This window comes from Anguilla rostrata, chromosome 13 (assembly GCF_018555375.3).
Source record: "Anguilla rostrata isolate EN2019 chromosome 13, ASM1855537v3, whole genome shotgun sequence".
NCBI classification, from domain to species: domain Eukaryota; kingdom Metazoa; phylum Chordata; class Actinopteri; order Anguilliformes; family Anguillidae; genus Anguilla; species Anguilla rostrata.
The window spans coordinates 18983338-19126407 of record NC_057945.1 but is presented as its reverse complement, the minus strand read 5'-3'; the positions used below and the strand labels follow the sequence as shown (position 1 = coordinate 19126407).

General features: G+C 43.5%; 8 protein-coding genes across 13 annotated transcripts; 2 read left to right on the top strand and 6 right to left on the bottom strand.

Moving 5' to 3' along the window:
* Positions 1–6955: 6955 nt before the first annotated feature.
* On the bottom strand, positions 6956–31120 carry LOC135237471 (deoxynucleoside triphosphate triphosphohydrolase SAMHD1-like). The gene is made up of 16 exons (XM_064304628.1): positions 30353–31120; positions 28733–28799; positions 28042–28114; positions 27787–27947; positions 26602–26717; positions 26313–26383; positions 25943–26110; positions 25654–25754; positions 25048–25156; positions 24785–24876; positions 24240–24355; positions 13365–13504; positions 11858–11950; positions 11544–11648; positions 10896–11033; positions 6956–7856 (listed from the first exon to the last, which is right to left on the bottom strand). The coding sequence occupies exons 1-16, from the start codon at positions 30567–30569 to the stop codon at positions 7707–7709; spliced, it is 1917 nt and encodes a 638-aa protein (XP_064160698.1). The 5' UTR covers positions 30570–31120; the 3' UTR covers positions 6956–7706.
* Positions 31121–39208: 8088 nt separating this feature from the next.
* Positions 39209–62790, top strand: LOC135237414 (myosin-7-like). 2 transcript variants are annotated; one of them, XM_064304548.1, is made up of 43 exons: positions 39209–39344; positions 39865–40019; positions 40296–40399; positions 40887–41030; positions 41588–41744; positions 42569–42596; positions 43280–43376; positions 44085–44105; positions 44902–44994; positions 45236–45299; positions 45457–45555; positions 46040–46143; positions 46470–46608; positions 47018–47136; positions 47240–47389; positions 47525–47695; positions 47981–48160; positions 48859–48991; positions 49287–49363; positions 49888–49975; positions 50425–50542; positions 50683–50806; positions 50958–51094; positions 51837–52092; positions 52921–53163; positions 53723–53899; positions 54490–54635; positions 54957–55047; positions 55236–55625; positions 55806–55932; positions 56203–56321; positions 56781–56977; positions 57421–57770; positions 58348–58472; positions 58609–58724; positions 59011–59203; positions 59687–59890; positions 60100–60225; positions 60630–60800; positions 61272–61376; positions 61615–61710; positions 62160–62294; positions 62663–62790. In XM_064304548.1, exons 2-43 carry the CDS (start codon positions 39920–39922, stop codon positions 62672–62674), a joined length of 5826 nt encoding a protein of 1941 aa, XP_064160618.1. In that variant the 5' UTR covers positions 39209–39344; positions 39865–39919; the 3' UTR covers positions 62675–62790. The 2 variants fall into 2 exon arrangements, with proteins under 2 accessions (XP_064160618.1, XP_064160619.1); XM_064304549.1 differs by lacking the exons at positions 39209–39344; positions 39865–40019; positions 40296–40399; positions 40887–41030; positions 43280–43376 and having other exon boundaries at positions 41713–41744.
* A 523-nt stretch (positions 62791–63313) lies between these two features.
* LOC135237415 (src-like-adapter 2) lies at positions 63314–75621 on the bottom strand. Its single transcript, XM_064304550.1, has 8 exons — positions 75230–75621; positions 72079–72203; positions 70663–70762; positions 70222–70308; positions 69461–69564; positions 68331–68480; positions 66666–66798; positions 63314–66297 (listed from the first exon to the last, which is right to left on the bottom strand). The coding sequence occupies exons 2-8, from the start codon at positions 72155–72157 to the stop codon at positions 66162–66164; spliced, it is 789 nt and encodes a 262-aa protein (XP_064160620.1). The 5' UTR covers positions 72158–72203; positions 75230–75621; the 3' UTR covers positions 63314–66161.
* A 5615-nt stretch (positions 75622–81236) lies between these two features.
* Positions 81237–87943, bottom strand: LOC135238510 (rho-related GTP-binding protein RhoA-C). Of its 2 annotated transcripts, none has more exons than XM_064306468.1 (5): positions 87788–87943; positions 85125–85280; positions 84395–84515; positions 83642–83772; positions 81237–83434 (listed from the first exon to the last, which is right to left on the bottom strand). In XM_064306468.1, the coding sequence occupies exons 2-5, from the start codon at positions 85278–85280 to the stop codon at positions 83261–83263; spliced, it is 582 nt and encodes a 193-aa protein (XP_064162538.1). In that variant the 5' UTR covers positions 87788–87943; the 3' UTR covers positions 81237–83260. The 2 variants fall into 2 exon arrangements, with proteins under 2 accessions (XP_064162538.1, XP_064162539.1); XM_064306469.1 differs by lacking the exon at positions 87788–87943 and adding an exon at positions 86315–86460.
* Positions 87944–89481: 1538 nt separating this feature from the next.
* usp21 (ubiquitin specific peptidase 21) lies at positions 89482–98369 on the bottom strand. 4 transcript variants are annotated; one of them, XM_064306465.1, is made up of 13 exons: positions 97638–98369; positions 96521–96685; positions 95492–95551; positions 95135–95252; positions 94211–94325; positions 93766–93888; positions 92764–92828; positions 92352–92455; positions 92108–92191; positions 91926–92004; positions 91366–91487; positions 91076–91190; positions 89482–90466 (listed from the first exon to the last, which is right to left on the bottom strand). In XM_064306465.1, exons 1-13 carry the CDS (start codon positions 97680–97682, stop codon positions 90378–90380), a joined length of 1284 nt encoding a protein of 427 aa, XP_064162535.1. In that variant the 5' UTR covers positions 97683–98369; the 3' UTR covers positions 89482–90377. The 4 variants fall into 4 exon arrangements, with proteins under 4 accessions (XP_064162535.1, XP_064162534.1, XP_064162537.1 ...); XM_064306464.1 differs by having other exon boundaries at positions 92108–92194; positions 97638–98366; XM_064306467.1 differs by having other exon boundaries at positions 92108–92194; positions 96521–96828; positions 97638–98364.
* Positions 98370–98620: 251 nt separating this feature from the next.
* Positions 98621–107787, top strand: LOC135238508 (properdin-like). The gene is made up of 9 exons (XM_064306462.1): positions 98621–99088; positions 102415–102559; positions 103234–103400; positions 104546–104716; positions 105229–105423; positions 105976–106149; positions 106392–106583; positions 107081–107192; positions 107368–107787. The coding sequence occupies exons 1-9, from the start codon at positions 99040–99042 to the stop codon at positions 107495–107497; spliced, it is 1335 nt and encodes a 444-aa protein (XP_064162532.1). The 5' UTR covers positions 98621–99039; the 3' UTR covers positions 107498–107787.
* Positions 107788–108706: 919 nt separating this feature from the next.
* arhgef3l (Rho guanine nucleotide exchange factor (GEF) 3, like) lies at positions 108707–124587 on the bottom strand. The gene is made up of 13 exons (XM_064306567.1): positions 124365–124587; positions 122753–122810; positions 122309–122371; positions 119416–119466; positions 118998–119090; positions 116541–116705; positions 115424–115486; positions 114845–114941; positions 113138–113214; positions 112134–112391; positions 109977–110147; positions 109548–109743; positions 108707–109336 (listed from the first exon to the last, which is right to left on the bottom strand). The coding sequence occupies exons 1-13, from the start codon at positions 124403–124405 to the stop codon at positions 109092–109094; spliced, it is 1578 nt and encodes a 525-aa protein (XP_064162637.1). The 5' UTR covers positions 124406–124587; the 3' UTR covers positions 108707–109091.
* Positions 124588–125975: 1388 nt separating this feature from the next.
* On the bottom strand, positions 125976–141311 carry LOC135238551 (ubiquitin-like modifier-activating enzyme 1). Its single transcript, XM_064306566.1, has 24 exons — positions 141253–141311; positions 139997–140165; positions 139473–139607; positions 137836–137942; positions 137033–137123; positions 136734–136866; positions 136052–136149; positions 135767–135913; positions 135472–135648; positions 134736–134843; positions 134486–134566; positions 133914–134066; positions 132923–133088; positions 132485–132681; positions 132307–132371; positions 130947–131142; positions 130480–130554; positions 130135–130324; positions 129042–129130; positions 128847–128939; positions 128569–128760; positions 128378–128479; positions 127390–127490; positions 125976–127154 (listed from the first exon to the last, which is right to left on the bottom strand). Exons 1-24 carry the CDS (start codon positions 141306–141308, stop codon positions 127019–127021), a joined length of 3057 nt encoding a protein of 1018 aa, XP_064162636.1. The 5' UTR covers positions 141309–141311; the 3' UTR covers positions 125976–127018.
* Positions 141312–143070: the final 1759 nt, after the last annotated feature.

Sequence of the window (143070 nt, the reverse complement as noted above, 5' to 3'; positions counted from 1 at the left end):
ATCAAGCCTGGTTTCGGGTTTCTGCCTCTACTATGCGACCTGGCAGGCTATTCCACACACTGACTACTCTCTGCATGAAAAAATTAGTTTTAATGTCTGTAAGGAATTTGCCTTTTGCTAATTTACATTTATGTCCTACTGTTCTACTAACTGAACTCAACTTGAAGGTAGGCCATACCAGAATACAGCGGACGTCATAGTGTCACTATTGACTTTGTAACTTGGTTTATTTGTTATCTAGTGTCTCCACATCATAGCTCACCAACATTCCCATAACAGACAAATCTATCCTTCCCAACCCCCCGCCCCCTTAGATCCTCCCTGATCATTAAGTGTGCACAGGTCAGGAGAAGAAGAGGTGTCTACCCCCCACCCCCTCCTCTGTTTCACTAGATAAAATATGCAGCTTTCTTTTAGTTAGGATTCAGTTTTAGGCAACTTGGCAAGAAGTCCATTTTTAATAGTAGTGGTGGTGATCTACATTTTAATCCCTGGTCTTTTGGAATAGCTACAGAGCTGGGTGAGTATTTTGATGTGGCTTTGTCAAAGAGAAACCAGAATCGATAAAGGACTGGTTAAAGAGCTCAGCCATACCCTTCTTATCAATGACAACAGAGCCATCAGAGTTCATTGAAGTGGCTGGGTTGGATGCTTAATAAATGTCACGAAGTAGCTTATTAAAAACACTCTAGCTTCAGCCATACTATATTCTGTCATTTGCAGCATACAGTACAACTTAGTTGCATACTCTGCTACTACTAGTTCATTCTGTCATTTGTGGCATGAAATACTGTGTTAGGTTTAACCTGTCAAGGGTTTGTCTGCACTTTTGACTGGCTAGCAATCCCAGCAAGCATGCTGCATCAAAATTATGCAATCTGTTAGTCACTAAAAGACTGTGATCACATACATTTGTATTTTTTTGGCATACACACACAATAAAGCACCTGAAAAATACTTCTGATAAAAAATGTACTTGCATATAGTTAAAACAGACACTATTTGGCAGAATCACCCAAATGTTTATCTCCTGATGTTCGTTAAAGGTGAAGAGAGGGTCATTCTGAGTGTTTAACCTGAAATAACTTGCTCAAGCTCTGACGTAACCACCTAAAAAACCTGTGTTACAGTTGGACCTGCTCTTAACAAGCAAGCAGTGTTGAAGCAAAGCATGTACAATTGATCTATGCACTCAGTTAACGATCAAAGCAATGGCAATAAAGTGACACCATGACATACTTTTATTGACAGCCCCCACATTATCATAAGGACAAGGAATTATATAAATAAATGCAGAAATGAAAATATACAGTAAAAGATTAATCAAGAAATAAACAAATACCGAAATAAATGCATACAGAAATAAATGATAAAGGAAATAAATAAATACAAAAATGAGTTGAGAAAAGAAATACCCATTTATGTCAGATTTGACTTATTAATCTGTTTATTTATGTTTCTATTATCTATTAAATTATTTCTTTCTTTCTCTGTACAGTCATTTATTTTTACACTTCTTGTACTTATTTATTCATTTTTTATTTTTAATTAAGGTCCTTCATAAATCTCAACAAAAGATTTGGAATATAAGGAAATAAAGTGCTCATTCATGTCCTCATTCGACACCAGCTGATTGTCATAGTTGGGCACGTCTGAACTCGAATACTTTCAGTTTTGGAAAGATACAGCTGAATTCACTCAATCAGGTGAAACCGGTTGTGTTGAATTACAGTTGGACCAAGAGCAGTTGGACCTGCTCTTCCCAAGCAATCAGTGTTGAAGCAAAGCATGTACAATCGATCTATGCACTCAGTTAACGATCAAAGCAATGGCAATAAAGTGACACCATGACATACTTTTATTGACAGCCGCCACATTATCCTAAGGACAAGGAAATATATAAATAAATTCAGAAATGAAAATATACAGTAATAAATTAATCAAGAAATAAATAAATAAATTCGTACAGAAATGAATGATAAAGGAAATAAATAAATACAAAAATGACAGGAGTAGAAGAAAAATATACTGGGTGCTTTATGGTTTTCTCTTGTGACTTTATTATTGTTTGCATATTTGTATATGCTACATATACATATATTTCTCACATTAATTTTGCTTTCCTATGTTTAGCTTACTCCATCATGTGACCTATACCTTGTTTAAACATTATCTACATAGGTAAGACCTCACTTGCCACATAAGCCTACTCAACATGTGATCTCTACCTTGTTTTTCCACTAGATACATTGTCTACATAGGTAAGGCCTTACCTGTTTGCGACGTATGCCCTGATGAAGATCGGATCTTGATCTAAACATGTTTGCTTTTTAGTTTATTTAGCCATTATAATAAAAGATTTTTAACTTTACCATTTTCTTGCTCTCATCATTGGATTACTATATGAGTGCCTAGAATGCTTTTTATTTCTTTTTGTTTAAAATACAAAAATGAGTTGAGAAAATAAATTGGCAGAAATACCCATTTATGTCAGATTTGACCTATTAATGTATTTATTTATCTTTGTATTATTTATTAAATTATTTATTTATTTCTCTGTACAGTCATTTATTTTTACATTTTATTGTACTTATTTGTTCATTTATTATTCTTAATTAATGTCCTTCATGAATCTCAATAAAGATTAGGAAAATAAGGAAATAAAGTGCTCATTCATGTCTTCATTGGACACCAGCTGATAGTTGGGCACGTCTTTTATTTTATTATTTATTGGAAATTTCACAGTGAAAAGAGTTGACCCATTAAAGACTATAGGAGAACCCTCCCCCATAAACATACACAGCAAACACATCCCTCCACTCTCCCTACACAGAAGCCAGTCCATTGAGGCACAACATCTTTTTCATAGAAAGCTTAGGTGCAAGCACTCATCCTTGGTGTGATGATACATTCGAAGGCAGTGGTCTCAAACTCAGTGCCATGGAGGGCCGTGTGTATGCTGCTTTTATTCCAGCCTCAGATCTTGATTATATAATTAGTTCAATTATTTGCAGAATAAGGGATGCAGGTTTGTACATAATGGTGACCCGACGTCTATGGTGACCCGCAATTACTAAATACAAATTTGCTTATATTCTGTGCTTCAATGCAGTTAAATGCATGTGGCTGAATGAGTAATTGGACTCAATTAAGGCAGAATTAATTGGTTGGAATGAAAACCTGCATACAGACGGCCTGCCATGGCAATTAGTTTGAGACCACAGTTCTAAGGAGTGTGATGTATCCCACCCTGCAGGATACTAAAATAAATGCATACAGAAATGAATGATAAAGGAAATAAATAAATACAACAATGAGTTGAGAAAATAAATAGGCAGAAATACCCATTTATGTCAGATTTTACATATTAATGTATTTATTTATTTTGTATTATCGATTAAATTATTTATTTAGTTCTCTGTACAGTCATTTGTTTTTACATTTTTATTGTACTTATTTATTTATTCGTTTATTATTCTTAATTAAGGTCCTTCATGAATCTCAACAAAAGATTTGGAAAATAAGGAAATAAAGTGCTCATTCATGTCCTCATTCGACACCAGCTGATTGTCATAGTTGGGCACGTCTGAACTCGAATACTTTCAGTTTTGGAAAGATACAGCTGAATTCACTCAATCAGGTGAAACCGGTTGTGTTGAATTACAGTTGGACCAAGAGCAGTTGGACCTGCTCTTCCCAAGCAATCAGTGTTGAAGCAAAGCATGTACAATCGATCTATGCACTCAGTTAACGATCAAAGCAATGGCAATAAAGTGACACCATGACATACTTTTATTGACAGCCGCCACATTATCCTAAGGACAAGGAAATATATAAATAAATTCAGAAATGAAAATATACAGTAATAAATTAATCAAGAAATAAATAAATAAATTCGTACAGAAATGAATGATAAAGGAAATAAATAAATACAAAAATGACAGGAGTAGAAGAAAAATATACTGGGTGCTTTATGGTTTTCTCTTGTGACTTTATTATTGTTTGCATATTTGTATATGCTACATATACATATATTTCTCACATTAATTTTGCTTTCCTATGTTTAGCTTACTCCATCATGTGACCTATACCTTGTTTAAACATTATCTACATAGGTAAGACCTCACTTGCCACATAAGCCTACTCAACATGTGATCTCTACCTTGTTTTTCCACTAGATACATTGTCTACATAGGTAAGGCCTTACCTGTTTGCGACGTATGCCCTGATGAAGATTGGATCTTGATCTAAACATGTTTGCTTTTTAGTTTATTTAGCCATTATAATAAAAGATTTTTAACTTTACCATTTTCTTGCTCTCATCATTGGATTACTATATGAGTGCCTAGAATGCTTTTTATTTCTTTTTGTTTAAAATACAAAAATGAGTTGAGAAAATAAATTGGCAGAAATACCCATTTATGTCAGATTTGACCTATTAATGTATTTATTTATCTTTGTATTATTTATTAAATTATTTATTTATTTCTCTGTACAGTCATTTATTTTTACATTTTATTGTACTTATTTGTTCATTTATTATTCTTAATTAATGTCCTTCATGAATCTCAATAAAAGATTAGGAAAATAAGGAAATAAAGTGCTCATTCATGTCTTCATTGGACACCAGCTGATAGTTGGGCACGTCTTTTATTTTATTATTTATTGGAAATTTCACAGTGAAAAGAGTTGACCCATTAAAGACTATAGGAGAACCCTCCCCCATAAACATACACAGTAAACACATTCCTCCACTCTCCCTACACAGAAACCAGTCCATTGAGGCACAACATCTTTTTCATAGAAAGCTTAGGTGCAAGCACTCATCCTTGGTGTGATGATACATTCTAAGGCAGTGGTCTCAAACTCACTGCCATGGAGGGTCATGTGTATGCTGCTTTTATTCCAGCCTCAGATCTTGATTATATAATTAGTTCAATTATTTGCAGAATAAGGGATGCAGGTTTGTACATAATGGTGACCCGACGTCTATGGTGACCCGCAATGACTAAATACAAATTTGCTTATATTCTGTGCTTCAATGCAGTTAAATGCATGTGGCTGAATGAGTAATTGGACTCAATTAAGGCAGAATTAATTGGTTGGAATGAAAACCTGCATACAGACGGCCTGCCATGGCAATTAGTTTGAGACCACAGTTCTAAGGAGTGTGATGTATCCCACCCTGCAGGATAACCCCACATATCCCACCCTGCAGGATAACCCCACATATCCCACCCTGCAGGATAACCCCACATATCCCACCCTGCAGGATAACCCCACATATCCCTGCCTGCAGGATACTGAAATAAATGCGTACAGAAATGATTGATAAAGGAAATGAATAAACACAAAAATGAGTTGAGAAAGGCAAAAATACCCATTTATGTCAAGATGTTACCTATTAATGAATTAATCTATTTATTATGTAATCTATTAAATGATTTACTGCTTTCTGTGTACATTCATTTTTTTTACACTTTTCTTGTACATATTTATTTATTAATTTATTATTCTTAATTGAGGCCCTTAATAAATCTTAACAAAAGGTTTGGAAAATAAGGAAATAAAGTACTCATTAATGTCCTCATTAGACACCAACTGATTATAGTTGGGCACGTCTGGACTCGAATACTTTCAGTTTTGGAGAGGTGCAGCCATTCAATCAGGTGAAACTGGTTGTGTTGAACAATTGTGCTCCTAATTTTGATCTCACTTAATTAAATGGTTGCCTTGCTTTGATGGGCTCTCAAAGCAAACAGTGAAAGACACCAACAACATGATGGAATCCAATCCAAGGGGGAGGCACTTGACATTTAAAAACAAAAAAAACAAACAGGTATAAGAAGACAGGCACACCTTTACTGGGCGATGGCACCTGTTCAGGCAACACAATAAGACAATGGCATTCTCACAGGTAACAAAACTGAATAATAATTCAGGTGGTTCCTGCAATGTTCTTTTTCAATCTCAGTGATGTTAAGGGGACATACAGGAAACTGCATTACATTACAAACACACAACACTCTTTTCTAGAGCGATGTATAGAGATGGAGAACTTTAGTGTAACTCTCTATTCTGTCAGCCAGTTTCAGATAATTTGTTTAATGGCCACAACTCTAATAATCCTAAACAAAGACTAATCCTTATTACAGATTCACATGGTTTGATTTGCAAACAAACATACAGTTTGGTTTTTACTTGTACCTTGTCTTCAATGTTTTTTCTCAGTGTTCTTTAATTGATGTGTATGACCAAATATGTGAGTTTAATTCATCACTTTTCCTCCCATTCCTTCAACATCTTCCAGTTACAGATTATTGATATTTTTTTTTTTTTTGTGATTTGCTAAAATAAAAATGAACAGCAATTTTCTATGCAAATGTTTTAACAATATACTAAGTTAGTAGTTATATGTATATTTTGGCTAACATCTGAACATTCCTGATTTGTAGTATTTATTTGTAATTCATCTTCACAATTGGGCCTTGAGTGTGTTTATGAATTCCAAGTGCCTTTTTTTAATGTTTTAATTATTTTGGCAAGGGTCTAGGTATTTTCTCTTGCAATAATAATTCTTCAATTAGATACTGACTTCAAAATGTCCCTGAGAGCTTTCACTTAACTACCCAGTTATCTTTCTACTATAGAAGATCCACTCTTAGCTGAGTGTGACTGTAGTTTCAGACTCAGGTGTGTGTGATCCAGGTTCAGGGCCAGCTGTGCACATCTGAAGCCAAGACCACTGCCTTTGCCCTGAAGGAGACAGGAGGTGGCTTGGATAGTGACCAAAGGATCAACACCCCCTCCCCCCTAGCCAGCCTTGCAAGTTATAATGTCTGCTGACTGTACATCCAAGACCTATGCATATCACATTAGTTAGGTGCTGTTCTGTGTGTAGATTATATGGAGGAACATAAATGTAAATAATTAGGCAAGACAGCTTGTGCTTAAATGGTTTTGTAATGAATCAGGAATTTTATTATTTATTGGCAGTACAAGTTTGAAAGGAAATTTCACAGTGACAAGAGTTGACCCATTAAAGACTATAGGAGAACCCTACTCCTACAAACATACACAGCAAACACATCCCTCCACTCTCCCTACACAGAAACCAGTCCATTGAGGCACAACATCTTTTTCATAGAAGGCTTAGGTGCAAGCATTCATCCTTGGTGTGATGATACTCTGATGACTGTGATGACCTACAGAAGGAGAGTCTTACCCTCTGTTTTGTGAGGAAATGAATGCCCTGTGTTTCTCTGCGGAGACATTAGTGTCCTGTATTCTCTGGGGACATTAGCGCCCTGCTTTCTGACATGGGCTTTTATAAGGACCTGAGTGTCCTTCTGTGGTCTGGGGGACACTGGTACCCATTGTTTCATGGGGACTTGACGCTGCTTGAAAATGAATCCCTCTTTTAATCCCTTAAAGTTCATGGCCATGAAATCAGGCACTGGCATCTAAGAACACCTCTTAAATGATTGATCTTATTGGTCACTGATTCAAGGTACACTAGTATAATGCCCCCCCGCCCCCCAGCTCTGGTTGAGAGGAGAAAATATGACTTTCCGGTACACCAGTCAGGCCTCTTTCTAAAATCATTTAGCACAACATTAACAGCAATCACTTATTTGGATTTGTCACATTCTACCCCCTCGAAAGACATAAACATTCTCCTGCCATCCTCCTGAGGCCCAGCCATCTTAGAAGAGCTTGTGTTTCACCTTTTCCACCTTCTCACTGGGATGCACCTTCCATCTCCTCTCTTCCTCATCCTCATTGTCTTCTTCATCTTTGTCAACAACCCAGCTCTGTTTCAGAGGGGTAAGCTCGGGGGCCGTCACATCACCATCCTGAACACAAAAAATACAAGATAATCCTGAGTATAACCCCACATATCCCAGCCTGCAGGATAACCCCACATATCCCAGCCTGCAGTATAACCCCACATGTCCCAGTCTGAGTATAACCCCATATATCCCAGTCTGCAGGATAACTCCACATATCCCAGTCTGAGTATAACCCCACATATCCCAGTCTGAGTATAACCCCACATATCCCAGTCTGAGTATAACCCCACATATCCCAGTCTGCAGTATAACCCCACATATCCCAGTCTGAGTATAACCCCATATATCCCAGTCTGCAGTATAACCCCACATATCCCAGTCTGCAGGATGACCCCACATATCGCAGTCTGAGTATAACCCCATATATCCCAGCCTGAGTATAACCCCACATATTCCTGCCTAAGGAAAAAGCACTATGATTCCAAAAAGGTGATAGCCCTCTTAAATGCAGGCATACTATGCCTATTTTACCATTAAGATTCATGGAAAGTAGACAAATATGAAGCAATGTTCCCAGAATTGCCTATTGTATGCTTTGAAATACTTTGTAAACCATTATAAAAACCGTAAAAACCCGTTCCAAATAGGGTGGCCTCTAAAATATTCACCTGTGAGAACTATGTTAATGATTAGAAATGCAGTTAGTGATGCTTAAAAACTTTTATCACACCCAAGTGATAGTCCATCGATCACTTATTTTTAACCTCTTCCCATGAATAAATATCCAGTCGATTAATGGGGACATAAAGACATTTCTAAGATTAAAAATTGGCCAAATTTTTAAGTTGCAGATAGAAGCACCCAATTTATACTCTTTGAGATGTATATTTGATTTTGATATTTTTAGATTTTATTTAGCACAATTAAAATACAAAACAAAAACAGAAGAGATCCAAAAACAGTGAAATAGTGCAGGAAGAGGCAAGAAACCTGAAGGGCTTATACATGACCTGACCCTAAATAAAACGACAACTCAACAAAAACATACAAAAATAGATAGAGCATAAATAAATATAATCATCTCATAAAAAAACACGTTTTCATCATACAAAAATGGCAAGTTACCTGCACCTACAAAGCACTGTCTATAACTCATTCATTTAAACTGGCAAAATCCAGGCCTACCATTAAAAGTATTGATGTCAAAATGACAAAGTTACTGTACTGTCAAGTAGCTGTCTAAAAGCATGAATTTTCTTGGTCAAATGTATCCATGGTTTTAAAGTAGAAGATAGGTCAGTAAGTGGTTGTATCCACATGGCCTGGCGATATTATAGGCGGTTAATGAACGTGTAGATAATGCAATCTATACGTTCAGTGAACGCTGGGTAGACGTGGCGCAAAAGCAATAGTTGAAAAATAATGGACAATTATTAGTGACCAAATAAGCATATATAAGAAATTTGCATCAGGTGGGATTTGATCCTGTGACTCAACGATCCGTAGACCGTGACATTACCACTGAGCCACAAACTGACTAACTGTAAAGACTGGCAATTTTCTTGGGTAAAAAGATACGTCCATTTTGCGTCTGTATGTGACATTTTGATTGGCTGGTGTACGTAAAATAACCAATGGGGAGACATATTCTTTGTCGGCTAGGAGCATTTCTGGCAGGAAAAAGAAGAAAAAGAAGGAGAACACGCAAAATCCCCTTAGTTTGGGGCTTTATTGTGTGGACATGTGAAGTTGTTTATGAATTTTGCCTTTGAAATGGGGTCAGAATGTACAGAAATGAATGTTTTTAAGGGCTGAGAGTCTGTGGCTGTTGCGGTTATTTCTGTGGGAAACCCTGAAAGGTGCCAAACACTCCGGTGCTGTACAGGTATGGGGCATGCCCCGCCAAGGCGTAACTTGACTGGATGGCATACTTGCCATAACAATCTAAAGGGGGCTGCCAAAAATTCAGACCCATGTATAGCTTTTTGAAAAGGGCAATGGCAAAATGGGTTTTTAAAAGAAGAAAATTCAAAATGGCTGCCAGAAAGCACCAAGCTTCCTACAACTACTAGCGTGATTAGGTGACCAGCAAGTGAAATGTAAATATTCATGCCCCTAACACACAATTTTCTTTGCTATGATATCTATATGTAAGAAAGCATTGATAAAGAAAAAGAAGGCCTTATCTAATGTATAGATAGAATTAGCATCATGTTTGGAACAAAGACTTATTTTTATTGATTTGGCTCTGTACTCCTCAGTTTTATATTTGGCTTGCCTTGGCTTGCATGATCTGTATGACTTTGTGTCAAATTCAGTGTAAAATATGGTTTTAAAAGTTTTAGACGTAAGATGATAAGCTAGCAGCAGAGTTTCGTTAGACTGCTGAGACCGTAACCAACTGCCGTTTGTCACCACTCACACACAGCGACCACTTTTGTCTTGGTTTTCATGATCAGTATGTATCAATGTCAAATTCAGTGTAAAATATAATTTCAAAGCTTTTAATTGTAAGACAATAAAGTAGTACCAAATTTTTGCAGAGGTCTAACTTCAGCAGTAGCTATCTCAGCAGTAACATTACCACTATTCAGCTCTTATCTGTGTAGCCATGCCCCTCTGTCTGTTATGGCAGTGCTGTGTGAACGCAGAACAGATTTGGCATACAGGCTGGCAGTGCAGAGAGTTCTGCTGATTGGTTGATAAGATTCACACGCAGTGAAACTTCCTCTGATGTCTCCATAACATTATTCATGCAGCAAGAGTTTTATTCTTTTGAGTGTGCATGCAGTCAGCTAAAAACTGTTGGAGACAAGTCTAAAGAAGCATTTCCAGACCCTTGTGTCATTACTAGTTAATTGTCGGTATGGCTAAAAGTTTTAGTGTCTTGCATATAAGAAAGATGCACATGCGCAAAGTTTTTTCGCTTTTATACTGAAAATAAATGGTTTGCATTGCATCAAAAAGTAAAACTGTGTGGCAGAGGGAGAGAGGCAAGAAGGGAGGCAAGAGGTCCCTCCAGGGGGAGGGGCTATGTGTCCTGGCAAAACACAGGGCAGAAAAGAGGAGGAGGCAGGAGGCCTCTCCAGCAGAACTGGGTACCTGGGGCTTGGTGAAGTCTTCATTGATGCACCACTGCACAAAGTACTTCCTGGCCATCTCCAGACTCCTGTTGTCAGTCTTTCTGCAGTAGACCCGGATCAGCTGCTCTGCAAATTTCTCAGGCAGTAGTTGGGAGACCTTTGAGAAAGGCAAACAGATCACTGTTACTGTCTGAATCAATGACTTACTGTCAACACTGAAGTACAATATTTATCACGTGCAGACACCTTGTCCATAACAGTTCCATCTTATTACGTCAATAAATACACAAATGCAAATGGACAAATACTACTGCAAACAGTAAATGTACGTCCCACAGCAATTTTGCTAGTTAAGGGTTTTTCTGTCAGAAATATCAGCTGATTTACCTCAAACACCGGTGTACCTTTCTTTAAGTTCATTTTGTTAGTTTCTGCTAGGTGCAAGCCCTAGCACTCCTAGTGGCAATCTTAGTAATACCCGCAAATTCAATAGCACCTGTTACAGTTCCTGCTCAAATCTTTGTGCTACCTGCTGTGGTTTGTAATTAACAAAGATACATAACCAAGATGCTGTCATGACTATGGAGTTGTTAAATGTCTTAATTGAGGTACTTATAGGTCATTAAATTGGGAAATAAATGTACTCAGTGAAGAGGACCAGCTGTACCTGGTTTTTACCGATCTTAAACGCTCTGGTGGGGTCATTCTTACAGTAGAAATGCATATTATTAATGGGATTCCGCTGATTCATCCCATAGTCCATGTTCACCACCTGAGGGAGAACAAAAAAAAGTCACAGCCCCTTAAAACCATGATAGAAATTGTAAATGTTTGATATCTTTATCCACCCCACAACTCAGACAGTGACGGACAAGGTGTAAAAGCTGATGGACCCATGAGGCAAAATGGTAATGGATGAGGTGGAGATGGTGATGGATGGAGGGAACTCAAGATGATGACAGTCGGCAGTTGCAGACTCACAGTGACAACAAAGTCTTCTGCACACAGGAACACATCTGGCTCACTCTGTGGGCGGGCCTCAGCAACACTGCTAGCCAATGACAGTAGGTCAGCCTGGGACAAACACCCAAACACAAACACACTTACTAGAGAAACAGTAATACTGGACAAATCTCATGAATCCCTAAGTCTCCTCACCACAGACTCCTCTCTTCTCTATCAATCTATCTAGTAAGATGGACATACCCTGTGAACTGTAGCACATTTGATGCTTAAATGTATTTGTTTTTTATATTGTTTATGTAACCAGGAAACGCGGGTGCCTCTGTGAGGGAGGGGTGCCGCATCATTTCCGTCGAGGTTTTTTAACTTTTCTTATTCTCACCGTGGAGCAACTACCATTATCTTTGCCAATAACAGTAGTCAGTAGCATTTATTTATTATATGGGGCAGCATGCAATATCTTGGAGTGACCTTGGGTGTTTATCTTGATGTGGACTTTGACACCATTTGATGGTACTTTGGTATTTAAAACTTAACTGTCGCTTATTTCATTATCTCTGAAGTGTATAATTATTTAGGCAAATTTAGTCTCCTCCCTGGGTGTGGTGCAATCCGGTGTGTGCTGTGGGAGGTGTGATCTCAGTGTAGACCACGGGTGCACAGCAAGGGCCGATCTGTTTCATGATATCATGACAACTTCCGCTCTTAATAATTTAATTAGCTCAATCATATCTTGATCTGACATTTGTATAAGCACCAGCTACAGCCACAGACTGGAAATGTATCCTTAATATTTTACTGTGCTGAAGTACAGGAGTGAAATAGCGTAGTTTATAGAGCTGTCAGAAAACTAAAGCTGATGCAGTTGGCTGGAACAAAAACCAGCACGATCACCGGCCCTCCAGGATCGGAGTTGTGCACTCCAGGTGTAGACTATTGGTGTGACCCCTGTAGATCTAGGGTGGGACTTCAAGGGCAAAATTTGGTAAAGGGAAGCTCGATCCATTGGTCATTTCTATTTTTTTTTTGGTGGTCTACTCCTTGCACATTGTCTACTGATTTCATACGCCCACTTTGTTTTTGCACCCCTTTTTTATTCATTCTTATCATTATTTTTTACATTAAATAAAGTGTTCACCATTTTTCTATACATCAGCTTCAGTCACCGTGGTCACTAAAAAGCTAAATAAGCAAATTTATGCTGGTGCTCATGTAGGTGTGTAAGTTTTCATTCCAACCCTAATTTAAAACATCTGACTCTACTAATTAGCTTCTCAATGAGATCTCTAGCTGTTGAGTGAGGTGTGCATTGTTAGGGTTGGAAGGAAAACCTACAGGATGGTAGCTCTCCAGGAACAGGGTTGGTTACCACTGCTCTACAGTGTCTCTGCTCATTTTTTCTCAGGTCATCATCTGCCTCTCTCCTTTCTGTGAAACCTTTCTCCCTACAATCTTGCCTCCATTTCTCTAAAACTGTTTTTCCAAAACCCACACCCTGGCTTGTCTCTTCTGTCCAGACCCTCACCTGTGTGATCTCCATGTGCCTTTTGGGGTGTGTTTGGCCAATACACTTGTAAAGTTTGCGGCGGAGTATGTTGCGCAGGATTTGGCGTGCATCGGCCAACTCAGGCTGGGAGGAGTGCAGGATCTGCTCAAAGACCGAATCTGAAACAGTCCAAGACGAAGACGCACAGTCAATCATAAGCAGAGGTGGAATCCAATTTCAGAAATGAGAAGCACTATGTTGCTCTGATCACCTGGATTTACTAATTGGCACAATTCTTCTACCATTGGTAAAAATAACACATTGCAGAACTTTTACTTTCTGACCCTGGACTCTCCACCTCTGATCATAAATGATGGCAATCAGACTCAAGGGGTCGACTCTAGCGACCCTTTACAAAGAGATAAATATGCTACACTTTAAAGGGAACCCCGCCTGTTAAGACACTTAGGACTTAAAATTGTCTAAATGCCTTCAATTATACAAACATGTCATAAAAACCGTATAAAAGATTATAGTTATTTAAAATAAAATAAAATAAAAATCGACTTGTAGGTCGCCATTGTTATTGTTATGACATGTTTATATAAGGCATTTAGACCATTTTAAGGCCTAAGGGTCTTAACAGGCGGGGTTCCCTTTAAAAGGATAAATATGCTTGCTAAACTTCTAAATAAACAGTTGCAAAAATGATTCCTAAATGATTCCTAAATGTGTTGACATCACTTCATGATTTGAGTGCTAATTCAATAACTAAAGTAAATGTTTGTCCATTGGTCCACCCATTTTCTAAACAGCTTACTCCTCTTCAGGGTCACATGGGGCTGGAGCCTGTCCCAGCATTGACTGCACTAATTATAAATAGTAAGACTGCTATAACCTGTTCTACTTCACCCGTTTCACACAAAATTCTGTTTGAGGGCATATGCATATTCCCCAATTGTATTACCTATAACTATGGAGAGACCAGTTTGGTCATACCGGTTGTTAAAGATTGCAGATCAGCACCATGCAGCAATAGCAAAAGCAGCTTCATGCTGTAAAGATTTTTAGAAGTTTTTTAGTGCTGCGCTAGAATGATTATTTGCTTTACCATATCGGCTATATGTTGGCCTATATACAGTATATTGGTTATATATTGCTAACTACATCAGCTGATATCAGGATATCGGTCTTCCTCTTCTATAAGATATAAGATATCGGAATCGGTATTGGCCTTGAAAAATGTATTTTGGTAGATCTCTACTACAGACTTGATAGTATCTAACATATTAAGCCTGGTCTTCAAAATCCGGAGAGTTTCTGCGTGACCTGGCAGGCTATTTTACACATAGACCACACTCTGCGTGAAAAAACTATTCCTAAAGTCTACAGAATTTATCTTTTGCTAATTTCCATTTATGTGCCCTCATTCTACTAACAGAACCGGACATCAAGACCAACTGAGTACCAAGTCAGGCACTAATGGATCCACATCCATTTGACAAATGCAAAAACAAACAAAAACCCCCAAAAGGCCAAACCTAATTTCACTGTTCTGATCACGCCCAGGCTGTTATGGACATCAGAGAAGACTGTCATAGTAATCCGCAAATCTGGAGGGTATTCAGTGAAGACCACACCCCAGCAATCACAATTTAGGCAATCACACACAATACGCTTTTGTCATACTCATCCATTAAAAGTGTCCATGAGCTACACGTACAGTGACCTTCTTGCATGGACACTACTGAAAACAGCTTTACAATGCCTTTAAAAGTCTGCAAATATACTTTTTCATTGTGAAAGGCCATCTGGTTATACACAAGCAGAATATAAAGCTGTGCATGTATGTTAGTATTGTAATATAACACTTTTGCAGTCCTTTATGAATTTATAAATTCTATTTGAGGGTGTGTTTTCAGGGTGTGTGATTTTAGAGTGTGGTTGCTAAAAAGGAAATGGTACAAGGATAAAAAGAACTGCAATTAGTAAACAGATATACCTTATACAATCAGTTATATTCCCATGCTGACAATAACATGCATTTAATGTTTTTACTTACATCGGTATTGACGCACACCGCATATACTAAAATCTGAAGAAAAACATGTTTTCAACATACAACAATGCACAAACATACACAAACAAACACACACACGACCAAACCCATAATCCCCTCCAGGCTCTCGCCTGGCGGAAATAATGACAAGATCAGGTCATTCAGCCCAACAATGCTCGCCATTTAACTGACTAAAGCCGCGTTTCCACCGCAGGAACTATACCCCGGAACTAGGAACCTTTTGAGGAACTCAGTGCGTTTCCACCGCAGGAACTAGGGTCTAAATTTAGTTCTGGGGGCTTTGTTTTACCCCGCAAAACGTTCCTGCTCGGGGGGTAGTACTTTCCGAAAGTACAGGAACCTTTTGGGTGGAGCTTGTAGCGCTGAACATTTCTGATTGGTCGAGTACTCGCAGCATTTGTGTTGTATTTATTTTCCGCCATTACCCGCCATGTTTGAAAATATGCAGCGGCAAACCAATTTATTTTCATAATAACTTCAAATCAAACTTGTATGTTATGCAGCGCAGTAGCCTACTTTTGGTTATAGCCTGTCAACGTCTTGGAATTATAACGTGTGCTCTTCTGTTGTTTTCTTGCTTTAGTATTCGTTTTATAAAATGCTAAGCATTCGTGCTGGGACAGCATATTACGTAGGCTACCAAAACATTCAAACGGATTAATTCGGTTGCTGAATATTTCTTCCGGATTTTCTTTGTTAGTCCGTTGTAATTGACTCAAAACGTTTGATACAGTTATGTGAGGTATGCGGTAGTTCTGCATAATTAACATTGGTGATACAGTACAAGCAAACTGGAAATCACCATCCGCACTTTCTATCAGGGTAAAATAACAGGTTAATTCTAGTAATCTTCCCTTTAGCTTTTTCAGACTGCCGTAATTTTACTGCCATTTTTCAATTCCACGAAAAGACCAGGAAGACTATGGACTAATTTATGGTGCATGGTTCACATCTGGAGGGCACACTTCGCTGCTCGGCTAGCAGTAACTTCGAAGGAAAGCAAACGGTGGCTGTACCACTACTAAATTTACATTTTCACGCAAGTCCGAGTTTTCGTTCTATTCTTGTCATTTTGCCATTAGCCTATATGGAATTGACGACGAGAAAGTAATCAAACAGCAAATTGTTTACAACGTATGCATGTTTTCTGCTGTTGTTGCCAGTTATACATATAAATGTGAATGCATTCTGTCGCTTCGGATGTCAAGACATGAAAGCGAATGTTCGCATAAAAACATAATGAATGTGTTCGAGAGGATATATGAAAATCAATAAATACAAAAGTAACCATATATAGTCATTGTTGGTAACCCGTTGTATAAGTGGAATAAACCCCTCCGGGCTGTCCCGGTTATTAGAAAATAATGTAGGCTACTTCGGTGGTAGTATGGGGTTACGGAAGAAATCATATGACAGACGGACCGACGACAACGTTGCTTTTTCATACGTCAGTGGGCTAATTTGCCTAATCTTCGCGGTACTTTAGACCCGGTGGAAACGCAGACAACCATTGGCTGAAGGAACCTTTTAGTTCCTGGTAAAGTAGTTCCTGGGACTGAAAGTTCCGGGTAATTTTGGTGGAAACGCGGCTTAAATTGCACCTAGTGCTCTAATTACCTACAGACTAGATAGTATCTAACACCGTATCAAGCCTGGTCTCGGGTTTCTGCCTCTACTATGCGACCTGGCAGGCTATTCCACACACTGACTACTCTCTGCATGAAAAAATTAGTTTTAATGTCTGTAAGGAATTTATCTTTTGCTAATTTCCATTTATGTCCTACTGTTCTACTAATTGAACTCAACTTGAAGGTAGGCCATACCAGAATACAGCGGACGTCATAGTGTCACTATTGACTTTGTAACTTGGTTTATTTGTTATCTAGTGTCTCCACATCATAGCTCACCAACATTCCCATAATAGACAAATCTATCCTTCCCAAAAATACCCCCCCCCTTAGATCCTCCCTGATCATTAAGTGTGCACAGGTCAGGAGAAGAAGAAGTGTCTACCCCCCACCCCCTCCTCTGTTTCACTAGATAAAATATGCAGCTTTCTGTTAGTTAGGATTCAGTTTTAGGCAACTTGGCAAGAAGTCCATTTTTAACAGTAGTGGTGGTGATTTACATTTTAATCCCTGGTCTTTTGGAATATTCTACTGTCTTTTGGTTTTTGAAATTTGGTCTTGGCACATCCTAGGTTTACTAGGACAAGCATGCTGTGGTTTGGTATTCTCTTTCATTCATTCCTTGTGTCACTGCAAACCTGTCCAGGGCGGTAACACTTGTTGGCAACATTTGTTAATTGTTTTTAAGGTAGTTAAACCTCATCTATAGACGTGAATATATTTTGTATAATTTAATACATTTCTTAACTTTAATTTGGTTTTCGAGTTTTTTTTCGAGTACATTTTGGTAAAGGCTGATCCAGCATTTTGATCTGCCTATCAATGAATTCAGCAACTTAATTGAAAATATATCTTTGATAATAATTACCAAATTAAATCAAAGAAATATATTTTACATGTTGGATAAGCAAGGTTTTTTAACTACTGATGTACTTGTGTTTGGTATTCAGAGTGCCGAACATCAAACAAGGGTCTTAACGGTTAAAATTTCTGGGTTCAGAAAATCAAACATATTTCACTTAATCCTCACTTCTCCAACAGTAGATTCCAAACTTTTAGCTGGGCCTCATCTGAAAATATGAATAATGTACTTTCTATGTCCCTGTCACAGTTTTTGATATAAATGAAGAAGAGCAGTGGTCCTAGCACTAATCCTTGTGGGACTCCACTTCCCACAGTTCCCTGCTCAGATAATATTCCTCCTACTACTGCTCTTTTACCCCTTTTCCACCAACGTGAACCTAGTTCTGGTTCTGGGCTGGTGCTAGTGCCGGTTCGCAATTGGTTCAACCTTCTAAGAACCGGTTTGCTTTTCCACGGGCTAGAGAGCCACGTCATTACCTCACTGTATACATCTGTATACGTCTCCGCTTTCCCAGAAACATTGTTACCTATTAAAATGTATGTCCTGTAAAAATACAGATAATAAACTGTCTAAATGTAAAAAACCAACTTCATACATATACATTTTGTCATATTATTACAGCCTTATTTAATATATATACTTCAAGACAAGCAACACGCTCATCGCGACCCATTAAATCCAATGGCCAAACTGCTTTCCTAACGGCTATTTTGTGTCCTGTGACTTGGGTTACAACAGTGAATATGTACAGATTCCTAGACGTGCTGATAGCGACCACCCTTTCTCATATTAACCTCAAATACGCAAAACAGGATACTTAAACAGTATGCTAGCAAATTTATGTCAAGTTCCATTCATTTATATGGGGTGGTCGATACACGTCCCCTTAGAAACCAAAAGCTAGCGCTGGACCACCTCTGTCTTATTTGCCAGCACAGAAAAAAATTGCGAAAGTACTGAAAAAATAACCACTGGAGGATAACAAGGACATTTTTTCCTACATAACTAGGTACAGGTTGTTACCGATACTTTGCCTATTTCATATATAGTTGCAAATCAGTATACGTTTTCCTGTCTGTCGAACGAAGGTGGTCGATAATAGGTGCTCTCACTCTACCTGGCAGTCACAAAGTTTTAGTTGGTCTTGGTTGGTCATGATAATCCCACCCCCAGCCCCTGACATAAGCGGTTCTTGGTTCTAGACCAGCCAAGTGTTGGTGCCACTTTGGAACCAGTTATCCTGGCCGAGAGCTAGTTCTTTTGCTGTCGAAACGCAAAGAACTGGTTTGCGATTAGGCACCGGCTCCGAACCGGCCCTCGAAATGCCTTGGTGGAAAAGGGGCATCTGTGTACCTGTAGCCAGTTCCAAATCCACTCTGAAATGCCTCCTGTAATTCCTACAGTCTTCATTTTGCTAATAAGTCTCTCATGTGGTGCGTTATCAAAAGCTTTTTGGAAATCTAAGTATATACTATCATAAGCCTTGTTATAATCAAAACACTTAGCTTCTTCAAAGAATACCAGGTTTGTCAGGCATGACCTTCCCTTGTGAAAACCATGCTGGCTACCCTCTAGGGTGTTGTTATTTTCAAGAAACACTTCTAACTTGTCTCTAATGATAGATTCCAGTATTTAACATGTGATGCAAGTTAAATTGACAGGCCTGTAGTTTCCTGGATGATGATGCACAATGTAACCAGGAAAATGGACATTTGGGCAGCCTCTTAAACTTTATTTTTATTGACTTTTTTAAAGCTCAGTGTATTTCACTTGTTTTGCAAATATGACTGAAAATACACTTTCAGGATTCGATAAGCATATTCTAACCTCACGTTTCTAAATGAATTCCCAGTTCTTGGAATTTGCAACTGGTTCCAATTCAGAAACCGGTTCTCGGTACCCAACCCTGCTGATCTGTGAGTTAGGTTGTTGAGTTGGGTGACAGACCTATCAGTTTGGTGTCTGATTGGTGAGTTTATTTTCTCACCAGTGAGTTTGGTGTAGGCTTCCATGTCATTGATTGCTGAGGAGATGGTGAACAGCTTGCCTCCAGAGCCTTTGATCTCGATGTGTTTGTCGGCCTTCACTGTGCGTTTCCACCGCAGGAACTAGGGTCTAAATTTAGTTCTGGGGGCTTTGTTTTACCCCGCAAAACGTTCCTGCTCGGGGGGTAGTACTTTCCGAAAGTACAGGAACCTTTTGGGTGGAGCTTGTAGCGCTGAACATTTCTGATTGGTCGAGTACTCGCAGCATTTGTGTTGTATTTATTTTCCGCCATTACCCGCCATGTTTGAAAATATGCAGCGGCAAACCAATTTATTTTCATAATAACTTCAAATCAAACTTGTATGTTATGCAGCGCAGTAGCCTACTTTTGGTTATAGCCTGTCAACGTCTTGGAATTATAACGTGTGCTCTTCTGTTGTTTTCTTGCTTTAGTATTCGTTTTATAAAATGCTAAGCATTCGTGCTGGGACAGCATATTACGTAGGCTACCAAAACATTCAAACGGATTAATTCGGTTGCTGAATATTTCTTCCGGATTTTCTTTGTTAGTCCGTTGTAATTGACTCAAAACGTTTGATACAGTTATGTGAGGTATGCAGTAGTTCTGCATAATTAACATTGGTGATACAGTACAAGCAAACTGGAAATCACCATCCGCACTTTTTATCAGGGTAAAATAACAGGTTAATTCTAGTAATCTTCCCTTTAGCTTTTTCAGACTGCCGTAATTTTACTGCCATTTTTCAATTCCACGAAAAGACCAGGAAGACTATGGACTAATTTATGGTGCATGGTTCGCATCTGGAGGGCACACTTCGCTGCTCGGCTAGCAGTAACTTCGAAGGAAAGCAAACGGTGGCTGTACCACTACTAAATTTACATTTTCACGCAAGTCCGAGTTTTCGTTCTATTCTTGTCATTTTGCCATTAGCCTATATGGAATTGACGACGAGAAAGTAATCAAACAGCAAATTGTTTACAACGTATGCATGTTTTCTGCTGTTGTTGCCAGTTATACATATAAATGTGAATGCATTCTGTCGCTTCGGATGTCAAGACATGAAAGCGAATGTTCGCATAAAAACATAATGAATGTGTTCGAGAGGATATATGAAAATCAATAAATACAAAAGTAACCATATATAGTCATTGTTGGTAACCCGTTGTATAAGTGGAATAAACCCCTCCGGGCTGTCCCGGTTATTAGAAAATAATGTAGGCTACTTCGGTGGTAGTATGGGGTTACGGAAGAAATCATATGACAGACGGACCGACGACAACGTTGCTTTTTCATACGTCAGTGGGCTAATTTGCCTAATCTTCGCGGTACTTTAGACCCCGGTGGAAACGCAGACAACCATTGGCTGAAGGAACCTTTTAGTTCCTGGTAAAGTAGTTCCTGGGACTGAAAGTTCCGGGTAATTTTGGTGGAAACGCGGCTTAAATTGCACCTAGTGCTCTAATTACCTACAGACTAGATAGTATCTAACACCGTATCAAGCCTGGTCTCGGGTTTCTGCCTCTACTATGCGACCTGGCAGGCTATTCCACACACTGACTACTCTCTGCATGAAAAAATTAGTTTTAATGTCTGTAAGGAATTTATCTTTTGCTAATTTCCATTTATGTCCTACTGTTCTACTAATTGAACTCAACTTGAAGGTAGGCCATACCAGAATACAGCGGACGTCATAGTGTCACTATTGACTTTGTAACTTGGTTTATTTGTTATCTAGTGTCTCCACATCATAGCTCACCAACATTCCCATAATAGACAAATCTATCCTTCCCAAAAACACCCCCCCCCCTTAGATCCTCCCTGATCATTAAGTGTGCACAGGTCAGGAGAAGAAGAGGTGTCTACCCCCCACCCCCTCCTCTGTTTCACTAGATAAAATATGCAGCTTTCTGTTAGTTAGGATTCAGTTTTAGGCAACTTGGCAAGAAGTCCATTTTTAACAGTAGTGGTGGTGATTTACATTTTAATCCCTGGTCTTTTGGAATATTCTACTGTCTTTTGGTTTTTGAAATTTGGTCTTGGCACATCCTAGGTTTACTAGGACAAGCATGCTGTGGTTTGGTATTCTCTTTCATTCATTCCTTGTGTCACTGCAAACCTGTCCAGGGCGGTAACACTTGTTGGCAACATTTGTTAATTGTTTTTAAGGTAGTTAAACCTCATCTATAGACGTGAATATATTTTGTATAATTTATACATTTCTTAACTTTAATTTGGTTTTCGAGTTTTTCATTTCGAGTTGTACATTTTGGTAAAGGCTGATCCAGCATTTTGATCTGCCTATCAATGAATTCAGCAACTTAATTGAAAATATATCTTTGATAATAATTACCAAATTAAATCAAAGAAATATATTTTACATGTTGGATAAGCAAGGTTTTTTAACTACTGATGTACTTGTGTTTGGTATTCAGAGTGCCGAACATCAAACAAGGGTCTTAACGGTTAAAATTTCTGGGTTCAGAAAATCAAACATATTCACTTAATCCTCACTTCTCCAACAGTAGATTCCAAACTTTTAGCTGGGCCTCATCTGAAAATATGAATAATGTACTTTCTATGTCCCTGTCACAGTTTTTGATATAAATGAAGAAGAGCAGTGGTCCTAGCACTAATCCTTGTGGGACTCCACTTCCCACAGTTCCCTGCTCAGATAATATTCCTCCTACTACTGCTCTTTTACCCCTTTTCCACCAACGTGAACCTAGTTCTGGTTCTGGGCTGGTGCTAGTGCCGGTTCGCAATTGGTTCAACCTTCTAAGAACCGGTTTGCTTTTCCACGGGCTAGAGAGCCACGTCATTACCTCACTGTATACATCTGTATACGTCTCCGCTTTCCCAGAAACATTGTTACCTATTAAAATGTATGTCCTGTAAAAATACAGATAATAAACTGTCTAAATGTAAAAAACCAACTTCATACATATACATTTTGTCATATTATTACAGCCTTATTTAATATATATACTTCAAGACAAGCAACACGCTCATCGCGACCCATTAAATCCAATGGCCAAACTGCTTTCCTAACGGCTATTTTGTGTCCTGTGACTTGGGTTACAACAGTGAATATGTACAGATTCCTAGACGTGCTGATAGCGACCACCCTTTCTCATATTAACCTCAAATACGCAAAACAGGATACTTAAACAGTATGCTAGCAAATTTATGTCAAGTTCCATTCATTTATATGGGGTGGTCGATACACGTCCCCTTAGAAACCAAAAGCTAGCGCTGGACCACCTCTGTCTTATTTGCCAGCACAGAAAAAAATTGCGAAAGTACTGAAAAAATAACCACTGGAGGATAACAAGGACATTTTTTCCTACATAACTAGGTACAGGTTGTTACCGATACTTTGCCTATTTCATATATAGTTGCAAATCAGTATACGTTTTCCTGTCTGTCGAACGAAGGTGGTCGATAATAGGTGCTCTCACTCTACCTGGCAGTCACAAAGTTTTAGTTGGTCTTGGTTGGTCATGATAATCCCACCCCCAGCCCCTGACATAAGCGGTTCTTGGTTCTAGACCAGCCAAGTGTTGGTGCCACTTTGGAACCAGTTATCCTGGCCGAGAGCTAGTTCTTTTGCTGTCGAAACGCAAAGAACTGGTTTGCGATTAGGCACCGGCTCCGAACCGGCCCTCGAAATGCCTTGGTGGAAAAGGGGCATCTGTGTACCTGTAGCCAGTTCCAAATCCACTCTGAAATGCCTCCTGTAATTCCTACAGTCTTCATTTTGCTAATAAGTCTCTCATGTGGTGCGTTATCAAAAGCTTTTTGGAAATCTAAGTATATACTATCATAAGCCTTGTTATAATCAAAACACTTAGCTTCTTCAAAGAATACCAGGTTTGTCAGGCATGACCTTCCCTTGTGAAAACCATGCTGGCTACCCTCTAGGGTGTTGTTATTTTCAAGAAACACTTCTAACTTGTCTCTAATGATAGATTCCAGTATTTAACATGTGATGCAAGTTAAATTGACAGGCCTGTAGTTTCCTGGATGATGATGCACAATGTAACCAGGAAAATGGACATTTGGGCAGCCTCTTAAACTTTATTTTTATTGACTTTTTTAAAGCTCAGTGTATTTCACTTGTTTTGCAAATATGACTGAAAATACACTTTCAGGATTCGATAAGCATATTCTAACCTCACGTTTCTAAATGAATTCCCAGTTCTTGGAATTTGCAACTGGTTCCAATTCAGAAACCGGTTCTCGGTACCCAACCCTGCTGATCTGTGAGTTAGGTTGTTGAGTTGGGTGACAGACCTATCAGTTTGGTGTCTGATTGGTGAGTTTATTTTCTCACCAGTGAGTTTGGTGTAGGCTTCCATGTCATTGATTGCTGAGGAGATGGTGAACAGCTTGCCTCCAGAGCCTTTGATCTCGATGTGTTTGTCGGCCTTCACCAAAGCTTCAGTCATCCTATAGGAAGCAAGAGTCACACGCTGGCCAAAACCTAAAAGGAACTATCTACGGGAGAATGAGATTGAAGTGGTGCTGTGAATCCGAAATTATATATTCTGAAGGAAGGAATTTAAGCTGCTTCATTTTAAAAATGCAACAACAAAAAAATCATTACTCAGTGTAAGACGGGAAGCCATAATGTTTTTAATACCACAAAGACACAACAGTGTGAGAAATACATATTTTTTAAAACAAATGACAAATAATCTCAATTTATTTCATTTTTTAACACTCTCCCGATTTTGGAATTGCTGGTAATATATTTTGGTCCATAGAATCTGTGGAAGCAGGGGATTCTGTGTGGTTGGTCATGTGATCACCTATATGTGCTGTGGCCTTTTAGTCCCGAGAGTGGACCCCACAGAAGAGGGGTGTGTCTGTACTCACATGATCTCAATGAGATGGCTGACTTTGTGCAGGTAGGCCCTGCGACGGAGACAGTTCCTTGTATGTAACATGTCATACAGGCTCCCCGCTTCCTGGACACAAACAAAAATATTTGGGTTTAAAACAAAACTATAAAACCAGGGTTATTCTTTTTGGGCAACAGGGTTTGCTGTGGTTTTTAATCACTAATACAGTATAGCATCATCACAACATAATTATTTCCCATGGGCCCAAAATGGAAACTGCAACTGGTGTGCTGGTACCTTATCTCTGGTGCAGATTTGCCTCTTCCCCTCCACATCACACACACGTACAAACCGAAGTGAGCGCTGGTAGTCAAAGTTGTTCTGGATCCCCAGGTGGTAGCAGTCCCTGACAATAGGAGAGGTGACCAAGAAGTCCATTTCTGTTCTTCATACCTAGCATTTCACAAACCCCAACATCCTGATCACGGACCAAAATACCACAGTGTGACAAGAAGACTAGCAGAAATCAGGATGAGATTTTATTCTCATCTAAGACACCTGTTTCACCAGGCAGAAAAGTCTCACTCATACCTGTTGGAACAGCCTCACTCATACCTGGTGGAACAGCCTCACTCATACCTGGTGGAACAGCCTCACTCATACCTGGTGGAACAGCCTCACTCATACCTGGTGGAACAGCCTCACTCATACCTGGTGGAACAGCCTCACTCATACCAGGTGGAACAGTCTCACTCATACCTGGTGGAACAGTCTCACTCAAACCTGGTGGAACAGCCTCACTCATACCTGGTGGAACAGTCTCACTCATACCTGGTGGAACAGTCTCACTCAAACCTGGTGGAACAGCCTCACTCATACCTGGTGGAACAGTCTCACTCATACCTGGCAAAATAGTCCCATTGGTCCACATCAATGCCAGTCCTCTTGTTCGCCACAATCTCATACAGAAAGCACTTTTCTTCTGACCTGCCTTTATATAGCCACTTTGGGGAAAACACACATAGACACACACATATATATACACAAGTGTGCATGTATTCCTGTGTGTGTGCGTGCACTCATGTGTACATGCACACTCTTGTGTATTTGTATATGTGCACTCATCTATATGTACGTGTGCACTTGTGGGTGTGTGAGTGCGTGTGTTGGGGTGGTTGTCATGGTTACATACTGTGGGCTGTTCTTGGCTGAATTGGATATGCTGCTCTAGTGGGCCAGCGATCAACTCTTTAATGAAATCAAGATCCTCAGGCAAAATCAGCCCATGTTGCTCCATCACTGGTGGCAGATAGTTCTCCTGGAGCAAGTAATCAAACATCTGCACGGAGGCCATCTCATGCTGAAACAATCACACACACACACACACACACATGCATAAAGGCATACACAAATGCACACATACACACACACACACACACACACACACACACACATAAATGCATGCACACAATTGGATTATTGCATATAGCATGCATTGTAAAAAAAAAAATCACAAATTCAGAAACCATATGATATTTGGAAATGGGAAAGTAAACCTTTACCTTCCAATTTCTCTCAGGGTCCACTTCAGGGAGGAACTTCCCATGAAACAGATGGGAGAAAGGCCCGTGACCTGGACACATGGTAAAGGGTAAAAAATACAAATAATTGGAATGACAGGACTTCAGCTTAACGAATGAGAGAGACAGTAGAATTACATTACTCTGTATGATTCCAACAATGCTAGCTTCGAATTGCAGGCACATTAAAATACAGAATACAAAATACACATTCAAAAGGTTTGGGTACTCCTGGGCTGTGGTTCAGCAGGTGGGCGGTACTGGAGCTCACCCAGGTCGTGGCACAGCCCTGCGATCTGGACGCACAGGATGTCTCGCTCAGTGATGAGAAGCTCTGGTTGCCGATCATTCAGCACCTTGACCAGCTGACCCGCCAGGTGGCACACACTACACCCAACATAACCAATCAACACCCACCTGCACCCAGTTCAACCAATCAGCATCCGCCAGTGCCCAACACCACCAATCAGCACCTATCCTGCACCCGAATAAAGTAATCAGGACCCACCCTGCACCCAAAACAACCAATCAACACTGTCCATGCACCCAAGACAACCAGTCAGCACCCAGCGCAAACAGTCTGCACCCACCTTGAGCCCAACATGTTCAATCAATACCCACCACCAACAGACACCCACAACCAATAATGAATGAATGAATGAATGAATGAATGAATGAATTAATGAATGAATGAATGAATGAATGAATGAATGAATGAATGAATTAACTTTATTTATATAGCATCTTTCATGCACAGAATGCAGCTCAACGTGCTTTACAATTCAGCAGCAAAAACAAAAATACCAAAATCATCACCCACTCTGCTCCCAACATGGCCAATGCACAACAACAACCATCATAATATTCTGTGAGAGTGTGGGTGGCCCTGCCTTACCCAATACAGTGCTGTTTGCAATCAGCCTCAGTGTAGGTGGCCCTGCCAAACCCAATGCAGTGCTGTTTGCAATCAGCCTCAGTGTAGGTGGTCACGCTTAACCCAATGCAGTGCTGTTTGCAATCAGCCTCAGTGTGGGTGGCCCTGCCTAACCCAATACAGTGCTGTTTGCAATCAGCCTCAGTGTAGGTGGACCTGCCTAACCCAATGCAGTGCTGTTTGCAATCAGCCTCAGTGTAGGTGGCCCTGCCTTACCCAATATAGTGCTGTTTGTAATCAGCCTCAGTGTAGGTGGCCCTGCCTAACCCAATACAGTGCTGTTTGCAATCAGTCTCAGTGTGGGTGGCCTTGCCTTACCAAATACAGTGCTGTTTGCAATCAGCCTCAGTGTAGGTGGCCCTGCCTTACCCAATGCAGTGCTGTTTGCACTCAGCCTCAGTGTAGGTGGCCACGCTTAACCCAATGCAGTGCTGTTTGCAATCAGCCTCAGTGTAGGTGCCCCTGCCTAACCTTATACAGTGCTGTTTGCAATCAGCCTCAGTGTGGGTGGCCCTGCCTTACCCAATAGAGTGTTCAAAGCGGTTGTGGGAGGCGCCAGGGAAGACATAGTAGGCCCCTGGCAGCTGCTTGATGTTGCGCAGCCTCTGGAACTCAGGTGTGTCGATGATTCGGACCAGTAGGGGGTGCATCTCGATGCTGCCATGGATGGGGTCATTGAAAATCTGCCAGGGGGATGGGGGGTGTCACTGTGCCTGCACTACACTGATAAAATTAATCTTCAAACAGCTTTAATTCATTTTATAAATCCATTCTTACCTTCATGGTTTTGATTGAAATGCCCCACAGTTTCCTCAGACAGTGCAGAACCTTCAGCCGTGTGTCCATAGGACTGTGGGATAGTGCAAATCCAAATGTGCATTGGTCAAGGAGACACGGTCAAAATAACATGACCAAACACAGGTAAACACTGGACCATCTATGCAGCAATCATATTCTGTCACATGATCGCATGATCGCGTACAGCTGACAGCTCACAGTCTAATACATCAAAACCACATTTGGAAGAAAAATGGAATGCAATCAGTGGCACTGATATGCTGAAGGCCAGGTATCAAAAATAAAGACGAATCACTGGTGGTAAGGTCCACTGCGGGTTGATCAAGTGCCTGTGGACAAAAACCTGCACATGAAAGGTCTTCCTCAGACTCAAGCTTAGATGTAGGAAGCAGCTGGCGATACCACATGATTTGCGCAAGTACCATGGATGTCAATACTCTCCAGAATTGGCAATGGGGTTCACACATGAACACAGCTGTGGCAGTATTGTAAATTAGGGTGGGAATTGGGCATGCTGAGCCCCATGTTGGGCACAAAACTTATTTTTGTCCCCCAGCATTTGCCTTGTCTGGTCTTTAACTTGCATAGCTGCAGTCTAAAACCTGCTGCACATCCAGCATAATACCCCAAATTACCTCAGCTCCCAACCCCCACCCGCTCCCCCACGCACCTCACACCCATTTTGTCCAGCAGTGGTTCTGTGAGGTACTGAATACTCGCACCTGTGATCATTTCCTCTGTGGAGAAAGAACAGAGAGAATCAGGTGTAAATCCTTTTACCAAGAGAGAGGGTTTACAACCTTTTACCATTGCAACCGGTGTATATCATTTTACAATGGAACAGGTGTACACCCATTCACTACCCAATCAAAGGCTTTATATTCTGTCTTATTCAGAGGATTAGAGGCCTGCAGATAGCACACACACAGTTTGGCAGAGGGGTGAAATATTTCCCTGGTCTAACACCAGAAAAACATGGCCTGGTGCTGAACAGGAGAACATGTTGTGAACCTACATCCTATTTAAGCCATTGCATTTATTTATTTATGAATTTTGTGCCTTCAAAAATATTTTCATCCCCAATTGATTATTTGTCACTTTTCTATGTTGGGATCAAATAGGATCTTGTTTTCTAAATTTGCCACATTTCACTTTAAACCGATGCAATACCCAAACTACAGCCACGATTCATCCATCCATCTATTATCTATTTATGCTTATACAGGACAGGGTCATGATGGGTGCTGGAGCCTATGAGAGGCGGGAATACACCCTGGTCAGCCCACCAATCTATTGCAGCGCACACACACCATTCACTCACACACTCATACCGTTCTAGAATACAAAATCAAAGCTTGATTGGACACTTAAAACTCGGCAATACGTTTTCATTTTTATTTCTGCGGTATCGAGTCAGATTGTAGACGGTGGAAAATTAAATATATGGCTATTTATCTGATCACAAATCGTGTTCTGAACCTCAAAGTAGCCTATTCACCAATGTTTGGGGCAAACCTGTTTTTTTTTTTTGGTAACCGCACATGATAAATTGACTTTTTTTTTTTTTTTTTTTTTACTGCGCAAACTGTTTTACACTTGGCAAGAGTACAGAGTACAAGAGTATTTTCGGTAGAAAAAAACATTATATTCATTTACAGAAAGAGGGGAGAGGTGCTTTCAACAGCACCTTGTAGCCTTCATTTCCGGAGTTCCAAAGGTCGGAGAGTTCCAGAATTTGCCCAGACCCTTGAAATCTTTGGGTCTTTGACCCACTGAAGATGCCATAATTGACTTAACACAGGAAATGTATGGTAACATGAAATGTGTAGAGTTGTGAAAAATTGCGTTTGAATGTCTTTAGCCTACCTTTATGTATTTGGCCTCAACTGTACGTGCCTGTTTACCAGAAGGCAATCAAAACTGAAAGTTATCACCCCGAACAGCGATCTGCAGTCGGGAGAAATCTTTGCGCTAGACAACTTAGCAAGCGTATAGAATTGAACTATCGTTAGTGTCCACAACATTAAGATTTTCAAATTCCGAAGTGATGTCTTGCATAGCCTACACACAGCTACCTTGGCGGTGATGGTAGATAACTGAACGACAACATTCAGATCACTTACAGTTACAGAATACTAGTTAGCTTCGCAATTAGACTACAAATATTAGTAACAAAGGTCTTGCAAATGCAGCTGACTTTCTGTCAGCGAGTGGTAGCTAGACACCAAAAACTTCATTTGTAATGGATTTTCTGTGATGTTCTTCCAAATAGGAAATAAGTCGTAGCTACCTCGGAATGTTGTTTCCCATTCACCAAAGCCTTCTTCGCGAAGGTATTGACAGGTGTCTTCTACGTCCCAGTCCTTGTATAGATGATTCCCCCGCTGTATGGCCGAACGTCGCTTCACCGGAGTTGCAGAACTGTCCGTTGTCAGCGTTTTTTGTTCCATATCCTGTCTGTTCTGTACGTTGTCCATTTCTTCACTTTGGCGTTTTCTGTTCTCCATGTCGATCAACCAAGTCTGACAAGGAGCTATTCGTTTGTTCTCTCTCTCTCTCTCTCTCTCTCTCTCTCTCTCTCTCTCTCTCTCTCTCTCTCTCTCTCTCTCTCTCTCTCTCTCTCTTGTGTCCCAATAAATTGTGTTACATAATGTTACTACTACCTCTGCAATTTAATGAGGATGGGTCAGAATCATATTTAATATGCGAGACAGTTGTGCACTTGGGGAAGCTTTGGAGCCATGTATTAATTTACCGTATTTAGTTCGCATTGAAGCACGTAGATATTAACTCAAGTAATTCAGTATACATATCTTTGTTGAGCTTATTAACAGTCATATTGACATAAACTTAAAAAAAAATTCTGCTGTGAGTATAGCAAACTCTGCAAATAATTAAAGAGCCGTCAAAGCCTAAAGTGAAGAAAGGCAGCGCTGCTGTGTTCATATGCAATAATAGCGTTCAAATACTGATTTACTATAAAGATTGCAATGAGCCAATACCTCAATTGACTGTCTCATTGCAAAGAATGCATCTCTTCCAGCAGCGTTTTCGCGGCATTGGGACACTGGAGTTTATTTCCTCCAGAGCAGTGCATAAAGTGGGCCGTAACGGACCAGTACGCCATACTTCTACGTTTGCCTTCATTACTTCTTTCTAACATTCCACTGTTTCTCTTATATTTTTCATGGCCGCTTTCTGTCCTGGCCCCCTGGTGGTGGAATGACCTCACCACACTTTCCGTTGCAGTCTGAAGACTCACCTCTTCAAATGAAGCTCAGCACCTCCTACCCCCCCACCCTCTCCCCACCCCCCCAAATGCTCACCTTCAGGTGAACAAGACCAGGTCAAAACCTAGTATATGGCTGAACCTCTCCGGCCGACCAATGGTGTAACTTCATAACTCAGCCAACCAATGGTATAACTTCATCTCTCACTCAGTCACAGACATTCGCTGTTGCAGGGCCAGCCCTACAAAAACCCTAATTCCATCTGGTGAGTGCATTTCAGCCAGTGTCTGTCCCAAAATACATCACTGTAGTAGTATATTAAATCCTGTAATGTGGAGCGATTTGCTTTTCTGCATATACAGTGTGCACCCAGTAATCGCTGGACAAACAGCACATTCATGGGTATACTCCACCCAACCATTTTAACACGAGGGAAAATAATCTTTTGAGAAAGTGAAGTTGTTCCAAAATGTTCCAAATAAGCTGTTTATATGGCTACTGACAAATGAATGAAATGAATGTTCCAAACACCAAAGTTGACACTGAAGAAGAAAAAAAAATAGTCTTATTTAATAATTGTGTTTTATTCTATACGAGAGTGTTTACTCTCGGTTGCCTCTTTGAAGAGCCTGGGTAAATTTTTCACATTTTGGTTAGAAACACAATTGTGTATTCATAATAAAGCTTCAGATAATTCTAATTTGAAACAGAAAACTTTGTTAATGAAGAAAGGGGAAAAAAATGTAATTCCTTGGAATATGCAATGGAAATACCCCTCATACTAAGGCAATGGCTGTTGTTTGGTATGGAAGCCACTACACGTATTAAAGTACTATGAGAGGAGAGATGTTTTGTTCATCTGTATTTTTATCATGCGCTAGTGTAGTCACGTGTGCACTCTCATCAGTGCAGCTTTGGCAGTTGTGCTCTCTGTCCAGCAGGGGAGGCATTCCCCTTCCTTTATAGGAGGTTTGTGTTGAGAGTGATCTGTGCAGGCAGTGTTGTGTTCTACTCAGGGGTCAGGGCGGGGTTTTGAGGGGCTGATGCGTTTAGTCTATTTATGGTGATCCTGGTGTTCCTCACCCCTGTAATTCCCAGCTCCCTGTCCCACTGGAGCAGGTGCCCATGATGCAGCCCCGTGAATCACCCCACAGACCCATAAAAGAAGAAGTGTCTTATCGCAGACCACCGGGCGGGGCCAGGGGCGTGGTTATCGGCTGGAGGGACAGGGAGAGGTTGGGCGGAGCCAGGATCTGTGGAAAGGTCAGAATTGGTCAGTCTGCAGTGGAGCCTGAGGGGGAAGGTAAACAGAGATGAGAGAGTGACTGAGTTACTGAAAAAATGGAAGAGTGGATGAGTGAGTTAGAGAAAGTGAAGCAATGAGTGAGTTAATGAATGACTGAGTGAGTTCATGACTGAAAGGGGGGATGATAGAGAGTGACTGAGTGAGTGAGATAATGAGAGTGACTAAGTGAATAAGGCCAGTAGGTATCTGTTGTACCATAATCATTTGAGGAGGAGTTTGCACACATGGTAGTGAGCCTACAAAATCTTTCTTGCAACATTGCAGTACAGCCTCATCACATTTTGGGAGGCTATATTTTATCTGTTTACTTCATGAAACCTTCATCTACATTCAGGCTATGTTTTTCTTGTGTTTGTTTTCCTGGTGTATGTTTGTGCGTTAGTGTGTGCACATGAATGTGAAGTTGCAGTCTTGTACTTCACAGCTTGTGGCAGCATTTAGCTGCAGCATGCAAACATGGAGTGGCTTATCTGGGGCATGTGTGTGCACATGTGTGTTATGTGCATTCTGTCTGCACTGGATTCAGGGAGAAATTAAAGGTGGCGTGTGATGGTGCAGGTATAACATGATCTCTGAGACCCTGGCCCTGGAGAACCACAGGGACTGTTTTTTTTTTTGGTGTTACTCAGCATATAATTGATGAATTAAAGCAATTGATTATACAGTGAACCCACAAAGCAAATTTGGCCTGGGGAATAAACTCCCTGAGAGTATCACAATAAAGCTAAATATAACATAGAACTAAGTACTTATATATATGGTTTATGTCTCTGACATTTTTTTTATATTTCTCAGCCCCATAATGGCTTCCTTGAGTTTCATTGGCACAACTCTGATTCTCATGTTGACAAAAGCCAGTGACTCCAAACACAATCAAGAGATTATGATCAAAACTAGATACTGAACTCTCTTATATAGCAATTTAACACACCTGACTAATCAGAAATACCCGTGATGCCATTAGTCCCAAACATTATGATGCCCTGTGCTGTAATTTGTACATGGTGAAACCAAAAATGCATAAAAAGGCCCTTAAATAAAAGCTGAGAATGTGCAATTTAACCACATGCGAATTGTTTGATTATAAATCTAAAAATGTGGAGTATAGAGACAAATCAAGAAAAATATGTCTTTGTTCCAAGGATTATGGCGTTCACAGTATATATACAAAAACCAGGATTACTGAGCAATGCAGGGTTAAATGTTATGTGAATCGTGAAGGAGAAAATATGAGACCAAGTATAAACTAAATGATCTCTAGCAAATGTTACGTTGAACACTCAAAGTGTAGGTTAAATTTGGCTTAATTGCAAGCCTGACATTACAAAGTGGACAGCTAAGTGGTCAAAGACAAATTTTTACTTGCATCACAACATAAAGTTCACTGGGCGCAGCGCAGCGCAAGGTGTGTAATGAACACGGGTATGAAGTTGAATCCTCCAGGCCTCCAGACTAACACTTTTTGAATCCCAGAAATTTGCAGTGCACCTTACTTGATTTCTCTGGTCTGAGTTGGTTGCTGATTTAAATTCGGGTCACTTTAATTTTGAATTTCACAGACTAAAAGTGCGTTTTTGTGGGGGGGAATGGGGGTGTGAAGTTGACTAAATGAAGTTAAAATCTCGCAGTATCTAATTTGCCACCACTGTAATTCAGAAGGCAGGCGACACATACCAGCACATTAGCAGGTCCCCAAGGGGCAACTGGGGGAATAAATAACACCAGCAAATTACGAGGCTTATTTGTCTGTGGTCCAGATGAAGAAAAAAAGTCACACAATTCATGTGTGTCCTCGAAAGTGTGCCCCGTCCTTCATTAGCCGTCTCTGGTGAATGGCTGCAGCAGGATTCCTGTGGCAGTCTGAGCTGAGTCTGAGAGGACCTGGGACTGTAGTGTGGTGTGAGGTGTGCGTTGGGGGGGGGGGGGCAGACTGAAATAGAACAACAGCTGAAGGAGTTTATATGGGGGGAAGCAGACAGCCCATTGTTTGGAGTCTCGGGGATAATGGCATCGGTATCCACTCCAAACAAGTTGCTAACGGGCTGGTCAGCTCATGTTACTGCTGTTTTAAATTGTATGTACATGAGCGCTTGTAAAAGTGTTACTAAGGATTTACCTTGTTACGGTTAATTCTGACAAGTGTGAAAGCACAATCAACCTTCAACTCTGAATTAAGAGTCTAGCGCCATTCAGATTGGTCAAAGTGGTCATGACACAAATGTAACTAAAATGTGTATTAAAGCAATTACTCAGGAAACAAACCCAACAGTGACTTACTTGTTAATTGTTCTGACTAAAACTCAAATGTGATTTCCATGGGCTGTTTTGGTCAGCTCCCACACTGTTTTACTGGAGTAGGCTACTTAAAGCAGGGTGAGAGAACAAACCTTTAACTGTCATAATTGACAATAGTAAAAAATAATGAGCAGTAGAGGACAGTTGGAACTCACAGAGGGGAAAGTGCTTGCTTTTCACTGCTGGAATATATTTTGTAGGGAGCAGTAAATAAGTCAGAGAAATGCAACCACGTTCATTGTGGTAACCACAAACCTTCATACACTTCAATGTTCTGTCTTTGATAACTCATGATAATTCTGTGTGATAGATTTAAATGGGCTCAGTTTGTTTGACAGGCATATCAAAGCAAACATGACAACTGTAAAAATGTGACAGGGCTTGTTTGTGAACTTGTCAGAACAGATCTCCCAACACACGCTCAGACAGCTTTGTGCGTGTGTGTGTGTGTGCGTGTGTGTGTGTGGACTGGTGACTTATACCTGTGTCTCAATACTAGCTACTTTCAGTTAGGGTTTTTAGGATGTCACCAATGGGATTATAAACCATGTTAGCACAATCATTTTCTGCTCCACACTGCTACTTAGCATACTAGACACTGCTCCACAATAAAAGAAAATCTTTTTTTCCCCTTGCTGTATTACCATGAGGAAAGAGAGTAAGTATATGTTTGTCAGAACCTTTATGTTTGTTGGATAATTGTATGCTTGTTCGGAAATATGTTTGTTTGTTAGTAAGTGAATGTTTGTTAGTAAATATATGTTTGCTTGTTTCTTAGGAATGGGAGGGTTTTGCTCAGTGTATTCACTGTGTGACCCAAGCTCAGTCCACAGTAACTAAGTGGCCTGGCATCCTGTACATGATGATCTAAAACAACTGCACCCTTTACAGAAATCCTGGTGCCCATTCCTGGAATCTCTGCTCGTGGCCATATTCCAAGCCTCTCTTTTGGATCCTGTCCAAATGACATCACCGTATTGGTGAAGGGATAACGAATGGCATGCGTGTTCAGAATCAGGAACGGCACAAAACTGCTTCTGGGACTGATATGGGCATGTGGGGACGTTCTGTAGGGTGGAGTAAAGCACCTTCTCACTCAGCTCGGGCCAGGACAAGGGTGAGACGTTGCTCTGTGCAGATTACACAAAATAACTCTGCTGGTGCTGGCTCCACATTCAGTGCCACTGCTATCTGAGCACATGCCACTCGTATTCATACTGAAGTATGAATCACAGTATTCATCTCTAAACTAAAACACTGGATGCAGATCTTTTCTGTAATTGGTCCTCTAAATAAGTGATAATTCTGAAAGTAATTGGTTGATTTATTGATTTGCAATTGTTGCAAATGCTAACTCTTGCAACTAGTGAAGCCACAACTCCACTGCAGTCGACTGAGATATGTTGTGTCCTTTATCTTCAGTATGGAAACTGAGGAAGGCTGAAAACTGAAACACATCTTGCATTAATTCAAAAAATGTGAAAGGTTTAGAAGTGAGCGCTGTCCTGCCCCATATATATATATATATTTTAAATTCATTAGCTAGGGTTTAGCAGGCACATACAGAATAATGTTTTGAACATGTGTGCCATACTTTTAAAACTCATGCTATGCTATGAATGTTTGCCTCCCTCCCTGTAATTCTCTTATTAAACAGCAGATGCTCAACAGGGCTGGTTCTTAGTAACACTAGGAATCTTCCTGTTGTGTAAATGTGTGTCCTGAGGAGAGAAAGCAAAGGCTAGTTCATTCCGAAAGGTACTTTATTGTGTTAATGCATCTTATGTGACATGTCCTACTGCTGGGGGTCCAACCCTGACCACTGTTGCAAGTAATGCAGGGCCAATGAACTCTCCAGGTGCTATAGATACACTCTTCACGCTTGCATCATTGAAAAGGAAACTAGTATCATTCAGATGAATGAAAGACTGTTATTTTGTCCAGACATGCATTTGCACAGTGGCAGCATACCTCCACTTGTGATGGAGTAATAAGTAATAGCTATGCATATTTAAAGAAAATCTCTTTGTACATGCAAAACATATTATCTTATTCTTACATGGTTTTATAAATAATATGTGGGAAATATTTAACCCATAAGCAATAATAAAATAAAAGTACAGGGACTTCCCCCAGGAAGAAGTAGCACCCACATTGTTCCACTGCCTATGCATGCTGAAGTTGTGATGTGATGGTAAATTAATTTGGGAACTTTTTTACGTGCCTTCGTCTCATTTTAAAGGCGGAGTCAGGTGGTTTGAACAGCTGCAGGGGAGTTAAGATTGTGCCTCCACTGCGCTGGTCTGCTGTGTTCCAGAAAGGGGTCTGTCCTCTTTAACAATAGACCTCGCCTCTCCTCTCCACATTCAGAATGATAGACAGTGGATGGGGGTTGGTTAGGGGCGGGGTGGGGGATAGTATTCTTGTCTATTTTTGGACACAACTCTTCCAAATACAGCTACAATTGTAATTATATGTATGTGTACATGTCTAAAAATTGCTGTACTGACGACATTGTACAAATTAAGCTTTATGAAATGGGCTTTGGGCTTGTTTGTTTTTTTCACATATGACTGGATTGGAGAAAGTGCGCTGGAAATAGCTGACCCTCGTGACATTGGATGATCTGTGCGTTCGGCACCTGTCTGTATTTAACCATGGAACAATCCATTCCACAGCAACACACAAACCCATTACCACGGAGACCACAACAGATCATTGCCGAGTACAATGATGTCGCTAATCTGGTGCTCATTTAAAATAGCATAACCCAGTCATCACCCACACTGCTGTCTTGCAGCCTCCATTGCTGCAGCACGTTCGCCCATTAAGCCCATCCCATTGAGGAATGTGCCATTTTCCCCAAAATTTGGCATAGAGAAAAACATAATGTACTATGTGCTGGCAGACTGTGCCAACTAAGATATTTTATCCATGTGGGCATCACAACCACCCCTTCTTAGACCTCCATGTTCTTAAATCTATTTACCCATACTTATTATGTAACATTTCTATACCTTTGTGCACACTGCCTGTGTAAGCACACAACCACTAGTCCCTGACTTCCAGTCAGTCCCATCTCATGTCAAACCGCTGAATTTAAGCAGCCATTTCACTCTGTACCCTTCTCATGTCAAACTCCTAAAGCTAAGAATGTTTATCCCGGGCAAACTATGTTGCTGCTCAAAGAGGTGTTGAAGGTTCAGGGTGAAGGGTGCATTCTTTGTCCTGGACCAAATTAAATCCAGATGTGGCACTATGCTGTTGAAGGCGCAGTCCTTCAGATGAGACGTTAAATTGAGGTTCTGACATCCCTTTACATCTCCTTGGCTACACAACACCTTGTACTTCCTCCCCTACTTTCATTCCCCAGGTCATCACTGGAAGTGGCAACCTGGGGAATCAAGCAGGCCCATTAATATGAAGGTAAAATGAACATAAACAGGGTGTTAGGTAGAGTATTTTTGTTCATTTTAAATCACTTTTTTCCTTTTTCTCCCATGGTGGAATGTCTTAAACTGACTACATCTGGCAGCTACCACAGTCAGGGTTTGACCCCATGCCTGGAGGTGTGTCCACATGCAAGAGCCCAGAGTACCCACAGCATCAAGCTCCCTGCAGCCCTAGGGCAGACAGATATCAGACATCAACCAGTGACCCAGGTGCTACAGAAACATAAAGCCCCTCTTTTTACAGTCATTCTGCCTTCCCTGGGTTCACATGCAGTCAACTTGAGGCATAAACTCCTAATTCAGTAAAATGGCTTTTTAATTTTATAGAATACCCACCCCATACATATCCAGAATGCACAGGTGAGCCATCCCACTTATTTTCAAATATGCTGAATAATGTGGAAAATATGAATGATTCCAAAGAGTATTACCGCTTGAGATCATAATTATTATTGGTATTAGTAATGTCATTATAATTAGAGTGTATGAGTTAGAGTGATAGTTAGAAATAGTATGCTTGCAATAATGGCAACAGCAATAATAGTCTTATTAGATCATTTTTGATTTTTGACTCTGCCCTCTGGTCCCTGTCATTGCTGTTAGTTTAAAATATTGTATACTGTGCTATTAGTAACACTGGAGATATTGTGAGTTATATAATTGTGTGCAACCCCCTGCATGCATTTATTTCACTATTATAACTACAACCCAGGTCCCAGCGATGACAATAGCCTAATATATAAAGGCACTGCCCTTTTGATTTTGTAATCCCACTATAATATAATACCGTTATAAAAATAGCCGGCTTAGGTTTGCATCCAGATAAAAACGCAGCTTGCCTTTTGTGCCTGTGGTGGCACACAGTCAGCACCAATAGGCTGCTTGCGCGGCGGCACGTGGAAATTAGTGACATTCTCCCCTTAACCCTGACCTTGACAGAGACAATAAAAAGTGGGGTTCTCCGTTCCGACAGTTAAAATCTGTTGCTTGAACTGTAAGGTTAGTAGGCTATTCGTGAGACTTTTGCTAGTTCATTTCACCCTGCATACTCTGCACGGGCTGTGCGTGTGGGTTTTTCTTACGCAGGCTTGTAGTTGCATCGATTCCAAGATCCATTACCTCGTTTGAAAACAAGCTTTAAAAGGGTTGTAATTGTATGGTTAAACGCGCTATTTTGAGTTCTTTACACACCTTGGCGTTTTCTACACGCGCCTGGGAAGGAAAAACATTAACTGAACTTCATTATTTTATTTTCGTTGCTTAAATTCACATGCTGTAGGCCTACAGCGATCTGGTAAGGTAACACAACTTTTGCATACTCAGTATGAACAATAACTACCCATTTAGAATTTTTTAAGAGCTACAGTTCATTCACCGCCTTGATTGCCGAGCTGGAAACGTGTATTGATAAATCCTGGCAGACATATCAGCGCTGTGCTGCTGTAGTGTCAGGACGCCAAAACGAAGAAACAATCAGCTTTGTTCATTTTGCAGGTTTTAAAATAATATATTTTTCCAGGTAGCTTGAGAAGTCTCGTGTCGGTGGACAAGTGCTTGTGCCACGCGATACCACTATGTCAGGCTTACTGGATATGATGGAGTTCGGAGAGGCCACAAGTTTCCTCCGCAAGACGGACATGGAGCTACTGGCTGTGCAGACTGTTGCATTCGACGGTAGGATCAGAAGAGATAGAGAAAGGAAACTTAAATTATAATGTCTTATATTTTACATAACATTTAAATATAGTCTACTCGTTACCACCATTTTCCTTTTTAAAGTTTCACAATGTAAATAAATGGTCTAGCTTTCGTTTTTCTCATGTGCTATAACTGAACACTGGGTTGGTTTTGATTCGCATTTGACAATGGCACGCAAACGGGAGGACAGCACTCTGCAAGCCTAGTGTTTTGCGCGTGTGCGACGACGAAATCTTTTCCTCTTTGGGACAGGTAAGAAGAGAGCCTGGATCCCGGATGAGAAGCAGGCTTACGTCGAGGCTGAGATAAAGGAACTGTGCGGTGACAAAGTTATCGTAGAAACCAAGGATGGAAAGGTGAGGGAACGGTACCAGTTGAACTTGCACGTTTTACGCATTGCGTGGAAAGCAGTTATATTGGCTTTAAAATGCAAGAATATATTTATACATAAAATATGGTTATGAGGGCAAGGTCAGACGTCCAGGCTGACTAGTCTAGAAATTATTAGAAAGTAAAAATAACACAGCATAGCCATAACCCTGGACGTGTTCCAGAATTAATGAGTTATGGCTAGTGTTTACTTAATATGTACTGTAGCATGTCAGCGACTCATTCCTGTACTTTATTTAATTACAAAGTACATTGGTCACAGTCCAGCATGAATTTCCCCTGCAGATCGCAGTTCTGTAACTATAACTATGATGGAGCAGCAACTTGAGCATATTTCCCATGTGCCATTATTTCATTGTACATGTCAATTCACGCTACCCAATAAATTGTACAGAACAGGACTCATTTTATTGATTGATATGTGTATTTAAATGTTATCACCCAAACCCCAAGACTCTGACTGTAAAGGAGGATGACATCCAGCAGATGAATCCACCAAAGTTCGACATGAACGAGGATATGGCGATGCTCACACATCTCAATGAGGCGTCTGTGCTTTTCAACCTGCGTCGTCGCTATAGCAACTGGATGATCTATGTAAGCCCAGATCCCGCCTCTCCTACCTAACCCCAGTTGTACCATAGACACAGTTCTGACATTTGCGCAAATTAAACACTGGATCTTGTGCATATACATACAGTGTACAATTTATGATATATGATTAATTCATTAAAAATAGTTGAATTCCATGTGAGCCGATTCGAGCAGATGAGTTATTTCATAAAAGGGGCTCAGATTAGCAAACTTTGCCTATATAAAGACACTGGTTCAGTTGTTCATTTGATAATTGACATAGTTTAGAACATATTTTATTTCAGATTTGTGTTATCTGTCTTGGATTTGCATGCCTCCTTTCAGTATAGTCCCTGCAGTTACATACTGCAATAACACCATTTTAGATAATTCATACTGCATTGCTGCTTGCACTAGTGAGTGTATGAGAATGGTTTTAGCAATGAAGCATTTCACTGAGGTGAAAGATGTCAGCCATATGTGGTTTTTGTGGATGTCAGCCATATTTTAGGGGGTCTTCAGATTAAAATTCTTGGTAATACCCTGCCCCCAACCCTGCAACCCCTCCCCCCCAATTGCAGACGTACTCCGGGCTGTTCTGTGTGACGGTGAACCCCTATAAGTGGTTGCCAGTCTACACTGCTGCTGTGGTTGCCGCCTACAAGGGCAAACGCCGTTCTGAGGCCCCACCCCACATCTACTCTATCGCTGACAATGCCTACAATGACATGCTGCGGAGTGAGTCTCCCACCGCCGTCTTCTACAGCTGGGATCCCCCATATTAGGGATCCCCAACATTACAGCTCCCCAGATCAGTGGTTCGCCATCAAGGAACCCCAATATCCTGGGGCCCCAAGAAAAGGATTCCCAGCCCTGGTCCTGGAGAGGCTCCCAATCACACCACGCATCACATTCAAACTCCTCCTCCTCAGTTGCCGCCCCCAAACTCTGGAATGCACTCCCCCCTGACATCCATACCTCAGACTCACTCACCTCCTTCAAATCTCGTCTTAAAACCCACCTCTTTTCCCTAACCTTCCCTTGATGTTTGTCTTCCCCCTCTCACACCCCCTCCTACCACCACTGTACCACTAGTCCCACAGCATTTTATGCATTGTTTTTTTTTCTGCATTGTATGATTCATTGTATGTATGTATGTATCATGTATTGAGACCATGAAAAGAACTATATAAAATAAATTTATTATTTATCAAACTGAGCATTTCATTGTCCAGTCGGGACCACAAGCTGGACCTGTATTGTAACGCATTTTCAATTGCAATTTGCAATTAATGCTAGCAATTTACAATAAAAAGGTCATTGTCCATGTTTGTTTTATCAGTTCAGAGTTTTCAACTGATAAAACAAACTAGTTACTTCATAGCTGGGCATTTATGGAAACATAATGCACTCCTCCCATCAGGATTGAATATTCAGCCAAGCCATTGTATAATGTGTGATAATGCACCAATCTGATAATTCTTTGCTAATGCTAAGGTGTTATTGAAGGTGTTGTTGAAGCAGTCATGTCATAATGCTTTGCTATGAATGTCTCTCAACAGATCGTGAGAACCAGTCAATGCTGATCACGTGAGTACACTGCCTAGCATAGACATTGCTAAAAAACTGACCTCCATCCCTTTGTGACGGGAGAAGCTTCATGAAGTCATGAAACTGAGCTGTTCTGGGTCTTTAATAACTTACTGATCGGAATCGGTCACCAGTGTTTGGCCGTGAAGAGAACATTCATTTGATTCAGTGATGGAAGTCAGCTGATTGAACAGCAGTTGTGGCGGTTCTCCGAATTTTAAAGTCTACCTGTTCATGAAGCCATTTCACTCTCATGCCTGCTTAGAGAAGCTGTGAGGTTGCTGGTTAGCATGTTCTTTTGTGAGAGAGTATTAATGTGTGTGGGAGCTGTTGTGTGTCTGTAAGATTCCTTTGCCCTCATAATGCTGTGCTTAATTTGAGCATTTGACTTTTTTGGTCGAACATGCTAAAATATGTCACTTTATAAAATGGGTAACAATACGATGGGTGTCCTTTTCAAAAAAATTGCTTTTACACTTCTTGCTTGTTATATGGTTTGTACTCCTTTTTTGAAGGTACATTTTTTCTTGTCTTTTAAAAAAATTTTTGCAATTGCAATTTTGACTCAGCGGCAGGATTTGGCTCATTATAGTTATACTTTTTGTATTTTTTATGGCTTTGCTGATTTTCTTTATTTTTTTTTTGTACATTTTTTTTTTTGTTTTTGTTTTTGCCACTCATAGCGGAGAATCCGGTGCTGGCAAAACTGTCAACACCAAACGTGTGATTCAGTACTTTGCCATTGTGGCTGCCCTGGGGGAAGCAGCTGCCAAAAAAGGAGTAAGGCCCAACACTTCCCAGTTTTGCAATCCCCATTCCTTTCCCATTCCTTTTTTTAATCTATTTTTTAACTCATTTTTTTTGGGGGGGGGAGGGGTGGGGGTTCATTGTTCTCTTGAACACTGTGTGTACCTTTCCTATAAACTTTTTTTTTAAAAACCTCTGGGACATTTCTGACCCTGTCCATCCACCATTTGAATCCCTGTGGTCAGCATCTTATTCCCTGCTCCGCTTTATTCCCGCCATTCCTCCCCCTTTCTTTCTATCCTGTTATTTTTAAAGAAAAATATTTTCTTATTATTAACATCTTGAATCCTGTCATTTTTTGATTTTCATTCCAGTCCATTTTTCATGCTGAATCTTGCCTCATTCCCCTTACCTCCCATTTTGTAGAGGCAGACAGGTAAAGTAGGGTATACAAGCTTTATTTCATATGGTATATTGCTAGAACAATGTGTCCGTTAATTATAAAAATTAATAATACCAATATGACTTTTATTGTTTCCATTCATTAATGTAACATGCAAAGTATTTCTTAATAAATATGTGTTGTTTCCTTGTGGTTTTCTCATTAACAACAGTAGAAAGCTTTTTATCTGTGGCTTGAAGTCTATGAATCTGAAGTTTATAAATATGCAGAATCATTGTTATCATAAAGAGTGACTTGTCTAAAATGTGGTTGTGTAATAATGGTTTTTGTGTTTGCAGGGTCCTGCCACTAAAACAGGGGTGAGTTTGAATTTTATTTTTAATGATGAATGTTACTAAACAGGACTGAGGGGGGGCGAGGAATAGATCTGTATAACGGCATAACTGCCGAGTTATTGCTGTGAAACACATGTTTTGCAGTGAGTTCAACTTCGGAATAGACTAAGTAAAGTCTGAACACTTGTAAATATTGAAACACTTGTTTTTTATTGGTTTTTGCCAAAGTCTTTATTTCACTGTAAATATTTCATCACTGTAACACCAGCAGCTTTTTAAAAAAATCAGTTCTGCTGAAATCTTCCCTCCTGAGTCTTCCTACAACCTCCCTTGACCATGAGACACGTTTTACCTTATGACAGGTGGTTTTTTGGCAGGCATGAATACATTGCACAAGCATACAAAATGGGGACAATAATTACTAATATACTTCAATAGCTCTTCCTGTCCCTGTCATATAAGCACTGATTGTATAACTCTACAAGAGAATAACTGAACAGTTACAAAAAAAAACAAAAATACGCACAAATCACAGTACAGTAAAAACATATACATTTATATATGGCTTTGTTGAATGCTCGATTCTGATTGGTCACTAAGTGTTCTACAGTCTGATATTTAAGCAATAAGGGACGAGAGGCCATGCTATAATGTGAATATAGTTGCGGTTAAAGGGTGTTGTTAGGCATAACGTGGAGGCAGCCGTCGAGGGGATTGTCATCTTTTTTTTTTTTTGATAGCACACCACCTTGTGGATGATCCCTTACTTAAATAAAAAAGACTCTTTCCCCCTGTCTGTCACTCTTGCTATTTATCCCAGGGCACTCTAGAGGACCAGATCATTGAGGCTAACCCAGCCATGGAGGCTTTCGGCAATGCCAAAACGCTGAGGAACGACAACTCGTCCCGCTTTGTGAGTATGGCGAGTTTTGGATAAGCTGCTGGTGGTGTCTGTAATTAACTACTTGATGAATCTTTCCTATGTACAAAGCCGATGAGTCCATTACCTCTATGTAAGTATTCGATCTATAATCCTCTCTTCTTTGCCCATGTTTGAATAAAGTAAAATAAATGCAAATGGAAGGTGGACTGTCTGCTCTCCTTTAAAAAAAGGGATGTATATGTATATATATATTGTCTCACCTGTCTCACAGGGCAAGTTCATCCGAATCCACTTTGGTCCCACAGGGAAACTGGCCTCTTCTGATATTGACATCTGTAAGTACAGTGCGGGGGTGATTCAATCAAAGCACAAAGTCATGTGACCAGACTATTCATGATTTTAATGATGCATATGGTTTGTCACATATTACACAAATTGAACTTTTAAAAAGAGCACAGAGATTCAATGCTTAAACATTCAATTCTCTTATAGATCTTCTGGAAAAATCCAGAGTGATTTTTCAGCAGCCCGGAGAGAGGAGCTACCATATTTACTACCAGATCTTGTCCCAGAAGAAACCAGAGCTTCAGGGTAAGAGGGATTTGTGGCCAATTCATGCTCAAATGGGACCATCTGTGCTCAAGTGAGCCAATCTGTACTGAGAAGGGGCTGTATTCAAACAGGCTGATCTGTATTCAAACAGACAGGATCACCCCAAACATCTTGCATGGTGTAGTCCACAACAGCCGATTCCAGAGCAACTTATATTTACTGAAGCAAACACTGAAATTAAACACCTTACTTAAGGGTCCATAGCGAGTACCCCACCTGGGAATCAAATGTCTTGAGTTGCAAGGGTAGCCCATTATGCTGCATTGCCACCCTTGAGAGTTCTACAGTGCTCTCCAGGAGTATTTCTGTGTCATCAGGCAGCATGGTGCTGGCACACACCTGTGTAGTTAAGTGAGTCCACCTTCACTGTAATCAAATGTGCTGCTGGCCGGTAAGCCCCTCCCGTCTGTCCTATAGACATGGTGCTGGTCTCCACATGCCCCCCCTCTCTCCCTTCTTTCAGACATGCTGTTGGTCTCAACGAACCCCTACGACTACCACTTCTGTTCCCAGGGAGTCACCACTGTGGAGAACTTGGACGATGGCGAGGAGCTCCTAGCCACAGATGTAAGGACAGCTCACAAAGACCCTCTGTAACAGAAAGAACGTCGTTCTAAAACCCAGGGTTATACATTTCGGCACAATATTATACAATATAACACAATACAATACAGTACAGTTCTATCAATATAATCTGTTTAGGGCCAATTTCGTTTTGGTCCAGGAGAGAGAGTATTGTATCATTAATATAATACATTATACAATGTACACTGTACAGTAACTTATAGCAGGTGTAACACTACTGTTGGAGCCATAACTTCAGCGCATGTTTACCTTTCTCTCTGTCTTTCTTTCTTTGTCTTTCTTTGCTCTTCTCTTGCCTCCATTCCCAGCATGCCATGGACATCCTGGGTTTCAGTGCAGATGAGAAGTACGGCTGCTATAAAATGGTGGGCGCCATCATGCACTTTGGGAACATGAAGTTCAAACAGAAGCAGCGCGAGGAGCAGGCTGAGGCTGATGGCACTGAAAGTAAGAGCAGAGTGAAAACACGAGCGCAACCATGAGCTACATCCACAAAATATAAACCGCACCTGCAACTGTGACTACGTCCACAACTCGCACCACAACTGAAACCCCAAAACACAAATCACCACTGCAACAAGAACCACAAACGCACAACCAGAAACAGAACCATTAACAAGGCCTTCCCATACACTATGTGCACAAAATCTATCAAATAAGAAGAACAGAACAGCCAGATTCATTACTCTACAGAGGTCGCTGCTGCTGGCCCTCATTGGCCGGGTGTGTGATGTGGGCATGTCCAGAAGTCATTGCTCCCGGACTGATTGGCAGGATATGGGATGTGGATCTTCCTGAGCCTATTGCTGCTTGCCTTGATTGACAGGTGTGTGATGTGGGCATGTGCTCTCTTCAGGTGCGGACAAGGCCTCGTACCTGATGGGTCTGAGCTCAGCTGACCTCATTAAGGGGCTTCTGCACCCTCGTGTCAAAGTGGGCAACGAGTATGTCGTCAAGGGACAGAACGTGGAACAGGTGATGGCCGCCTTGCTGAAAGCTGCGAGTATCACTTCAGCTCTGTGTCCGAAAACCTCATTAAGATTCAGCCTTCCTGTGTCGGTGTGTGCGTGTGTAACAGGTTTACTATGCGGTCGGAGCTCTGGCCAAAGCCACCTACGACCGCATGTTCAAGTGGATGGTGGGCCGGATCAACAAGACCCTGTACACCTCCCTTCCGCGCCAGTACTTCATCGGGGTGTTGGACATCGCTGGCTTCGAGATCTTTGATGTACGTTTCCCTTTTTGATTTTCGACTACCAAATTTACTTCACATTGTATATGCATGATAGATTTAAATTGAGATGTGGAGTTAAATAATAGTATAGCAGAAATCTATTAAATGTAATTATCTCTCTCTCTCCAGCTGAACAGCTTTGAGCAGCTGTGCATTAACTTCACAAATGAGAAACTGCAGCAGTTCTTCAACCATCACATGTTCATCCTGGAGCAGGAGGAGTACAAGAGGGAGGGCATCGAGTGGACCTTCATTGACTTTGGCCTGGACCTGCAGGCCTGCATCGATCTCATCGAGAAGGTGCTCAACCAGATTCGGAAATAAAATCCCATTCAATTTGCTGATTTATGTATAAAAGGAAGATAATGTGTATAATATCCTGTTCCTGTGCAGGGTGCATAGCAGGATTGAGGTCAATTCTGTTCAATTCAGGAAATAAATTTGAATTTGGAGAATTCATTTAAATATGCTCGATTTTATGGAAGGATGTGTAATGTGCATATAAGGTACTTGTAATGTGCATGTAATGTAACTGGCAATTGTAATGCAACTGTAGTGTTACTGGCATGCAATGTGCTTTATCAGCCCATGGGGATCTTGTCCATCCTTGAAGAGGAGTGCATGTTCCCCAAAGCCTCAGACATGAGCTTTAAGGCCAAGATGTACGACAACCACATCGGGAAGTCTGCCAACTTTCAGAAACCCAGACCAGACAAGAAGCGCAAGTACGAGGCGCACTTTGAGCTGGTGCACTATGCCGGAGTGGTGAGTGTGGTTCGCTGGAGAGGGGCATCATGGGATAGCGAGACTGTACTGAAATAATAAAAGTGCTAGCCGTGGACTGGTGATTCACTTATAAGCTTATCTCTGTCATACAGCAGCATAATACAGTGTTTTGCTAAAACATTTTTGGCAACAAATTACATGAACTGCATCAGCTAAAATATACATTTTATTTTATATTTAATGGACAATAACGTTTTCTATTCTATTCTATGCATAGCATATATGTATACATAACAATATATGACAACCATGTAAAGCATTGTTCATGTATTATAACACAAAAGTAATGATTGATAAAACATACACTGTTATATGGCTTGTGCTGTCATTATTTTGTTCTTGTAAGTACTTGTTTACCTGTTGCTGTTTTACAGAAGGCCATTTTTTACAGCCATTGTATCCACCCTGTTTTGTCACTTTTGCATTTCTGTTCTTGCTTTGTGGAAGGCAGTGATTTGTTAATATTAATTGATAGACAAGCAGCAAAATTGCAATACTTTGATGTAAATATCTTTTGGTACATATCTGGGAAATTGTCTCAAATTTGTTAAATATTAAAAGGTCTATTGAAGTAGATTGATATAGCAGTCAGTGTATTGTAACGTTGCAGCTGTATGCCTTATTCAGGCAGCTGATATATTAACTGCCATATTTATTTATTTTTGTATCATGTACAGGTACCATATAATATCTGCGGCTGGCTGGACAAAAACAAAGACCCCCTGAATGAGACAGTGGTGACCTGTTTCCAGAAATCTTCAAGCAAACTCCTGGCCAGCCTGTATGAGAATTACGTGGGCGCGGAATCAGGCATGTATCTGGGATACCGTCAGATATTAAGATTTCACAGTCTGAGGGTCTACTGAGGTCAGATGGAAGAACACTCCTGAGCTGTTCTCTCTCCATTGTTTGTGAAAGAAAGCATACAACCTCTGTGTGAAATAACATCTAATTCATTCACCAATTCATTTTCCTGCCTGAAGCAATAGGTGAATCTGTAGCTGCTTTGTAAATATATGGAGTATTTGTTCCTTTCATGTCTGCTGAAATGTGAGCTTTTCTGTTCCTTTTATTTAAATTCTGAAAAGTTTGTCTCTGTCAGCAGTAGCGGATCCTAAACCAGGAGCCAAAGAGAAGAGGAAGAAAGCAGCATCCTTCCAGACAGTGTCACAGCTGCACAAGGTGAGGCATCCGGGCTTTCATCTCAGCCTTATGCCCCCCTTCCTGAAGCAGCAGGACGTGGGTGGGGTCTCCTGAGAGAGAGGCAGTTAAGACTTGCAGTGATGTTTAGGGACAATGACACATGAACATCACTTTAAGTCTGTGCTGGCTCCACCCTCGTCTGCTCCACCCCCACCTCACCCCACCTGACATGGACCTTTCCGGAACATCTCCACCTGAAGGGCAGGGGCATCAAAATTTGGAGGAATACCTTTGAATTCAGTAAACCTTGTGAACAAATGATGAACTGTAAATTATATACCACACTATACAGATAATCTATGACACTGTGTCAGACACCATCAGTGTCATTGTCTTTTATTGACAAAACTAAAAGGGCTTCATTAGTTTGTACATTGGCTAACCTCTTTATGTAAATTAGTGGGTTGAAGAACCAATGACGAAACTCCTTTGGATTTCTTAGGATTAACACAACTGTGTGTACATTTGTCTGTCCCTCCGTCTGTCTACCTGTCTGTCTGCAGGAAAACCTGAACAAGCTGATGACCAACCTGCGCTGCACCCAGCCTCATTTTGTCCGCTGTATCATCCCCAATGAGACCAAGACTCCAGGTACAGCAACTTCGCACCTTTACCTGAGCTGCAGGTTTAACACTATGTCACCTGAGCTACAAGTGTAACACTCACTCAATTTTATGTGAGCTGCAGGTGTAATACTCCAATTTTACCTAAGCTACAGGAATAATACTCCGTCAATTTTACCTGAGCTACATTTATAAAGCTTCCTAAATTTTACATAAACAGCAGTTATACTACTTCCTCACCAGTACCTGATTTGTAGGACTAATACCACTACCACTATAATACCAAGTGTGCAATGCTAAATCCAGATAGTGGTGAGTAGTGTCCAGTAAGTGTGTAGTCGGCTGTGATGCAGTGAGTAGTGTGTTGTGAGTTACGAGGCAGTATGCTGTACGTTGAGATGCAGTGTGTAGTAAAGTATATACCGTGTGTAGTTGGTGATTAGTCGGGTATCATGCAGTGTCTCTTGGGCGCCTTAGGGATTATGGACCCGTTCCTTGTGCTGCACCAGCTGCGCTGTAATGGCGTGCTGGAGGGGATCCGCATCTGCAGGAAGGGCTTCCCCAACCGCATCCTGTACGCTGACTTCAAACAGCGGTGAGTGCAACATGAACTCACATTCTCAAACACATATGCAAAAACACACTTGTGCAAACAAACACACATGCATACAGATGCACACTCATACACACAGGCAGGGGTTTTTAAGATGAAGACTAAACTCATTGTTCCTGCAGGTACCGCATCCTGAACCCCCAGGCTATTCCAGATGATAAGTTTGTAGACAGCAGGAAGGCAGCCGAGAAGCTGCTGGGCTCTCTAGACATCGACCACAACCAGTACAAATTCGGCCACACCAAGGTAAGCTCAGGGGCCTTTGGGGCCTTGCACGATGCCTATTTTGCCTACCCTGATAGCACGTTCCTGTCAGCCATGGCGACCAAGGTCCAGGAGTGTGAGGGTTCTGTCCCAGGTTTCCGAGCTCTGTGTAGCCTGTGCTTCTGGTTCCCAGGTGTTCTTTAAGGCCGGTCTGTTGGGGCACCTGGAGGAGATGAGAGACGAGCGGCTGGCCAAGGTGCTCACCATGCTGCAGGCTGTGAGCCGGGGGAAGATCATGAGGATTGAGCTGCAGAAGATGATGGAGAGGAAGTGAGTATAGCCATCACCACGGTGATGGGGATGGAGAGGAAGTGAGCACAATTATCACTTGGTGATGAAAATGGAGGGGATTATGGTGGAGATGGTAGTGATAGTGTAGTACCTGAATTATATTAATCATAATAATATATTATTATGCAGCTCTGTTTTTAACCTGCGGGGGTGAAATATGAGTTTTCTATATAAAATCTCGTCTTTAATGCACATGTGGTGAAATAAAATCTTCGGTTTCTGTTCTAATATTTATGCTGTAAGGTACTGTCCTACTGATTTTAGCCTCCCCAATGATACATTGGAGTTTGAACACTAATGCACTGTCACAAGGAGAGCAGTAGGACCCAGGCACAAAGAAAACACTTGAGAGCAGGGTTTTTGAGCAAACATTCACAAGGCTGTTACTTGGCGAGTACTCAAAAATCCAAAATAACGATGGGCAAATACACAAGAACTACGACTAGAAACACTGGGCTAGAGAACCACAGAAACATGAGGCAAACACAAAGACCAAGCAACAGGAGACAGAAAACCAGGAAATTGATGATGGAGGAGCAGGGAAGCTGTCTCAATTGTCTTCATACCTCCTCATTCTTTCCTTTCCTCTGCTCTGCTCCTTCTCTCCTTTTCTCCACATACACCTGGGTTGGAGAAAATGGTAGTGAGGAAAAGTGGTGAGGAGTGAAAAGTATTGGGGCGCAGCTGTGCACCGCTATAACCCTTCCCCCTTGCCCTGCAGGGAGGCCCTGATGGTCATCCAGTGGAACATCCGAGCCTTCAACGCAGTGAAGAACTGGCCCTGGATGAAGCTGTTCTTCAAGATCAAACCCCTCCTGAAGAGTGCAGCCACAGAGAAGGAGTTGGCTAGCCTGAAGGAGGAGATGCTGAAGCTGAAGGAAACGCTGGAGAAGACAGAGATAAAGCGCAAGGAGATGGAGGAGAGGCAGGTCAGCCTGACCCAAGAGAAGAACGACCTCTCCCTGCAGCTCCAGGCTGTGAGTATCCTCTGGGGAAGTGCTCCTTTACCTACACATCTGCGGCAGAGAACAAAGAGCTGCCCGGGGAAATGCAGATCAGTATGGAATGAACTGCTCAATTAAACCATTAAAAATGACCAGTAATTCATTCTAAAATCAGCTGACAAAACCCAGTAAACATGTAACACGGCCATCTGGGTAGTGTAGAGGTATAAGCACTCACCTACCACCGCAGAGACCCGGGTTCAATCCCTGGTACTGACTTGGTCAGACGTTCCTACGAACACAATTGGCAATGTTTGCGGGTATGAGTCCTGATCGCTGCATTAGTGACCCCTACTGGTTGGTCTGTTCAGCGGGGAGGGGATCCGGGGGAGATAGCGAGAACCTCCGCGCATGTTACGCTCTCCCAGTGAAACTCCTCGCTGTCAGGTGAAAAGAAGCGCCTGGCTCGGAAACTCCACATGTATCGGAGGAGGCATGTGGCAATCTACGGCCTCCCCAGACCGACAGAGGATAGCGCATTGACCAGGACTGTGGCTGGTCCACACGGGGAATTGGTATAACGACTAAATTGGGGAGAAAATGAGAAAAAAATGGCAACAAAAAAAACATGTAACACAATGTTGTTCTGTTTCTGGGTCTTCAACTATACCTTAAACATTCTGTTTATTCAACTTACATATAGTTCAGAAAATGATGGGAGGGGGCAGTTTTTCTAAACTACTGCTTAACTACTGCTTAACTCACAGATTGTAATGATTGATCTAAAGCAATATGACAATGGGAAACGCGTTCTTTTCTGAAGAAATATAACTAACATTCAGTCTCTCCTGGTGTCTCCAGGAACAGGATAACCTAGCAGACGCGGAGGACCGTTGCGACCAGCTGATCAAGGCCAAGATCCAGCTGGAGGCCAAGGTGAAGGAGATGACGGAGCGCCTGGAGGACGAGGAGGAAATGAACACCAGCCTCCAGGGCAAGAAGCGCAAGCTGGAGGACGAGTGCTCCGAGCTGAAGAAGGACATCGACGACCTGGAGATCACTCTGGCCAAGGTGGAGAAGGAGAAGCATGCCACCGAGAACAAGGTGAGGGAGGACCTTCCTGTTTCTGCCTTCGTGGAGTATTGGGCCCTCAAAGATGTGAATATTCAGAAAATTCCAGCACCACTTTTGTCTCCTTTGTATAAATCAGTCATGTCTGTATTCTAATTAATAGTTGTACTGGGCACCATTTACAAACAAGTTGTATCAGTAATTCACAGTCAGCCTGGTGTTGGACCTGAAACCAGGGACTCTAGTTCTGTGCTGTACAATGATTTCACTCCAGCAATATTCACATTCACTCATTCCTAAGCATGAATATTCATAATATCACTGAATCACATGCATTTTATGCAAGGTCAATTGGCACTCCTTCATAAATCTCCATAAAGATTTAATTTTTTCTTTCTTTTTTTAAAATGAACAACCAATTTAATCACATTTAAAGGTGCTTTACAGCAGGACCAGAGCAAACTTCATGCCCCTCTCCTCTTTCTCCTCTTTCTCCTCTTCTCCTTTTCGTCCTTCTCTTCCCCCTACCTGATCCTTCTCACTCGCCTCCCCCTCTCACTTTTCCTCTCCCTCTCTCTCCCACTCTCTCTAGGTGAAAAACCTGGTAGAGGAGATGGCAGCTCTGGATGATACCATCCTGAAGCTGACGAAGGAGAAGAAGGCCCTACAGGAGGCACACCAGCAGACCCTGGAAGACCTTCAGGCCGAGGAGGACAAGGTCAACGTCCTGACCAAAGCCAAGGCCAAGCTGGAGCAGCAAGTGGATGATGTGAGTTTACAACCACTACTAACTAGTCAAGTCGTGTGATGCTATATAATTTTATTTGGCTGCCATTTGCATATCCTGTTAGTGCGGAAACAGAACTTTGTCAACCCGTAAAACCACAGTTGTGAGGAATAGCCAGCTGCTAGTAACTACAACTTCAAGCTCTTGTTTTGTAACTCTGCTCCATTTTAACATGATCAAGGAAGTAGCTTTCAGAAGTGTCCTAAATATGCCAGCCAACAGGTAGCTTCTCAAACAGGTTGCTCCTCAAAATACATTTGAAGCTTAAAAAAATAAATGAAAGTAAATGCATTACATGGAACCAAGTTGTAATAATGTTCGTGAACTATGAGCTTGGTTTCAGGTTCTATCTGACTAGTAACAGCCCTCATAATTAAATCATTTTCAAAAATCCGTGAGTTACTGTTGATTTTGACTAGCATATTTCCATTCAACCCTTGAGAAAGTGCTGTCATGGAATCATAAGGTTCAATAACATCGAGCATATAGTGATACAATGCAGCTGTAATTGCTTTAGCAGTGCGGCTCACCAGCCTGAGGTATATAACTCTCTCCTCCCACTGTTACCCCAGTTGGAAAGTTCCCTGGAGCAGGAGAAGAAGGTGCGTATGGACCTGGAACGGGCCAAGCGCAAACTAGAAGGGGATCTGAAGCTGTCCATGGAGTCTGTCATGGACCTGGAGAACGACAAGCAGCAGCTGGAAGAGAAGCTCAAGAAGTAAGTTCACTTGTCCATGCTGTCTGTAGCTTAGGGAGCATCATGTGATTGCTCTGTCCAATTGTGGAATTGTGTGTAATCATGATGTGACGTCACAATAAGGGAGATCAAGGATGGGTGAACGAGCAGATAAATTCTCATTGCTGGTGTTACGGCTTATGTGGAGATTATTAAAGAATTTAGGATTTTGTAATCACATTATTCAGTCATATAGGCTTGAAAGATTTTACTTTTTAAAATAAAATTTGCTCAGATTAGAGCTTTGTGTGTCTGGCTGCGTGCAGTTCATTAATTTCTCTTCTCTCCCGTCCATTTGACCAGGAAAGACTTTGAAATGAATCAGATCAGTTCAAAGATTGAGGATGAGCAAGCCCTGGTGAATCAGCTACAGAAGAAGATCAAAGAGTTACAGGTGAGAACAGTGACCTCACAGTGAGGGTGTAGGTGTGTGTTTGAGGGTATTATAACAGTGACAGGTGTAGGAATTTGAGGGTGTATGTATGTGTCTGAGGGTATTATAACAGTGACAGGTGTAGGCATTTGAGGGTGTAGGTGTGTGTTGGTGAGAGGTGGACCCAATGTGTCTTGGCCCTCCCCCAGGCTCGCATTGAGGAGCTGGAGGAAGAGCTGGAGGCTGAGCGGGCGTGGCGGGCGAAGGTGGAGAAGCAGCGGGGTGATGTGGCGCGGGAGCTGGAGGAGCTGAGTGAGCGGCTGGAGGAGGCGGGCGGGGCCACCTCTGCCCAGATCGAGATGAATAAGAAGCGGGAGGCGGAGTTTCTGAAGCTGCGGCGGGACCTGGAGGAGGCCATGCTGCACCACGAGGCCACGGCCGCCGCCTTGCGGAAGAAGCACGCCGACAGCATGGCCGAGCTGGGCGAGCAGATCGACAGCCTGCAGCGCGTCAAGCAGAAGCTGGAGAAGGAGCGGAGCGAGGCCAGGATGGAGGCCGACGACCTGGCCTCCAGCCTGGAGCAGCTCGCCAAGAACAAGGTGTGTGTGTGTGCGTGTGTATGTTTATGTGTCTGTGTGTGTATGCGTGTGTGTGTGAGTGTATGTGAATATGTGTCTACGGGTGTGTGTGTGTGCATATCTATGTGCATGTGTGTGTGTGTGTGCATACATATGTGTGTCTATGTGTGTATAGTCCCTAGCACAGTGCTCTCTCACCAGGCCAGCTCAGAGAAGATGTGCAGGATGTACGAGGACCAGCTGAGCGAGTCCAAGGCCAAAGTGGAGGAGCTGCAGAGACAGCTGAACGATTCCACCTCCCAGAGAGCTAAAGCTCAGGCAGAGAGCGGTGAGCTTGGGGATACTCGGGAGAGGGAGAGAGAAACTGGGAGAGTGGGCGGGAGCAATATGTGGATTAACAGAGAGATGGCGGGAGGGGGTGTTGCCCAAATGGAGAAATGAGGGAGAAAGTGATGGATTGATGTGCAATAGAGGGAGGTAGGGATGGGGTGAATGGAGGGAAAGTTACACTATTAATCCTGACCCCCTCTTGCACATGCTTACCTGCCCCCCCCCCCCCTCCCTTGCATACGCCCCCCCCCCACACACACACACACAGCTGAGCTGGGCAGGAAGCTGGAGGAGAGGGAGGCTCTGGTCACCCAGCTGCAGCGCAGCAAGAGCTCCTTCTCCCAGAGCGCTGAAGAGCTAAAGAAACAGCTGGAGGAGGAGGGCAAGGTGAGCGCCTCTCCGCAGTCTTCAATAGGAAATGTTGAAAAAGTGCACACAACGGCAGAATTGATTTTGAATGACAAAGAGAGGAACTCACTCGGATCTGTTTTCATATTCTTATATTTATGTGATGTCTTCTGTAATTAACAAATACAAAAGCTGCTTTACAATAATATTTGTCATTGTCAACATCAGCTTTATTGAAAGAGGGTTTTGCATTCAAAGAACTTTCTAAATAAAATAAAAGTACAAGTCGCTCCTAAAAATAAGTTCATAAAATGGAAAAAAGTTGTTTCATACTACTTCCACTCTACACTCATATGTAGAAAAACAGCCATGTACTATCCAAAGCCATGTTCCCTTGCTGTTTAACATCTGAAAATGACTGGACCCATTTCAGCAGGCCCACCTCTAAGGTGACCCCTGATGGACATACTTTTCTGGGGGGGGGGGGTGGGTATGCAGGCGAAGAATGCCCTGGCCCACGCCCTGCAGTCCTCCAGGCATGACTGTGACCTGCTGAGGGAGCAGTATGAGGAGGAGCAGGAGGCCAAATCGGAGCTTCAGCGTGCCCTGTCCAAGGCCAACACTGAGGTGGCTCAGTGGAGAACCAAGTATGAGACTGATGCCATCCAGCGCACCGAGGAGCTGGAGGAGGCCAAGTAAGCCAATCAATGCCCCGTCCTCCCATAATCATCTCATTAGCACCATCTAGTGGTTACATAAGCATACTGTCATTACTCTGGCAGGAAGTGCTCACTCACTGACAGTGAATGAGCGATTGAGTGGAGCACTACTGGGGCTGCTTACAGCCTTAGAGTCTTTGCGGGGACAATATGCCGTCTCACCTTTGTAGGTTCATGTTACCCCAATATTGACGTAAACACCTGGAAAAGGCATTTATTAGATCAGACTTTGAGTCACACAATAAAAAAATAAAAAAATGTGATTATTAAGCTTGTTTTCACTGTCCTGAACAGGAGGTTGCACCTACCAATATGTCACACAAACATACTCAGGCATCCCAGCCCGAGAGAAGATGAGAAGATGAAAGATATGTATAAAGAATGCGTTTTTTAAAAATGAAATGCCGTGCATCAAACAGGAAGAAGCTGGTGGTGCGCCTGCAGGAGGCGGAGGAGATTGTGGAGGCGTCCAACGCCAAGTGCTCTTCTCTGGAGAAGACCAAGCACCGGCTGCAGACGGAGATCGAGGACCTGGTGGTGGACCTGGAGCGGTCCAACGCTGCAGCCGCCGCGCTTGACAAGAAGCAGCGCAACTTCGACAAGCTGCTGGCCGACTGGAAGCAGAAGTACGAGGAGACCCAGTCCGAGCTGGAGTCCTCCCAGAAGGAGTCCCGAGGCCTGAGCACTGAGCTCTTCAAGCTGAAGAACGCCTATGAGGAGACCATCGATCACCTGGAGACCGTCAAGCGCGAGAACAAAAACCTCCAGGGTACCTTCCTGAAAAGCTTTGTCATGGATCTGTTCAAAATAACAAGCAGGGTGCCAGTGTAGTATAATGGTTAGGGGAATGGGGCTTCTAAGTCAGAGGTTTTAGGTGAAACTCCTAGGTAATACATTGCTACTGTACCCTGAGCAACCTGATGTGCTTCAGTAAATATTATTACATTACATTACATTTATTTGGCAGACGCTTTTATCCAAAGCGACGTACAGTATGTGTATACCAAAGGTATTTGGAACAAGTACAAAACACAAGTCCAATAAGGTACAATACTCATTTTGTACAGTTCGTTCGTAGCCATGAACGCATTAAGTCCAGTTCACACAGTGAACATTACTCTGACCTAACCTATGCTAACTCAAACTAGGAGGCATATCCAGCTGTATGAATTGATTGTATATTAGAACATTGTAAGCTGGGTAAGAATATCTGCTAAATGCCAATAACCTCCTGTCTTCAGCATTGCGCCTTTAAAATACATCCAGGCAGAACATGTCCCAGCTAAACATATGGACAGATAGAGTTGGGGACGACAACCATCTCTGACCCTCCCCTTCTCCTGCAGAGGAGATTGCGGACCTGACAGACCAGATCAGCCAGGGTGGGAAGATGATCCAGGAGCTGGAGAAGATCAAGAAGGGCCTAGACACGGAGAAGAGTGAGATCCAGGCTGCGCTAGAGGAGGCTGAGGTACAAATGGCGCTATGTTATCACTGTGTATTTACTTGCACTATAACTAAGCTGCACTATCACTGTACGCTTACAGATGGAGCGGTTTCGTAATTTTGCACTTTCAGCCGGCAGTGTGTTGTCTGGTCTCTCTCAGGGCACCCTGGAGCACGAAGAGAGCAAGACCATGCGCATCCAGCTGGAGCTCAACCAGCTGAAGGGCGAGATCGACAGGAAGCTGGCCGAGAAGGACGAGGAGATCGATAACCTGCGGTAAAAATGCCCTCCAGCGCCCTGCATGTCACTGTCGGTGCCCGCACATCTGGTCCAGCTTTCTTCCTTCATCGGGTGGTGTTACACTCACACAAACATGGGATAATGATAGTTCACCTTAATCAGGGGAAACCACTGGCCTATTCTGTTAGCTTCATTGAAAAGAGCAGTGAACCATTTACCACAACATTACACCTGGTACAGCCTTTAGACACAGCATTACACCTGGTACAGCATAGCACCTGACACAACCGACCTTCACTTGCTCGCTCCCTGCCTCCTCCAGCCGTAACCACCAGAGGGCGCTGGAGAGCATGCAGGCCAGTTTGGATGCTGAGGTGAGGGCTCGCAGTGAGGCTGTGCGGCTGAGGAAGAAGATGGAGGGTGATCTGAATGAGATGGAGGTCCAGCTCAACCATGCCAACCGCCAAGCTGCTGAGTCCCAGAAGCTTCTGCGCTCCCTCCAGGCCCACATCAAGGTCAGCCATCCGAGGGCACCCCCGTTTTGGCCAAACATGGTGCTGCCAGTTTACAAACACAACACAACACAGTCACAACACACCCCTCCTTCCGCAGCTGGTATGCTAATGTCTTGTGCCCGGGGTGTAGTGCACCAAAAATACTTGAAATTGTGGAGGCATGTCAGTACTGATCAAAGCTGTCTTATCCCAGTCCAGCAGGAATTTGTTTCTCTGGCAGGTGACCTGGTCAGCTGACCACCATGCCTCTGTAGCGCTGATCTGGTCAGCTGACCACCATGCCTCTGTGGCGCTGATCTGGTCAGCTGACCACCATGCCTCTGTGGCGCTGATCTGGTCAGCTGATCGCCATGCCTCTGTGGTGCTGCTCTGGTCAGCTGACCACAGTGTCTCTGTGGTGCTGCTCTGGTCAGCTGACCGCCGTTTCTCTGTGGTGCTGCTCTGGTCAGCTGACCGCCGTTTCTCTGTGGTGCTGCTCTGCAGGACCTGCAGCTGGAGCTGGACGACACGCTGCACAGAAACGATGAGCTGAAGGAGCAGGTGGCGGTAATAGAGCGGCGGAATGTGCTGCTGGCGGCCGAGGTCGAGGAGCAGCGGGGCCTCCTGGAGCAGAATGACCGCGCCCGGAAACTGGCCGAGCACGAGCTGCTGGAGGCCACCGAGCGTGTCAACCTGCTGCACTCACAGGTGAGTTACACCTGTCACACTGACGAGTGATTACACCTGTCACACTCACAGATGAGTTACACCTGTCACACTGACAAGTGATTACACCTGTCACACTCACAGATGAGTTACACCTGTCAAACTCAGTGGGTGAGAAAGAAAAATAGTGACCCCAGAAAAATTGTGCATTTGGTGCATCTAATGCTGCATCTGGTGTGTGCTTCTTCCAGAATACAGGTCTCATAAACCAGAAGAAGAAGCTGGAGGCCGACCTCTCTGCCTTGTCAGGAGAGGTGGATGAGGCCGTGCAGGAATGCCGCAACGCCGAGGAGAAGGCCAAGAAGGCCATCACTGACGTGAGCCTCACTGCTGCCCCAAGTGGCACGTTGTTGTACGCCATTACGGTTTCCTTCCTCAGAGATAACTGCCCTGGGTGATCCAAAGAATAATTATTAATAATGGCTTTATTTATACAGCACTTTTACAATGCACTTGTATTTACAAAAGAAAAAGTAACAAGATAGAGGAAGAGTTCAGTGTACTGACCTTATTATATGCCAATAGCCATACACAGTGTTTTTGACTTGAAAATTAATTTGATTATTGCACTGTAGATATCAAATCTATTTCCACATTCAGTCCATGGTGGGCTTGTGGGCCTCAATGTCCTATGACTGACTGAGTGTGTCAGTTCTGCTGGCCCGATAACCTGAATGAATCTCCCTGACCTCTGACCCCTGACACCTAAACCCTGTGCCAGGCTGCCATGATGGCAGAGGAGCTGAAGAAGGAGCAGGACACCAGTGCTCACCTGGAGAGGATGAAGAAGAATATGGAGCAGACTATCAAAGACCTGCAGATGCGTCTGGACGAGGCCGAGCAGATCGCCCTCAAGGGTGGCAAGAAGCAGATCCAGAAGCTGGAAACCAGGGTGAGGACCAATCCAACCGGACCCAGCCAAAGCTGAACTGAGCTCAGCTGGTTCAGTTAGGTTATGTACAGAGTTCACCTCTTTAGAGGCTGGTAAAATGTAAAAAAAAAAAAAATTATTATTGCGCTTCTCCGATCCTCTGTAAACTAAGCAAAACGTACAGTCCATATGGAAGAAGTTCGGTTTGAATACTGGGCAAAAATAATGTTTCTTTTAAAATGGTCAGTAATCTTCTGGAGTTTTACTTGGTGTCTAAAGGGTCAAAGAGTTTCAAATAAAGCATCTGACCCAGGTTTGGTACCAGACTTTGACTTATGAACCTGTTCCACTACCTGCTACTCCTGTGGTTATTTCAAATGTTCCTTATATTCTGTAGAACTCATACATTTATCATGAGGCCATATACATCAGGCCAGCTTTTCCAGTGGCGCATTGATGTTTGACCCTTGACCTCTGACTTCTGACCCTCAGGTGAGAGAGCTGGAGGGCGAACTGGAGTGTGAGCAGAAGAAGAGTAATGAGTTCCAGAAAGGAGTGCGCAAGTACGAGAGGAGGATCAAAGAGCTGACCTACCAGGTACCGTTTTTCCCTACACCTGAAGGACATAGGCTCCAGACCTGTACCTGAAACTTTTACCAAGCTTCACCTACTGACCTGTACACACTCTGACATCAAGGTAGAATGACAAAAACACTTTCTCAGTTCAAGAAGGTATACATGACCAATGAACAATCTAGGCAACTATCTATTATAAGAGGTCTCTCAGATCTACGTAACTCTGTATCTATGGTAAGATGTCTTGTTGTGGTTACAGACTGAGGAGGACAGGAAGAACCTGGCCCGCCTGCAGGAGCTCATAGACAAGCTGCAGTCCAAAGTCAAGAGCTACAAGAGGCAGGCCGAGGAAGCAGTAAGTTCACCCGCCCCTCTTGCCACAGAGACTGCACAGATATGAACTCTCTTCCCCCTCACGTCCACCTATCTTGTCCAGCAACCACACACCACATCAGGAGACCAAGAGAGGCCTGGTCAGTGAGGAGGGAGAGCTCAAACATCACGCTGACAAATCACACAGTCCAGCCAATCAACCAATCATTCAGTTAATTAGTCACTTGTAGTGTATTTCTTTTAGTGCATTCATTTTTACACTCGCGTTCACATTTTACAGAGGGAAAGAAGTCACAGAAGTGAACAAGTGACAAAGAGGTGGTCAAGAGAACCTCCCAGTGGCAGAAAGTAAAGTGGAGTGGAAAGCCAGAGCTTGTGAATGAACGCGCTCCCCACCTGACTGCGGAGCTCCAGAAAGGGTTACATGGTGTGCTGGGTGACTGAACCCCTGCCTTGTCACCCCCTCTGTAGGAGGAGCAGGCCAACTCCAACCTGGGCAAGTACAGGAAGCTGCAGCATGAGCTGGACGATGCAGAGGAGCGGGCCGACATGGCCGAGACGCAGGTCAACAAGCTCCGCATTCGCACCCGGGACCAAGGGGGAAAGGTGAGCCAGGAGACCAGGGGGGCTTCAGTGTAGACCCTGTAGGATAAGATTTCTGGATCCTTCAGATGTTTTAAATGTGCATTAACCCACATTTAGACCAGCAAACTTCAGTGAACAAACATTGGAATTTTGCTAAAATTCATACTAATTGCAATATGACTTCTAACTTGTGATGAATACACCAGTCAGTGCTTTACTTTCCACAAAGGATCACAGTTATTGGTCATTATTAAATTAGTCCCTGAAGGCATTATAGCTCCACCCACTGTGCAGTACATAAAGCCTTACTCACATCTGTGTACAGTCACTAGATTCAGGGAAATGTTTCAATTTTAAGTAAACTGATTTATATTCCTTTTCTATCTCAGCTGGCAGAATGACCAGTAAACCCCATGAGTGCCCCATACAGTACTGGAGACCACACAGCACCAGGGCTGCAACAGCTCTGAGTGATCTGTGCTGACCTAAAACCTAATAAAAAACTCAAATATTATAACGTGTGTCAGTCTTTTACTGTCACCCCTCACATCTTAAAATAAAATAAATAATTCACAGTTGAATTTTGCTGAAATAAATCTTGACTTCAAAAACACTGCAAAAGCAACCAAGGAGTTTTTCAGGGCCAAAAACTGGAGTGTTCTTGATTGGCCAAATTAATCACCCGACCTGAAACAAACTGAACATGCATTTCACTTGCTGAAGACAAGGCTGAAGGGAAAAATCAGTCTTGATCACCCAGTCCCCCAAAACAAACAGGAACTGAAAATGGCTGCAGTACAGGCCTGGTATAGCATCTCCAGGGAAGATAGCCAGCATCTGGCAATGTCCTATAATATTTAAGTACTAAATATGCCAACTTCATTTAAAATTGTGTACATTTGTCAAATTACAGTGCTGTGCAAAATATTTACCCCCTTCCTGATTTCCTCTGTTATTGCATATTTGTCACACTGAATCGTTTCAAATCTTCGGACAAATGTAATATAAGACAAAGGGAAACTGAGTAAACACAAAACACGTTTTTAAAATTATTTCATTTATTTCATGAAAAAAGTTATAAAACATATCACCCATGTGAAAAAAGTAATTGTCCCCTTAGTTACTCAATCAACCACTTGCCCAAATTTAATTGATAATTAGATTCAGCCAATTGAACAAAGCCATGCTTCATTGCAGCCAGCCCTGTTGAATCTAAACTTTGCGCATATTGAACCTTACCATAGTTAAATAAACAACACAAAATTTCTACAAGTCCACTATGCTTCGATCAAAGGAAATTCCAGAACAGACGATAAAAGAAGTTGTTGAAATATATCAGTCTGAAAAGGGTTATAAAGTCAAATGAACCACAGTGAAAGCCATTATCACCAAATGGAGAACAGTTGTGAAATTTCCCAGAAGTAGCCAAGAAGGTTTGGCCTGTCTGCTTTTTCATATTTTTCAGCCACATAATGACTTCCTTGACTTTCGTTGGTGCAACTCTGGTCAATATGCTGACAAATGCCAATAATAGACTCCAAAGGGAATCAAAAGCCTAGAATCAAGAGTAGATACCGAAAGCTCTCTACTTGCACTGAAGAAGCAAGTGAACACATCTGACTAGTCAGAAACACCTACAAAATACAAAAGTACAAAAATGCCAAGTTACTTACATTGTGACACATATACATAAATACTCACACATACATGAACACAAATATGTGTACACACGCACACATTCATGGTACAGTACTTCTCCAGTGTGGAATTTAGTTATTACATATGTAGGACATATACATGCATAGATGCTTCTCTTGAGCAGATCAACTCTGTATTTTCTTTTTGTTGGTCTTTGTGAAAGCATGAACAGCAGTTCTTCATTTTAAAGAATGGTGGGACTCTTGACCCAGTATTGAAAGCCTGCTTCAGAGAAAGACTGTTCAAAGGCCACTGTGGCATTTTTGTCAAGCTGTAAAAGGAGGTACTGTTGTACTAATGTCTGAGTCTCTCCTGTCAGTCTTTAGTATCTAGGGTTGATTCTTTCAGCTGAAGCAAAACTTGAATGGTGTGTATGAAGGTTTTTGTTTTCACCAGTTACTTTGGGTAAATGAATCAAATTAGCTGTATATACCTAAGCTGGTTCACTTGTGGCTTACCTCACAGTAAAACATTTCATGTACACTGTATAACCCGAGAGTACAATTTACTGGTCTGAGGAAACCAATTGTCTTGAACCATTTGAATAGGGCAACTAAAGCATTCACTGGTTTTTACATATTAAGTTAACAATTTTTTTTACTGTTTTCAATTCACAATGACTTAATCCATTTTTTGAGTTGAGGCTATTCAATTTATTTAATTGGATTACATTTATGTTTTAGAATATAGCAAGAGGTGTCAGATGTCATTCACAAGTGTATCAAAAGATTTATCTAAAATGTTAGATGACTCATTTTACTAAATAACAGTGAAACTGAATAATTATCAGAAGTTGGCATAAAATCGAAAAACAGTTATGCTTCCTTGCCTACCCAGTGCTATAAAGAATGTGAATGAAACCACAGAAAGAAAATTTTGACAAAGGTAACCTTTTGTGTTAATGCGTGAAGGGATTTTTTTTCTCTTCAGGGTTTTACCCTGATGCAGTTTTGGAGGGGGGGGGGTGTGTTACTGCGGTGACTGGTGTGTTACCATAGTGACTCCAGCACGTAAAGGTGTGCAGACGTGAAAATTCTACGAATCTATATTTCAGTGAATAGCACCCCTGTCAATCCCACACACCCCATATGTCACATTCGCACGTAATGAAGCACCTCAACTTCCTGGAAGACTCATGGTGAAGAACATAACAGACAGGTCACATGACAGACAGAGAATAAATGGCTATGAACTCCAGGTTGAATGGTCAACTGGGGAGCAGTGTTAATCCGTACATCTTTCACTGTTACTTAAATGCATCTGTAGGTGTGTGAAGAAATGCATTAAAAAGAAAATTACTAACAAATTACCATTGTTTCATTTTCTGCATAATGTTCACTTTTTATGTATAATGTTCAATAATCTCTTCTGACTACCTTGCAAATACCATGATTAACATCGGTATACAATGGCTGATGAAAAACAGTGCACCTACCTGTTATCATCGAGTACTACTTGTAATAACACAGAAGAATGCAGCAACAAACATAAACATTCTGTTGGTCCTGAAATATTGCTTCCCTGTGGCTCGGCCCTTCATGTTTTGTGAGGTCTCACCGCTGCTTTGTGACAGACAAACATTTCGAGACCAAGAAACAGAGAGAAAAATATCTTCCCACTGACCAACATTAAACCAGAGGTTTCCCTTGGCTGAGATAAGAGACGTGCTTCGCTGTTAGAGGAAGCTGTTTTAAAGTCTTTTTCCCTGCTTGCACGAGTCACATTCTCAGCAAGGCTGCACAACGTTCAGAGGCCTCAGCCAGTCACTACGGTCTCCAAGAGTTTTCGCTGGTTTATATGGCGACCAGCCCAGGCCCCCTGTCCTTCTCAGGGTGCCAGAATGATCCTGGGGCATGCGGGAACTTTCCAGTACTTTCCATGTGGGAACTTACTCGCGTGCTATATTTTGTTTCAGTGGGGGACGGAGCGTGTGCGTCAGGGTCAGACCAGGCGTCTCTCAGTGGAGTCTGAGTACTGGGGCAGTTACAGGACCAGGCCTTTTGGGAGGGGGGGTCTGGGATAAAGAGCACTGAGACGACGGTAAGGCACGGTGACCCTACCAAACCCTGTCATGCTCCATGGCCCCCATCCTGAGTGGGTCTGGATCCGCGGCGGCCGCAGTAATGGGCGGTCGGCCTCCAGCCCGGCTTCACTGCCCTTTCCACGCCCCCTGACAGCTCCCGCCACTCCTCAGGCCTGGTACTTGTGCCCGCAGTCCTCGCAGCTGTCCTCCGTCATGAACATGTAGGAACTGATGGCCTCCCGGAGCCCTTCGCTGACCAGGGACTCCTCCACATCCCGTTTATCTGTGCAGAACAGCATGGAGCTACAGACAGATGCACGGACACACAGAGGGCCAGGAGCACAGAGGCAAGAGGTGAGGACAGACAGACAGACCAACAGTCAGAGATCTTTTCATTTAGAATTACTGAATTGTTATTGTTTAATAATTGTTGAAAATTCATTTTTACTAATAAGAAGCAGTGAAACAATTTTATTACATACAAAAAGGTTATGTTAAATATGCAAAATGAAGAAGCAAATCTGGCTGAACTACCAGTTCTAGAGTTGACAACATGGGATACACCTCAGCTGAACTGAAGGATGGCTGCTACAGATAGACAGACAGACTGTCAGAGATGCTGTGAATCCACAGACATAATCAAGGGGACAGAGCAAAGCTAAGTGTTTCACCTGTCCACGTCCTTCCAGTTCAGGGTGGGCTTCCTGATGGCCATGGGTGGGGGGCCTGTTACCACAGGAACATTGTTAGAGCCCTGAATGAAGCAGGACTCCCTCAGCAGGCAGCAGAGCCCATCCATCGTTTCTGAAGGAAGGACAGATGGACAGGATATCAGCATGCACTCAGATACACTGTAGGGCACATACAGACACGCTGTAGGCCACAGACAGACATACTGTAGGGCACATACAGACACGCTGTAGGCCACAGACAGACATACTGTAGGGCACATACAGACACACTGTAGGCCACAGACAGACATACTGTAGGGCACATACAGACACACTGTAGGGAACATACAGACACACTGTAGGGCACATACAGACACACTGTAGGCCACAGACAGACATACTGTAGGGCACATACAGACACACTGTAGGGAACATACAGACACACTGTAGGGCACAGACAGACATACTGTAGGGCACAGACAGACACACTGTAGGGAACATACAGACACACTGTAGGCCACAGACAGACATACTGTAGGGCACATACAGACACACTGTAGGGCACAGACAGACATACTGTAGGGCACAGACGGACACACTGTAGGGCACATACAGACACACTGTAGGGCACAGTCAGACATACTGTAGGGTACATACAGACACACTGTAGGGAACATACAGACACACTGTAGGCCACAGACAGACACACTGTAGGGCACAGACAGACATACTGTAGGGTATAGACGGACATGGACACACTGTAGGGCACATACAGACACACTGTAGGGAACATACAGACAGACATACTGTAGGGCACAGACGGACACACTGTAGGGCACATTCAGATATTGTAAGGTGCATATGGAAATATTATAGGGTACATTCAGGTACATTGTAAGGTAAATACAGACACCTTAATGTTCATTCACGCATACTGTATGGATTCAAAAATATGTTAACTCAATCTGACTTAGCAATGTGCTGCTTATATAGAAAAAGTATTTCTGAATAGGAAAAAGTGTCTTAATGACCATGAAGTGTATCTAAACATACCCTTGAGTGTGTCAGAATTAAGCCGAAATTGCATCTGAATTGCCTTTACCAGATTAATTTACACAGAATACATTTTTTTTTACACATAGTCCATTTACACAGAATATTTTACTGGTGCAATTCAAATTAAGTACCTTGCTTGCAGTACTACAGTACTGCCCCAGTTGGGAATGAAACCAGTAACCTTTCAGTTACAAGCCCAGTTACCTAACTATTATAGCACACTGCCACCCTAAAGTACATCCAAATTGTGTTAAAACTTAATTGGGCCTGATTATAGCATAACGTATGTCTGAATGTGCCCTAAAGTATGTCTGAATGTGCCCTAAAGAATGTCTGGATGTTCCCTAAAGTATATCTGAATGTTCCCTGAAGTATGTTTGAATGTTTCCTGAAGTATGTCTGAATGTACCCTGAAGTATGCCTGAATGTGCCCTTGTATGTCTGAATGCATCGGAATGCACCATAAAGTATGTCTGAATGCACCCTAAAATGCATTGGAATGCACCATAAAGTATGTCTGAATGTGCCCTTGTATGACTGAATGCACCCTAAAATGCATCAGAATGCATCCTAAAGGCATGCAAAGCTGTGCACTGTGGCAGCTCTCACCGGAATAGTGGCTGACCAGTTGGATGAGAGAGGGGAACGTGAGTCCGGGGGAGATGTAGAACCAGCCGTTCTGCAGCCGGTGGATACGGTAGTGTTTCACAGAGTCCCCGGATGAACTGGTACTCCGTCGCACAGACAAAGTATAGGCCCCTACAAACACAACCAAGACCACCAGTGTCAGCATGCAGAGCACAGTTTCACTTCATTATTAGTTTCATCTCATTAAATACCTCATTTCCCATAAATACCTCATTTACCACTCCCACTTTACACTTTCACTTTCATATACTGCAAACCTGCTTTAATACAGTACAACTTTAAATGAGGTTAAACACGGTGGACATTTTCATGCTAGAATGTTTTCTCTCACTGAGATAATTGCAGCATTATAATACTCCATTATACAAACCACTCTACTGCTGCATTTCATTGAGACCGCTTTCATTGCTAATATACAGTACATGTGGCTGTTTGTTCTGGGTTGTCTGTGGTTTGGAATGATGCCTTGTTTGAAGCCATCACTTGTGATCTCAGACACCTGGCTTAGAACCATAGGGTTGCTTTCCTCTTCCTGAAAGTACTTGCAGGTGTTTGTACATTTGTTTGTTTGTCTGTGTGTGTGTGTGTGTGTGTGTGTGTGTTCATGCATGCATTAGCATCTCTTTATAAATTGTATTTGTATTGAACATAGCTCAAATGAAACAAGAACATAAATTTTCACCAACAAGTATTTTCATTATAATTCACTATTCAGTGAATTTTAGTTTTTCATTGCATTCAGTTTGGGCTTAAGAAAGAAAGCTGCCAGACAGAAATTCAGGCATAAAACATAAAATCTTGTGATGATAGTGTCTGACATACACAACACACTATACATGCACATAACCTCCGTCTACCGTGAACCCATCTACTCTGAGTTTGTACCTTCATCTCCTTCTGGTCCTATCTCTCTCATGATCTCTCTTTCTTCCTGTGGTTTCTGTCTTGCATATAAAGCTGGTACATGCGCATTTGAGCGCTTTAAAGGAACCTGTTTGCCTTTCAGAATTTCCGGTAATGTGCATGTGTCCGTGTGTATGCACTGGTGTATGAATTTGTGAAAGAGAGTGCATGTTTTTGCACAAACTCACCGCTGCGTGTCTGGCTCTCCCGGATCAAGAAGGAGCCAGCCTGGTTGTGTGGCAGCAGCAGCAACTCCTCTGCCTTTTCCCGGCTAACACCCTCAAACAGCCAGCTGAAGAGAGAGACAAGCTAATGCTAACACCCTCAAACAGCCAGCTGGAGAGAGAAACAAGCTAATGCTAACACTCTCAAACAGCCAGCTGGAAACAGAGACAAGCTAATGCTAAAACCCTCAAACAGTGAGCTGAAGACAGGAGACTTCAGTTAGACAAGCTAATGCTAACACCCTCACACAGCCAGCTGAAGACAGAGACAAGCTAATACTAGCACCCTAAAACAGCCAGCTGGAAACAGAGACAAGCTAATGCTAACACCCTCAAACAGCCAGCTGGAGACAGAGACAAGCTAATGCTAAAACCCTCAAACAACAAGCTGGAAACAGAGACAAGCTAATGCTAACACCCTCAAACAGCCAGCTGGAGAGAGACAAGCTAATGCTAAAACCCTCAAACAACAAGCTGGAAACAGAGACAAGCTAATGCTAACACCCTCAAACAGCCAGCTGGAGACAGAGACAAGCTAATGCTAACACCCTCAAACAGCCAGCTGGAAACAGAGACAAGCTAATGCTAACACCCTCAAACAGCCAGCTGGAAACAGAGACAAGCTAATGCTAACACCCTCAAACAGCCAGCTGGAAACAGAGACAAGCTAATGCTAACACCCTCACAGCGAGCTCCTAAGTAAACATGTAGCATTGAAGACTTACCAGTGGAACACCTTGGCCATATAGTTGCTGGGCATATAGCTCTCTCTGCCTGTTGCTGTGGAGCTTACTCTCAACCAATCACCTTCACTATAGACAGACAAGACGGGACATTAGCAAAAACTTTTTTTTATTGATCATTTATGTGATTTCATCAAGAAATTATGAGGTATTTAATAATGCAGATGTATTTATCTTTTGAATTTCAGAAATTGTAACTGGTATTCCCACCAGATTCGTGTCAAAGGCCCAATACATATTTTCAATACTTTAACTCTTAATAGAACTCTTAACAACTCTTAACAATAATATATTATTGGAAGATGGATATTGATTATATAGTGCTTTAAGTAGGAAAAGGATTTGATAGTATAATATTATTTAGCCCAGTTCTGGTTTCCACAGTTCTGTGCAGGAACTGCGAGTGACAATGGGGTGTCTTACTCTGATAGGACATTCAGTCTCTCTCCAATCCGGATGCTGCATTCGGCTGGCCCTCCTGCAGGGTAGCTGTACAGAGCCACCACCACATACCTGTGGGTATCTGAGAAGAAGAAAAGAGGAGCTGAGAGGCTGTCACAACCCAGGACAAATACTGAGCATGTCACACAAACACATATCACAGCACCAAGGCTCTTATAACTCAGCACAGAACCTGCACACCTTAGAACACATATCACAGGACCAAGGCTCTTATAACTCAGCACAGAACCTGTACACATTAGAACACATATCACAGGACCAAGGCTCTTATAACTCAGCACAGAACCTGCACACATTAGAACACATATCACAGGACCAAGGCTCTTATAACTCAGCACAGAACCTGCACACCTTAGAACACATATCACAGGACCAAGGCTCTTATAACTCAGCACAGAACCTGTACACATTAGACACTATACAGGACAAGGCTCTATAACTCAGCAAGAACCTGTACACATTAGAACACATATCACAGGACCAAGGCTCTATACTCAGCACAGAACCCACACATTAGAACACATATCACAGGACCAAGGCCCGTATAACTCAGCACAGAACTGCACACATTAGAACACATATCACAGGACCAAGGCTCTTATAACTCAGCACAGAACCTGCACACCTTAGAACACATATCACAGGACCAAGGCTCTTATAACTCAGCACAGAACCTGTACACATTAGAACACATATCACAGGACCAAGGCTCTTATAACTCAGCACAGAACCTGCACACATTAGAACACATATCACAGGACCAAGGCTCTTATAACTCAGCACAGAATCTGCACGTTAGAACATATATCACAACAGCAAGGACAATAACCATTTATCATTACTGATCACAGGGAAAAAGAAGTGGGCAACTCTGCATAAATGCTTTGGAGCAAACCGCTGCAGTATTTTTTCCTCTCTGATTAAAATCGAGTCACTGTCGGCCCACGGCGGTTTGGCGGGATGTGGTGTAGGCAGCTTGCACGGAGCTGTGAGCAGCTGCTTTTCTTTCTGTTGCCACAGTAGTGCCATAGCATCCAGGAGCACACAGCCGCGACGCTGCCGGCAGCCATTGGCGTATGTCAACTTTCTGACATTTTGAGGACACATGGGAAACCGTAAGGACGGAAGCTGAGCCATGAGAGGACAAATGGGGCTTTGTTACTCTGAGGGAGGAGCAGCCATAGAAGAGTTTTGTAATATATTCATAGAGTGTTGTAATATATTCATAGACAGTAGTTACACGGTACCTACCAGTGTATACAGTACCTACTGACCTATTAAGTGCTCAGGTATTAGTGCCTAGTAGTAACAGAAGTTGTGCCTGAATTCAGATCAGAACTGGGGTCAGCATATGTCAGTGCTGAGGTCAGTGCTCACCAATAGTGGTGGGCTCAGGAGGGGCCTCTTGGGCCACTGTTCTGGAGCCCCGTCTTCCTTTGCTAGGACGACTCCCCATATCAGTCTGCAGCTCTTCTCCCTGTTAGACCGGCTGGTTCTGTGCTCTGAAAGAGACCATGGGTGAACACACGTCAGTTTCCACAAAACAACATGAACGCTAAACTGAAAACTTGCGGTGACGCAGAATTTTGCAGCCCCAGCGGTAATTTGCGACATGCTTAATAAATATGGCCCCAAGTGTTAAAAAAGCCACTCAGAGTACACCAGCAAAAGTTTAACCAAACCTCAATATGCCCCTCGTTCTCCCTGCCCTGTGGTGGAAACAAGCCTCTCACTGAGACTCTGGGCCGGGCAAAGTACCACAGCAAGGAACCACTTTAGACACTAGGATTCTCATCTTCTGCAGTCATGCTCCATGTATGCATAGATTCAGCAGTAACACTTAAAAGCAAACACAACCCGGAAAATTCCACAAGTGTTATGATTTAATTTTCTGAAGCTCTATTTGCTATGTGTTCTGAAGGCCTGAAATCTAATGAAATTGAATTTTAAAATATCTACAAAGCTGTTTTGACTAGTTTTTGCAATTTAAAGTAAAGTTTAATGTGTAAAAGTATAGAGTATAGTGTTTAAAACTTAAAGCATAAGGATTAACCTCAAACATTCAGACATTTTGCCCATTCAGACATTTTCTTTTTCAGTTCATATGGGAAGCATCACACACAGGAACGCAACCTGCCTACTGTCCAGTGTTCACATGAATCAGCACAGGTCATATGACAGTAAGAATTCTGAGGTTTCAGTATGATCTCTGCGTGCGTCATTACTGTAACAGCCGCTTGGACAAGGCGGCGACCCAGCACAACGAACAACAGCACGTCACCACATCACCCACCCGCCCCACCACCACCCACCCGCACCACCTCTGTAAGACAGGCGTGGCCAGGTTACAGAATGCAGTTTGACAGTCAGCATTCTGTAACCTTCTACAAGATGGAGGAAGCACAGAAATAACCTGTTCACCAAATGCCCTGTTTTCCAACCGCACACGTTCATTAAATTGTTCTGGTTTTGCCGATATGGACGAGGGGGGGTGGGGATAAGAACACAGTGAGAGCTGAAATTGCCCCTCAGGGTCGTCCCAGCCTGGAAACTACCTTAAACACCATATTTCTCAAAAAAGATGAAAAGCATCAGAACGTAGCTTTGAAAATGTGTTGTAACAACTGGGCTCACTTCAAGGCACTACATCAAAGCGGGTAAAATTGCATTTACATTTAGACATTTAGCAGATGCTCTCATCCAGAGAAACAGGCAGAGAAATATGCATGTATAAAGTTAGTACGTAAACCCACAACATAATGTTAAATGAAACAGTAGATGCTAGAGGGAAATTGAGGCTATAGTGTAGTAGCAAAATAGTAGCAAATTCATTTGAGGATATAGTATTAAATATAATAGCTGTAGAAAAATAATACGATTCAACAAATTAAGTTATAATAGGCTTGTTATCATCCATCATGTTTGGATGATAACAAGCCTATTATACAATAATATAAATTTGAAAGAGTGAAAAACTATGCTTCTGTTTCTAAATTAGAGGTTGTTTGTTACAATCAGCAGAGGTTAGTCACATGTATGTGGTTGTGTTGTCTGTGCATTAGATTTCAAATAGAAACCCCCTACCTTTGTTTACCAATGGTGAGATTGAAATTTTCTTTACACACAAGTTTCTCACTTTAGGAGCACGTAGCTCAAGCAGTTATGTTACTGTGAATTATGCCTAATGAAGTGATAAAATGTCAAGCTAATATTTCTGATACATCATTACCTCTGGTGCCTTTCTGCTTCCCTGAAACACTAGTTTATTACACAGGGCAAATGTGCAACATTTGCACATTATTAGTGTGTGTACAATGCAGCAACTGCTAGCACGGCATTTCCTCACAAAAAGCGCAACAGAGCAGCTCTAGCAGAAATAAATATCTGAAAGTCTGCTTTGTCCCAGTGAATGTCACTGATTCCGAGTCAAATTTCTTTTGATTGTAAGTGCTGCCAGTAATGACCCCCTATAGAAATGCTCTGATTTTGAAATCTCACAGAACAAGTGCCCGTCTTAGAGCCACATGGGCTTTTCAAAAACAATCATAGACTTGTATTTCCAGGGACCTGTCCGATCAGTGAAATAGCCAACATAATTAGTCAATGATGTGTCATTTATTATTGCTTTCCTACCCTTGTTCGGTTACTTTTTTACAGTAACATTGTAGACATCCAGCTTTCGTGGAGTAGCTTTCATAGTCAGAAGTGTGTTGGGAAGCCAACTGTCAACTACTCGATACTTCATTTATTTGATGAAAAATGAAAACAAATAAATGTGTTAATGTGGCTTCATACAATAAAAAGCCAATCAAATTAAAATCCAGGGTGCATTACAAGCTTTCAGTCTGATAGTCAGCTAATAGCTAATAGCTAACTAGTCTCTTGTAAATGGTGTGTATTAGCCTCACTCACAATCCATACCGTGATGCAGTCTAAAGTTAATTTAATCCAGTCGTTTTTCAGAAAGCAGCTATGCTGTTAACCTTCATAAAAGCTAATCTTACGGTTCTTCTGTGATGCAGGAGTCTACAAAGAGTCTTCTTAGAGTCTACAAAGACCATGCTGACTGAATACCCATCTTACAAGGTTATGCCCTTGATACAAACACCACAAACCAACACTGAGCACTCAGCCTACATCTGTATTTTAAATGAGAGATGGAACACCCATTTCATGTTTTTCAACTGTGAAGCACCTTTACACAGTTTTGTTACATTTTTGTAAATGCTGTTTCACATCACATCTGTCAATCTAGAGACGCAAGAGCTTTAATGTGGTATAACAGAAATGTTTGTATTAGCAATAAACATATCTTCCCGATCTCAATAACCTAGATTTACAGAATCATCCATACATCTGATTACCTACATAATCCCTTGTATTCCTTACCCATTCGGATTCCATCCTTCCCTGGTTAAATAAGGGTCAAATAAAATACAATTATCACATTTTTCAAACTTTTACCTTTCATATTTTTCTAAATAAAAGTAATACCAAAACGGACATGCCTGCACATGGGTCCACTTACCACATTGCTCTCTCGTATCTCCTGTTGGTTTGTTACTCCTGTTGTCAGAGGGTCCTGTCTCCCGTTATTTGGTTCTGGTTGGTTAGCAGGTTGCAGTCCGCAGTGAGTCAGTGTCTTATGTAGTAGTCCTCGTGCAGTGAGAGAGGAAATATACAGAAGGTGCAAGAGACACAGGAAGGTGTATGAATTTACGTCAGCAATTGTACACAAGGAAAATACATTTGTACTTTTGCGTGTGTGTGCTTGTGTGGGCCCGGGGTTCTTCTACAGGACGTCAGATTGTCTGAGCAAAGAGAAGAGGAGTCCACCTCTTTATTGTTCCCGTGCAATGGTCGGTTGCAGGTGTGCGTGCGTGTATGAGTGTCATAAGACCGAAAAACACCGTAGATGAGGTCTGTGGGTTGGTTTTCATATGCACATCTGCCTGTGTAAGCAGCTTCCTGTGACGAAAAGGCACTAACACCTAATCCATAGTGAGTGAGTGAGTGAGTGAGTGAGAGAGAGCGAGAGCGAGAGAGAGGCACACAAGAATGGAATTTGAGATCTACTGCCAATAGAATGTACCATACAGCTGGCAACATTTTGGACAGTGCATGTGGACAGAGTTGAGATAGCTCTCCATCAGTCAGTTAGCAAACACTGAAAGGATAGAGAATCAAAAGAGGCCTTTGATGCTTCTTTATTAAACAATAAGGGCTTCATTTATGGGTTTTCATGTAGTAAAAAAGCCTAAATGCACATAACAGGAAAGCATAATAGCAATAAATAAAATAATAATTATCAACATTTTCCTCATCATAAAAAACATTTCTGAAGTGAACGAATTGATAACTGAAGCAGGAAGTGAAGACCTAGCAAAATGAAATGAGACCGCAGACGCTGCAGGATTCTGATTGGCTGGGGTGCTAACAACATGACCACAACAATTTGTGATGCCTTTTTTTTTTTTAGCTGTGTTTTCCTGTTTCAGTGGCTCAGGACCACAGAGATTTGACAGCTCCATCGCAAGGACTTGCAAAGACCTATGCAAAGGGTGAGCATAGTCCTGAGGGCTGAGCTACTGCACATACACTGAGTTTTCATAAAGGTGCGATGCCCAGCACTGAGAGCATGTCACATCACAGCATCTTTTGGGTAGCAGTGTCTCAAGGCCCACTAATGTAGCACTGTGTATTTGCTACTTAAATACTCATATTCTGAACAAAATTCTTCTTCTTTATGATTTTGTATGTTTTGGATTGTAATTTATCAGTTGAAAATTTTCAGTTATTTGCAGGAGTGTTTTCAGCATGTTTACAGCATCTAAGGAATCTTATGTAGGGGACAGACGCCATGGGTTTTGCTCATTTACTCCAAAAATATTTAGCCTAGCACTGTGGAAATATACTTGAAACAGCTTTGACATGTCAGTAGTCACTAGCTGTTTTTAATGTAATGAATCTGGTGTGCACTTATTATAAATTCCTGTGACCAGGCAGCTATTTATTTTCCCTTAATCACTTGGAGAAGATCCAGAAGATGAAGCTACATCAACACAGCAAACAATTTAGCTGAACACATTTGACATTAAACACTAAATTAACTTAAAAAGTCAAACATGTTGATGAGTAAAATACATTTCTTTAATAAATATTAAACACAATTTTAAATGCCTAAGGTCTCCCCAGATTGACACTACATGCACATGGTTTCTAGCGCTAACAGTGTCTAGTGTCTCTAATCTCCAAATCTGAAGCCACATGGCAGGGCCTCCTAGAGCAGCCTACCAACCCTCTCGTTTTCTCTTTAGATTGCATTCTGTATGTATAACAGCAAAAAGCATGTTGTTTGTCATGGCAACTCTGAGTGATTGGTTTATTTATTGTAAATAAAAAAAAGTCTTATACCTGAAGATTACTGCAGGAACATATTTTTACTTATATTTCCTGCTAAGGATATTACATTGCTACGTTCCTTTGGAAGGTGATAGAGCCCTGAACTACAGATGTACACACCTGAAATGGCTTTCTGCAGGTATGTGACCTAGGTCTGGTACCAATATGACATGATAGCAAGACCAAGCAGCTAGATGAAGAATGCGCAATGAGGGTCGGTTCACATCAGCTATCGAAAAAGCGTATGTAACACTTTCAATAGGAGACGTCTACAAGCAAACAACATTGCTCAAGGATGCAAAAATATTTTTACATTTTATTTTTTTATTTTCACAGCGTGGTAGGTGTGTAATGAGGTATACGTAATTACTTAAGTCTGTCTGAGGGGAAAGTTTCAATTCCGTTTATACAATGGTTGGAAAATCCTGAATTCGTTTTGAGAAAGAAAAAAACCGCGTGCACTCTTTTGTTCTGCTTAGCAGAAGACGCATCAAAGTGAAGAGGGTAGGCCTACGTAGGCCTAGGTCTACCAATTCATCTTTAAATGGCTTTATTTTGCACCAGGTTGCAGCAGAACGTAGCACTCAGTCAGGTCTGCCCCAGCGTTTCCATTAGGAGGCTATTTTAACGTCACATTTGTTACCATGAGAAACTGTCTGAAAGCGACTGGTTGTAGAATCAGACGGAAACGGTAGTCGGTACTAATTGTCTCTGCGTTTTTATTTTTAGTGTGCACTAAAAATAGATCGACCCTATCAAAACAAAAAAGAAAAGCAATAGGCTACATTCGTGTGGTCCGCTTTACGAAAGAAACTAAAAATCGGATCTTTGTGGTTGGAAACTTGGCGACAGAGACCGTACACTTGTTCATGTAGACAGAGGACTTCGGTTCAGCCTTGTGTGTATAAGCGTCTTAAAACTGCATTTCAGACTTTCCATGGTTAATGGGTGTACACATTTTACCAATGCTGGCCCGTCAACTGTTACACACGAAATCTTGCATGCTGCTATGAATAACTATGGTCCAACTCAATGTTGCCAGAGAACACAAGAGAAACAATGCGATACCACAAAGGCAGGGGACAATTAATAAGTAATATTAACCTAACAACGAACATAAAAAGAAAGGTTGTCAAGCGGGAGTCGGGGAGCCATGGCACAATCTGAAGTAGTGATGGGAAAACGGATTTTATGGCTCCGTTCCTTTCCGAGAGCCAGAACGACTCATCGTTCTTTTTTCTTTATCTTTTATTTTAGGGGGCGGGGGTTACTAGGTTTATCTGCGAAATAATCACTAGGATAATGATAGGATAAGATTTGGATTCAAACTTCAAACTTAAACATCCCACCAATATAATTGCATTTTGCATGTGTGGACTAGGTTTAGCAGCACTGAATTAGCCTACTCGTATTGCCAGACCTAATGTCAATGATCTGCATTGTAAACATTGTACACAAGGTGACGCCATATCGCTCTGCTTTGTCAGTGAATTTACTACTTTGAATTTACTCTCTGCATGAAATGTGTTATGTTAATAAAGTTGCCTTGCCTTGAATGCAATTCATGCAACACTTAATATCAGAAAACTTTTTATTCGCACACTCAGTATAATGAACTTTTGTGCAAAACAGATTTTAGTGCAAATCAGATAGATAAACAATTATCTGACATTTCAAGAGAAAATTTTTAAGAATAAATAGCAAAACAACTTATCAAAATAATAATACGGTGTGCAAAAGGCCCAACTTCTGAACAATATTTCAAGTATTATGAAAATAGAGAAAAATAAAATAAAATATAGAAAAATATACAGATACTACTAGTATAAACCCTGCAATAGACTAGTGAACTTTCCTGGGGTGTGTACACCTGAGCTGCTTTGACAAAAACAGGAGATGAGCCCCTGGCCTATGAGCCACATCGGCTTAAACAAGGCTTACTTACTTTTAAAAAATAACATAATAACACAATAAAAATGTGTAAACATGACTCCAACAACAGCCCTGAAATGTGAGGCAGAGAAAACAATCTATTTTTACTCACAGAAAAATTTGTAACTTGCAAGTTCCCTCACTTTTGAGGGCCTAATGCAATTTCTCCTCTCTGAGATGATTTGTCCTGTCTTGGAGAAACTTCACTTTATCCAGAATGGGTTTTAGGCCTTTGAGGGCATCTCTGGCAATCAGATTGATGGTATGCGCCAGGCATGGAAGGTGGGTCCATTTTGTGATTTGTATAGCCTTTGTAATGCTAGCAGCATTGTCAGTTATGCAGCAAACCACTTTATCTTCCACTTTCCAATCTTTCGCAACATTGAGAAGTTTTCGGCCAGGTTTTCTGCTGTGTGCCAATCACTAAATTCAAAACAGTCCAATAGGCAGAAGGACATGTTGAAATCTTCAATGAAGTGGCATGTTACTGCCATAAATGAGGTTGTAGCCCTTGATGTCCAACAATCTGTGGTTAAGCAAACTGCTGACACTTTAGACACCCTTTCCTTCAGCGATGCTGCTTCTCTCTCATAAATGTTTGAAACTGTCTGGGATACTGTCTTCCTTGATGGAAGAATGTAGGAAGGGTTGAGAGTATTGCTGTATCGCTTGAATCCTTTGTCTTCCACAATTTTGAATGGCTGGAAGTGTCCGTGGCAATCATTTTAGCAAGCCCTTCATCTATCTTCCCCTGTCTCAATGGGGTTATGACAGGTGCTGCATAATCATGGAGAGATGTCTGTCTTGTTTTAGGTCTTCTGCCAATGGTTCTATGAGAGCTTGGTGCCTGGCCAGGCAATGATGTAGGCCTAGTGCTAGTTTCAGAGGTAGATGCATGGGTGTGAGTGACAGTGGATGACTGACTTGTACCTGATGTGTTAGAGGTTTCAGCAGAAGCACTGGCGCCGTCGTTATCTTGGTCATCATTATCGTTGGAACACTTGCACCGTTGGATGCTGTGTTTTTAAGTGGCGGTGAAAATTGTTTGTTGACCCTGCTTTAAATGATATTTTTGCTTTGCAAATATTGCACTCCGCTTTATCGTTGCTTTTATTGCTGAAGTGCATCCAAATGCTGCTGCGTTTTCGAGTTTGGCTCATTTGTTTTCCGAACACATCTACCTGTTGTGACTGGCTGCTTCTCACTGTTCACATAAAGGGGAGTGGATTTAGGGCAGGCAGTGAAATTTAGGCACAACGATAAAAAGAACGGCTCTCGCCAAGTACGACTCGGTTCCCTTCGTTTGTACCAAAGAGCCAGTGACAAGAATCAGATCGTTCGCGAACGTAACATCACTAATCTGATGTGGTGAATCTTCAGTCTACATCAGAATATGGGTAGGGTTTCGGCTGTTCTGACATCAGTGGCCAGCTATGAGGGAGTTGCAGTAGTCCAGGCGTAGAGCTGGGTTGAGTACATGGCGAAGACAAAGCGGATTCTCTGAAAGCTCTACAGGATGAATCTGCACATCTGACAAGATGCTGATATTCTGAGATTTCTACATGTATACGTGGCAAAGGTGAAAGTCCGAGTTCAGAAAGTAAAAGTCCTCCCCAGTATTTTGTTCCAATCACCTGAGTTTGTTAATGAACACAATTCCTCTGCCAGCAGGTACAACTCATCAGTGAAATCAGCTGGCCAAGTTCATGGGTGGAATAAATGCATGGCAGGACTTTTACTTTCTGACCCCTGCACTTTCCACCTTTGAATTACATGGACATACCCTCAAAAGAAGAAAATGTCTCTTGTTATGCAGTATTAGTTTATATTATTGGCATCATAACAACCACAGAAATATAACATCAACACTGGATCATAAACTGGTTTTGTTGAAGGTAGCAAAGATACGTCTTGAAATAAGGAATGGACATTTCATAGGCTCCGGTGCCCTCTAGTGGAGAAGCATTTCATCGCCCTAAGTGACCCTGTAGTGACATTTCTGGAAATACACATACGAAGAAAGAAAAACATGTTTCTGAAGCCTCATCTTTGTTCATAACTAGACGTTATATGTGCACAAAGGTGCACCAAATTACAGACCAAATTACGGTGAAGTTAACAAATGATAACTCAAAACAACAACACAAAAATATTTTGACGATGTCAGAACAAGACTTAACAAAAAACAGCACCAAACATGATTACCCTAAAAGCAATTTATTTTCAAAGTACTTTTAAAAGCGGACTGGGGAAATTTCAAGATTCATTATTTGTACAAAAGCTTTTCTGCATCAAGGTAATGTTCTTTTTTCTGCATTACATTATACAACATTTTATGCATGATACTTAAAAAAAGATGTAATACCCAAATGAATATAATTTATTTTATTCTTTTATATATTTAATTTTGTAATGTTTTTAAGGTTTTAAACTTTTCAAAGGAGGAATAATAAATTCAGGACAAGCAAGTATAATTTCACACGGTTAAATATACAGTACAAGAACAAATAAAGAAACAGATAATAACAAATCATAATCATCATAACAATAATAGAGGGAAAAAGAGTTTTTCTTTTTAATGGAGGGAGAAGTGGATTTTTGTACAGTGACATCCACACTCCAAACACAGAGCGGCTCGACTCCCACACTCCAAACACAGAGCAGACCGACGCCCACATTCCCACACTCCAAACACAGAGCGGCTCCACTCCCACACTCCCACACTCCAAACGCAGAGCAGCTCCACTCCCACACTCCAAACACAGAGCGACTCCACTCCCACACTCCCACACTCCAAACACAGAGCGGCTCCACTCCCACACTCCCACACTCCAAACACAGAGCGGCTCCACTCCCACACTCCCACACTCCAAACACAGAGCGGCTCCACTCCCACACTCCAAACGCAGAGTGGACCGACGCCCACACTCCAAACACAGAGCGGCTCGACTCCCACACTCCCACACTCCAAACACAGAGCAGCTCCACTCCCACACTCCAAACGCAGAGTGGCTCCACTCCCACACTCCAAACACAGAGCGGCTCCACTCCCAGACTCCCACCCTCCAAACACAGAGCGGCTCCACTCCCACACTCCAAACACAGAGCAGCTCCACTCCCACACTCCCACACTCCAAACGCAGAGCGGACCAACGCCCACACTCCCACACTCCAAACGCAGAGCGGCTCCACTCCCACACTCCAAACACAGAGCTGCTCCACTCCCACACTCCAAACGCAGAGCGGCTCCACTCCCACACTCCAAACGCAGAGCGGCTCCACTCCCACACTCCAAACGCAGAGCGGACCGATGCACAGGCAAACAGCAAATTATCTGAATTTTTCTAAAAACCTTTATTCTGTACCAATTACAAAACGACATGCCTTTCCAAACCCTATATGCAGAAGGGCTTCTGTAGGTGCTCAACAAGTGTTGTCTTATTCTCACAAACTCCTATTAAATCTACACCCCACTCAGACAAAATCAGCTGAAACCAAGCTACTCAATTTAATTAAAAATCTACAACCCACAAACAAGCATAGAAAAACACTCACAAAATGCATTAGCATTATCTTGTTTTTTTGTCATTTTTCAAAATGGATTTTATATGTAAATGCAAACTTTTAAAAACAGTAGATATTTCAATAACTCAAAAAATAAACTGCTGGTTGGTTCAACTATTTAACCGGATCAATGGTACTTTTGTCCAGTTCCTTATTTTATTTTATTTTTTTTGTTGCTACGCCTGACTGGTGCCTGATGTGTGGAAACCCAGAAAAGGGACTGTGGGAGAGAGGAGAGGTGCAGGGAGGGGTTCCAGACCCAGTTTGGGGAACAGCAGATACTTTAAACAAGAGGGGAATCAATGCCCTCAAACGCTCCGCCACAGACTCGGACATCAGTAGAAAATGGCAGACCAGACAGACCCACACTTACATATCTACACAGACACGCAGACAGAACCCCTGCGAGCACGCGGAGGGAAACGCACGCACTCGTCTTCTCACCGCAACAACCGTCTCTCTTCTGAGGGATGACAGAAGCCTTTTCTTTTCATCTGCGATCTGAAAAGTCTCTCCCTCTCTCGCGCTGGCCGGTGAAAGCAGCTCTTTCTCAGTCTGCTGCAGCCCCGTGGGGCCGTGCTGCCTTCTCCCTTTAAACTTCCCTGCACCTCGCAACCCTCTCCCCGCCCCCCTGCCCCGCCCTTCCCCTGTCCGCGGCCCTCTATAGCAGCAGGCAGCCGCTCTTCTTTCCGCGCTTCTTGGCCTGCAGCGCCGCCCTGGTGGCCATCTCAAAAACCTCCCGCACGCCGTCCTTGGTCTTGGCTGAGCACTCCAGGTAGCCGAATGCATTGATGCGGTTCGCCATGTCCCGCCCCTCTTCTGGCTTCACCGGTTCCTGTTAAAGAGAGAGAGAGAGAGAAACAGAGAAAGAGGTAAACTTGGCGTAGAAAAACAGCACACCTGTTGTGTGGCTGACAGCATTTTCTGTGCTGCAGCAACAGAAATTTCAGCAGGTTCATTTTCTGTTTGTGCATTGGGATGTTTTGGTTGTACATGTGTGTGCTTGTGCATGTATGCGTGTGTGCAAAAGTGCAGTGCGAACCTGCTTCATCTTGGCCAGTTCCCGACGCGTGTGCTCGTCGTTCCGCAGGTCCTTCTTGTTCCCCACCAGGATGATCGGAACATTGGGACAGAAGTGCTTCACCTCCGGAGTCCACTTCTCCGGAATGTTCTCTGGCACATGCAGACACAAAGCTCATTATTATTATCCAGTGCCACCATTTCAATAGCTTTTCTATTCCTTCCAAGGGCCCACTCCCTCAAAATTTAAGGACTTGTACAGTGAGCTGCTACAGCTAATAAATAAAGCCAAACGAATGAACTCAGCATCCCTGAAATAAACCCAGCATCCCTGAAATAAACCCAGTATCCCTGAAAATGACTGCAGCCGGAGGATCAGCTCTTTCAACCCAAAGCCACACTCTAACCATTTTGATTAGTGTGCATTCTGTTCCAAGATTAGTTTCACCATTTAACAAATATGGGAATTAAGTTTTTCAAGATGACTGTAAAATTGTCTCCTCACAAAACTTGTAGAAAGCACTTCACAGTTCATTCATTTTTGCAGCAGGCACCCTTATCCAGAGATATTTTCACTGCAGTTGTACCACATAATAGCAATTTTTACAGCTGGGAAAGTGACGGAAACGGAAGTTATGCTAATTTCAGCAGCGCTATGGGATTTGAACCCGCAGCCTCTAGTGCTTGACCTACTGCACTGCACTGCAGCCTGGCGAAAGCCGCACAGAGGGAGATAAATGTGTGTCCCGCAGGGCAATGCCACGCATCTCCTCACCCAGGCTGTCGGGGCTGTCGATGGAGAAGCACATGAGGATGACATCAGTGTCAGGGTAGGAGAGGGGGCGGAGCCTGTCATAGTCCTCCTGCCCTGCTGTATCCCACAAAGCCAGCTCTACCTGAGAGTGAGACGAACAAAGTCAGAGACAGAAAGAAGGGAGAGGCAGAGGAAGAGGTTTACACAGGTATCCCACGGTCCACAGAGGACAGAACATAATCAGTTAATGACAATTAGCCGGATATTTAGATCAGCGCACAGGTGCACATACACACGCACACACACTCTCAAGTGCAAACACATGCATGCACCCAAATACACACAAGCAAGTACATACAGAACGGAGAAAAAAATCGAGCCAACACGGAAAAAAACTGACTGTATAAAATGCAACAGGGCAGAAAATGGCGGGATGCAAAGAAAACCTGCTCACTAAACACACACTAAACACAAGCAGATACTGAGGCTAGCGCGTTAAAGTGGGGAAACGGTACCTCCGACCCAAATGACCGACTCTGTCCATCATTCACAGTAAATCTATCAGAATATGATCTTTTCACAGATCTGTTGGGACTCCTCAATATGACCTCCATTTTGATTCAGAGTTCTCTTGAGCAAATTCAAACCATTTGCAAGCACAAAAATAATATTTAAAAAAAAAAAAACTATAACTGCCCCCAGTGAGTCCCCAGTGGAAACTGGGGCCAAGGCGACCGGCTGAGCTCCTCACCTGTTTGCCGTCCACCTCTATGTCCGCCACGTAGTTCTCGAACACCGTCGGCACGTACACCTCGGGGAACTGGTCCTTGCTGAAGACAATGAGCAAGCAGGTCTTCCCGCAGGCGCCATCCCCGACGATCACCAGCTTCTTACGGATCGCAGCCATCTGCGAGCACACATGAATACTGCCGTCAGGTAAAACCGCACGGGCACGCCAACAACTCCTTCAGTCCTTCAGCAGCCTACTGGCAACGCTAGCTCTCTAAAAGTGTGGGTGTATTTTCCATTTTCACTGACGAGGGGAAAGCAAACCATTGCCATTAGGCTGATTTAATGCCAAAACTAATTTTATAACATAGTCATTATTTGACGAAGGATACAAGCTTACTAAACTTTTCTGTACCAAGTGTTTTCAAAGTCACTTATTCATAACAAACACAGTACAAATATAAATGATATCTGATGAAAAACACGTTTTCAACATGCAAAAATACCCAGTTACTCACATACACACTGTCTATAAGTCATTCATTCAAACTGACTAAATCTAGGCCTGCCATTGATATCAAAATTACACCAAGTAACAAGAAACAATATTATCTCAAACAAATTAAAAACGCTAGATTCCAAAGCAATGGTACCCAATGTTTCCTATATTGTTTCAAGTAACTTGGCCCTGTGTTTTTTTATCTTACCAGCTGAAGACAAGTTCTTGTATATTTGCAACTTCAAATAAATACTGATTGTAAAATAAATACTGTCCGTACATACACACATACATAGAATACTTCACTATCCCCATGGGGGCATTTCTCTAGCAGCATGTAACATTCACATTTACAAACAGAAAATTATACCAAGAAATATAAAATCATTCATGCTACAGAAAGTCCAGGTGGATGAATACATATATACAGATAAAAATGTGACATATTGAGGCCTATTAAATCAATCTTAACTCTTACAAACCTATCCACATGTTTGCCCCATTAATGTACTGCATGCTTATAGTTTCAAGTTACTTGAAACAATTTAGGAAACACTGGGTAGTATTGCTTCGGAATACAGCTTGTTAAATTTCTGAGAGGTAACATAGCCAATATTCTTTCTTGTAACTTGGGATAATTTTGATATCAATACTTTTAATGGCAGGTACAGATTCGCCAGTTTTAACTGGCTTGTGGACAGTGTGTTACTTACTATTTTTGTACGTTGAAAACGTGCTTTTCACCAGATAACTAACAACAGCGTGAACCAAAGACAATCGGTTTCTATTTCAATCTCCAATCATCTAAGTGAATAAAGTGAATGAAGACTGAACCGGAAGTTCAGATACGGAAGTGAAGTCTGACCGGAAAACGGATCATTCTGGGGGGCGGCGGCGCATGACAACAATAATATGCATAATTACGTACTAGGGGGAAAAACAGGCAAAACATCGATAATGTCTGATCTAAATAATTAACGACACGTAAACCGACTTGAGCTTTCATTCCGAACGGTGATTCTGTTACTGCACAGTGGCCAATCGGTTAACTCAGCACGACATCCTTGCCAGGCCCATGCGCCGTCCCACCGCACCCAAAAACCGCCTGAAACGATTTTTTTCCCCATTTAAAGGCGCATACACGTACACTTGGTGGACGTGTTAACAAATCTCTCTTGGTTAAATATCCAACTAACACTTTGTAGCTACTTGAATATTATTGGGCACAAGTAAAGAGCTAGATGGGAAACTAATGTTATCTCTGTATGCCACGTAAGTTGGCTAAAACAAAAAGTTACTTGGGTTGATAGCAAGTGAGGACAATCAAAGGGAAAGGACAAACTTTAACGTCGTAGTTAGCCACAGTTTTGCCGTTTCATTTGCGTTTTCATTAGTTAACGTTAGTTAGCTAATGTTCATTAATGTTAGCTAACTATATTTCCACTGAACCACTACCCACGATAGTAACAATGCACAGCGAACGCGAACATGCCGCAAAACCAATTTTGACATGATATTGCTAAGTTAGCTTGTCAACAGTCTCTTTTGTATATGCACTGGTTAGTCAGTCTATAGTAGACTATATCAGTGGCAAAGAAGCAAAGGTTTGTAATCCATGTCACCATGGCGCAGGACATTTATCATTTAAGTAACGATATATTTAGGTAATGTAGCAACCAGTCATTATTACCGTCATGGTATGAAAATGACTGACTGTCATTTGTGTCATGATTACCTATGTTTGCTAGCTAGCGCCATCTCATTAGGTAACGCGGTTGCAATAGTTAATAACAGTTATAAAATTAATGTTATCACATCTAGCAGTTTGATTTAATCTGACAAACCTTAAGAATTGGCTGATTAACGTTAGCTAACCTGAGATCCAACCATTCAGATTAATTAGTTTGCTTGAGAGTTGCCATGCCTAGGTAGCTAGCAAGCTAATAAAAGGTGGAGACCACTTTAACTTTCCGTACGCATCACTCACTACTAGCGCTAGCAAACGTTAGCTAGCTAGCTTTTTTATATATATGTCCGTTCCAGATAGCTTAATCTAGCTAGTTGAACGTATTGTTTTTATTTATTCACTACACTTTGAAAGTATCCTGAAAATAAACATTTTTACTGCAGTTATTTTCCCAATGGCAAACTACAATAATACAAAGGACAAATTTAAACTTATTTACCGTGTTTTCTCGGGTGTCTCCGCTTTCCTTCTTTTTCTGTCCAACCCTAAAGCCCCGCCTCTTCTCATTACACGCCAATAACTCCCGCCTACCTGCACGCGATCTCTACCAATAGAAATCTGTGTAATATGAGCAGTCTATGAATATGAGCGACCGTTATGATATGTGGTTATGACAGTCATTTTCAAGAAGAGTCTGGCAGCCGGTTGGCATTAGCAAAGATTATGTTGACAGTTTCCGAACTCTTGCTATTGACTACCCATTATATTCCTCTCCGCACTACGCGGAATTTATTACCCAATTATGAGCTGTGGATTACAATAAATTTGTAAATGGGTAAGAGTGTCACGTCATCCTATTGAAAATTGCCTAATAATTTACGAAAGTTTAATATGGATAGCTGGTACCTAGCTGTCTAGGTAGCCTACAGTGTAACATTTTGTTGCAGTAAATACATCTAGAAATTAGAAATATAAATATGGTTTAATGTTCAAATCATGGATATCCACCAGGGAGCTGTGGGTGGAGTACATTTCTGCTAATGGCTAACGTAATTCAGTGGGACGGTTTTTAATTTACTTACAATAGTCATAACACTCTCATTTGAGCTGGTTCTGAAAAGATAGCGATCTAACAATTTAACCTAAGGCATGTTTTGCTCATATCTAATGAGCCTACTCATCCTTTGCTCATCCTGCTAAGACACAATTTTACAGTGTGGATGAGCCCCACTGTCTGGTTTAAAGGGAACAGTTTTGGTGGAATTAAAAAAAATACATGAGAAAGGTGAGGGAGTCCTCAACAGATTCACAAATGTTGAAGGGCAGTATCTAATTTACACTCATCCAGAAGGTGCATGCATGCACATCGCTTATATGGCAGAAGCAAGTGCTCAGTTCTAGTTCTGTCAGGAAAATCCAGACGACTGCCTATGTACTATTATCTATTTTTTACAGTCTCTGACTATTATCTGGAATGGAAGGAACTGCAGTTTCTGCCCCCTCCAGCAGGTGGAAGCATGGCCTTAAGGCCAATTCGAAGTTCATCAGCGATCAAATGAATAGGCTATTAGAATCTTATATTAGTCAGAAATCTTGACACTTCTAAAAATTAGAAATGTTTTCAACTAAATGTAATGGCCATTCTACTGTATGATATTATAATATTTTAAAATTGACTTTCTGCCCTCTTTTCAAAACGAGTCAGCTAAGCCTGCTCTGTATCTAACAAAATTCTTTTTTGGCTGGACCGCAACACCGGGGCCAGCCCTATAAACGTGAATGCCTGTGACTGAGTGAGTGATGAAGTTACACCACGCATGTCTGTGACTGAGTGACTGACTGATGAAGTTACACCATTGGTCGGCCAGTTCGGTCCAGCCATATACTAGGTTTTGACCTGGTCTTGTTACAGAATTGCTACCCTGGTAAAGTGATCGTATTATATTAGCAAGGTTATATGTTATGTGATGCTACAAATACTTTTTTCTTTTTCGATGCTGTAATAATTCTTCAAACATTTTCAATTTCTTTTTTGCAGCATATGTTATATTAAAATGGGTTATATAGCGTATAACCTATTTAATACTGTTCAAAATCATTCCACCTCTCCTTTATTCCATTTTCAGGAATTTTTCCTTTCTTTTTTTTTTTTGTCTGTCTGTACCAATTAAAAAATCTGTGTATAACCAGAAATTAGGTTGGTACTATTTTCTTTATTCTTACATTTTATATTTTAGTCTGTAACATGGAATACTCTATCCTGATTGTTCCATTACTATAACTATACATTCTGTCAATTTCAGGAGGCCACACACTAGCATCTGTCCTGTAAAGAATGTTCTACCAGCTGCCATCTCTTTTCCCTGCACAATTCATCAGCCTGAGCAGCTTAGTTGCACTGGAGGAACTACTGTGCTTCATGCACAGCTCATACAGGCAACCAGGTGACGTTTAATCCAATTATATGTTGTGCTGTGCATCTCCTGTTACAGTACATTCAGCAGTGGCAGTGTCAGGGTTCAGTTCCAGCTGTGGGGCACATTGCTCCACTGAGAAACAGTGCTTTCGCTGAATACACCACCCTTAGAATGCTATTTTCTCTACTTTCGCAAAAACACAAATGCTCTCCAGTTTTAGTGAGTTTGCTCCAAACCAGTCTTCAGACAGTTATAGTGTCATTCAGAATGAGGTTTAACCAATATTCTTGGAGTTTTGTCAGGTCAGTCCACTCCGTCTTGAATGTCACTTTTCAGTTCACATTCCTTTCTCCTTCTATCTCTCCCCATTCATTGTATTCTCTCTGTACTTTATTTCATTTTCACATACTCTCAGCCTCTTCTCCTTATTCCACCTCTCATTGACATTTTTTCACACATTTCCATCCATTTTTTGTCTTCCATTTCTCTCTACCTGCACCAAGGACCCACTCACATATCTTAGACAGGGACCTGTAATAGAGCTGGTTCTATCCACTCACTAGTGCACCTATCCATCTCACATTCAATTTATTGCAGAAGTTTTTCCTGGAACTGCATGGTGTTGTCCAGGTGATGTGTCCGCATTCAAATCCTACAGAGGTGATCACTTTCTCAGTGCGCTGCAGTTGCTGGCGTCCAGCTGATAAAAAAGTACATAGGCCTGATTGGACTGGAGATGGGATTCAGAGATGGGCGTGACCCTAAATGGAAAAGAGAGAGTGAGACAGAAAAGTGAAAATGTTCAACTGCTAGCCTATGTATATTATGCACATCACACCAGTGGAGACTGACAGGTTGGAAAACTTTCCCTTAAACTGATTATTGGTTTCAACCTGTTTTATCATTCTACTCGATTACCAATATAGCGATTCATTCAGAAATAAGTCAATACCATCAGTTAAAGCCAGTTCTCTACAATTAGGCGAGTAATAAATCACCTAATAAAAAAAAGGCAAAATTGAGCACATTTTATTAACATTATTTAAAATTGTGGATATAGCATATGCAGCCTACTTTTCTTCTCTGCTCTCACATTCGAAGAATATTCATAGCAAGGATCTGCAATGCAATCTTAAAAGATCATCAGACCATACACACCAGCCAAATCTCTCCATTCTGCTACCTCTGCCTGTGTGGCTCATTCTCATTTTTTGTTTTCACTTTACAGTGAGCAACCAGTTTAGACCAAGGAAACCCTGTGGCTTTCCAAGGACTGGTAATGTATGCAGTTTTCCCCCAGAATACCCCAGTAGCTTAGCAGTCTTATATGTGGTCAAATAGTTCTTTATACGAAGCAGATAGAGGCTGACCTGGAGTCATTGTAGCAGTACCAGTCAGACTTCTCCAGACAGTAGGCAGTGTAGTGACCCATATTGACGGTGCCGGAGTGGTTACATACCGCATACAGGTTATACAGGACTGGTCCTGAAAGAGACACATATGGTCAAGATCAGCACAGACATTTGGCCATGTAGAATACACATGGTCATCATGGCAGGCATCAACTATATTTTACAAGCCTTGTTACCCCCCAATATGGCTGCTCGGTGTGCAATGGTTTAAGCCAAATGCTAGCACTAACACTAATGGTAGCACATACAATGACATCATTACCAGTGCCCACTGGTCCGTAGGGGCCCAGGTCCAGCCGTGTCAGAGGGAAGGACACAGCTGCGGTACTTTTGCAGATGGAGTACCTCGACGTGGTGAAACGGTTCAGGTCTGAGCGAGTGGTTAAGTTTTTACAACCAAAGAGAATCGTGGCTGTGACCAACATCAATATCATGAACATCAACATGAAGCTGCTGGGAGGCCAAGCTTGTTAAGGCACTGTGGATGTGCCTCATGGTCTGCTATCAAATGCCACTGCTGTTCCAGACTCTGGCCAATGATTTATTCAATGACTGTGAAGCTCAGCTGGAGTACTGCAGGGCAAATGCCTAAGCAGAAAAGTGAAAAGAGGTTTAAGAGGTGAGTGTATGCCTGTCTTGTTAATAAAACCTCATAAACATCATCATTATTATTGCCAAAATCATAACCTTCATATTGGGCTAATGGAATAACAGCATTACCATTGTGATAGCAGGGGTGGGTAGAATGTAGAGTGCTAGCTCCACTAGGGGATGTGTTAGCATTAGCAGCAGTATGGGCTAAGGATACGCAGGACAATGACTCGTGGAAACCTCTGAATGGTCAACCTCTTGGTGCTCTCTGTGCATCTGCCACACCTCTCACACATCTGGAACACAGCACACGTCACACAAATACAGAACTCTGATCCACATCCACAGACTCAAGAATGTATGCCAATTCATGAAAGGGTGGGAGTACATGGTACCCACGGGTGCATCCTCCTTATCAAGATTTTCTTCTTGGGAGAAGAGCTCAAGGCAGTCCTTCAGTGAAACAATGCCCCCAGAAACACTCTTCTGAAACAAAACGTTCATTGAATAAGAAAAGGTATTGAGACCTTTAAGATTGTAGAAATAATAAATTATTTTGTTCTGCTAAATTTGTCAGGGTGTAGAAGTTTCATGTGGGTGGAAATGCATCACCATACACACAGAATGGCAGGGGGCACAGTACCTTGGGAATGGGCAGTGACAGGTCACAGAAGACATCAAAGGTAGTGGAATAGTGCGAGCAGACAGAGCAATGGAGGGAACTGCGTAGCTGACCTGAGAAAAGATCTGATAGAGGCAGAGAGGCAGGGATATGGGGAGAGAGAAAAGGAGGAAGGGAGACAGGGAGAGGAGAGAATGAGAGAGGAAAAAGATTGAGAAAGAAAGGTGTGTATATGAGTGAGAGATATGGAAGAAGAAATAAGGGAGATGATCAGAGGGAGAAGGTACATAAACAGAGGCCAAGAATATAAAAAAACAAAGACAGTTTCTAAACAGGGTGACAAAAGGCCAGACTTACAAAAGCCACAAAGATGGATCTTTACAATGACAGAAATGTAACTTTCAAAAGTACAAAAAAACTAAAATGTTCTCACCCACAATTTTGCTATCATCTCTTTCAAGGTATCTGGCCCACATCTTATCTGCTTCCTCTTCCATTCTGAGGGAGAGAAAGAACACACATGACAGCTAATGAAAGACTATGGCTATGTTTACACCACAGATCCTGATGACCAGTTCAGATTTTTTGCCTATGTCCTACTTTTTTGACTGCCTGTTTACATCTACTTTTAAAGGTGATCCATATCCAATACCTGTGTTAACACAGTTTACACTAGAAATAACCTGCATTCATACACAAGGGTTTGGTTACTGGTACAAAAGTAAACAACCACACCGCCACAGTCATACTGCCATCGGCAATAGACACAAATCAAGGCACAAAATAATTCAAACTATTGATTTTCAAAGCATCTGAAGTCCACAAAGAACATCCTCCTGTATTTTTGCCTATGTCGACTGCTCACCCCACAGGCTTAAGAGGCACGTAACCTCAGTATTCATCCACTGGCCTGTGCCATCGTCCTCCAACTTCTTTTAACATTTAATGTCACCAGCGAAGAATGGTCGTGCATATAATTACATTACACATAATTCAAAAGCAAAGAAGTATGACAAATTGCATTTTGAATGACGTGAGAATATACTGTATAGAATTCCTATTAGATGTATTACCACATATGAATATGGCCCAAAACGGATGGGAAAATATCACCTCATCTGGCTCATGATCGAATACCATTGATTGGAGGAAAGCGCTTCCTAGTGCTAAGATTTTTGGTTGAGGGTAAACAGGCCTAATGTGGGGTGTCTAATTACATCTTGGATAGGCTAATGTGAGTGCAGGCTTTTCTTTTAGGGTACTGCTAAAACATCTGATTCAACATATGACAGCTATTCATAGTCTTCAATCAAGGTCCTGATAAATTGAACCACTTGCCATAATGCTTGGCTATAACAAAAGCCTGCATCCATAATGGACCTTCTCAGATAAGATTGGACACTACTGAGGGTGTAGCCGGCTCTCAGTAGTGTACCTGATCTTTGCGTAGCCGTAGTCCTGGGGGGCAGTTCGTGGGGACAGGTGAGGGGGGCAGCGGTTGATTTCAGAGTGCAGCCGATCCAGCAGAAAGCGGAGGAACTCCTGCGCGTCCTGCTGACTGAGACACATTGAGACACACTGAGGCATGCTGGGATAGACGAAACACAATTTATCATGGCAGCACCCTCTGAGACACACGGAAACATGCCGACATACAGATTTGTATTTTGTCTTTATTTTAACTTTGGGGTCCCAGGGACTTAAAATAAAATCTATCTGAATAAATGGCTGGTTGCCTAGATTCCATTTCAAAATTTGAGTGCTCCACGTCTAAGTAAAAGAGAATAAAGTTGACTGACCTGGTTAACTGAAAAAGTATGTGACAGGTAGCTTGTGAGCCAGATACAGCAACTCACCTGCGAGAGGAAAAGAGAACTCACCTGTAGCCACTAAAGTAAGGCACAGATTCTTTGAAGATATTGTAAAACTGTCCAGGATTGACAGGGGCATCAGATCCGTTGGCGTCCCACAGGTCTGCCAGCACCTGGGTGAACGCTGGGGAAGGGAACATCAACATGATGGGCAGTGCGTCCAAACTAAGTCGTTAAATATGCTATCTTCATCCTTATTGTAGTATGAATGCAACACTATACATTTGCAGACATAAGAATTATTCAGGCTACGATGAAATTAAATCATTTTTCACTCCAACGAACTATTCAGCCTACTGAAACTACAATCACCCACAATGCATTGCTTTGTCTCTGGTTCACAAGAAATCAAGATACATGCATGGCAGAAATGAAGCAGTGGGGGAAAGAAAATGACCGCTCACTCTCCATCTCATGTAAAACTGAACTGAAACATTGATGTCATTATTGTGAAATAAATTAATGAATAAATCCAGAACTGCAGACACATGCCATGAGACTCCCACATTTCCACTAATTCAGGGATTTTTGAAACACAATGCAAATGCAGATGTGTGTACATTGTAGTATCTCATCTTTGACTTGCTTTAAAAGAAACAAAATTCATGAAAAACAGATTATCAAAGGATGGATACAAAATAAGAAGTCAATTTTAGGCAAAGTTGGACTTTGAATATTTCCTGAAGGTTGAGCTAGCAGACAGCCAATGGATCCTGGTTTCTCAGGCCTCACCTGTGCAGATGACAGTCTGTGGTATGGTCTGTGCATCAGGAGCACAGGTGTAAGGTTAGGTCAGGTACACGGGTATGTGCACAGGTAACAGCTGGAGAATGTGGAGGTTGAGGAGGGTACAGATTATTGGGGGTGATAGTGGTTTGTGCGGGTGACAGGTTGGTGTTTGGTGCTACAGAATTAAAAGGAGGGGACTATTACCGTTCATTAATTTTGGTTCTTTGCTGGAGCCCATTTCCTTTTGGTAGGTCTTGGTCAGGCAGTAATCTCTCAGACCATGAGTGTGGCACAAACATTGCACTATAGAGTTAAGGAAGCACTGGGGGGTGGGGGGGTGGGGGGCGGTGGGCGTAAGACAAGGCAGGGGAGAGAAAGAAAAAGAGGGGAGGGAGGAGTGATAGAGAGAGGATGAGAAAGGGTGTGAGATATGTCAGTGTTGATGCTTTTAACAGATAAAACATCTAAATTGGGATGGCAGTTATGCCATCTGTCCAATTTATGAGTGGTCATGGCATATGACAAAAGTAAATAAGTCAAAGACATATTATGTATACATACTGTGTTTCCCACATTGAGAAGCCCAACCTGTCCGCTGCCAAGATCTAGACTGACTTCACTCTGAAAGGGGAGAGCAGATAGATAGTCAGTGTAAGCTTAAAAGTAAGTAAAATTCATAACCATGGGGTCAGAAAGATGAAACCATTAATGCACCCATATCAGTAATGTACAGTATCTCACACTTTTGGCTTGAAATACCCAAATGATAACTTATCACTCAAATATCTGATTCAAACATTCTTTTCATACCTTTGACAGTCAGACTCACACTCGTCCCTCCGCCCTTCCCTCCCCCTCTCTGCATTATGTACACACTGTCCTCATTTAGCGCACTGATCTCATTAACTCATTGCACAGAGAGGCTCACAGAAGAGGTTGAGTCAAGAAATACTGATCCAATTAGCAGAGGAGCTGGGAGAAAAGGCAAGGAGAGCTAACAGGTGTATTTGCACGTGTCTGCCTGACTGTGTTCGCTTGGGTGATAAAATGGTGTAGCTATTTACATGTGCATTTGTTCAGGTATAAGTGTGATATGGCAACATAAGGGAAGTTCCTTTGGAACTTCTCCTTCTTGTTTTCCAACATTCAACATTTGTATTTCATCTTGTTGGTAATTAATCTCATACATTTCCAATGAATCATCAATAATCAAAATATTTATTGACCCACTGACCAGTAATTTACACTTGAGACTGTGAGATCTACCAAATTATAATGCACTTTTCGTTAAATATGTGCTTTTAATTAAAATAACCAGTTCCAGTATAAATTAATCCAAGTAGCCTACATGGGCATGCATTTACAAACAAATGAATAGATGGGAATGTCCGATGACAAAAACAAGCAATTTCGGCCCATCGAGACTCAAAAGCACAACACTCTGAGGGAAAATACGTATCACAGAGAAATGTATTGATTTATCGTTTCCGGCTAATTTGATATTTGGACATTCAAATTACATAAATGATCATTACCTCTACGCATTCATTTCTATAAGTTTGGTAAATTCACAGACGTCGGTCTAATCACCTCTTTGTCGGCGACCAGGAGTAGCCCCATCAGAGATGTATACAGCACCGACTTAGAGATGTCCACGTCTTCTTGCTGAATCCCGTTACTGGTGACCAAGGTGCGACACAGGGCCTGGCAGGAGATTTCCACGGTTGTCGCACCTCCGTCCGGCATCTCCTTTGGCTTATGCCAATCAGACACGCCAAATTGTGAAGGGAAGTTCTTTACTCCTCTTCCGTTTCTGTTCGGTTTAGGTTGTACCCGAGGCCGGTAGTCGTCATGTGTGCAATTGAACGGTCACCAAAGAAGCGCAGCTGGGAGAAAACCTGTTTAAAAGATTTTCAGATATGCGCTGGCTTTCTTCCGTGACATGCACTTTCTCTTCTTTGAATTAAATTATTCAAACAACTGAAACTGAAACTGAAAACAATATCTTATTTTAACTGATTTCCCCCATTCACCAAATAAACCGAAATTGACAAGAACGGAGGTCGAATCAGAGGACATAGAATCAGTGCCTAATGTGTGTCCTGAATTTTAAAATGTAGGCTATAACATAATTCCAGGATTGTATGCATAACCGGTAGAAATTCAATAGCTCTCAAACCTGGCGCTATTTCTGTATCCTCTTAAGGCTAAATTTGGACAGGTGAATAGGCTAAAGGACATGCGTGAGAATACACCGAACAGAAGAAGGCATTTATGAATTAAAAGTTAAAATCCCAAAAATCATTTAAAAAATTATTTTTTCTTTGAGTCAGCTGTTGTCCTCACTTCCACGTTCCCCATTACAAAAATACGATTTAACCACAGTCCAATATTGAAGCACTGTAGAAATCATCGAAATAATTATATTTAAATACCAAACAAGAACTGTTCTTTCTTTCTTTTTTGAGTGGGGATTTTAAATATAGGCTATGTTATGTTTTTACAAGTCGTTGTGGCCTACAAGAAGGCCTACCTTTTGTTCCACAAATGCATTTTAAGCATGCGGCAGGTTAATTACAACGCACGGATAATATGATAATACCAAAAAAAAAATTTTTAACTTATTAAATGGTTTAAATGATATCATTTACAGTAGGCTAAATAGGACTGAGTTACAGATAACTGGAGAAAAAAATAGCCGACTCACCCCATCATAAAACTCTGTCAATTGGACGGTTCTTTCCCACCACATTTACATTTATTTTGTAGAAATAACGAGGGTCAGGAAGGCATCCTCAAATTCCAATAGTAGCCCAAAGCTCTCTTCCTGTCGTTTCACTGTCGCTGTTCTAGTCGCTCTTGGTCCGCGCAAATTCAGACGAATACTAGACTTTAATCTGCTCTAATCTCGTCCTCTGCACCCTTTCAGTTTATTCTTGACCACACGTCTCCATTTGAAGGACGTGGCACAATCAGTCTTAATACGAGTTCAAACCCAACCGCAGGCATTAAGAGCCAATTATTGAATACTAACAAAGAACCGTGTAGGTTACACTAACGATTCCCTAATCCAGTTCGGTTAAATACAGTAAAGGCATAGATAGCTTAATGCAAGCATTAAACGGGAGATCAATCAAGATCAAGCGTTTGTCCTTGGGACAAAGTACCACCGGATAACGAACAAAGAACAGTAAAGGAACTGTTGGTAAACAAGTTTTTATGCAAAATCCTGGATTTGAATCCAGACCAGTATGACAAAATTAGCCTATCCATCTGAGTCTCAGCACACAAAACAATTACCCACATATCACTGTGTTTATTACTAAATTATTACTAAAAATTCACATTCATAATACTAAACATATACACTGTGCAACATTAAGCCATGAATGTCATATTACCAATACATTCCATATATTTGTCATTGCAAAAGTCCCAGGTTTATTCTCAATATTGGGGAAGGGAAATTCCTGGATTATATTTATGCACAGGGACTTTTCTTGGCAATGGTCCAATGATAAAGTGGGTTCCTGAGGGTCAAGGCACTACTGCTGATTACAACCAGAGCAAATAACATTTTTTAGCAATTTCCCAAACACGTCTCCATTTGGCTGTTCCTGTAAATCAGACTAGGCTTCCAGCAAATGACGAAATCATATGCTGTGGGGGAGGGGAAGGGGGGGTCTACTCAGTGGAGAGTCTTAATATCTGAGTGTAAATGTGTACAAACTGGCATGTGCTGGTGGTGCCTACTTGTCAGGGAGTATAGTGTGATTATAGAATAAAACAATTGATTTTCTACAAACGTAGACCTATGCCTGGAAATTAGCTCATTTAAATCCTAGAGGGTAGTAAAAGGAGGGGGTAAAGACCAGACATGAACAACAGAAAGAAAAATGAAAGAAAAGCATTTTACTTAAATTGAGAAAAAGGAAGGAAGTTGAGAAAAAGAGGAAATGGGGAAAGGTTAAAGAAAGTGTAGAGGAAATAATTAGATTAAGGGGGACGGAGAGACAATAAAAGGAGAGAAACAGGGACAGAGAAGAGTGGAAGGAAAACAGGAAAGAATCAGTGACAGAAAGAGCTTGACAGAAGGAGGAGACTGCAAAATGTTGCTGTGGACTTTATACTACATGCTTTTGGCTGCCCAGGAGTCAGGTCAGTGCTACTAACTCTATACAATGTAGTGTATGCTGTACATTTGCCATGGATTGTACACTAACCAGTTACCTGCTGTATACCCATTTGTATACTGGTACGCAGGGTAGTATATAAGCAACCACTTTTTACACTTACTGTTTGTTCACCAGGGTGCTCTAATATGAAAAAAACAAAACAAAAAAGTTTGAGATGTGTTTTTTGGGGGATGAAAACTATAGTTTTAATGAAGTTATTATTAAGAAGCTAGGTAATGGTTTTACAATGAAAAAAACGATGGCACAAACCCAAGGTAATACTTCTGACATTCTTAATCATGTTTTAACAATTGTATGTATTGTTGTTGCACTAAAGTTTCTGCACTAATGAGAACTATGGTTAGAACCAAGTTTGTACACTGATATGAACTGTGATAATAAGGTTTGTACATTGATATACAGTGCCCTCAAAAGGTATGAGAACAGTAGAGTGAAATCAGTTATTTTTTGCTGTATACTTAAGGCGTCTGAATTTGAGATTTAAAAAAATGAAGACGAGACAATATGAGACAAATGTACAGACAATCACCTTTTATTCATAGTATTTATGTGTGATGTGTGCATGTTTTACTATTTTACAGAAACAGCTGTTTCTGTGCTAATATTTGGGTGACTTGTCCTTAAATGCAATAACTGCATCAAGCCTATAACCCATTGGCTTCATCAATCATTTAGTATCTTATTTAGAAATAGCTAAGCCTTCACTGTACCCACTTTCAGTTGAACTTTATCTTGGGTGGTTTCTGTCTTCAGTCTCCTCATCAGCAAGTGAAATACATGCTTGACTTGATTTAATTGCGTGACTGACTTGGCCAGTCCAAAACTTGGTACTTTTTCCCACTGATGATTGCTTTGTTTGCATAGGCAGTGTGTTTGGTGTCATTTTCTTTATGCAGGATAAAGCACTTTCTCTGTACATAACCAGAGAAACTACATCTGTGTACTTCCAAATTCATCCAACTGCTGCAATCCTCCATTAGGTCATCAATAAAGAAGAGAGAGCATGTTCCAAAAGCAGTGTAGGGCAGTTCACAGACATCTGCCTCTTATCAAACCCTCAAAGTAAAACAGACTGTTTATTGTGCTGACAGGGAGTCAGCAATTGTAATGAAGGGACAGAGCTCAGTTGCAAACATCTGATTCAATCATGATTATGTGAACTTTAGGTTCCCCATAATACAATGTAATACAATAATAACAATAATACAATGTTTTGCATTGTTGGGAAACTGTCATTGGGAACAAGTTGGTATCTTTAGTGGCGAGGTGCTGACTAAAAGGTCAGCACCCAGCCAGGTACAAAGGTTATCCCAGTGCGATATGCTTACAGAGGTAGTGCAAGCTGGATCATTGATCGCTACTGTTTTGCCATGATTGTGTCTTCATATGATGACGTGGTGTTTTGCTTTGATCGTTTTGTATATAATGGGAAACGTGCAGTGGTTCGGGGAGACTTATCAACATGGTCTCCTGCGCATATAAGCTATTTATGCATATAGCCAGTTCACCACACACATTTTGCACCATTATATATTGTAATTATTATTAGACACATTGAACAATAAACTGCATTAATTCTAACCTGGCATTCCTCTTTGACTGTTATCACTGTACACCAAGCAGTTTAAAGGCCCTGGCATACACATAAAACTTATAGGATATCTACACATCGTAGTCACTCGCCTATACACTAGTGTTGTAGCAGGATACACAATTGTATTTAAGCAGCTACACAAGCCAAAAACATGTCCACATCTGCCAAGCTAGATAGTGATTTGTATAAAACTACAATACTGGTGGACAGCAGTCCTCCATCTGTGCATAACTGTTAGCACAGACAAAAGGTTAAAACACTATTTTGGAGTCAGATAACTTAACTAATATCAAATTAACACCAGTCAGTCATCCAAGTTAACCTCTGCACAACTGAAAATGGGAGGACCTAGCACCAAAACAGGGGTTTCTGTAAAATGGTAAAACATACAAGCATGCAAATACCACGAAATAAAAGCTGATTGTCTGTACTTTTTCTCATGTTCATCTTTTTGATCTCAAATGCAAATGCCTTAAGTATATAGCAAAAACAAGAAATGTCATTCAACTGTCATTCAACCCATACTTTTGGAGGGCACTGTATCAACTGTTATTAGAACAGGGATTGTGTATGCATGGTGTTTAGCAGTTGCAGTCTGTAAGCACGAATAGCATTTGCATCTTTCTGAACTGTGTTATGTGATAGTGAGATTTTTTCTTCATGTCAAGTTATTTAAAATAGAAAATGAGAAGTAATGGTGTTGTGGGAACCGGCTTCCATTTTGTAATAGTTCTGGTTTCTTTAGAAGAGAGTTTCAGGTTCCATAAAAGATAGCTTCAGTTTATTTATATGATCCCTTCACTTTTCAGGATTTTGACATCAGCATGGCAGTATGACGATTTGTCAGTAGAAGGCATTGCACAATGTGCAACACTAATATAAACACTTAGTTGAGTGCCTAAACTGGCAAACTCAACCACAATTAATGGTTAATCCAGCAAGAACCCCATACTCCATAGCAATACGAAATGTTCTATTTAGTGAGTTTGTTGTCACAAAACTATAAAGCTAGTTACCAATAAACCAAACGTGTTCACAAAGTACTAGTTTATTAAGCTTTTTATTTGTATTGTAAGTTATACCCTTATTATTTGTTAATTTAGTCTTTATTTGATCCAGACATCTTAATGAGATTAAAATCTCTTCAGTACAGAAAGAGAATCACACACACACACACACACACACACACACACATAAATCTAATCATTAAAATAACTGCATAGTATTTACAGGCCACGCATAAAAATAATAGGATTAACAGGTGACTGTGTTTCTGGATCTACTGTTTCTAAAAATGTAGTTTTCTTCTATCGAAATTCCCAGGTACTGAAATCAATGAGCTGATCCCTTAAGGTAGACCTCTCTGTAATAATCTCCATTTGCATTGTTCAATACTGGAGAAGACCAGGAGCTGCAGTTTTCGAGCACTAAAGAGCCATCTTTCATGAAAGCAGCTCCGTCGCTATAGTGTAAACGGAAAATGCAGATTGTACTACACTGTAATACAAATGCAGTATGAAGGGATGGGGCATTGAAAACACAGTTGCATTATTTACGTTAAGACGCAGTTTTGTTGTGGCTGCTGTTGTGCCAACATTTATGTACAAAGTTTATTCATCATTATGATTTTCAGCGCTATAACCACAGCTGCTGGGTGTCTGGGGCGTGCTCTCTTTCCCGTCTGCTGTCTGCAGTGTCCGAGAAGGCGCAGTGTTACCAGCATTTCGACGCTCAGCTTGGGAGTTGTAGCCACCTCCTGGGAGAAGCCGAGGTGGACGACTGCTGCCTCAACCCGCGCTTCGGCTACAAAGACTCCGATGGAGTCTGTCATTCCTGCCGGTCAGTGCCCGCACCTCCATCTCCACTCTCCTGTGTGATTTAAGAACAGCACCAAGCAGCCAGTTAATCAAGCAGTTAGCTATCAAAACCCTTCATCGAAAATAAAAGATGCCATAGTTTTATTGCTGATTCACATGGCCACCAGCAAAGCCATTTATAAAATGGCAGCTGGTACAGTTCACAAGAGGGAAACAAAAACCACTGGAGTACACTGTCAGTTACAGAGACATAGAAATAACAGCAGTCTTTTACATAGCCCCTTCATTTCTTGGCGCCATATTGTTTGATTCTTGATTCTTTAGTGCAAGTACAAGACAGCTTCCAGTATCTAGTTTTGATTCTAGGCTGTTGATTGACTTTGGAGTCTGTCATTGGCATTTGTCAGCATAAGGAAACAGAGTCGTACCAGTTAAAGTCAAGGAAGCCATCATGAGGCTGATAAATAAGAAATAAAACAGTCAGAGACATAGGCTAAACCGTACACTTACTAAAATCAACTGTTTGAAACATCATTAAGAAGAAAGAGAGCCCTGGTGAGCTCAGTGATCGTAAAGGATCTAGAGTTGAAGGCATCATAAAGTTTGGTTCCATGTCTGCTTTTAGTTGGTTACTGCAGATGTCATTTGATCAGTTCTGCAGTCATTGACTCTCAGGAGTCTCCTCTCTGTCCCCAGGCCTGCTAAGTGGACAGAATGGGGCCCGTGGGGGTCCTGCACCGTATCCTGCCTGGAAGGGGTTCAGCAGCGCAGGCGGTTCTGCTACGGGCTGGGCACCTGCAAGGACACCCAAAAGGAGGGGAGCCTGGAGACCAGGCCCTGCGAGGAGAAGACCTGCTGCCCTAGTACAGACCAGTCTGTAGCTACAGACACACAACTACAGACACACACTCAACTACAGACACACACACCTACAGACACACACTCAAGTACAGACACACACACAACTACAGACACACACTCAACTACAGACACAGATAGCAACAGACACAGGCTGCTGCTGACACACGCAACTGGCCGTACGCACAGTTACAGACATGTCCGCAGTTACTGACATGCCCACAGCTATAGACACAGACGGCCGTAGACACCTGTGACATGCACATGGCTACAGACTCATGGCTAACTCCCTAGCCCAACAAGGAGCTCAGACACAGGCACTAACCCACCAAGAGATAGTGAGAGAGAGAGAAAGGAGGCAGAGAGAGGGAGTAGAGTGGGAGATAGTGAAGGAGAAAAAAGAGGGAGAGCAAGAGAGGGGGCAGCGTTTACTTCATTATAATTACAGTGTTTATGTTCCATGGTCATTGTGGAGATAGAGAGAGAGAGAGAGAGAGAGAGAGATCAGCAGGAAATGTGAAAGGCTACATGAGCATATTTTTATCTATCAGATGTGGAATATGTTTTAAACTCCTCCACCCTTGAATCGAAACAAATACTGTTGCTTCGCATTACTTTTACATAAAATGGGAGTTCCCAGTTTTACACAATTACAAGCAACATGCATTACCATCTTGGACACAAATGCGGTCAGCGTGGCCCCCATCGACAGCAGAGTATAACAGGAACAGAAACTTCTGGATGTGGCTGTGCTTTAGATGCCTGTTCAGTATGTTTGAGCCTTTGTTCTCATTCAGTTGAAAGGAAGGGCTGGTTCTGCTTTCATACGAAAGACTGATATGAAACTGCATCTTTTGAAAAGCACATATAACCACAGGGTGGAAAAAGTCTGTCCAACAGCTGAGAAACAAATTCCTGCTGCCTTTATTAGTTAACAGCACAGCAGACTGTTTACCTCAGCACCGTTTTCCTCTCTTTCCCTGCATCTAGCACTCTCATTCCAACTCTTCATCTCTTCCTCATAGCCCTCCCCCTGCCTCTCTCCCTCACTCTCTCCCTCTTTTGCTCCTTCTCTACTGGTTTCCCTCAACTTCTCCCTCCATCTCTCCTTCTCTCCCCAGCTTATGTCTCATCTCTCTCTCTCTCTCAGGGCAGGGAGGCTGGGCAGAGTGGGGGCAGTGGCAGCCATGCTCAGTGACCTGTGGGACTGGGCAAAAGCTGAGGGAGAGAACGTGCTCGTCACCGCCCCCTGTCTGCGGGGGTAGCTGCAGTGGTCAGAGCAGGGAATATGCTTCCTGTGACACCGGAAAGGTCTGCCCAGGTAAAACATAGCCCACTACAAGCCTGTAACATGCACATAATACACCTGCAACACACCCAAAGCATGCCTGAGGCACGTCCACCAACCAACCGCAACACACTCAGTCTTCTAAAAACATGACCTTAACACACATGCAACATGACCGCAACATGTGCGCAATGCATAGACCCCCATGCACAGACAACATTTGCATGTCATTTCAGGATAATACAAAACACAACAACAGCCAACAATAGAGCGAGCTTACTACAGAGCACTGTTCTGTGTTTAATGCCCAATATTTCCTTGGTTCTGTTTCTTGTCTGTAGAATCTGTGAAAGGTATGTGAAAAACAAAGCATGGACAAAAGTCTAAGTTCAAAGCATTTTAAAGGACACTTGAAGGGGGGGGGGGGGGGGGTGGTGGTGGTGGTACATTGATGGGTTTTAACCATTTTAGACTGGACTCCGTTTTTGCTCCTGAGAACTGCACCATTTTGCTCCTTTGTCTCTCTCCCCCCCCCCCCCCCCAAGTCCATGGTGGCTGGTCAGACTGGGGCGCTTGGGGTGCCTGTGACGCACACTGCACGAGAGAGGGGTCCTCTCCACCCCAACGTCACAGCTTTCGCACCTGTACCAACCCCGCCCCCTCCACCGACCCCCCTGGCCTGCCATGTCCTGGGTCAGAAAAAAGGTCGGAGCACTGCGTGGGCCTGCCGTACTGTGCCGGTAAGAGGCAGAGCAATTTCATGTCCTGTTTAACTCAGTCTGCATTCAATCAGCACTTATCCTGAACTTTGACCTAGATGCAGTCAATATTTGTTCTTGAGGGCAGCCCAACTTCAGTCAATACCTTTGACCTGAACTCAATCAATATTTGTCCTTATCTCTTGCCAGGAAGCAGTCAGCATTCATGCTTACATTCTTTGTGATCTCAATCAACAGACATCCTTAATGTTCTATTCACAATTTAAGTGCCACTTTTTAAATAGACAATCAGTGTGGCAAGGCTATATCTTATTGTGTAAAAACTGGACATTTTTTATTTGACAATTTGATTCCTGAATTTAAATGAGTGTTTGTCTATGTAGCTAATTAGCTACCTAAGCCTGGGGAGTGAGCTGAAACAAAAACAGCGCTAACACCTGCTTATATTACTGAGGACAAATGCTGAATTGAATCCAAGCGCAATGTCAATGAAACAGTGCATGCGGAAAGGAGGCTCACTTCAGTGGTCCGCAGAGCCCAGGTGACCCCGCCCTCTCGTTTGCGTCTCGTCAGTGCACGGAGGCTGGGGGCCGTGGGGCGCGTACTCCGAGTGCTCGGTGACCTGCGGCCTAGGACAGAGAGAGAGGACGCGAGCGTGCAACAACCCCGAACCCCGACACGGCGGCCAGCACTGCACCGGAGACCCCGTCTCCATCGACATGTGCAACACGCGTGTCCACTGCCCAGGTGCCCGTGCGCGCACGCACACATGCACGCACACACGCACGCACGCACGCACGCACACACGCACGCACGCACGCACACAGCCACCACACCACGCCAGCAGGACACGCCCATGCTGCTGCAGTTATGGATAATTCAAGGCCACTTTCTCAGCGTGGGTCCGCCTTAAATATCATTTCTAAATGCATTTTCACCGATATCATCACAGTTGCCGTATGTGACGACATTTTGATTTGCTCTCTCAGTGGATGGCGAGTGGTCGGAGTGGAGCGAGTGGTCGGAGTGTAAGAGGGCGGGCAAGGACATCCGGTGCAAGACGTACTCTCCAGGCCGGCAGAGCAGAGAACGCGTCTGTGAGCACAGGGAATGGAACGGGACTCACTGCCCAGGGTCCATCCAAGAAAGCAGGCCCTGCTACGACATTCAGGGATGCAGGCGTGAGTCCCACAAATCTCCCCGCAACATGGCATCGCTGTCACAAGAGCCAGCCCCGCCAAAATGAGCCGCAGTCTGCGCATAAAACCGTCGGCATCCCAGTTTTCACGTTAGCATTGTAGGCTTCACAAGCACAACATGCAAGATTCAGTTTGGGGGAATGGTCAAATATCCCCCCCAATATGTTCACTAAGTTCATAAAACATTCATACTGAAGAAGACTCAGTAGTTTTATCCTTGCAAAAGGACGGCACACAAAGTACTGAAAACAGGTGCCAATTGTCACACCTATGTTTTTGGAAAAGAAATTGAATAGTTGTTGAAAAAACTTTATCTCTAAATAAATGTGTGATAAAAAAAGAATATAATAAACCATACCATGAACCATGGATTATTACCTTTGCTTTTTATATCCACATTTTTGGTCATATTAACAAGCATGCCCATAATTCTGGAGCTGACCGTATATTTGTGTACTGTATGCTTCTCTCTTGTGTAGTGTATGGTAACTGGAGTGACTGGGGTCCCTGGGGTCTCTGTCAGCCCAACTGTGGACCCCAAGCCCAGAAGACCAGGACCCGAACTTGCGTGTTGGACTATTCTGAGTACACGTATGTAAACACCTCCTTTTCCTCTTCCTTCCTCTTCCCCACCTCCATCAATTTCCTTCTAATCTCCCAATCCATCCTCCTCCCTTGCTTCTATCTCTTGCTCCCTCTTGTTATCATTACCTCACTCTTTCGTAACCCACCCAGTAGCTTGATAACAGCTTCTCTATCTCCACAGGACCCTAAAGATTGGGCCAAACAAGGAGACCGCCCATTTTGCAGGAATACCCTTGGCACGATGTCCGAGATTGGACGCAAAGGAGAAGACCAGGAGTGAACCCTGTCTCAATGTTCCCCCCTGCACTTAACATGAACCCGGCCCCAACATCCCCCCCGTACCCAACCCTAACCCGATCCCAACATCCCCCTGTACCCAACCCTAACCCTGCCCCTAAATCCCCCCCTGTACCCAACCCTAACCCTGCCCCTAAATCCCCCTGTACCCAACCCTAACCCTGCCCCTAAATCCCCCCTGTACCCAACCCTAACCCTGCCCCAACATCCCCCCTGTACCCAAACCTAACCCTGCCCCAACATCCCCCCGTACCCAACCCTAACCCTGCCCCAACATCCCCCCTGTACCCAACCCTAACCCTGCCCTAAATCCCCCCTGTACCCAACCCTAACCCTGCCCCTAAATCCCCCCCTGTACCCAACCCTAACCCTGCCCCAACATCCCCCCTGTACCCAAACCTAACCCTGCCCCAACATCCCCCCCGTACCAACCCTAACCTGCCCCAACATCCCCCTGTACCCAACCTAACCCTGCCCCAACATCCCCCTGTACCCAACCCTAACCCTGCCCCCTCCCCCCTACCCAACCCTAACCCTGCCCCAACATCCCCCCTCCCACCCTACCTGCCCCTAATCCCCCCTGACCAACCCTAACCTGCCCCAAATCCCCCCGTACCCAACCCTAACCTGCCCCAAATCCCCCTGTACCCAACCCTAACCCTGCCCAAATCCCCCTGTACCCACCTAACCCTGTCCTGTACAATATTCCCCACCTGTGCTTCTATTCCCTACCCCTCCCTCAATAGTCTCTCCTGATAAAAAAAAATTAAAATTAAAATGTAAAACTACAAAGATTGAATAAACATAATTCAGGTTGAACACACAGAAACACATACATGCGCATACACATGCACTCGGTGACATAAGATATAAAAATGTATGTTTTTTTTTTGTTGCAAAATTCATAAATGTGCAAAAAAGTTGTACTTAAGCAATTGATTTGTATTGCATTTGCATTTTTAAAGTTTCAATTATGTATTATTGGCAGTTAAAAGTCAGTTTATTTGGTACCACATTAGTGAAACTATTAGCTTTGCACTTATTGACATTATATAGACATCTGTCTCCTCTGATACAACCAAACACATCATATAAATATCCTAATTATGGTTGTATCTAATGTCCAACCTCTGTTTTTGCAATGTTCCTAAAATTATAATTATACTGATATTTGCACAAATTGGATAATTGACAATAAAACGTATATCCTTAACAAACCATAATGAAAGTTAACTTCTTTAATTTACACAAAATAAAAGAAATACATGTTGGAATATTTATGAATTAATTGGTTCACACATTCTTATCGAGATTCTCATAGAAGTCCCTTTTTTAGAGTCCATTTTTCCTTTTTAGGAGAATGGGAGGTTGAGTCCTTGAAAAGAAAGACAAAACTGAAATTGATGTATTGATGTATTACTTGACAGGTTCCCACAGCTCTGAGAGTAATCTGAGTGGTGCATAATGACTTTTGCTTAGGTCCGGGGAGGTAAACAGGAACAGACAAAAGCATCATGAAAGGGGAAGGCAGCCGTTTAAAAAAATTGACAAGTTTTCTTTTTTCAAGTCTTTTTTTGAAAACCTAACCTCGGAATGTGCTTTGTAAAACTATGTGTCCATCATCTCTGTATCGGAGCTCAGACTCAGCTCGGCTATGTGACTGAGGGGGGGGTCAGGCGAGGTCTGGGAGGGCGGCCAGGATTGGCTGGTGTGAGACCCCCGGTCACGTGATTGGACGATGGCCTGGCGGAGGCAGCTGATCCACTGCTGCTTGTTGAAGGAGTCGTTGGCCTGCAGGCTGTGGGACTGAGCCTTGGATCGGCCCTGGATACTCACCCTGAAGCAGTTCTTAGCTGTGAGAGACAGAACAATCACAGCCCAAAAAAAAGATTAAAAGTGACATCCAAGCTGAAAGCTGCTTTTTTGATATTGATGCAAATTTATTTATTTTTTTATAGGGAAGTTGGGGCCACAGGGCCAAAAACACATAATAAGGTTCCATAATAATATATACTTGTTGTAACAGTGCAACAGCAGAACAACTATTAAAATCACAAGATGTACCTTTGTCAGTAGTGGAGGTGAACGCCCCCCGGAAGGATCCACCCCCTCCCCCCTCCCCATCCGGCAGGTCCTCCAGCAGCAGGTGGGCGGTGGGGAGGGGCTGGCGATACACCTGGAACTGCACCCCGCCCTCCCTGTCCTGGGTGACTGGTCGGGTCAGAACCAGAGCAAACTCAAACAGGAACACATGCAGCTTCTACACAGAGAGGGGGAGGGAGAAGGAGAGAAAGAAAGGCAGAGAGAGAGAAATATACTATTATATTACCAGTTGTTACATTTATCTAGAAAATAGAAATAAATAGAGGAAGCATAAATGAACAGAAATAGAGACAAACTGTAGTAATTGACTGAAATATAAATAAGCAGAAATGGTAGCGAGTAGGAATAGAGAGAACAGGAACAGGAAGTAGAGAGCCCCGGGGTGCTGACCTGGCCCTTGCTGTTCTTGAGTTCCCCGTGGCAGTAAAGAAAACGGGAGTTCAAGATCTCGGGGAGTCTCTGCCCCTCCTCTGGGTAGCACAGCCCCCGCCTGTAGAACTGGCACTCCGCCTCCCCCGTCTTGCTGTTCACCTCGGAGATGATCGCCTGGATCAGTTCCATCTAAGCTCAGAGACGGCAGGGTGCTGATCAGGACCGGTCACATCTGTTCCATTTTTTTTTAAATATTTTTACATCCACCTTGCTCTTGCACCTTAATGTCTCAGCTAAATAAATGCAAGCAGGGAACTCACATGTCTCAAACTGGCCTCTTGTTTAAGAGGCCAAAGATCCAAAGCTTCTCTCATTCATCTCTCTGTATTCATCTTACACTGTTCCCCTGAAATGTTCTTGGATCTGTGTGTGTACGTGTGCCCATATATGTGCACGTGCTCCTGTGTGCATGCATGTATGTGAGTGTGTGCGTTTATATATCTGGCTTGTGCTTATGTACCGTACGTGTGTGTATGCGTGTACGTGCGTGTATGTACATACAGTACGTGTGTATGAGTGCGTGTATACGTGTATGCACGTGTGTGCATGTATATGTGTGGGTACCTGTGTACGTGTATATGTGCATGTGTGTGCTTGTTCATGATTAGATGAGTACGTGTGCATACATGCACATGTGTACATGTGTATGTGCGCCCGTGTGTGCATGTATATGTGTACATGTGTATATGCGTGCATGTGTGCGTGCGTGTGCGTGTATGTGCGTGCATGTGTGCGTGCGTGTGCGTGTATGTGCATCCATATGTGCGCGCATGTATATGTGTACGCAGAGATGGGCACTATTTCTGTTACTTGTATTTGAAATACATATTTCAATTACTTTTGAGTATTTTGTAATTTGTATTTGACAGGGCTGAAAAAATTCAAATGTAATTTGTAACAAGATACTTTAGAGTGGAGTCATTTTGTATTTTCAAAATACTCAAAATACTTTCTCCATGATTCATTAAAAAATCATGTAAATACATCTTAAAATGAAGAACAATACACTTAGAGACTCTCACACACAGTGATTTTGTAAGCCCACACTACTCGAAGTATTTCTGTAATCAAGTTCACCCCCCCTCCCCCAACCAGTGTAGTGGACTGTCCGTCAAGGTTAACATTTTATCTGAACTGCAATAACTATATAAAATATATCTTACTTTTTAGAATGTACACATGTTGAAAGCCATAGGTAAAGGCTAAAGAGAAAAACAATCGATACATGTGTGGCTAAAGAAGTGAGTGAGCTAGCTAGCTAGGGATACTGGCAGCAGCTGAGCTGTCTGTGGGCAAAACAGTGTAAACAAACTCGTCACGGTAGACAGAGATGTGCTGATCTGCGCAGAGTTGGGTGAGCAGTATAAACTGTGAATGTAGCTGTGTTATTATCCACATTTTGCAATAAAAATAAATTATGCAGTCCTTCAAGCAAAGCAGAGTTCCTGAATTTTGTGTAGATACATTTTGCTGATTGTAGTGACACGAATGAGCTGCAATTTTTTGGAATTATGTGGTGCACGTGTGGATATGTGTGCAAGTGTGTTTATGCCTGGGTAAAATATGTACATACACAGTACAGGCATATGCATATACAGTAGCATTCTACTTCCTGTTCTTCCTTCCTGTATGGTTCAAACTCGCACCAGAGCCTTGTGTACATTATAAAAATCTGAATGTTCTGCCATTTTTAACAAATTCAGAATACCCAATGTTACAAATGTATTTTCTTGTATTTAGAAAATACAATATACATGTATTTTATCTTGATGCATTTTCTGGCTCCAGTATTTTGTATTTTATTTTGATACATTTATTTGAGGGGTATTTTCTATCTTGTAACAAGATACATTTTGATGTATCTTTGCCCATCTCTGTGTGTATGTTTGTACATGCACATGTGTGCACCTGTATATGTGTATGTGTATGTGTGTACGTGCATGTGTGTGTGTGTGTGTGTACACGCATCCACGTGGGTGCGCATGCATATGTGTATGTGTGTACATGCGTGCATGTGTGCACACGTGCGTTTGTGTGTGCACAGGTATGTGTGTACATGTGTACGTGCATGAGTGTGTTTGTGTGTGTGCATCTCTACGTGACTGGGTTACTCACAGCCTGTGGCAAGGTGTCCTTGTCGGGATGCTCTGGTGGGGTGCTCTTCTCAATCTCCCTCAGCAGGAGGGGGTATTTTACCAGCCGGCTGCGGGGCAGGTCCAGGAAGTTCCACAGGTCAAGCTTCCGGCTAAAGGAGGACTCCTGGCACAGCCGCAGGAAGTGCTCCACCGGCCGCTCCTGCTTCTTCTGGTCCAGCAGCGCCTTCGCTTCCACCTGGTTACAGCAGTACGTGATGTACGCCTCCAGCCGAGGGAACTGTGCCAGGACGGCAGGGAGAGAGAGATCAGCACCATGTCCCTCTGTCCCAGAGAGAGAGATCAGCACCATGTCCCTCTGTCCCAGAGAGAGAGATCAGCACCATGTCCCTCTGTCCCAGAGAGAGAGAGATCAGCACCATGTCCCTCTGTCCCAGAGAGAGAGAGATCAGCACCCTGTCCCTCTGTACCAGAGAGAGAGAGAGATCAGCACTATGTCCCTCTGTACCAGAGAGAGAGCGATCAGCATCCAGTCACTCTGTCCCAGAGAAAGAAAGATCAGCACCCTGTCACTCTGTCCCAGAGATAAAGACCAACACCCTGTCCCGATGTCTCAGAAAGAAAGAGATCAGTTCCCTGATCATTTCTACAGATTATATAGACCCACCAGATATTCAGCTCCAATTTTTTTACACTGAAAGTTCTGAGCATTTACCAATGAAAATGAAATATTCCAAGTTGTTTAATTCATTAAGGAGCATGGACAGTATTGTGGCAATGGACATTCTGTACTGGAATACAGAATCGGGTCATCCTGTAAAAGTACTGAAGATAGAAGCAACACAGCAGTTTACCATCTGGTAATAAAGATAAAGCCGACATAAACACAACAAAGTACCTTCCATGGCAAATCTAATAACACTGTGACAGAGCAGGTGTGTGATACACATTGTTGATTTGAGTCCCCCCCCGACGGTAAAGCACTTGGAGATTGCGAGATGAAAGGCGCTATATAAACACACTCACCCACTCCAGCAGTGTGGGCCCCACCTCCTCCACAGTCTTCTCTGCTCCCCTCAGGCTCTCCAGCCGGGACAGAAAGTCTGTGATCAGAATGCGGAGGCACTGATCGGGGGGCTCCACCAAAACCATACACAAAACATACATCTGCACAGTTCTTCTGCCAATCAACCCTTTCTTATTCCGTTCAACTCAAATGCAGTAACAGACCTTTGCCCTTACACTGACATCATAACCAGGATCACCATTGTTTCTAAAGCATTTGGCGCAAAGGGATTTGTACGTGTTTTACATGTAATGTCCTCATGGGGTCGCCATAGGCACTGGATTCACACGATTGCCTGAATAATCGCACAGTCAGTGGTTCATTGTGACCCTCGTAAAAGTAATTCAGTTTCTGGGCACGTGAAGAGGAAGCAAAGTAAACAAAAGTGTTGCATGTAGCTGATGCACATAAGGAGGTGATAAAAAGGTTTTTAAGCATTGTCCAAGGAGAACATTGAGCTACATAATGCTTCTATGAAGCAGAAAAATGGGGCAAGGTTCAAATCTACCAATAAAACCACCTGAGCCACACAAAAAGAGATGGGAAGGTTGGCGTTCTGCCATTTCGTACCATTCCCATTACCTGAATTTCTGACCTGGAGATGGACATCTCAGCAAGAAGGTTTACTGCGTGAAAAGAGCTTAGGAGCACAGCCCACATTAATTGAGGACAACAGCAAAAGCTTTAAAGTTGAAATGAACCACTGGCTTGAGAGTAGAAAAATCATAATACATGAGAAATACAGCAAGAAAACTGAAAACTAAGACATTTATAGCAAACACTAGTTCAGCAGCACAAACAAATTTATATAGCCAACGTATCAAAACATTCAGAGAAACTGACCACATATTACAGCCCTGGATTCAATTCTATGACCATTAAAAATATCTATTCCAACCATACCTCTGCAGAAAGATACATCCCTTGAAATGGACAATTTCTACCAAGCACTTTCAAGCAATGGCAGTGGATTCTATTGAAAGACCGTGATTAAATTCAATCACCAAGTTTAAACCTAATATTGCATTATTACGAATAGTTGCCTATTTATCATTTTCATGCAGGTGACATAACTGCACTTTTTATGTGTGCAGGCCACTATTGAAAAATGGTATAGCGCAGCCCTATATTAAACACGCCACTGCCACATGTCTGTGGTTCCAGTACTGACATTGAATAAATGCAGCACTTGACAGTGTGGGAACGCTGCTGCCAATCATCGCCGAGCGGGAACTGACTCATCAACGCGGATGACTGGGGAGGTGCAATGTGATAATTATCCCACACGTGCGACCAAGTAAGGCTCTACTGACCTCGTGCAAAGAGAAGACGGGTGAAATGTGTGAAATGCGGGTGAGAAAACTGTTTCAGAACAAATGGTGATCCAAATTATATCACATTACAATGAGGCATTTAGCAGATGCTCTTATTGAGAGTGAGTTGCACAGCTCCATATACAATCCGTCTACACAGCTGGATATTCACTGAAGCAATCCAGGTGAAGCATCTTGCGAAATGGCGTGATGACAATGCTCGACCTCAGAATCAAACTTGCAACCTGAGCACAGGCAGTTCCCTGACCATTATAACTCCACTTCCGCCGAACAGACCAAGGGTGCAGTGTGGCACTTCCTCTGCCCCCGGCTGGAGTCGAAATCTATGCTTACCCTTGTGTACGGGGATTAAGGAGTCCAGGGTCCCGAAAATCTGCCCCAGCTCATTTACCGTCATGATTTCTAGTTTCAGCATGGGCTCGTAGTACACCTGTAACAAGACAGAGTGCGCAGTCAAAATCATCACAGGCATGCACTCACCATACATACATCCAAAAACCATCACAGGTGCAAACTCATCAATCATACATCCAAAAATCATCACAGGTGTAAACTCATCATACATACATCCAAAAATCATCACAGGTGCACACTCATCATACATACAGGTGTAGGGCACAGACAGAGTAAACCATGGTGAAAAGAGTACACACAGTCAGTTGCTTCTCCTGAACATGAGGCTTTATTTTGTGATCCTAACAACAGTGTTTTAACCACACAGGTATCCACCAGGCGAGGTGGAATAAAACAGCATCACATTCATGTGCACACCTGTATGTCTGCCCTCCAATAAATCTGGAGCAGTTATGGTGGAGCCGTGTGTGTGTGTGTATGTATATGTATGTTTCTGTGAGTAATTGTGTTTGTGTGCGTCTGTGCAAGCAGGGAGTTAATTGTTAAATCTGTACACACCTTTCTGACCAAGTCCAGGTCCTCGATGAGCTGCTTCTCTCCCTGCGTGAGCTCGTAGATCACCTGCAAGAGCAGTAAATACATCCGTCGCCCAATCAATAATGTACGAAATGTACATTACATTACAATATGTTTATTTGGCAGATGCTTTTATCCAACGTGATGTACAATAATGCATACCAAAGGTCACTGGAACAACTACAAAACGCAGATCCAATAAGGTACAATACTCATTATGTAACAGTTATCCATAGCCATGAACACATTAAGTCCAGTTCACACAGTAAGCATTCAGTAGGTCAGAAATTTATGGTAAGTCAAACTAGGAGGCATGACAACAAGCTACAATATCCACATAACAATACGAGTGCAATATAAGTGCTGGATGGAGATACAAGTAAATATCAGTGTTCAGTGTTTGAGGTGCAGTGTAAATATCAGGGTTCAGTGTTTGAGGTGCAGTGTAAATATCAGTGTTCAGTGTTTGAGGTGCAGTGTAAGTATCAGTGTTCAGTGTTTGAGGTGCAGTGTAAATATCAGTGTTCAGTGTTTGAGGTGCAGTGTAAATATCAGGGTTCAGTGTTTGAGGTGCAGTGTAAATATCAGTGTTCAGTGTTTGAGGTGCAGTGTAAGTATCAGCGCTCATAATTAAGGTACAGTGTAAATGTAACTGTTCAGAGCTTGAGGTGGTGAAGTTCAATTATACATCTATATTATGTGTGTGCGCGTGTGTGTGAATGTGTGTGTGTGTGTGTGTGCATGTGTGTGTATGTTTGTGTGTGTGGGTGTGTGTGTGTATGTATGTGTGCGCGTGCGTGCATTTGTGTGTGTATGTGTGTGTGTGTGGGTGTGTGCGTGCGTGTGTGAGCATATGTGTGTATGTGTGTGGGTGTGTGTGTGTGTGTGTGCGTGCGTGCATTGGTGTGTGTGTGTACGTGTGTGGGTGTGTGCGTGCGTGTGTGAGCATATGTGTGTGTGTGCGTGTGTGTGGGTGTGTGTGTGTGTGTGTGAGCGTGTGTGTGTACATGTGTGTGTGCGTGGGTGTGGGTGTGGGTGTGCGTGTGTGTGTGTGTGCGAGCGTATGCGTGTGTGTGTGTGTGTGTGTGGGGATCGGTACCTCCTGACGTTTGATTTCCTTGGTGCTGAGCTCCTGGCTCCCAGTGTCTACCGTGTCGCTCCACAGCTGGCTGTTGCGTCGCCGTGGGTATGAACTGGCCTTCTGCCGTGTTCTTATGGGGGCCATGGGGAGGGGCTGCACCTCTGTGCGGAAACTGATGGAGCGCTGCGGGTGGGGGCGGGGGCAGAAGGAGGAGGGGCGGGCCAGAATGGAGGCAGGAGAGGACATGGCGGGGACAAGGAGACAGTTTGGATAGCTGCTGGGTAATGACTGCAATATCTCTCAAGACACGGTTTGTCGTAAATGCAATTCCTTAAAACTACCACGCAAATCAGAGGTCCTCACTTCCCTACAGCACACATCCCTTACTCCAGCAGACCTGCAGCACTCCAGAACAAGGCTTGGGGTGTCCACAAACCCTGCAGCTCTCCAGAACCAAGGTTGGGGTCCCCAACCAACACTGCAGCTCTCCAGAAGCAAGGTTAGGGTCCCCAACAAACCCTGCAGCTCTCCAGAACAAGGTTTTGGGTCCCCAGGACAAGGTTCAGAAACTTCAGCATTATAAACTAGATGCAAACTACTCCCCTTAGCATGGACATATTTTGCAGTCAAGACCATTCTCAGTGATTCATTTGATTGATGACTGATTGAAATAGACATTCCACAAACACATTTTAGTTAGATACCTATATGCGTTAATATATAGATGAATATACAGTCTCCTCCAAAAGTATTGGAACAGCAAGACCAATTCCTTTGTTTCTGCAATACATTCAATACATTTGGGGTTGAGAAAGAAAGATGAACATGAGACAAGAGTTCAGAATTTCAGCTTTTATTTCCTGGCATTTACACCTAGATGTGTTAAAGTACTTAGAACATAGCACCTTTTGGTATCAGACCACCCAATTTTTAGGTGAGCAAAAGTATTGGAACAAAGAGTATTTAAGTAAATGAAGGTAAATAACACTTAATATTTGGTAGCATATCCCTTGCTTGCAATAACTGCATCAAGCCTGCGACCCATTGACATCACCAAACTGTTGCATTCTTCTTTTGTGATGCTTTTCCAGGCTCTTACTGCAGCCTCTTTCAGTTGATGTTTGTTTTGGGGGGTTCTTCCTTTCAATCTCCTCTTCAGGAGGTGAAATGCATGCTCAATTGGGTTAAGGTCTGGTGATTGACTTGGCCAGTCCAAAACCTTCCAATTTTTCTCACTAATGAAGTCCTTTGTTGTGTTGGCAGTGTGTTTTGGGTCATTGTCTTGCTGCATGATGAAGTTCCTCCCAAATAGTTTGGACGCATTTCTCCGTAAGTTGGCAGACAGAATGTTTTTGTAGACTTCTGAATTCATCCTGTTGCTACCATCATGAGTTACATCATCAATAAAGATTAGTGAGCCCACTCCAGAAGCAGCCATGCAAGCCCAAGCCATGACACTTCCTCCACCGTGCTTCACAGATGAGCTTGTATGTTTTGGATCATGAGCAGATCCCTTCTTTCGCCACACTTTGGCCTTTCCGTCACTTTGGTAGAGGTTAATCTTGGTCTCATCAGTCCATAAAACTTTGTTCCAGAACTTTTGTGGCTCATCTCTGTACTTCTTTGCAAATTGCAATCTAGCTTTCCGATTCTTACTACTGATGAGTGGTTTGCATCTTGTGGTATAGCCTCTATATTGCTGCTCTTTAAGTCTTCTTCGAACGGTTGATTGAGATACCTTCACCCCTGCCCTGTGGAGATTGTTTGTGATGTCACTGACTGATGTTTTGGGGTTTTTCTTCACAGCTCTCACAATGTTTCTGTCATCAACTGCTGTTGTTTTCCTTGGTCGACCGGTTTGATGTCTGTTGCTCAGTACGCCAGTGGTTTCTTTCTTTTTCAGGACATTCCAAGTTGTTGTACAAGCTATCCCCAATGATTGTGCAATGGCTCTGATCGATTTCCCCTCTTTTCTAAGCTTCAAAATGGCTTGCTTTTCTCCCAAAGACAGTTCTCTGGTCTTCATGTTAGTTTATCTTTTATAACACAAATGCAGTCTTCAGAGGCAAAGCCCAAGGGTAAAACCAAGAGTAGGCATTCAGAACTATTTATTGTTTAACCAATCAATCTAACAGGACACATCTGGGCAACAAGAAACACCTGTCAGTCACATGTTCCAATAATTTTGCTCACCTAAAAATTGGGTTGTCTGATACAAAAGGTGATATGTTCTAAGTTGTTTAATAAATCTAGATAAAAATACCAGGAAATAAAAGCTGAAATTCGGATCTGTCATCTCATGTACATCTTTTGACCTCAAACTCATTGTCTTCAGTGTATAGCAAAAACGAAGGAATTGACCTTGCTGTTCCAATGCTTTTGGAGGGGACTGTATATTAAAATTTAAATATATTAAAATGTAAAAATTTAATCTTTAGCCCGTTGAGTGTAGATTTTAGCATGTGATTAACAAACCTGGATGGACTGTCCCAGGCGCTTAAGGGCAGGGGTTTTGACAGAAAGCCCCGCCCCCTTCGCCACTGGCTTCACCCTTTTGTTACTGGGCTCCTGGAGGGAAGTAAACCAAAGACACTAAACCACAAAGCTCACACACAGCACCCAGTTTGACTGCAAACACACCAGTAAACAGCAGGAAATCATTTGGCAATCCTGTCATTCGTATAGCACTAGGTGAGCTAGACCTGTCAGATTTAAATTCAAATGTGCCTTGAGTAATTCATTTTTCCCTTTAAAATGAACATTCAAATATAAACATTTTTAAATGTGTGCACTGAACCTACCATTGTACATTTCAAAATGTTAAATCTGAATAACAGACATACAGAGCCCAGAAATGCTTAAACTGACAGACAGACAGAAAGACACACAGTACCTCCAGATCTTTGCTTGCCTCAAGGCTGCCAATGGTGTCATCATCTTCATCCTGTTGGAAATAATCGGCACTTTGATCTCCCGACAACCGCAGTTAACAAAACCACCTGAGCCAGTGTCTTCATTCAAAATTCACCCTAATCCAAAACTTCACCTCTCCACCTGGCCTGTTGTCTATTCTAAATCCACATCACTCCCAACCACCTCCAGTCTACCTGGCCTGCTGCCTCACACAACGTTCTTCAGTCACTGTGTCATAAAAGGGGTTTGTACGTCTGCTGTTATGTGTTGGAGGCTCAGTTCTCTGTATTGAACCCCCCCCCCTAATTTTGTGGAGTTGCTGAACTGGAGGCACTACTGTATCCAATCATGGTTTTATAGGGGAAAAAACCTTCCACTGAGTCAATTCATAGACAGAAATTGCCACATTGGAAAATGAACTCAGTGTGGATTCCACCGCAGTTCATCAATTATTTTTTCATGCAATGTTCTATTTTGTAATGAACTAGCATGGTATTTGCATTTGTGGATACATAGAGTATATAGGTGAAGACTGTACATTGGATAAATAAACAAACAGTGTAACTGCAGGAGCAGCTAAAAGCTAACAGCATGTGCATGTTTTTCACTTTAAAAACGTGAAGATGATTTCCACTGAATCTCAAAAACGGTGTATGGTTGATATAATAATATACTTTATTTATGCAGTGGTGCAGCTCAAAATGTCATTCAGTCAGGAAAATTTTAAATGATAAAATCATGAATTGACTCATATGCAGTGCTGTACACTAAATTCATCAACCTTTAAAAACTGTGATAAATATGCCCAGGAGTTTGTAAAGAACATGATTACTATCTCCCCAAATACAAGTGAGCCCTGGACCAGCAGGTACAGTGTGTAAGAGACACACAGCACAGCGCCAGCCTCTCCGCCACCCCCAACAAACTGCCAACCCCTCCCATTCCTACAGACACAGCAATGCCGCACCCCTGCCCCAGACACAGCACGGCCCCCCCACCGCCACTCACATCCGCACACGGCACACAGCACACACACACACTCATCCAACCAACTGCCAGCCTCACCCTCTCACTCAAACACACCACCTTCACAACTAAAGCTATAGCTAAGGTCCAGCTTTCTCCATTTAAAACAATTTTCACAGATACTTTTCACTTTTTAAAATAGGCAATGGACTTTAAAAGGTTTTCACCCTGGGGGTTAGTTTAATTTAGTGTATTGATTGTTTTTATGGGAAGTAGAAAAAGACCTAGCCACAGCCACAGTGCCAGCTGCCAGCTTACAGATGACAGAGGAAGAAGATACGGTGAGGGGAAAGCGTGCGAGTGTGGGTTTCTGTGAAGCCTGCACTTCCTGTGTGAATCATATTGGTGCGTCTGAAAGCTGCATGCTCAGTGTTCAGCTTCACGCTTGCCTTTTAAAAGCATGCATCATGCTTCAATGTTCATCACCCAGAGCTCCTCACAAACAAGTACTGTAACTGAAGCTTCTTCCTTTTTCCATCAACAAAGTTAGCATGCCATGCTATGAAACATCACAATGATATCTTTATATTTCATCAGTGTCCCACAAAGGTCTCTTGTATCCAGAAAATGTAAATGCTGTGGACTACAAATCTTTTTTTTTTTTTTAAGTTTTATCTTATTTTATCAATTGACCAGCACAGCGTTATGGATGTCGCTTGGGTTTTTGGACAAACTTTGGTAGCTGCTGAGTTATGAGACAAATATGGATGTACAAAGTAAATGTACTAAAGTGCTGTAATGAGACAGTGGCATCAAAATACTGTATGTGCCAATATAGATGCTCTTTCTTGGCGTGTTTATGTTTGCGTGTGTTGGTGCACAGATGTGAGTACAAGTATTGGGAGATCTCACAACTGTGTGTGTAACTTGTATATCAGAGATGTGGCTCTGATAAAAGTCTGATGTTTGTGGTCATAAAGTTTCCACTGAAACATGCACGTAGCTGAGGCAAGATGAGAGAGAGAGAGAGAGAGAGAGAGAGAGAGAGAGAGAGCGAGAGAGAGAGAGAGAGAGAGATCCACTTTTCTACTATTTACTGTAGTATGTTTTCTAATTAATGTTTAGCTTTTCAATGCTTAAACGCTTGCTTTAGCAATATGTACAGTGTTACGTCATGTCAATAAAGCCATTTAAAGCCATTTGATTTTGAGAGAGAGAGAGAGAGAGATCTATCTACAGCTCACATCACTCCTAAAGACCCACCATAATATCATTTAATCTATAATGCAACCTATTGCATTTGTCCTTTTTAGCTACTACTGTCATAATTTGTATTGGCTTGGTTTGTATGTGTGTGCAAATACTAGTATCGAGAAAGCTTCCCTCTACGGGAAACAAGACCGACATTGCCGTGTAAAACATCCACTGTGGGACTGCTTAGGGAATGCTCAGGTGGCTGTTTGTGCTGCTTAGGGAATGCTCAGGTGGCTGTGTGTGCTGTTTTGGGAATGCTCTGGTGGCTGTGTGTGCTGTTTTGGGAATGCTCTGGTGGCTGTGTGTGCTGTTTTGGGAATGCTCTGGTGGCTGTGTGTGCTGTTTTGGGAATGCTCTGGTGGCTGTGTGTGCTGTTTTGGGAATGCTCTGGTGGCTGTGTGTGCTGTTTTGGGAATGCTCAGGTGGCTGTGTGTGCTGTTTTGGGAATGCTCAGGTGGCTGTGTGTGCTGTTTTGGGAATGCTCAGGTGGCTGTGTGTGCTGTTTTGGGAATGCTCTGGGGGTGTGCAATTCAGGGTAAAGCTCGGGCAGTGCGTGGTTCGGAGAATGCTCTGGATGTGCTGTTCGTTTTTCAGAATCATTGGGTATGTTCAACAGGAGCAGGGGGCAGGAGCATGCCGGTACGGACAGTCACCTGGTGATCTGGGCCTCTGGCCGCTGCCTCTGTCTCACTGCTGGTATCCTGCTTTCGTTTCTTCTGCAGGACCCAAGACACACACACACACAAACGCAGAGAGAGAGAGGGCTGTTTAAACCCTACGTCTGCGACGGACCGCCTCCCACACGCACTCCGTCACTGTGAACGCAACGCAGGCGCTCCATCCGCGGCCCTGGACAGCCACGGGCTGCTGCCATTTGTGTTTTTTACCTGACGATCAGCAACCAAATCAGAGCCAACAAACCAGCTGAGGTGAGCTGGGTAATTAACTAATCGATTAACTGTAGTGACGGTGAAAACCACCAGACCCTCTGACTGTCCAGGACCAGGGTTGGGCGAGCCCCAGACGGGCCTGCTGCCCTCCATACCCAGTGCTGGGGCTCCTGCGTTAGACAGAGTTTTCTGAGGGGGAATTCTTACCCCAGCGTAGTCAGAGAGATTCGCACAGGTGAAGAGCCGTTCTCTCCCCACGGGGGACCTGAAAAAAGCAAGGAAAAAAAAAGAAATTCAATCTAATTTACCTTGTTTGAACTATAAATTATAAGCAGGTAGCAACTATTATTATTATTTGCATTATGGGGATTCAAAAGAGATAATAAATGCATGGGATTGTGTAGCCAAGCAGAGGTAGGGGATTCAGTGGCCAGATGTAGACACAGAAAAATCACTAATAAAGACAACCTACTCTGTGACCAAAAAATTTGTGCAAATAAACGTGTTTTGATTTTACAGACTCCTGTTGGCAAAGATTTCCATTTAAATACTCTCCAACAGTCAAACTTTATGCATCCTATTATCCAATATCCTCACCTCAGCTGTGCTGTGAGTGCTCTGGAACAAAATGGCTGCTTTTTTGTGCTACACACAGGCAGTGGTTGAGGTAAGCTTCCCCCCTTAGCTGAACTTTGAGATGAAAGGTACTATGTAACCGGAAATCCATTTATTATTATTATTATTATTATTCAGAATTAGTTCAGAAGAAAATACCAGGCACACTGAAGACATGGATTACAAAGGCATGATTAAGTGTTAGTTTGGACACTGAGACACGATAAAGGCAAATCATTTTTCTGTGTGTCACACTGCTCTCTGTGTACCTGGTATTCCTACTGAGCTCAGTGGGCCCCATTTTGAGCAGCTTCTGATGGTATCACTCTCTTTATAGCATGGAGAAGAATGCAAAAAACCTCAGATGAAAAGATTTTTAGAGAATGGCAAGAGAGCAAACCTAGATTACACTTCACCGTTTTATTTGGTCGCCCCCAAAAGAAAATACTCATTTTTAATAGCATTTTATTTGCTTAACAGACACCCTCATCTAATGCAATTTAGACAGAAAAGTACTGAAGTGCTTTTAGACAGAAAAGTACTGAAGAAGTTTGAGTGTCTTGCCCAACTTTTAGTTGTCAGCCTTTGGGTTACAGTATGGACTCCTGACTACTGTCACACACCACAGCAAGATGGTAAAACGATCACAGAATAAAGACTACCATCCTCGTAACAAAACCACTTTTTTCATTACTCTGGGTAGCTTTCATCTGCTTTGGCACCAGGGTTTAAAAAGGCAACATGGAGACCCGAGATCGCCAGCTTCCTGTACGCTAAAAAGGAACTTCTGACCGGAGAGGCCTACAATCCATACCGGTAGCGATATTACTGCTCCATCTGACGCCATCATTACTGACACTGACCCCTCTGTACCCCATCAGTACTATCACCGACCCCTCTGCACACCATTGATAATAAGTGACCCGTCTGTACCTAATCACCCTGCTCTGTGCCTCTGCAGGCTGAGCTGGGGCAGGTGAATAAACATGTTTAAAATGTGATGAGTAACAGCAGCAGTAGCGAGCTATACACAGAGAACCGGGCCAACAGCTCCACAGTGAGGGCCCCTATCGCTACACACACCCAGGAATGAGCAAAGACCAGTGCGCAAGGCACAGACAGCCCGGGGCAAAGATCAAAGCAAGGACAAAGAATACGGGTGAAGTGAATTCGTTTCAAAGGTTGAAACTAACGAGGGGCCTACCAGGAAGGCGACGCATCGACTTCGTTCTCCTCTCGCTCCATAGTTACGCCTTCTTCAGAGCATCTTGGTCAACATTGTCGTGGCGACATTCTCCCCAAAACAAAAAATAAAAAACCTGAAGCCTTGAGCGGCGTTACCTTCCTGAAGGCCTGACAGGGGAGAGGCTGCAAGTCTTCCCTCTCACCTTTCTCTACAAACGCACCCCTCCCCCCTCCCTCCTTCCCCCTGCGTCTCTTCCTCTCTCAAACCACATCCTGTGTGAAATAAGCACAAATCTACACGCTTCCTGTTATTTCCATCGCATCTTCGCTGTCAAAGGCTTTTGCTGGACAAAACCAGAGCGCCACGTAAAACCATCAAAACTTTAAAGTGTCATTCATTTCAAATTCTGTTTTGAAATCGGGTGCTGCAGGGCACAGCTGCTCGGATGGTCTGAGTGGCTCAAAGCACTTAATTTCCATGACGCTGCCTTACTTCCCCACACAATTATATCAGCAAAAATAAACGCAACGGTATCGATAAAAAGATCAAGACTGCCACCAAGTAACAAAGGACCACATACATTGTATTAACACTGATCTAAAGCTGAGCATTGATCTATAACAGCCACATGAATGACTTTTGCTTACGTTTTTCCATCTCCAATTACAGCCACATGCTGACACACAGGCTGGGATTGTAGGAGTTGTTTTGCAATACACATTGCACAAGGTTGGCACATACAGCTGTTCCCTGTAGATGGCTGTAGCTGGGCATTCTGTACACATTTTGGATCAGATGCTTTTACAAGACACTCCACTGCAAACCATGTAGTCACGAACATCAGCCACAGGGTCAGCTGGGGTCCCAAAATCTGATCATAGGCACCCACTGGGCCTGCTGGGGTCCCAAAATCTGATCATAGGCAGCCACAGGGCCTGCTGGGGTCCCAAAGCCTGATCATGGGCAGCCACAGGGTCTGCTGGGGTCCCAAAGTCTGATCATGGGCAGCCACAGGGCCTGCTGGGGTCCCAAAGCCTGATCATGGAGAACCAAGGGGACTGTAAGTTCACCGGTTGGTTAAAAAAACAGCATCTTTTGGGTAATATCTGTACATTTTTTCAAATACCTTCTACCACCCAGCTTAAAAAAACTCTTCGGGCACTTTCACAGTAGCAGCAAACACCCCGTCAGCAACTATTCCAGCTCTGACGAGCTGCTTCCTCCGCCCCAGTCTTGATCAGATCCAGAGTATCAATGTTATAATGGGGAGATGTTGGTCGCTGTAGCAATTATGGGGCAGGCCTCTGATGCTCACAGGCCTAAAAAAAATTTTAAAAGACCAAACAGGGATCTTAGCTGTATTTGCATTATGCCTGGTGATGCAATCTTGCCACAACATTTAGGTCTCAACTTCGGTGACTTCATGGATTTGTCCCAAGTAGGGGCTGTTGGTTTACAAATTAGGTGCTGCAAACGTTTACCGTAACGTTCAGGAAACGTTCTGAAAACCTGGACATTAGGTTGGGTGAGCCATTCCTGGGCCAAAACCTTCCAAATTCACTGGGCCAGACATGCACATCGTGTCCGAACATGAAATACTGAAAATAATGAAATGCACACACGCACAGCTCAAGTCTTTAACAGCTTTATTCATGATCACACTAAGTGCTCCCATTACAGAATATCCTTAACCGTTTTTCTATTTTTTTTTTTTTTTACTGTATTTTTTTAATTATTTTTTTTAGTTTTAAACAAAGTAGAAAGAATACAGAGATCATGTTCTACAAGGTTCACTCACCCCACCCATCACCCCCAAAAAATAAAAAGCATAAAAACAAGACAAAAGCAAATAATGGGGCACGGGTCCCAGCCAAAGCCAGGAAAAGTAACATTCACAAAGCCAACAAGAGCGCCACCTGCAGGTGTGCAGGGGTGTGGCGGGCAGAGCACCCTCAATGCACCAGACACCTACGGTTCCTTCCATATCGGCTCCCATGGCAATAATTCAGGAATAAAAATCGGACCGCAGTACGCATGTGCTCCATTTCATTATTATTTATTTTTAAATACGTCTTCCACAGCATACATTTTTTGGTGCGGTCATAAATCTGCAACATTTTCATTTGGGTGAGGGAGGGTCAAAAATCCAAAGCAGATGGATGCATCCCCACAAAAAAAAAAAGCAAGGAGGGAAAAAGATATTTGCAGGAGTCGGCTTCTGTAATAAGAACAGTAGGTTAAAGGAACACAACATGTATGAGTGTAGGCATATGATGTGATATACTACAGTGTAGCTACACAGTAAATAAAATAAAAAAACAGTACTGTTTAAGGTCTGAAGAACATGCTCCTCAGACATAATCCACCTGATCAGAGAGGTTCCCACACATCTTTCCTACATGAAACTATGAAATATCCAATTCCCTCTGTCTCACCCTCATGGTTTCATTGGCTGTGGAGGTATGGGGAAGGGGGGGGAATCACAAATGTTGATTTAAAAAAATAATAATACATTTACTGGCTCAAGCTATCCATTTCCCACACCTGATTTCTCCCACCAAGACACTTTTTGGCTGCTCTGTCAGATACGCATCCATGATCTTTTCCCCCTCATGCTCACAAGCTCCTCCCCACAGATCCCGATCCCTGGCCCCCGGGCCCCGCCCACAGCCTCAGCGGATGGTGTATCTGACGTAGGGCACTTCCACGTCCTCGTCGCTCAGGTCGTTACAGCACAACTCGAACACCAGCGCCCGAACGTGCTTCCCCAGCTTCTTCTTAGAGACCTTCGTCACGATCTCCGTCATCCTGGCGATGGGGGAGGGGGAGGGGGTGGGAGGGGAGTGTCCAATTACCTCACAGGATATTGGTAAAAGCAAGTTGCATTTCTCATACCATGAAATACATGCATGAATGTATACGCATTTCCTGAAGTGGAGTGCCTGCTACAGGCCTCTGTGTGTATGTGTGCGTGCGTGTCTGTGTGCATATGCGTGTGTGTGTGCATGTGAGTTGTATGTGAATGTAAAGGGGCGGGACTTACGGCAGCTGCAGCCTCTCTTTAAGTTTGGCAGCAGGCATGAAGAAGGAGTACAGCATAGACACACCCTGTGACAGCATGGTGATCTCCAGCTTGTGTTCATTCTGCAGCAGAGACAGTCCTTAGACACAAACCACACGCAAATACACACAAACACTCAAATACACAAACACATACGCAAATACACACACACCAAATATCATACAAAGCAGCATTTTAAGAGTTTTCAAAAAATGCTATTTTGCAAAAAAAAAAAAAAAAACTGGCAGACTTTGAGTCAACTTTGATGTGAGGTACCACCACACAGATTTAGAACTCTACCCAGAGTCTCCTTCAGAAACAATAAAGGAAAAATGAGAAAAGCAGGGTCCCGATGGAAGGATAAATAATCCCGCTGGCATCACCCTGACTAACTGAAGCGAACAGAAGGGCAAGATGAGAGTTGATGTTGATTAAAGGAACAAAATCCACTGGGAAAACAAACTACAAGGGCTAAGGAAAGAATCGAGGTTGAATTGGATGAAAGCTTGCCAGGATAAGTAGTAGAGGCAGAAACTCTGGGGGTTTTTTCAAGACCGGGCTGGATACCATCCAGTTTGTAGGTAAACGGTTAGCATCACGTTCACTTCAGGGGTAGGAAAATGGCAAGCGTTGTTGGGCTGAATGGCCTGTTTCCATCATTATGTTATGTCATGAAATAGAGGTGAAACACGAAATCCACTCGGCAAACTAACTACCAGGGCGAGGCAAGGACGGAGTTCAGCAAAATAAGGTCAAACAACAAAATAATCACAATCCAGAGGCACAGAGCAAATCTGAAGAGCGAGACTCTACAGGTGAACGGCAAACCGCACCTTTTCAAACCTAATAACCAGAGACAGAAATGGCCAATGTGATGAGCAACCGGAAAAAACTGAGACACTCCCACAAGACACAAACAAATGTAAACTCAAACTTACAATGGGTTGTAACAGAACACACACACACACACCTTAAAGTAGTCCAGGAACTGTTTGAGGGTCATCTCCTCCCCGTTGGGCTGCATGCCTTTCACCTCAAAGCGATCCCACAGGCTCCAGTCCACATCGTAGTACTGCAGTCACACACAGCACACGTCAAAACCTGGGCAAACAGAGGGCTCAAAGGCCCCGGGAACTCTGGGAGGAGGAGCGCTGGGGTTACCTTGTGTTTGGGAGCGGCGATGGGCTCGGAGAAGGCGAAGAAGGGCAGCGCCAGGTTCATGAAGCCGTTCTTGTAGGACTCGATCCGCTGGTGCCCCTGCACCAACTTCAGCAGCTCCAGGCACACCAAGCCCACCACCGCCGCTGTCGTCGTGGCGATGGCTGGGATGATCTTGCCCGCGATCAGCTTGCTCTGGGGAGGCGGGGAGGCAGGAGGGAGAGTATGAAAGCCCAGCCGCGGCGCCGGCGCGACCCGTGACCCTCAGAGAGCGGCCTGACCTTGTGCCTGTCCGCGGGGGGGATGTCGTAGTTCTCCGCTCGCAGGTTTGAGGCCGCCACGATGAAGTCCATGTGGAAATTTGAGTCATCGTCCTGGGATTAAAGAGTAAAACGTATAAACGCCGGTGTTTATTCAGGCTTGATGCAGGTTGATTCAGGCTGTCCTATCCAAGCCGGAGGAGCGGCGAGACGCACCTTCTCAAACTCAATGGGACAGAGCTTGAACTGGGACACAGCGTCGGCACTGGGGAGGACCACCTTCAGCTCCTCCAGTCTGGAGTCATCTGAGAGACAGCAACACACACGCCCGTGAGAAAGAAACACACACGCACACACGTACACGCGCCCGTGAGAAACAAACACACACACACACACGTACACGCGCCGTAAAACAACACACACACACCACTACCACACACATGTACACACACACACACACACGCGCCCGTGAGAAACAAACACAACACCCACACGCACATACACACACACACACACACGCCCGTGAGAAACAAACACACACACACACACACACACACACACGTACACACACGTACACACACACCCGTGAAAAACAAACACAACACACACACACACACGCGCCCGTGAGAAACAAACACAACACCCACACGCACATACACACACACACGCCCGTGAGAAAGAAACAACACACACACACACATGTACACACACGTACACACACACCCGTGAGAAACAAACACACACACACACACACACGTACACACACACACGCCCGTGAGAAACAAACACACACACACGCACGTACACACACACGCCCGTGAGAAACAAACACAACACACACGCACACATACAAGTGCACACACGCATACACACACATACACACCAGAAACACAAATGTCATAAAAACACGCACACACACATTTCAGAAACACAGGCACACACACCCATCAGGAGCACAACACAATAAACACAATAAAAAAACCCTTTTCATATTGTTATAGCCAACCACTGTTGGGTGGTTTTAACACCTTCACGAACAGCACCAATTTGCAAAAGTGCCTGCCTGCTCTTGGTCATGAATTTATCATTCAAAGTTTACTCTTATTTTCTTACTTTTGGACCTGTGTGAATATATGTGTATATTTGTGTTTTCTCTGTGTGAGAATGCATACTATTTAATTTAAAGAATTGTTTTATTGTAAGGTGTTTTGAGACATATGTTGGTGATAATGCACTTTAAATAAACTTGACTTAACTCGTTAACCCACAGAGAAAAAAAAAAGAAAAAACGTAATATACTCTCTCTCACCAACAGAGGCGTGGGAATTCTGCATCTCTTGGTCGGAGACGTGGATCTTGACCCCTGACCTGGGGGTGAAGGTGGGTACAGTGATCTTCTGGAGCAGCCGTGCCAGGCTGGCACGGTCCGTAGAGCCGGGCAGACCGTACGACTGCGCCAACAGGTTTGCAGCGGCCAGGATGTAGTCCATATGCAGGTCCTGGGAGAGAGGAGAGAGCTGAGCAACTGCATGGTCTGCGCAGTCGAATGCATGGTCTGCGCAGCCGACTGCAGTGTCTGCACAGGTGAGACGGGTGAGCCACTACGCAGTTTGAGGTGTGGTCAGTATTCTGACAGGGATTTGGGTTGACTCACATTGCTGGTGCTGAACTCCAGTGGGTGGGGGCACCGCTTCGGTCCGGACCAGAACGGAGCTCCTGAGCTGGTGAGCTGGGGGGGGGGAGGAGGAGGGGGACATCAGTAATGGTCTCCATGGTTACCAATGCCACCCATTCAAGCATGCGATCCTAAGAACTGCCGGTTAAACCCAAGCCATTTTGACTGCATGAAGATGCTTCTCCAAGGTTTCTAAAAGCATCGTTTACACAAAACCCGATCATGACGCTTTGAGGCGATCGCCAAAATCTCTCGACGCCGCACAGGACGCCTCCAAAGTGCAGTTTTCAAAACCACCGAGTTCCTGATCATTCTGGACGAATTCCAGACAAACGCTGTCGAGTGTCAGTTGACCGCTCGCCCTCGGTCTGTTACTGGGACACAGAAACACAGACTGATGCACAGCGGACACAGGCACCCCCAGCAGCAGGGCAGCGGGGCCTCACCTGGTCCGGGGGGAAGTTGTGCAGCAGCTGGCGGATGTTGTTGCTGTACTGCTGTTGCCAGTGGTTACGGGCCCATGTCACACAGTCCTCCCAGCTGTGGGGGCAGTCCGCCACCAGGCTGCGGTACACCGCCTCCAGAACCTCCAGCGGCTGCGCCCCCGGCAGCTTCAGAGTCCGCTCCATGAACTTAGGGTCTCTGCAGAAACACACACACACCCCTCAGAGTCTGCTCCATGAACTTAGGGTCTCTGCAGAAACACACACACACCCCTCAGAGTCCGCTCCATGAACTTAGGGTCTCTGCAGAAACACACACACCCCTCAGAGTCCGCTCCATGAACTTAGGGTCTCTGCAGAAACACACACACACCCCTCAGAGTCTGCTCCATGAACTTAGGGTCTCTGCAGAAACACACACACACCCCTCAAGTCCGCTCCATGAACTTAGGGTCTCTGCAGAAACACACACACACCCCTCAGAGTCCGCTCCATGAACTTAGGGTCTCTGCAGAAACACACACACACCCCTCAGAGTCTGCTCCATGAACTTAGGGTCTCTGCAGAAACACACACACACCCCTCAGAGTCCGCTCCATGAACTTAGGGTCTCTGCAGAAACACACACACACCCCTCAGAGTCCGCTCCATGAACTTAGGGTCTCTGCAGAAACACACACACACCCCTCAGAGTCTGCTCCATGAACTTAGGGTCTCTGCAGAAACACACACACACCCCTCAGAGTCCGCTCCATGAACTTAGGGTTCTGCAGAAACACACACACACCCTCGAGATCCGCTCCATGAACTTAGGGTCTCTGCAGAAACACACACACACCCCTCAGAGTCTGCTCCATGAACTTAGGGTCTCTGCAGAAACACACACACACCCCTCAGAGTCTGCTCCATGAACTTAGGGTCTCTGCAGAAACACACACACACCCCTCAGAGTCCGCTCCATGAACTTAGGGTCTCTGCAGAAACACACACACACCCCTCAGAGTCCGCTCCATGAACTTAGGGTCTCTGCAGAAACACACACACACCCCTCAGAGTCTGCTCCATGAACTTAGGGTCTCTGCAGAAACACACACACACCCCTCAGAGCCCGCTCCATGAACTTAGGGTCTCTGCAGAAACACACACACACCCCTCAGAGTCTGCTCCATGAACTTACATTCCATAAACTTAGGGTATCTGCAGTAGGACAACCACCTACTAAACCCCTGCGTATGGCAGGAGGGCGGGGCCAGGTGCACTGGACATGGTTTACGGAAGTTCCTTGCCCTTCAATACAAAGCCTCTTGAGATCCTACGATTAATAGGTAGTATGTGAATGCATTCTAGTATCATTTATACTCACGTGAGGTACTGCATCGCATTCTCAGCTGGCTGCTTGAAAAGGCCTTCAAACTCATCACGTGCCCACTGGAGGGAGGGAGAGAGAAACAGAGAGAGAGAGAGAGAGGCATTAATCACTGACCTTTTTGGTTTATGACCAAGCGTTTGAGGAAGAGCAAGTAGGCAGTGGGCCTCCTGACCTGCAGGGTGTGCTCGATGGCGTTGGGGAAGTTCTTGAGGGTGCAGATGGGGATGGACTTTTCAGGGGGGTCCTGGCTGGAGCTGTAGGACTCGGTCACGAACGGGATCACCACCTGCACGTTCCCCTTGGTCCCCAACGTCCCGGACTCCAACAGAGGCTTCCGGTAATACACACATCGGCGATCCATATACATGCCTGAAACACGGAGGTCAGAGAGAGCAGCTCAGGTTTTCACTCTGGGGCTACTGAATGTGTCAGGAGGATCGGGTGGGGGAACTATTAACACGATAACAGGTACACTTTGGTGGGAGTCACCCGTCTCTGTGCCTCTCTCTCGGTCTGTGTGTCTCTCTCTCTATCCCTCTCTCCCGAGCACACGCAGTGTTAACTGTGTATTTCTCTCTCCCCTGCAGGGCAGCGGGGGCCTCTCGCTTACGGGCGTCCACGTTGTCCAGCGCGTTGGCCACGCCGTCCAGGCTCTCGAAGAAGTCGTCGTCGTAGACGCGCTCGGTGTCGGGCCCCACGCGGTTCTGGTGGCTGCTGATCCGGATGGACGGGTTCATCTGCCTGACCGCCGCCGCCGCCGTCTCGCTCTTCATCTTCTGAGCTCAGAGAGGAGAGAGCGGGGAAAGCGGTCAGCAGCGCCCCCTTCAGGCGGGCCCAGGCCGGACGCTCACTCAACGAGGCCTGAGCGCTCCTTAGAAGTTCAGCTGAAGCATCTGAACGCACCCTTGGGAGGGGTAAGGGTTGGGCTGCTGATTAAATCACATCATACACACAGAGATGTATACACATATATACATACCCACACACACACACAGGCATGCACACACACACACACGCACGCGCACACACACACACGCACGCGCACACACACACGCACGCACGCACATACACACACACACACACACGCATGCACACACACACACACGCACGCGCACACACACACAGGCACACACACACACACGCACGCGCACACACCACCACCGCACACACACACGCCGCACGAATACACACACACACACACAGCATGCACAACCACACACACGCACACACACACACGCACGCACGCAATACCCACACACACACACAGCATGCACACACACACACACACACGGCACACACACACACCACCCACACACACACACACACACGCACGCACTCACTCACAACTAGAAATGAAGTTAAAATGGCACACATTTCACAGAAAATCCGTGCTTTGTTTTGAAGAAGAAACCGCCTCCAGTCGGTCTTCTTCACAACACAGCATGACGCTGTCTGTGGTGGTGGTTGAGTCATGGTCAGAGTGTGCTAAAACGGTCACTGGGCATGGAGGCGGTTGACACACAGTCACTATGTGTAAGGGTGGGGGGGGGGGACATGGTCACGGGGTTGGTAAAGGCACTGTCGCGGTGCGTGGCCCTCACCGACACGTCACCAGGCCGGAACAGGAACTGGCGGTTGAGGTTGGACTTCTCGATGGTGTCCATGTCGGTGACGATGACCTCGCCCTCCCCGCAGGCCAAGCCAATCATGGCAAAGTTCTTCAGCAGCTCGCAGCCAATGGCGCCCGCACCCACCTGTGGAGGAGGGGTGCAGGAATGTTTAATCGTGGTTCCGCCTAACGCCAACACACCCACATCGCGTTGACAAACGTGGAATGGTTAGGATTCAACACATGGTCATCTGAGCTCCACTGAACATAAATATCTCGTTTTCTTTTGCCACAGATGCATATGAACAGACGTTCTGTCGTAATTATATTTTAGCTGGTAGGACATTTGAGCCATGAGCTGATTACTCTCAGCCTTACCCAAGTGATGGCACTGGACCAAAAACATCAACAAAAACGCTCAAGATTTACATAATACCAATCAGAGCTGAACGCCACCAGCATTAGAGCCAGCGAGTAAGGAGTGGGTGAGAGAGGAAGGGAGGAATGGAGGGGAAGGAGAGAGAGCAGGGGGACAGAGAAAGAGATAAAGCTCTCTGCCCTTACCAGGAAGTATCTCCGTTTGGCCAGTTCCTCCTGCAGCTTGGAGCCGAACACAGCTATCTGTCCATCATAGCGACAGCTCCTCTGGAAAGAGAAACGATGTGTTAATACAGACAGCCAGCAGAGGGCAGCGCTGCACACTGCCAATACTACTCGCGATGTTAGCAAATGAAGGGAGAGGGTTTGTTCCCCACACAAACCAACGACAGGAAGTGAGAGAGATAGAGATAGAGAGAGATAGACCGTCACTCACAGGTGCACACTCCTCCTCTGTGGGTAGGGGCCCCTCCCCATCTGGCAGGCACTCCAGAGCATCGAAATACAGCCACTGCATCATGGGCATGAACTTCCCTGTGCAGGCCTGCAGGGGAAACGGAGGAGCGCGCTCAATACACGCGCACACTGCGCATTTCACAAGCTGCAGGCTGTACAGTTGGAGCTCATGCAGCCAGAGAGACACGCTGTGAGCGGAAGGGTCTAAACGGGTGCGTCAGGATCAAGCGCTACGTAGCTACGGCCTCACTGTTCACAGGAAGAGGAAAGCATCAGCTGACTAACTGGCAGCACAAGCACTGCTTTCAGGGGGAAGTGCTGAATGTTTTTGGTGTGCTGCAGCATGGTTCTGGTGGTGCTGCTGCAGGGTTTTTGGTGGGGGATGGAACAGGGCTTTTTGGAGGTGCAGGGTTTTTAGGGTGTTGAAACAGGGCTTTTTGGAGGTGCAGGGTTTTTGGGGGTGATGGAACAGGGCTTTTTGGAGGTGCAGGGTTTGGTGTTGGGCTTTGGGTGCAGGTTTGGGTGTTGAACAGGGCTTTTTGGAGGTGCAGGTTTGGGGGATGGACGGGCTTTTGGAGGTGCAGGTTTTGGGGTGATGGAACAGGGCTTTTTGGAGGTGCAGGGTTTTGGGTGATGGACAGGCTTTGAGTGCAGGTATTGGGGTAGGAACAGGGCTTTTTGGAGGTGCTGCTGAAGGGCTTTTGGGGGTTCTGTACCTTCATGACCTCCTGTGCCGCAAGGCCCCCAATAAAGGCATTGACGGGGGCCAGGTCTCCCGCCGAAACGTAGGCCAGCTTCCGTAGGACCCCCTCATCCAGCTGCTCCTGCTTGGCAGCCCCAGACTGGCTCTCGTTCAGCTCCTTAGTCAGGAGCACCAGCTCCTCTGCATCTGCCTGGGACAGAGAGCATTGCAGCACATGTTTGGGTCTGAGAGATCACCTGGGGTTCCAGGGTTTGTTGGGAGGGGGTCTGTACCTGGTTCCAGGGTTTGGGGAGGGGGGGGGTCTGTACCTGGTTCCAGGGTTTGGGCAGACGGCTGTGCTTCTTCTGGAAGGCATGGAGGGCCTGGAAGCCCAGGTGCAGCTGGCCTGGCCGGTCAAATTTAGCGAAGTCCGTCAGCACAAACTCTGGATCTGCCATCGAGGCTGACAGAGATTTCTGCACAGGAAGCAGGAAGAGAGGCCTGATGTCACAATTACCACATCATAACCACAACATAAACACAAGCACGCACTCAGTATCGCACATGCACACACACACACACACACACACACACACACACACACACACACTTACAAAGGAGATCCTCTTGGGCATCTTGACCTGAGAGACGATACCGCCTCGGATGTAGTCGGAGAAGGAGGTGGTGTCACAGATGCTGAAGGTGTAGGGTCCTGCGAACAGAAGTCAGAGATGGTGTGTTCATGTGCGTGTCTCAGTGGTGTTTGTGCGTCTGTAGCAATGTGCGTGTGTGAGTGTTCGTATGCACGTGTGAGAGTGTGTGCACGTATGCGTGTGTGTGCGCATATGCACGTGTGAGAGTGTGTGTGCGTATGCGCGTGAGAGTGTGTGTGAGTGTGTGCGTATGCGTGTGTGAGAGAGAGAGCGTGAGTGTGTGCGCGTGCGTGTGTGTGTGAGAGTGCATGTGAGAGTGTGTGTGTGTGTGAGAGAGAGAGTGTGTGCGTATGCGTGTGTGTGTGAGTGCATGTGAGAGTGTGCATGTGTGTGTGTGTGTGAGAGAGAGCGTGAGTGTGTGTGTATGCGTATGTGTGTGAGAGAGTGTGTGCGTGTGTGTGCGTGTGCTTGAGAGTGTGTGTGCGTATGCGTGTGTGTGTGTATTTGTGTGAGAGAGAGAGAGAGAGAGAGACAGTGTGTGCGCGTGCGTGTGTGTGTGAGAGTGCATGTGAGAGTGTGTGTGTGCGTGTGTGTGTGTGTGTGTGTGAGAGAGAGACAGAGTGTGTGCGCGCACGGGTCATACCCAGGGTTTTAATCTCCATAGGCTTGGCGCTGTTGAGCTCAGTCATTCCCTGCACCTCTGTGAATGTGACATAATCGCCACTTTCAAAGCCATGCCGAGCCTCGTCCAAACACGTCACCACACCTTGACTGTCCTGAGGGAGGGAGAGTGGGCGAGCGAGGCCCAAGGTCAGCACAGCGTGCTGCCCTCACGTACCCCCCCGTTCACCCCAGGTAAATGTGCTATGGAGCAGCTGAGGCAGGCAGGCAGCGCCTGTGAAGCAGCCCCTCAGTATCCCACATCCCCAACCACGAACCCACCTTTGTTACCATGGAGACCATGGTACTGAGGGGCTGCTCCCCGTTGGTGTCGAAAACCAGCATGTCCTCCCCGAAATCACAGAACAGCTGACTGCAAGCAGAGAGAGAAAGACTTTAACAGCGCAAAAACAAATGAACCACAGCTGCTGAGCATATACTCCAAAAGAGGAGCTCCCGCTTTCACGCTCACTTAAAACCAGTTTGTCCATTTCCCTCCCTTTTCGGCCATTTTGGAGTGCCCCTCTGTGTCTGGCTATCAGCCTGGACTCCCCCTGCACAGCATGCTGCTGGTCGGCTGCCGCATCTTCTGGCTCCAAAGACCTGTGCAGTTGCTCTGTCAGAGGACACTTCATGCACAGCTGGAGCAGGCTGATCCCTCAACTGACCAGAAGGGGTCGCTGGCGCACAAACGAACACACCACCGAGTGACGCTGCATCCGATTAACGCGTCACATTGCACAGGCGCAGTTAGGATTCCGCACCAGACCTAAGAGCCCATCCACAAACTGGAATGTGGTAGAAGAGCCTTACCTTTCACCTTTCAACACCTAATCAGATTTCACTGATAACACAAAGCACTAATCAGCCGGAACACACTCCTCCAGGAATCTAACAAAATAAAAATAAAAACTAGCCCCTATCTAGGAACAGATCTCGCCAACCCCTCATGATAAATCATGATTCCTCAATGTATCGTTGATTGGCACAACCCAAGCATGGGACAGGAGCGTGAGGTGTGGGAGAGGTGCGTACGGTTTGTTACAGGCCTGTGAGAGGTGTGGGCGAGGTGCGAGGCATTTTACCCAAACAGGCCGCGCGTGTCGGCGATGATGAGTTTGATTCCCTTGCTGTGGCATAGCTCCCCAATACGCCTCTGCTCATCCAGACTGGAGCAGGTCAGGACCACCACCTGCACAGACCACACACACAGTATTTACACACCACCACCTGCACAGACCACACACACAGCATTTACACACCACCACCTGCACAGACCACACACACAGCATTTACACACCACCACCTGCACAGACCACACACACACAGCATTTACACACCACCACCTGCACAGACCACACACACAGCATTTACACACCACCACCTGCACAGACCACACACACACAGCATTTACACACCACCACCTGCACAGACCACACACACACACACGCATTTACACACCACCACCTGCACAGACCACACACACACAGCATTTACACACCACCACCTGCACAGACCACACACACACAGCATTACACACACACCACGCACATTACACACACACACCGCATTACACACCACCACTGCACAGACCACAACACAGCATTTACACACCACCACCTGCACAGACCACACACACAGCATTTACACACCACCACCTGCACAGACCACACACACACACACTGCATTTACACACCACCACCTGCACAGACCACACACACAGCATTATCACACTACACACACAGCATTTACACACCACCACCTGCACAGACCACACACACAGCATTTACACACCACCACCTGCACAGACCACACACACAGCATTTACACACCACCACCTGCACAGACCACACACACAGCATTATCACACTGCACACACACAACATTTATACATCACCACCTGCGCAGACCACAAACATAGCATTATCACACTACACACACACAACATTTATACATCACCACCTGCGCAGACCACACACACAGCATTCAGACCACACACACAAAGCATTTATACACCACCACCTACGTAGACCACACAAACAGTATTTACACACCACCACTTGCAGACCACACACACAGCATTTACACACCACCTGTACAAACCACACACACACACACAAATACACACCACCCGCGCAGACCACAAACTTCTTACACACAACCAGGACAATGCTGCAGCATTCTCACTACCAACGCATGATTACAATCAAACAGACTGGTGTGTCGTGTACATGCTGCTTCTGCGCGTGTGTCTGCGCGTGTGTCTGCGCGCCTGATCTGTGCGCACATTTCAAGCATGTGCTGCGTGTATAAAGGTCACCCTGTGCTTGCGTATGTCATTTCTGATCTGGTGCAATGTGCCTCTCAGCTTACAGCCACAGCACGCTTCCGCGCTCTGCCAAGTGGCACGAACATTAGCATGACTGCATGAACACACACACAAGGCACAAACATCTGCATTACCACACAAACACCAACCCGTACAAAGCATGACTGTCGGCACGGTACCATGAACACCAGCACGCATGAAGCAGGGATGCTGGTGATGACGGCATGATCACACAAAACACACATAAGGCATGAACACCATGATCAAATGAACACAAACGCACACAGTGCACGAGCATCAGCACGATTACATGTAGGACACACACACAGGTCACGGCTGCTGGCGTGCGTTTAAAAGGACGCCAGCGCACGAGGCAAACGGAGCGGGCCTCACCTGGAACTGGGCGAGGTAGTCCCCGGAGAGAAGGCCGGTGTACGCCACCACGGGCACGTAGCTGTTCAGCTCCGCCAGGCGGGCCTGGCTCACCTCGGCACGGTTCTTCCCCAGGTCCCCCTCGCGGAGGTAAAACTGCGAGGGCACAGAGCGGGCTCAGAGACGGGCACAGAGCGGGCACAGAGACGGGCACAGAGCGGGCTCAGAGACGGGAGAGAGGTGGCCGACAGCAGGGAAAGGGCAATGGCTGCAGCTCGCAGCTGCAGTCCAATCAGAACATGGGTTTTGGGAGCCTGCCTCTCTGCACCACCCTCCCCCTCCCCCCCCACCTGACAGTGCTGAAGTACCTTAACTTCTTAGAGTAATTAAAGCACCCCTGTGAAAAGAACTAATAAAGGAAAGCTAATTATTTACTGGTAGAGACATACGTAAGCTTACACCTGTAAGGACAGCAGACTAATGAAAGCCAATTAGCCTGTGAGAAAAGCAAATTAATGGCAGTTTCTAACTGATTAATTACATACCTGAGAAGAAAGATCCCTCCACTCGGCAGGGCCCTGGTCGTGCAGGGTGACACTCTTGACTCCGCCCAGGATGACATTTTTGGCAATCTCCACACCCAGCCCCCGCAGGCCGGAGATGAGCACGTTGGAGCACTGCATGCGCTTCATGGCATCGTGCCCAAGCACGTAGCTGCAGGAGGCGGAGGAGAGAGGGGCGCTGGGTCAGAGCTGACACAGGGCTCCGCGTGCAGGCGCACGAACGACACGCAGCGGCGGCGGGCTGTCGCTGGGATACGGCCTCACCAGCGGCGCAGCGCTACGTTACGCTGTGCTTTAAACGCTGCGTGGTTCGTTACGCCCTGCAGCAGTGTGAAATATGCATCCTTTCATTGGGTGCCTATCCTGGGAGCTAGACCGGTGTTGCATGAGTACAGCCCAGCACCTACTGGATCAGGTAATGCATTAGCACAGACAAACACCTACAGGCTGTTACAGAGGAGGCCAAAATGACAGCGACCCAAGCATTTTTCACTATTTTACCTAAAATAAGTTACACTTGAGGAAAAATTTGATTGAAATCAATGTATTTGAAAATAATCAGAAAAATATGAGGAAGAAAGGTCAATTTTCCAACATAAGAACATAAGTTATGATGAGAACAGGCCATTCAGCCCAACTTGGCTCATCTCCTCTTGTTATACAGTTATTCCATATTTAGTCGCAGATATTGATAGAACGATGTGGTGTGATTACACAAGAATTCCTCTTATTTTGCTATTCAGTGAGCAGTGTTTTTCACTACTGTATAAGCATACCTTTGAGTTTGTTGGCTTTATCTTTTTGCAATGAAGGAATATTAATTTGTGGTGGTGAAACAATATTCATGAACTTATTAAATGGCTGAACTACACGACAAAGGTGACACTTAGAAACTCCATATTTGGCACAGTTGCTGTAGACAGTCGAATAATAAACCCAGAACATAGAATTATAGCTTAGCTGCAGGAACACCAATGTCTGAGTTGAGCAATATCAGTCCAGTGCCAGCATCCTAGCCACTGGGGCTTGCACAAATTGGTTTTAAAAAATTGATAGACACCGCCAACCTAGATGCTCTAGTTGATTAGCTATGATATACCATGGCATTTTATAATAGTCTGTCTGTGCAACACTAGTGCTAGCTTTAGCTGTACCAGACACTGCAGGTCACTGAAATATAAAGGGGTGGAGGCAGAGCAGTAACTGATAATGAACAGATGGATAAAAATAAAACTCACAGCTGTCTGGAGTACAGGCCTTCATCGATCTCCACTTCACTGCCATTCTTAGCCATGCCCTGGGAAAGACACCACATCAAGTCAAGCACAGAACCACACACAAAAACAGCCAGCTCCAGTACCTGAGCACGTATGCACGTATGCACGTACACCTACACACACACCAAGCAAAACACTGCCCAACACACACGCGTCAAGAAAAATACGGCCCCACAAAAAAATTTTTACATTTGGACGTGCAAAAAATTATCGGAACAGTTAAAAATGTTGAATGAGCAAGGGGGTGCCATCGTGATAATGTTGAAAAGGAGGCAGGTTATCAGTGAAAATCTTGGGAGGTTTGGCAGTGGCACAGAGTAGGAACTGAACCGTGCTTGATAGACAGCGCGTTTCTTACAGCCAGTGTCTAACCACAGTATTTTAGTACCTGGCCTCTTAATTGAAAAGAGCCACATTTTATCAGGTCACCACCACGTTGGAGGGAGGCTTTGCCAGTCTGGTTCTGCAGACCTGTTGAGAGTAGCAGCATGGTTACAGAACTCTCCCCAAGTCCTCATCTAACACACGTATACTGTGAGGCTGTTCTTGGAATGAAGACAGGGTCTGAGCCTGATCAAAGTCTGGGGAAACACAGCTCGGACTGTTTTAGGTATGGCCTCTCGCCGTCAAATCTCAACTGTTAGACAATGGCCCAGGCTTTCCCTGCTCTCAGCTACAACTGCAGGACTGCTTAGGAGGGACGCTCTCTGCCAGACACTGCCAGGCTGCTCTCTCTTAGGTACAACTGCCAGGACCTGCTTCTAGGAAAACTGCCAGGACTGTCTCTGCTTCAGGACAGCCAGGACCTGCTCTCCTGCTCTCAGCACAAACTGAATGCTCACAGGACAACTGCCCCAGGCTGCTCCAATCAAACTGCCAGGACTGCTTGCAGACAAACTGCCCCAGGACCTGTTCTCCCTGCTCTCAGGTACAAACTGCCCCAGGACCTGCTCTCCCTGCTCTCAGGTACAAACTGCCCCAGGACCTGCTCTCCCTGCTCTCAGGTACAAACTGCCCCAGGACCTGCTCTCAGGTACAAATTGCCCCAGGACCTGCTCTCCCTGCTCTCAGGCACAAACTGCCCCAGGACCTGCTCTCAGGTACAAACTGCCCCAGGACCTGCTCTCCCTGCTCTCAGGTACAAACTGCCCCAGGACCTGCTCTCCCTGCTCTCAGGCACAAACTGCCCCAGGACCTGCTCTCAGGTACAAACTGCCCCAGGACCTGCTCTCAGGTACAAACTGCCCCAGGACCTGCTCTCAGGTATGAACTGCCCCAGGACCTGCTCTCCCTGCTCTCAGGTACAAACTGCCCCAGGACCTGCTCTCAGGTACAAACTGCCCCAGGACCTGCTCTCAGGTATGAACTGCCCCAGGACCTGCTCTCCCTGCTCTCAGGTATGAACTGCCCAAGGATATAATAATATATTTTTAATACTGCAGCTAAGCTCATACACAATTCTTCAAATATCTTGACATACGATTTTATGAGATATCGTGACAACCTTAAAATGAATCCAGTACCCTAAAGATGTGTGTCAGTAACCCCACCTGCCTGAACCCCATGCTCCCCAAATACCTCAGCAGTGGCATGCACCAGAGAAGGTCGCCATATGCAAATGAGCCAAACACAAGATCTCAGGAGAGGGAGGGGTGGGGCTGCTGACTGCCACAGGTGCCTGATCGCTCAGTCCCACTCTTAGGTTACAGCTGCAGTCACACCACCCTGTAACAAACTCCCACTGCCTGGCTGAATGCAAGGGTCAAACTTCATTACTGA

Bases quoted from the DNA above. Each gene is read 5' to 3' on its own strand.
- arhgef3l (XM_064306567.1), bottom strand. From the start codon at position 124,405: ATGGAGCGAGAGGAGAACGAAGTCGATGCGTCGCCTTCCTG. The intron at 122,811-124,364 runs GTAGGCCCCTCG...TGCTTTTTTCAG, and splicing joins GTCGATGCGTCGCCTTCCTG to GTCCCCCGTGGGGAGAGAAC. The intron at 114,942-115,423 runs GTGTGTACAGAT...GTCTTGTTACAG, and splicing joins ACCTGGACTTGGTCAGAAAG to GTGTACTACGAGCCCATGCT.
- LOC135237415 (XM_064304550.1), bottom strand. From the start codon at position 72,157: ATGGGGAGTCGTCCTAGCAAAGGAAGACGGGGCTCCAGAACAGTGGCC. The intron at 70,763-72,078 runs GTGAGCACTGAC...TCTTCTTCTCAG, and splicing joins TCCTGAGCCCACCACTATTG to ATACCCACAGGTATGTGGTG. The intron at 69,565-70,221 runs GTAAGTCTTCAA...CTCTCTCTTCAG, and splicing joins ATGGCCAAGGTGTTCCACTG to CTGGCTGTTTGAGGGTGTTA.
- LOC135238551 (XM_064306566.1), bottom strand. From the start codon at position 141,308: ATGGCTAAGAATGGCAGTGAAGTGGAGATCGATGAAGGCCTGTACTCC. The intron at 132,372-132,484 runs GTCAGGAGGCCC...CCCTCCCTCCAG, and splicing joins CCATCGAGCACACCCTGCAG to TGGGCACGTGATGAGTTTGA. The intron at 127,491-128,377 runs GTGTGTGTGTGT...TCTCTGCTGCAG, and splicing joins AGTTCCTGGACTACTTTAAG to AATGAACACAAGCTGGAGAT.
- LOC135237471 (XM_064304628.1), bottom strand. From the start codon at position 30,569: ATGGAGAACAGAAAACGCCAAAGTGAAGAAATGGACAACGTACAGAAC. The intron at 25,157-25,653 runs GTATGAGTGAGA...TCCTATTGTCAG, and splicing joins CAATGGGACTATTTTGCCAG to GGACTGCTACCACCTGGGGA. The intron at 11,034-11,543 runs GTACAGCTGGTC...CCTTTCTCAAAG, and splicing joins TTAAGATCGGTAAAAACCAG to GTCTCCCAACTACTGCCTGA.
- usp21 (XM_064306464.1), bottom strand. From the start codon at position 97,682: ATGTGGTGGGAAAGAACCGTCCAATTGACAGAGTTTTATGATGGG. The intron at 94,326-95,134 runs GTAATAGTCCCC...TCCCTTCCCCAG, and splicing joins AGAACCAAAATTAATGAACG to CGTTCACCCAGGTGCTGGCA. The intron at 92,005-92,107 runs GTGGGTACCATG...GCTGTGTTCCAG, and splicing joins TTGATAAGGAGGATGCACCC to ATGTGTGAGAGGTGTGGCAG.
- LOC135238508 (XM_064306462.1), top strand. From the start codon at position 99,040: ATGTTGCTGTGGACTTTATACTACATGCTTTTGGCTGCCCAGGAGTCA. The intron at 104,717-105,228 runs GTAAAACATAGC...CCCCCCCCCAAG, and splicing joins CACCGGAAAGGTCTGCCCAG to TCCATGGTGGCTGGTCAGAC. The intron at 105,424-105,975 runs GTAAGAGGCAGA...GCGTCTCGTCAG, and splicing joins GGGCCTGCCGTACTGTGCCG to TGCACGGAGGCTGGGGGCCG.
- LOC135238510 (XM_064306468.1), bottom strand. From the start codon at position 85,280: ATGGCTGCGATCCGTAAGAAGCTGGTGATCGTCGGGGATGGCGCCTGC. The intron at 84,516-85,124 runs GTGAGGAGCTCA...TCTCACTCTCAG, and splicing joins TAGAGGTGGACGGCAAACAG to GTAGAGCTGGCTTTGTGGGA. The intron at 83,435-83,641 runs GTTCGCACTGCA...TCTCTTTAACAG, and splicing joins AACTGGCCAAGATGAAGCAG to GAACCGGTGAAGCCAGAAGA.
- LOC135237414 (XM_064304548.1), top strand. From the start codon at position 39,920: ATGTCAGGCTTACTGGATATGATGGAGTTCGGAGAGGCCACAAGTTTC. The intron at 47,390-47,524 runs GTACGTTTCCCT...CTCTCTCTCCAG, and splicing joins CTGGCTTCGAGATCTTTGAT to CTGAACAGCTTTGAGCAGCT. The intron at 49,976-50,424 runs GTACAGCAACTT...TGGGCGCCTTAG, and splicing joins CAATGAGACCAAGACTCCAG to GGATTATGGACCCGTTCCTT.